This window comes from Pieris brassicae, chromosome 4 (genome assembly GCF_905147105.1).
Source record: "Pieris brassicae chromosome 4, ilPieBrab1.1, whole genome shotgun sequence".
In the NCBI taxonomy this organism is placed as follows: domain Eukaryota; kingdom Metazoa; phylum Arthropoda; class Insecta; order Lepidoptera; family Pieridae; genus Pieris; species Pieris brassicae.
Genome location: NC_059668.1, coordinates 21,494,849 through 21,639,027, shown reverse-complemented (window position 1 = coordinate 21,639,027; position 144,179 = coordinate 21,494,849). Strand labels below are relative to the sequence as shown.

Genomic DNA, 144,179 nt, shown 5'->3' with positions numbered 1-144,179 from the left:
TCATCTTGATGGCTGGAAGTGGAAGATGGTCCGAGACACAAGACATTTTCTTTTGCGAAGGAGTGAAATGTGGAATCGAGTCCCGGTGAGGGTCTTTTCTGGTAGATACAATATAGAACTGCTTAAAAAATGAGCAGATTGGTCCCTCAATACCAGGCAACGCACCCACTACAATGGTTATCCATGGGTGATGACTACCCTTTTTGTCACTCGACTGCCTCGTTTGCCAATAAAAAAAAATAAACCTAACACAACTGAGTGTTTCTTAAAGGCAGTAACTGCCGCGCAGTTCTACTATGAGGAAGCCACTGAAGTATTTCTGCACCAATTTGCTTCCGAAAAGAACATACCAATTCCCAGGCCAGCAATGCACTTGCAAGCCTTCTTCCTCCTATAAACAATGTATTGCATTATTTACATTACTTGACATTTTGTGTCCTGTTTCTCGTGGATCACGGTTACTAAAAGATACTCGAAACGTTAAGTTACGTAGTGTTTTATTAATGTATTTAAATTAAATAAATGTTAAAGATACATATAAATCTAATAAAGATTATGATATATTTTGTTCCTTATGTAACGAATAAAATAAATATCTATTGGAACAATTAAAAAAGCCTTAAGAACATGTTAAAAATTCGTTACAAATTTCAATTATGCAAATATTATCAGACATCAAAGTAACCCCTTTAATTTGAAACCGTTGATGTTAAGGCGAAATTTAATTGCATACAGCAAATTACATATGCGTAATAGCGATGCGTGCACGCATCTACGGATGCGTAAAAAATCAATTTTTCTATGCAAATAGCATCAAAAATATGTATGTATGGACCTGGGATTTTCAAACTTTTGTTTTAAATTTTATTTGTTTTTATTTATTTATAACTGAGTGGCGCTACATCTCTATATGGTTACGTTTCCTTCTGGCTTTAGGTATGTAGGTGATAGGAGACATAACAGCTGGGAAATATTATACAGTTTTGTCAGAACAGTACAACAGGAGTAAACAAGAAAGACGAAACAAAAAAAAATACACCACATATCGAAAACTAAAGCGAACAATGGTCATATGATGAGAAAAGCAACAAAAATGGAACATAATCGTAATAGAGTGGTAGTAGGAAATGAAAGAGAGGCAGAGAAGAAGAAGTTGGGAGGACGATACAAAAAGGACGCCTTTGACGAAAAGGATATGCATAAATATCCGTTTTCCGATAAATGTATATTTATATATGTAAATGTTGAAACAAAATATTATTAACTTTAGGCACATCTACTTGATATTTAGTACGTAAATTAAACAGCAGTAAACTATAAACAAATGTATTTAATCTTTCTTTTGGACGAGTAGTTGATCAACTTTCTACCGTCGTTGATTTTGGACTTTGTTCCACGATAAAGTGTTGTTTGTTTTTGACGTAACTCACTGTATCGGCGTTGGAAAAAAAAATTACCGTCGCATTTTGGGTTACGCGTCACATTTTTCTGTTACGTGCCAACTTTTTCTTTAGAAGCCATAAATACCAAAAATATATAATAACGATAACAATCATAGTAATAAATCTATTACAATTAATGAAATTCTGTAATAATCTTAGTAGAAATAAGGTAAAATAAAATAATTGTATTATTGGTATTCATGTCTATGATAATAAAAGCCTTATGTTAAAATTTATCTAAATTTATTTTATGTAACCAGTTTCTGTAAAGTTGTATATAGTAGATATTTTTTTGAAAAATAAGGTCATAAAGAAGTTTCACGTCTTACTTGTGTACAGGCACACATTTTTATAAAGAATAATGTAAAATCTATAGTTGCAATATTTGTGAATACGTGAGCGCCATATATAACAATAATTTAGTTATCTGCTGCATTGTTTTAAAATAAGTATAGTAGTTATTTTACTCTAGGTGCATGGTACAAATAATTATCAAATCAATGTATACAAAACATTGTAAAAACTACTATAAACAAATATGGTGTTTATTTTTCCATTGTTTTCCGTATGAAACTACCTTCTGGAAGGGGAAACTTGAGTCATTTTTTACAATATTTTTAACTTGTTATGTTGACTTTCAAATGTGGATTTTTAACAGGCCTAATTGAAATTAATTCTTTGACTTTTCAACTTTGACTTTGTTTACCTTCAACGTACTACCAAATGTTTTGACATATATAAAGAATGGGTGCTCATCCATCTCATGATAGCAGTCGTGCTATTATTATTATATTAGCTTTCAAAATCAAAAGTTTTTATTTCAAATATTCCTTTGCAGGCTCTTATAAAACGTCTAGTTGCACGGTTCCAAAAAGTGGGTCTCATGGAGAAGAACCGGCAAGAAACTCCATGGACACTCTTTTCAACAATGGTTTAGCTTACAAATTTCTTTCATTCTTTACTTACATTTACTTTCATTGTGTATAGTACAATCCTTTAGAGTTATTTAATATTATGTCTTTAGAGTAGTCACTACTGCACTACTGTGCATACAGACAGTGCATAAATACAATTGAATTAGATAATTAATTTGCGATTATTATATCTACTTCGAAGCTAAAAATAATTTGTAGGTTTACATTTCTTTGATGTAAACCATTATTGATACACGTACCTGACTCTACCTCACCCCACAAGACTCCCACCACTTTGAGAAGCCATGACGTGTCGCAAAAAGTAGGCGTCGCATCCGTTGCGTTATCAGTAAGATCTGTATGATTTTGATAAATAACGACTGGGAGGCAACAAATTGTAGTGCGAAACTTACAAGACACCAAGAAATCTGGTCACGCAAACGAGTTGTTCAGAAGTTGCGATGGCTGCTGTCGATAAATTTAAAATATCACTAAGCTAATGAAAGGAGGTGGATGTGAGCGAGCGAAACAATTATTTTAAACTAGATTATACAACTAGCCAGTATCTTAATTGTTAGCCGAAATTAGAGCCTTCGAGGGCGATTCAACAATTACAACGATCATACAATTGTTCCATACCATAGTATGATTTGTCTTTCGTTAAATATGCAACAAAAATGGCGGATATTAAATAGTCATACTAAAATATAAATAAGATAACAAGTAGTAACAAATTGCCGTTATAAGTAAGACAAAATGCATATTAAACCTGGAGATAGTCGTAAATTATCTTAAAAAGGTTTAGTTTAGGTCTATATTAATTATTACTTTAAGTTATTTTACCAATTCGACTTAGGGTCCTTCAAGAAAAGAGCGTACAAATTCTTAAAAGGCCGGCAACGCACTCGCGAGCCCTCTGGCATTGAGAGTGTCCATGGGCGGCGGTATCACTTAACATCAGGTGAGCCTCCTGCCCATTTGCCCCCTATTTTATAAAAAAAAAAAAGTTTAAAATTTAATGAAGGTCTTGAACAATCCAAGGCAAATAGATAGCAACTAAATTTATGGTTATATCTGTATTATATTATTTATATGAAAGAATAACGGGCAAGCGAATAAGAAAAATACTTAATATAACCACAATTTTCCCATACAAGTATTAAGCTACCATTGCGTTCTATATAGCCTTATAAGGGTAACTAAGAATTCTTGCCTTACACAGTATACATTATCTACTCACTAATGTCCGTAAATAATGTATAGTTCATAATATCTCCAATACTTTAAACGGACTTATAGTTAATAACATTCCTATAACTTAACAGAGAACGGATGTATAACTCAAGTTTAAAAGCAATACAGTGAAAATAGTCAGTTTCATTTTAACAATTGCGTAAATTTAGAAATCTATGAACAATGAAAGCTACACATGTCGCGGGTGTCGCCGGCTTTTTTCCGTAAAATAAGCTGTCAAGTTAAACAAAGTAATCTTTGAATAGTATCGCATTATATTATAAACGCATTAGGTATTTCATTTTCCCATAATTAGGTTGGCAAGTATACAGTATACATGCGAATTCATTAGCGTAGGAGCTGAGTAGCGTCGCAGGGGCGCGAGGCAGACGATGCAATCGCTCAAATGTACGGTCAGCACACAAATTTGAAGCGATTAAAAAGTGAAAGTACAAGTAATTTACTTTATTTTAATTTAAAATTTAAAAATATGTAAATAATTATAAGTTTTTAATAATAATGCATAGCTTCAATCCGTTTAAAAAGTGTTTTCTTAATGTGTAAAAGCTATGTTAACAAAAGACAATACTAATAATAATATTTGCTTTATTAAAGCGTTGTTGGCCTAGCGACTTCAGCATGCGACTATCATCCCTGAGGGCGTCAGTTAGATCCCCGGCTGTAATTAAAGAAATCTGTTTCATGATCATTTGTCAATCTAATAAGCAGACCTGTGCCTGAATTTACGACTTTTTGGGTCTAAGGCAAACTGGTTTTCTTACGATTTTTTCCTTTACCGTTCAAGCGAATGTTAAGTCCATTGGTGCATAGCCTGGACTGAAACCTACGACCCCAGGGATGATAGTCACACGCTAAATCCACTCGTCCAACTCAGCTCCTGTTATATACACAGAATAATTTATTTAAACCTGTGTAATATAAGTATTTAATGTATAAATGTTACATAACTATTCTAAATATCATTTCCTAATGAGTTATATTTGGGATGATTGATGCAAACTTATGAACGTCAAATACGTTGCCATTCAAGTGTAGAACAAGTATTTTTATTTGCGATCAGTACACAAATGTAGCAAAAAGGCTCGCAACTTCTGATGCTATCTTGCGCACACGTAACTATGTTTCATGATTAATTAAAAACAATAATAAATATAATTAGTTGTCGGCGTATCGAAGAATGCAATGTCGCCAGCCAATATTTCATAAATCATACATTTATAGGTTACATTGTAATTAACGAGGATAAAAATTACTGGGCGAATGATCTGGGCTTTTGAAAAGATTTTTTGTACTAATAAACTTTACAATATACAGTGTATACACAAACAAAACATAAATTTAGTTTTTGATTTATTTATTGAATGAGAATAATTTGAATTATAAACATGAATCAATGATTATTCGATAAAAATCTGGTGCTGCTACAACGCTTTTAGGTCTGGGCCTCAGATCTCATTATATGTTTTATGATCGTTTGTTAATAGACAATAATATAGGACTCTTATGTCCCATGAAAGTCACTCACAAATGTAGGGTGAAATTTAAAAGCTTTTAAAGAGATATTTGAAAAAATAATACATAATTACGCATAGATTAACATACAGCATACTAATCATCACGCATAGTAATTAATTTTATATGCTCGAATATATAAAGACGCCTTTTATATTGTCGTTGTAATAAATTTTTGAATTATTTAGCATAAACTAATGTGAATAATGTTATAAGTTTGATTCCGGAATTAATTATTGTATTATAATTTACCTTAAGCTTTTTGCACTGGTAAAGTTTGATTATTGTAACCCATATTATTAAAAACTAACTAAATATATTAACGTGGTTTTAACCAAGAGTACTTTGACAAAACATAATAAAATAGTTTTTTTTTTTAAATAAGTCATAAGAATGACCCACCAAAAACATTCTGTTTTTCGGTAAATTTTTGTATACGGTGTAAATCATATTTTAATAGCATTATAAGTGAAACAAAACATTTGACGCGATGCCCAGTATGCTACAAAAAAGTGTATGTTTAGGTAATAAACACGCATCAAAAGTTGTGGACAAGTTGATTGCATTTCCATTTGTCTCGAGACCACAAGAACGTGCGCTCGCGTGACCGCCCTGTGGTTTTTGCGTTTTTCTCTATTTATACGAAACAAGCCTATTTTTATTGAATGCCTTTTCATCAAGGGAACACGCGATGATCAATATTACATTTGGTGCAACAGTTGTTTTGAATTTAAACTCTAATTTCGGTTTTATAATTTCATCCATTATTTTCAAGCTTACTAATTGTACATTTACTAACTGTAGGTGTGTTAAAGTTAGTCTTGACACTACTTCTTATAATAAGGTCATCATCAGCCTCATTATTTGGTTCATTTCTGGACGTAGGTCTCCTCCATGTTTTTCCTGTACTTTGGGCTTTCTGTACCCATTGCTAGCCAACCTACTTGACACCTCCTTGTCGTTAGTCGCTCGCTAGTTAGTAGTAAATACGCTGAAACCACTAAGCCAACACAGTACAACAGTATTAATTACAAACCATATTACAAGTCATATTTGTTCAATAAGGTACTATGAAGGACTTTATAGAATAGTTAATTTATCACAAACAACGGTTCGGTAACTGTTGATAATTTCTATTAATGACTAGCGGACCCGACAAACGCTGTCCTGTCTTAACTATGAATATTGATTACCAATATAATAACTCCTTTAAAAGCTCTATGCAATGAAAAACTTGTAACAAAAGTCAGTATGGTGGTAAAGTGTTCTTTTATTTTCCAATTTTCCGAGCACTTTTCTTAATTTCTTTCATAAGAAACTTCTCCTGACAAAAACACATAAAAAAAGAATTATCGTAGGTCCACCTTCACACGTGACCAATGTAAATGTAAATTCATTTTTGTTTATATAGATTACTGAGCTCTGAGTTAAGCTTGACAAGTACTTGATTCAACTCAATCAGACGAAGAAAGGCTCACAATTGTCAGTCGACAATTAATACAATAACAATACAAAAGGTTAGACTGTTGCCTTTCGGTTTACAAACGCAAAGTAAAAATCACTCACGAAATATACCATACTATTATTGAGGGTGTAATTAATCAAATGGAAGTTGCCTTAGCAAAGCTTTGAAAGAAGTGAAACTGCTTTATGACCTTATTTTTCAAAATATGATCTACCATATGCAACTTTACAGAAGTTGGTTAAATAAAACTAAATCAGTAAGAAATGCATACAAATAATAAAATTATTTCATTTTACCTTATTATTACTAATTGTAATAGATTTATTCCTAGCATTGTTATCGTTATTATATTGTTTTTGTTATTAAAGGCTTCGAATCTCTTCGTTCTTCGAAATCAACCGTGGTAGGGACAAGAAAAATATTGCACGTAACGGAAAAATGTGACGCGTAACATAAAAATGTGACGGTAAATATTAAGCGCCGATAAAGAAGTTTCACTAAAAATGTAATACATATATCAATCTATTACGAACACTTCATATGTTGAATAACTGTGACAAAGAAATAAGTCGCAATATTCATAATGCTGCACCACATTTCAGATATAACGTATCTGTCCAATCAGCTAGTACAGGTGATCCAGCTCATAGCATTCCATTCATTATCGCTACGATCCCGATCTGACGAAACACTCGACAAATATGATGCATTGGCACGACACACAATTCTCGATAACTATCCCAATATAAAACAATTCATTCAAACGATTTAATACCTTATGAATACCGAATGAGGTGTATTTAAACGTCCTTTGAATGTGTAAAGTTGAACTATCGCAATAATTAGCTCGAAATCAATGAGCTCATTTTGTAGATTACTCCTCGTTTAATGAGTGATTGGTACTTTCATTAAGATTTATCATTTTACGTACATTTTACTCGGAATAATGAAATGTGATCACGTTTGACTTTATCACTCTGTTAATATTTCGAACAATTTCGGAAATCACCAAACAACTTTGATAAGTTAAAAATGACATACACACATAGATGAGTCATCCAGAAAATTTCGTCAAAAAAAGACTACATTTGCAGTTATTCAGTCCCGCGAGCGCGTACAAATTTACACAGAGAAGCACTATTTACGCGTGTCTTGCGCACCCTAAATGTTATTGCTTGTGAGACCGATGTTTTTATTTGCACACTGGCTGAATTCACAAAAATTGCATTATTTATAATTAGTTATAGATTATTTAATTAGGTTTTATGTTTTCTTGTTTTGTTAACATCATGTTTAATTTTTATATTAATAAGTTTTCTATTATATTAGTATCCAGTTACTGTAAAAGTAGAAAATAAATAAAGAATAAAATAAATGTTGGTAGTATCTATGTAAAATGTTTTATGACAAGATTTTTAATACGATTCAAACAAAACTCAACTAATAGTAAAAATTTACTTGATATGTATATGTATGTTGAAAGTGCCTAAAATCGTATGTTAAATTGAAGCGACTAGCAGCCCACGATACATGGAATCCTAGTACTTACTACGTACGTATTGATTTTATTTCATCTTTTTTTTATGTGTAACTAATTATTGACACCACTTATTGAAGATTGAAAAGGACAAACCATGAGTTGGAACCATGAATTAGTGTGACGTTAGTCTTAAGTACTAATCAGTGGTAAATGAAAAAGTAACACAAAAAGAGAGTATCTTCTCCTCAATAGTGTTATTGGATACTTTTTGTTTAATATCCTTTTTAGTAAATTAGGTTCGAATTAAATTACTTATTCGTCCGGAGGCTAGATCCTAATGTTCCATGATGCGAAGTGAAGACAATGTTTCATTATTTATTAGGACGTTTATTTGTTTCCCACTAGAATGTGAGAGAAATGCGAAGCCTCTGTAACGAGGCTTTGTAGGAACTACTCGAGGTGGTTTCACTCACCCAGTCCCTGAAAAGCAGAGATTCTGGTGTGGGTCGAGTCCCAAAATGGCAAATGAATTTCCACCTCGGATATCAAAAAAGAAAGGATAATTTTTGAATCTTTTAAAGACCATTAACTTTAGGGTTAAGCGTGGTATACAACTGTCATCGCGCGTTCAAACCATGCACCAATCGATTTGTGTGTGACTTTTTCACTCATAAGGTTGCCTATGAATACAGAGTTAGATGGAAGAAGAAGATAACTCGAATTCGTAAAATACGTTGCCCTTAAATTAGTAACTTCTAATTGAGTCCTATAGTATTTTGACGTAAGTTATTTAGTTGTTTAGATTTAACCGATAATTGATTTATTAGTAATAGATATTTCGTCATAGATACATAACTGTCGCTGTGAATGTTATTTGAACGGATTTTAGATTTATTACTCATTATACTACGTTGGCCTACTGGTTTTAGCGTGCGAAGTACCTAACGTCATAGGTTCGATCCCCGGCTGTGCACCAATGGACTTTCTTCCAGTGAATTAAAACTTTGTGAGAGAACGGCCTTACACAGAAATTCGACGGCGTGTGTCAGGCACACAGCCTATTAGATTGACAAATGATAGACAAATACAGAAATCCGAGGCACAGATTTAAAATGATTGTAGCGCTACTAATTTCTTTATATGATATACTATGTTCTTCGGCACAACGTTTGTCGTTTTTTGATCGTTATACAGAATTGTGAATGCATCTCTAACACATTTTCATAAGTATTTGATTGTCCTCATTTTAATATGTGAGATGTTGGAGAGCATAAAACAAATAAATAAACATACAGTCATTCGCTTACGAAGTTTGTATAAAAAGTAATTTTAATTAATTGCTGTTTAGTAATGTTATATTATGGTTATTATTTTAAAACTAAGTGAAGAGATTTACATTTAACTATATGTGTTGTAGTTTTTGGTGTGACTACGATGTATTTGGGGATGTTATTGTATTAATTATTAACTGTATTAAGTCGTTACTGGCTGCCATGCTGTCATACCTGGCCCATATCACATTAGGCTACATATCTTAGTACTCGCCAACCACTCCCAAATATCATAGCCTAATTTTACAATTTTTACCATCCTAGACACCCTAGGGATCCCATGAATCCATTTGTCGCTCCTTTCAGAAGCACGCGTTTTGGCCAATAATGACCGATGTACAGATTGCGCGATATACACTTTGAGATCGATTTTCCTTTAGTTTTTATAATATATTTTTTTATTGAAATTTTTTATATCTTCGTTTATATTGTTTTCCTTTCACTTGTGACATTATTGTGTTTTATTTATCTTGTAAAGATGTATCAGTTAACGAGCGTTGGTAAGTTTTTATAAATAAATAAATTACTGATACTATTCATAGGTGTTATACAATAAATAGCTATTACCACAAATCCGGAAGCATACCTCCCACGACCAGAAGCAATTAAAATGAGGTAAAATGATGAAATATTCTAATCGGCCTAGTCTGTATGGCTGTATCGTCAGCGGACGATGGCCGATAAGCCAAAGCCCGCACACGGCGTTGCGCGCTTTGCATAACAAAGGGCGCAATTTGGACGAAAAATGGGCGCAATCTTGTGACTGTACTAAATTCTTCAATTGTTAAAAACTTAATGTTGATGATCGGTTTTGGCTTAGTGGCTTCAGCGTGTGACTGTCAACCGTGAGCTCGAAGGTTTGATTCCAGGCTGTGCACCAATTGGATTTTCTTTTGCGCATTGAACATTTGCTCGAACGAAGGATAATTTCGCAAGGACTTGCTTGCAAAGACCCATAACGTGGACGGCATGTGTCAGTTACAGGAGGATACTTGCCTATAACAAATCATGACAAACCTAAAACAGGTTGTATGTGATTTATATAAGTAAAGAATATACTGAAATCTTTTAAAATATTTATCGTCATAGAGATTACTGAAAATGTTTACACACAAGTATAAAATGTTTGTCTTATGTACTTTTTATTACAAAAAAATGAAAATTCTACCACAATTAAAACAATTAGGCAATAAGTTAATTCATTAAATAACTTAATCTTATGTAAAAATTTAAAATCGTGTTTTAATCTAATTCCGAGCATGTCTGCACTGTTACAGAAACAAATATGGCGATATGAATCTAGATATTTATTATTCTCCGGCGCGCGGCACGGTCCTATTTCGCCTAATGAATATTTTAAGAGATTTATGTCGAAATATGAAACTGTAGACTATAAAATATCATTTACGTGACTATTAAATGTATCATGTTTGTTTACCAATTGTTTTTTTGGTTCCCGCTTTTTGTTATCTATGATGAAATTAATTTTTTCGTCTCTGGTTAACGGCGGAAGTGTGTTTATTTGTTTTATATACTACTATCTGTGGTTATATATTTTGATATTCTATTGGTTTTTAGGGAAAACACTTCGTTCGAACACACACGTTTCGATTTTGGTGTCGGAAATCTTTGCGTAAAATAAAAATGGCCACTCTGAACGTAAGTGTAATACCTATCTCTGTCCTATTAGAAGCTAGGATAAGCATCTTAATTATTTAAGATTTAGTTTTTTTGTAAAAGTCAAAAAGGGCAAACGGGCAGAACGCCCCCGAACGAACGAACGGAGAGTTAGTTTTTAAGTATTTTGCTTTTGTAGTGTAAACCTTGCTCTCTCAAGTTAAAATTGTATAAAAAACTTAGTACCCAAGCTACATTATCATAATTGTTATTACCTACATGCATTTCCTTCCTGCATGACGACCGGCGCGTTCGTGTTTATAACAATACTTTAGTAAATTTACATGCGAGTAAAACAATGCCTCTGCTAGTATCAGAATTAACCGGGGGAGGATTGTCGCGCACTCGCACAATAAACAATGAACAAAAACGAACTATAGAAACGTCGTGCAACAAGAATAGGAAAATTGCTTTAAAAAATCTATTTGTTCGCCTCAGACGATAGTCTGTTGCGTTTGTTGACCAATCACGCGCAGGCTGCTTCCCGCCTACCAGCGTTCGGCCAATCACGACGGCCTCGCCGCAAGAGCAGTTTCCTTTTTTAAAAGTTTCAACATCGTCCATCCGATTTCCCGCCTCAACTTCTTAACTTATGGTTGTTGAAAAATTCTCAATTTGTCCTTACGTTATGGGTTAAAAATATGGGTTTAAAATATTACTACGAGTTTATTTAGCTACGAAAATAAATTGGTTTTTGTGCAGAAAATTATTGTAGTATTTGTAGTAGTAGTACTTTGTTGAAATATCAGGTATTGTAAAAAAAAAAAGATTTAGTTTTGTGTCTATGAACTAGTAAAATTTATATATATCCATAGCAGTAAATAAGGTACGTCATGAGAACGCTGCCTCACTCTGACACCACCAGACAGTACAGCCGAACTTAGTTAAAAGTATTATTATATTATTTTTCATTTCTAAGTTTCGTGAATGTTTTAAATATAGTATGTATTCCATCTTTGGCTATATCTTTAGTATACTAGAGTTTTTGTTATATATAATTTATATTAACTGAACGAAATAAATAAATAAAAAATATTAAGGGTAAATCTTCTTTTAACGATATTATAATTGTATTTATTGTACAACAAAAAAAAATAAAAACGCTATTGTTTGTCTATACAAATATTATAGCATAAATACTACCAAAAGATCCTAAGATCAACGGGATCTATTCGTTTAGTAATTTAAACATAGCAGTAATTTTTATTTAATTTTAAATTAAAATAATTAATATTTATAATATTATAATACATAGCTTCAATCCGGTAAAAAAGTGTTTTCTTTAAATGTGTAAAAGCTATGTTAACAAAAGATTACGTTATTATTAAACCTTCATTGTTGACACCTAGTATAATGATTATAAACATTTGTTTTAGATAGCCTAACTTAATCTAACACATAAGATGTGCCAGTTGTGATCAGCGTGTCCTGTGACACACAGGACTCCTTCAGCTGCTTCCATTTTTTTCTAATGTTACCTCTTCTTTTCCAAGTTGTGATACCTATTTTCTTTATAGCTTTCACATTTATGACTTATGGCCAATTACGGCCTTTAAAAATAGCCTTTATTCGGTATATTAGATTACATTAAGTCCATGTGATTATGTTTATTTTTACCATTATTAGTTAAGTACCTCGGACAGAGTGAAGGCCTCCAAATTCTTCCGCTTGTCTCTCATCCTGGCCACAATTTTTCCAATCCTTCCCTGGTATTCATTTTATTCTATCTTCCCAGGTTCTGGTTTCTCTCTTTTTGTTCCGACTTGGCTATTCCTAGTAAGAGTCTCTAATTCGGATGAGTTTTGACTCACTATGAACAACTACATAAAGCTATGAAACACTGCAGTGTTAATTATCGGGAATACTAGGAGTTATATTTAAATAATGTATTTTTCAGCTAAATATTATTAAAACATATTCGATATATTGAGAGAGTGTGAATATTAAAAATCATCTAAATTGTTAATAGTAGAAGTAGTAATTGTTAAATGTATAAGTAAATTAAATAAGCAATGAATGTTGTTGAAATTGTATTATTTGTTTACAGTTCAAATATACCGTAGATATCTTAAGGAACCTCCATAGATTGGTGACGCCACGAGTTATTGAATCTCTTAATTTCATAAATATTATCTACTTTTCAAAGAAATTCAGAAGCATATCAAAAAATTATCATATATTCTGTATGATGCCTCAAGTTCTTTGGAAGTTCAAGTCCAAATACCAGCTTCTTTCTTATGACCAAATTCAGCTTAGGGCTTGTCGAATTGTCAATCGGTATTGCTAATCGTCTTGATACTGTCTCTCTACACAGATACATTGCATCTGTTTGCGTTTTGTACAAAGTGTACTATGGTCTGAAGAATTATTTAGATTGATCCCTCCGTTTTTCGTTTCAACACCGTACGATCCAAAATATCATCAACATCACCTTGATGGCTGGAAGTCTTCCACAGTTCGTTACACAGGGTACTTTCTTTTGCGAACTAGCAAACTGTGGAATCACCTCCCGGTAGGGGACCTGAGAGGTACGACCTCCAACTATTAAAAGTTAGAGGGTACTCAAAGACCTGCAACGCACCGACTAAAAATAGGTGTAAATAGGCTGCGATGACTGTCCTTTTTGGGCGTCCTGTCGTCTCGTTTGCCTCCATGCATATAAAAAAATGGACTGAATTACATTTATAAAATAATTGAGTTGCTAATGAATTACATAACAACATCATTAAATTAAGAACAATTTTAAATATTAATTTGTAATTGCTTTATTTAAACAAACACTCATAAGTCTTTAAAGTTATCATTGTGTTAGTTACAATATCCTATGGGTAGGTTAGTTTAAAGGTACAGTCATAAAAAATAAGAACTCTAACATAAAAATTAACTTACTTTAATTGTATTATACACTAAAGAGGCCTCACGGGTCACATCCAGCATTCTTCTTAACTAACTGAGGCAAACGACTGTCCAGGGAATTGCTTACAATATTAAGTCTCGGATATATGTATGTGGACTGTGTCTGTTTTACAGTAGTAAAATTGCGATGGAAAGTCCACGGTACCAGCATTGTGACTGGCTCATTAGACTATAACTAGAGCGCAAAAAATGTGCGCAAATGAATCTGACATCCGACTTTATCGCTGCCCGTTGAATATATTCCACAAGGCCATTAACAGACCCAAACACAGGCGATAAAGAATCAATAAAACGCGCTTAAAACTAGTTCAACGAAGATCGAAAACACATATCATTTACCTAATTAGATTGGGCGTTAAATCGCCAAACAAGCATTTATTATCTGTTCATTTAAAAATAATGCGGTATAAAAAACTCGTCAAAGATATTGTCGAGATACGGGGCTGTGTTCGCAGGCATCGTTTGAAAAAAAAAACACCCGTGGCGATCCGTGACTCCAATTTTTTTGTTTTATTATTTTTAATTCATATTATCGTACGGTTAACCCCTTTAATTTTGTTTTTAAGTATGGGTATGGCAGCCTTTATGGGTATTCGGAATTCGTGGCGTACACCTTATGTAAATTATGCAGGTGTTTTGGAAATTGTGACAGATGCAATGTTTTAAACGTAAAGTAAAGCGCTGTTGGCTTTTGCGTTAGTATAAATTCTTGATAGGATAATGAAGACTATCACAAAATCTAACAATCTATTTTATACATATAAGATATTTACAGCACTCAAATCCAGGAGTTGAGGGGAATCAGACGAGCTCTGGAAATAAACCAAACGCATCGTAACGTAACCAATTTGACTTAGGGCCTTCAATAAAAGTGCGTACCGTTTTATAAAAGGCCAGCAACGCACCAGTGAACCCTCTGGGATTGAGGGTGTCGATGGCCACTTCAGTCACTTGCCCGTTTGTCCCATTCTATAAAAATATACAGCCTATGCTATAACAATTAAAGAGTATACAAGTTTATTATTATAATATTTATTGTTTGAATCTTAGACAGTGGTTTTGTCAACTCAATAAGAGGCAATAGGAGGGAAACCGGCAGGCTCGTCTGAAGTGCTACCGCGTCCCGTGGATTGCCAGAAGTTCATATAGGTAACACAATGTATACTTATGAACGTCAAAAAAAGAAATGTATGTGACTGCCTTTTCCCAAATCAAGAGCGTAGAACGGAAGAGAAGAACTGGCAATAAACTTTCCGTCACTCTTTTTAATCGATTTAAGAATTGGTACGCTCTTTTATTGAAGGACCCTAAGTCGAATCGGTACGAAAATACTTCAGTGGGCAGCTGGTTCCACATAGCGGTGGTGCGCCGCACCGCTGGATGGTATCTTGTATTCTGTGTTGATAATGAAACTCAGAATTAGAACAACTCTGAATACTTTCCATCGTGAATGCGGTAGAAAGGTGTGAAGAGATACGAAGAAAGTACTATTTTATTAGATTTTCGTGATACTTAGTGTATGTTAACTGATTTAGTATTCATTATTTAATTCAATATGTTCGTTGTAAGATTTGATTACTCTATGGGTTGCATTCACCCCGCCTACAAACTGATCTATGATTTATGTAGTAACAGTTCTTGCAATTAGTTTTCCAATAAATTACATCGAGATTCATGCATACGTTTGCTGATTGCTGATTGTGAGTTACCGTTTTACTTAACTTTAACTTTTGTAGCATAAAACATATTAATATAATGTTTTGTTGACAGTATTAGCGGAAAAGGAATTGTCTATATACATCCAGAATGTAGAAACATTATAGAAACAGGTCTTAGGCTTAAGCATTAACGACATGCGTCTGGCAAAGAACTTGCCAATCTTCAAAGAAACTGATACAAAAATGTATAAGTTATTCATTGAATACTATGTTGTCTTATGTTATCATAAATTAGTTATGATTGTAATAATAGCGCGATAATTGTGTAATATGTCAAATGGCTCGACATTGTTAGGTCTGGGCCTCAGATTTCTGTACATGTTTCATGATCATTTGACAATATAATTGGCAAGTGAAAATATGAAAGATAAGTTTCCAAAAAACGCGAAAGATGTTCTGATATTTGATAAGTTAATATTAACAATAGATTTATCCGGATGAATCTTATTAGTATATTAAATTACTTACTTAAATTGATGAAGTATATTATATGCAGTTTCGTTACTGCACGCGTGGCCGTCGGCAAGATGGATGGGTAGACAAGGATTTTCGATCGCCTCGTTGTGTATGAAATTATTGGAAAACGGACTTCGTGCCCGATACATCTACTTCGCTAATGTTGCCAACGATCCGAGTTGCTTTTGATTAAACTACAAGATATCTTACCGTACGCTGTACGAGAGAGTGGAAGTTTCGGACACAGTTTCATTTAAACATACTGCAAAGTGCAGCTGATTTTCATTATCGGACGTCGACTGACAATACGAAACTCCAGCCGTATCACAACTAAGTGTTTTTTTAGGCTGTTTCCGCCACGCACCAATACTATGTGGAACCAGCTGCCCACTGAAGCATTTCCGAACCAATTCGACTTAGGGACCTTCAAGAAAAGTGCGTACTAATTCTTAAAATGCCTGGACCTGGAAAATTCGAGTATCACTTGACGTCAGATGAGCCTCCTGCCCGTTCGTGACCTGTCATATATACAAACATAAGAAAAGCTTCTTGGTTTTTAACTACAAAGAGTAATATACAAAAATATTATTTCATATGTAACTGTTATTGACTGTGGTGAGCTCGAGGCATGGGCGGGCCGAGACACCTGTACGATACATTTGAATATTCTTAAATCGATATTTTACGACGGCCCTGTAATTAACTAAATCAAGCGTCGATTGTTGAGGATCGAATGTTCACGCCTAGGTGTTAAGCGGCCCTTTAGATTTTATTTGTTTTTCATCACCAAAAATATGATAGTGTGCCAATGTCGCGAGAAAAATTCTAAGAAATTTCATTAGTTTTTATGATATAAATTTTATTAGGCTTGTCGAGATTCTGCAGTGCGTCGTCAAACCCAAACTGACGGTTTAGATGCCATCAATCGGAAAGGCATATCTTTGATGCAACCTGTTAGGTCTAGTTTGAGTTTTTTTAAGAACTAAGACAGAAATATAACTAAAACTACATATGGACATAGTTTCTGAATTAAAGAAGTTATTATTATTATTATAAATAATTCTATATTGAGTCTACAATACAGTGTCTAGCAGTGCAGAAATTATTTGTGATTATAAGCAAAATATATTTTTCTATTACCATTTTTCGTTATCCATCAAGGTAACGGAACTCAACAAGATTTTAAGTATTGTAATATGTGTTTGTAAATCCTCTTCAATGCTTTTAGAAATTTGTTGCTATATTGCAATATTATAAGTTTTTAGCAGTCGAAACTGGTAGAACTCGTCTTGAAAACGTCAATACAAAATGGCAATTTGAATGACCGATTATAACATTCAAAGGATGTCCTATACACATAAGATCGTAAATAAATAAAGCCGAATTTAATAATAAGCTTCAGTTAAGTAATGGCCGCCAGGAGGCAACGCTACATATATTATGAACGATTTTAAAACTTTTACGTACAGTTTTTAGCTTTATATTATTTTAAACACTATAATTTAATATTGTGGACGTTTTTTAACGTTCGGAGTGAAATTCTTTAGTTTAATATGAGTGTTAGGTAATGATTAAGGTTTATCAACCTTGAAGTCATGTCAAAAGAAATTGCAGTAAATTTTTATCTAAAAGAAGACTGAAGAATGAAGTCAAAACTGGTAGCACAGGCTTCGGTGTATTCTCAGTCTAACTCCACAAATTTAAATATAAACAAATTATAGTCCTTCCAAGGATATCGCTGAAGTAATTCGTGTTCTGACAGTACATTATATGGCAACACTGAACAAATTATATGAATAAACTTAATATAATTAAATAATTTTGAGCAATAAGTATCTTAACCTACTTAATATTTTTCTATGAAAAATATAGAAAGAGATACAAAAAGTTTTTAACAGAAATACGAAATACACCAACCAGTGGGCAAACAGTCTCTTCTGTGTGTTTTGTTAGTAATAAATTTTACATCTATGTCTATAATTTCAAATATTTTATAATGTATGACATAGGAAAGTCATCATATTTGGTAGCGCCGAATAGAAGTTCCTAGTCTATGAATTTTAGCCACAGAGAATATACACGACTTTCAGGCTCATAAGTTCATTAACACTTAATAAATGGAGATTAATTTGTATGTCCCATGCCTTAATTCAAGATATTGAAATGAAAATAATAAAGTCATAATGTTCATTGTTAATCGTAATAATTATTGTGCATCTCACGAGAGGTATGTTACTCGTATTTATTGCATATTTACGTCAAAAAAGTTAAGAATTCATATGACATCGTTGTGTTGACACCGACACCGCCTGACAGAGCACAGTGCATAAAAAACACTTAAATAGCATTCCGATGCATTTATTTGTTCTTACATTCGTATTATGACAGATTTTCGACAATGGACGCGATAGGCCTTTGTGCGGCGTGGACAAAGGGAAACACTCAATGTGTGATGCGCTCTACACTGTTAAACACTTACTTGAATGCAAAAGTGAGTTTGTCCATTCGGTCATAAGACATACGCTAATTAATTGCTTAAATATACATAGGCTAGTAACCTACTGGCCACGCAGTAAAGTAATATTAAATGGGAAATGAAGATAGAAATTATCTAATACCTGTTTGATATATTTAAGTGAAATATATCTAAAAATGTTAATTTAAAATAAACTAAAATACATTATACTACACAATTGTACTGATTTTTAATAATTTATATTGATATTATTTAAGATAATTACTTGAAAACGCTGAGGCAATAATCACTATTAGCAAGGTTGTTAAAATATTAAATTACTTACTTACGATAATGGCGCTTCAAGATATATAGTCCCATATATTACAAACATTAAGTACTCTTGGTAGAAGAATCTCAGACAATGGTTTGATCAAAGCACCAAATCATTGTCCAGAAGCGCGGCATCCAAAATTAAAGTAGCTATGATGATGACCTTCGAAAGGAAATGGCACCATAAGAAATCCTAAGTCCAAGGTCTGGTTGGGAGGTACTAATTAATAAATCAAAAGTAATGCTCAGCACGCAGCCGCGGTTAAAACCTAGCTAATATCGGCTCTAGGATGCCATCACGATCAGCGCGGTGTTGAATGGTTTCAAAGAGGTGTCGCCTGCGCATGTAAAGGCTTTATCCGTCGTCGCTTTGCAGTACGCCGCGATCTAGATCGCCGGCGCCGAAGCGGCACGATGGTATCAACCTGCGACAATTGCTAACAACGTTGCCGAACAACGCGAATTATTCAATGGGAATTCCAGGTCTTACTCACATTACTGGATATTCGTTAAAAGAATGCATGAGAATAGAATGTCTTGTTCTATATTGGTATTTATAAAAAATATACTATGATGACGGTACGTTTTGCTTGTTTGAAAGCGACAATCTACGAAACAATTAATAATAATAAATTGTTAATTTACAAAAAAGTGGTATATTTAGATTAATTACATGCATGCAAATCTTATATTAATTATCATGTCATTATAATAATAATAGTGAGTTTATTTATAATAGTTGTCAAAACTTATGGTCCAAATACTGTCCCACGCTATAAAGGCCTTTGTAAATTTAATTTTATTGCCGCAAATGGAAAAGTTCTTCTAGTGTTGACTAGCCGAGGAAGGCTGTCTAAAGTGACGCTAGGACGAACGTGGGTTTAAACAGGAAAGTGGGAAGAGTTCTATGATCCAACGATTAGGTTGTGTGTAAATCACTAATGGAAACTTTCGGGAGTCAGGTTTTTGATTGAACGCGCCGATATCAGGAACTGATTGAAAATCGAAATATTTATCTTCTCGTTAAACATTAATCTTGTGACAATAATATCCTTAAAATTGATATCAATTAACAGTTTAGTTTTAGTTATAAACTACGCAACAAAATAGTTAAAAACAACCCGTAATTAGTCAGTTCTATACCTGTTGCGAAACAATTGTTTTACCGAAATTTTAAACACATCAAACAACGGTAGTTATTAAACAATTAAAAATCACGATTTTATTAATACTAGTTATAATTCCTTGATATGTATATGCCCCTAACTTTATATAATAAATAACGTCTGAAACTTTGTAGCTCCACGTAGAGACAGATAACTAGTCTTAAATAAACTCAAGGCTATTGGAATTCCAATTTCTTTGCCATATCCTCGGCATACTAGAGATTTATGGGCCGAAGTGTTGATTGAATACCTAGATAATGAATTTGTAAAAGTGCAATTGCCATTGGTATGTTTCAATTCTATTATATCTTTAAATACATGAGGAAGAAGAATTAAAATATCTTTATGAAGTATGTAAACAGTTTTCAATTAATAAAAAGGGATTCTTTAAACTCTAGTAACCATTTAATGTCACTAAATCAATTTTAACACAGGCTTCAGTTACACACACATCTGACACACATTATCTCAGTATATATTATTTATTTATGAACACTTCGTTGCATACAGAAATATAATACAGTTGACATAATTAAATTAAAGGCAATCGGCGACCTTATCGCTTTCAAGCGATCTCTTCCAGGCAACATATTATTGTTTAGTCTGTAAACCTTTTAAATTAGCGTTTCAATTTAAAAAATATTTTACTATTAGTAAAGTATAATAAGCTATGAGGTGTTTTTCTAAATAAAAATAATATAAGTTCCATGCTAAATAATTTTTTGGGCTGTTAAAATTTGTGGATGTTTTCCTTTAAAGCTTTTTATTTTTTTACGGATAAGTACGAGGTGATTCCGGCCGATGTTCCCAAATACCAGCTTCTTTCTTTGATGAAATCCAGTTAAGGGATCATCGAATTGTCATTCTCCAACGTCTTTCTGATCGGCTTGATTATCTCTCTACGTAGAGACCTTGTGTTTTTATGCGTATTCTACAAAGTTTACTAGGGAGAGTGTTCTGAAGAGTTTTTTCGGTTGATTACACCTGTATCGTTTTATCATCGCACAAGCCGTATTAACACAAAAATTCATCCGCGACTTGATGGCTGTAAGTCTTTCACGATCCGCTTCATAAGACTATCTTTTGCGAACTAGCGAACTGTGAAATTGACTCCTGGTGGGGTGTCTTCCCTGGGAGATCCAATTGTTAATAAGGAGCCACGCCGTCAACGAACCCACTAAAATAGCTGTTCAAGGGCTGCGATAACTGGCCTTAAAAAATAGAGAATGTTTAGTATGGAACATGAGATACAAGTATCGCTTATTCCACGTCATTAAATTTAAATAAATAGACATCCCTACTCATCGGCAAAGAAGACAGAGGATGTAGGCCAGAAGAAAAAGCCGGCATAAAAAACGCTCGGTACGCTTTGGGCGTCCTTTACACTCCTCTGTCCCCTATCCTATAAAAATAAGGGCCCAAAAAAGGGGTGGAACAATTCTCTGATAATGTTGCTTTAAAAGCCTAAGCTGGTGAGTCCTAAACCAATCGTTGACACTATTATACAGGCATGTAAATTAGCTTTAAGCGTTCGTCCAAACTAATTTCATTTTGCCGGTTCTTTTGAGGCTTTGACGGCGGCTTTCACAAAGGATATAACGAGAGTCACGTTTTAGCACTAGGGAGGTTGTATGGCAAGTTTCCTCTTTCCTTGAGATGAAGATCTTTAGATTGTAGAGGTCAGCACTTCCGCTAAAATTCAAGGAATTTATGACAATATACTGTTAAGAAGACAAAATGAATGATATGTCTATATATATATAGATTTAAAGAGTTTTTAGTTCTGTTCAGAACATCGATTGAGCCGTCTATTTTATTATAATAATAAAATAATAATAAAATATGTTTATTCATTCCAAGTTCAATTTCATTACAATGTTTAAGATTTGGGAACCCTTTTAAGTAAGAAATATACCTGTGTCAGGGTTTCCAGCTCTTTCATAACAAACTTAGTTATACATTCCTTAAAATATTTAATTTATATATAATTTAGTTACATCTTCTATTAACTTTTTTTTTGTTATTGATTTTTAACTGTTATCAACACACTGGAGTGCATAAGTGAGTGTGTGAGTGCAAATGTGTGAGTATTACCTACAAATGTTGAGATTTTTAATGGTCTTATGTAAAATTTACTTAAACAAATGTATAATGATATTATCATATATAATGTAATTAACCAAGGTCTATTTTTTTATTTCATAAAAACAGTTACCAACAGATCACTAGTCAGTAGTCCTACCTAAACAAACGTTAAAAAATCTAATAGCTTAAATTCGTACTTATTTAGATAACATTTCGATACTGAATATAATTGTTTTGCTTAATAATTTTCTTAACCTACATAATAAAAATGAATAAAAAAAATTATAGTTTGGTCCCTGTGGCAGTGTGCCTTTAACGCTGGCAGCATTTCCTTGCTGTATTGTGATACTTATTCGTTATACACTTCTGTATATTTGAACCCCACAGCCCAAGAGTATGTAGTCCGAAGGGAACAAAATTTAAATTGGAGGAAAGACTTATTTTTTTTAATGTAATAGGAGGCAAACGGGCAGGAGGCTCACCTGATGTGAAGTGATACCGCCGCCCATGGACACTCACATTGCCAGAAGGCTCGCAAGTGCGTTGCCCGCCTTTCAAGAATTGGTACAAAAGACGACTTATATTTGAGCCATTTATTATTTTCTGCCAGGTTTGCGGCCACGCCAGCGTTTTTGCTTGTCCGATGGAGGTGAGACGGGGCTACGTGTCCACAGAAGAATCCCATCCCGTGCCATCTTCCAAGGGATCATCGACATAACAAGTAGCAGTTCGCCGTTGACCTCTTCAATGTCATATCTTATCATGCTGGATACACTCGGTCGTGACAAATTTTCTATTGTCAAAATCAATGGCGCTACAACCATTTAGGTCTGGGCCCCAGTCTGTTGAAAATTTCTAATAGGCTTCAGACAAATGTCAACCAAGTTTTGGTTCTAAGCTATGCCTATTTCTTTACGATGTTTTTCTTCACCGTACGAGCGTTAAATGCGCACATAGGTAAATTTGTCTTGCCAGGGTTAGAACGCACAACTTAAGAGACAGCCACACAGGTAATAAACTAGTAAATATACCTTATTAATGGTGCAATTGGGAATTTATTGGAATATTTAACCGCAAATTCTAAATCTTTAGAGACTAAGAAAGATTGCACAATTGTCTCAAATAATATCTATGTTTCTTAATCCCGTTTCTGGGAAGGTAAGGCAGATACCAACACGTGTTCTTGATCTGATAGAACCTCCACACGCAAAACCTTATTTTAGTGAAATGTAGTTCAAATGTCATCAGTTCAGCGGATCTTGCAAAGACTTGCATTTGGCATTTTGTCTGCGTGCCTTGCGTAAAATTGAAACTATAAATATGATATACGTTTATATATATATATATATATATATATATATATATATATATATATATATATATATATATATATAGAGGCAAAAGGGCATTTGGATCACCTTATGTAAAGTGATACCGCTGCCCATGAACACACACATTGCTCTTTTCTTATAGGACCCTAGGCCGCATTGCTTCGGAAATACCTCCGTAAACAGGTGGTAACCAACTTGCGACTTACCCGGCTTCGTATAGATTCAGTTAAATGCAATTGCGCATACTTGACATGAGTTTGTTTATTTTTGAAGTGAAACTGCTTCACCGGCGTTGGAAAAAAAAAATACCGTCACATTTTTCGGTTACGCGTCACATATCTCCGTTGCGCGCCATCTTTTTCTTGTCCCTATCACGGTTGATTCCTAGAGATTCGAAGCCATTAATCACAAAAATATATAATAACAATAACAATGATAGCAATAATTCCATTACAATTAATGAAATTCTGTTATAATGTGTGTAGTAATAAGGTAAAATGAAATAATTGTATTATTTGTATTCATGTCTATGACAATAAAAGCCTTTTGTGAAACTTCTATACTATTTACTTATTCAATACTATCTAATTTTATTTGATTTAACTAATTTCTGTAAAGTTGCATATATAATTAAAAAATAAGGTCATAAAGAAGTTCACTTCTTACACTTCGTGTGTACAGTAGTGTATACACACACATTTTTCAATAGGGTTTCCTTGAACTTAAGTAGCGGAAGTTTGGTTACATGATCTGGAATTTTGTTATTTATCTGTATACATTTACCCATAAATGAGTGAGCAGTTTTATGAAGTCTGAAAGTTGTAAAAGCAAGTCTATTCCGTCTTCTTGTGTTCAAATTGTGGGAGTCACTGAGCTTTAGATATGTATTTTATGTTCATATTTCATACACATATTGGGAGACAATAAATTAATCAAAACGATTTAAGTGTTATAACAATCATAAAATAGATCAGAAATTAAACTCATTACAGAAAATTAATTTAAAAATAATATAATTTACCAGTATCAATTGGACGATAACATCTGAACGTGTCACCCTATAGCCATACAAATAAAACATAATATTATACTACAATACAACAACTAACATCAAGCCAGAATATAAAAGTAAAATAAAATGTTATATTGTAGTAACAGGCAAAGACCCTCCTTATAGGAAATAAATATTTTAATTTTAGAGGAACACAAACGGGAATCTGAGACCCAGAGCAAAGTTTGTGTAGATTATTAAAATACCAATAGCATTTTATTTACAATATAATGTTTTATAATCTCTAACAATAACAAGCTTAAAAAACCGTTAATACGAATTCGCATCACGAAATTCCGTTCCATCAAACTTCAAATGTCATCACAGATAAAAAATACATCATCGAAAATCAAATATCGTTATGAAAATTTGTTTGACGTAAGAAAAAGCGCGAAACTCACAGCAGACCGCCGGGCGCGCACATTCCCGCCTTTTTGCCATCTCCCATATATTTATTGTCATCTCGACGATACGAGATTTGACAATGATTCCCACATGATATTCTGTCACAGTTTATTTAACATTATATCTGACACTTTTTATTACTCATAAGACAACTTCTAGTTAGGACTCTGAATCATTCTGCATTTTTAAAATCCTCAGTATATTTGTGGAATCCCAAGTGTGTATTAAACGGTCACGTGATTAGCAGTGGTGGTGACGGAATGCGTTTGTAAACAAATATTTTATAAGTTTTATTCTAATAATTATTCACTTAAACTTTACAGTAGTCATTTGTTTGTTTTAAACTTTATTTGTTGGTCAAAAGAAACATGATTTTTAATCTACTGCGCCAACAAAATTGAATATGCTAATGAACTAATAATATTTATTAATTTTTTAATTATTATTAATAAGAAAATTATATCTAGAGTTAATATTATGAAATAAATCTGACATGTTTCATGAAACTTTGGCTTGTGATGTCGGGGAATAAATAATTATTTACAAATTTATTAAAGTCCTAAAACAACATCTATGATTAAATATTTCAAATTAGCGAGGAAAAAGCTACACAACCAAATAACAAAAAGAAAACAAAATAAGAAACTTAACCTCATTAAGAGATTATGATTAAGAAAGTTACGATAAGATGGAAGACTGTTGTAAAATATAACAATATTTTTATCAATGATAGTAATTAAGTTGTAATTACTATCATTCACAGGTCTATTCACTGGACCATTGAAAGTATCAGATTTGTAGATGTGATTTGCAGTTGTGAATTAAATGAAGGTCTGACAAAATTCACTTATTTAAGAATAATCTATAATTACCAACTCAAGTTAGTTTAAATAGTAAATACTCTTTCGGCACAGACTCTAAAGCGTAATAACAATTCAGTACTTCTCCAGAGCCGTCGGACTTTTCAAAACCAACCTTAAAGGTTTTTCTTGTAATTTAGCTCGTGGACATCGGTTTGGTCGGCGGCTTAACAAATATGAATAAATTGCATATTTATCGGTATACATTATGCTCGGGTTCAGTCTAGAGACAAAACGAAATCAACGAATGCGATCGACATAATTGTTTTTGCAGATTCGTTAATGTTATCTGTAGGACTGCTAGGCCTCTGGAATTGGAGTATGATAAATTCGAAAATGCGTTAGACTTAAAATACAGATAAAAATTATTACATATAAATACAGATTATCTCTCTCTATTCTAGCTAAGGTCTATTGTAGCTAAGGTAACGCATTCGAATTGATTTCTTTTAATTTGTAGCTGTGCATCAATGAACCTTTGAGATAGCTTATGAGAAAAACCTAAATACGGGAACAAAGCAGAATACGAAATTACATCCGTATCACCTGGACGTTCGTCGTTCCACAGCTGAGCGATTTTAAGGAAGATCACTATTTGGAACCAGTTGTCCACTGAAGTATTTCCGAGCTAATTCCACTTGGGTCAAGTGGTTGGTTGGTTGGTTAAAATGCCGGCAGCGACTCGTGAATCCAATGCAAATGTCACTGCCCATTTGCCTCCTGTTTATAATAACTAAACGTCAATATAACTACTTAGTTTGCAGCAAGCTGTCACATCAAGTTCACAGATATGAAATCTGTGATTAACTTTTTGTATATTAACGCCATCTATTGTCGCGTTAGAAATTGTATACTATGGCAATAGATAAGTTCTTTTAATGTTGAATAAAACGAAGGTTGGAGTTTAAACAATTTTTCAAATTGTCCTGTCCTTTGGTACATGAGGTATTGTCAGCGTTGCATTGTTGTAAATCAAATCGTTGCTCTATCCGTCGTGGACCTTCAGTCGTTGCAGAGTAGACCCAAACAGTGGTTCAAACCCAAAATCAATATCAAAAGACTCATTAGAACCTGAAGACTCATGTCCTGAGAACCAAAAATGTTTTTTTTTATAGAGCGTAATTATAATGGGTAAACGGCGAGCTGGTAGAAGGAAAAAATCATGGCTTCGTAACTTTAAGGAGTGGACAGGTATTGCGATTGCGCAAGAGGTGATACATATGGGATAGACCAAGATTCCCTTCACAGGACTAACAGCCTCTCCATTATTGGAGCTTGGCCTTTAACAAAAGAATTGATTTGGACAGTTATTTCCAGAAATGTGTCAATCGGGCAGGAGGCTAATCTAATCTGATGTTAAGTGGTACCATCTATAGACACTCTCAATGCCAGAGAGCTCGTGTAATAAGATGAGGTTGAAATGCATAATAAACATTGCCCTCGACATTTGTTACTTGTACGCTCCTACGCTCATCATTATCATACTTTATAGCAAGGATTATATTATTATCATTAATTACTTCATGTAGTTCCTATAGTTATTGTTGTCCCTTTGTATATTTTGAATGCTATACTTTTGGGGTCATCGAGAGGTCGGCCATGAACAGACAAAGTTGCGATGACGGCGGGGTAAAATGGATGAAGATAACTCAAATTATAAATTTGTGGAATGCCTTTCTTATTAATATAAATTAAACATTTTATTTTATTACTTACTGTTAATGTCTTGTGTCGTATATGTTTTTGTATTTTTATGGAATAAAATAAAGGTGGTTATTTTATTTTTGACAACGCCTAATGATCGTTTAAAGATCACAGATTTTTCTAGTTGCAAGACCTCTTTGTAAAATAAATCCTTTGTAGGGGGTTTGATTTGAAACTACTTGTAGACGATATATTCGTTAGTTATTTCACTGAACTATTTCCGAACCAATTCGACTTAGTTTCCTTTAAGAAAAGAGCGCACAAATTCATAAAAGGCCAGCAACGCACTGGCGAGCCTTCTGACACTGGTCACTTAACATTAGATGAGCGTCCTGCCCATTTGCCGTCTATTGCATAAAAAAAACATAGCAATAATATTGGACTACTATATACTATAAACTGTGGCGAAATCTCAGGATGGCTTCCCGCTGTTTTACCGCACAAATTTACGATCGCCTCCGAACGTTCCCGAGCCCATACAACACGAGATCCCGATCGGCTCCTTCGCGTTATTTCAACAAAATATCGTGATCAACACAAAACGTCGCGAATATATTGTCCACAATACTGGTCGATTTGGGAATAAATCATAATTCCATCTGTACTTTGTTTTACAGTCTAAGATTCACGGACAAGTCTTAGTGCAAACTATGACAAAGTCCTATTACCAACTGATGAGAAAATTTTTCGTGTTGAGCCATTTGTTTCTAGGCCTTAATAATTATGTCACAATTATGATTTAATATGAATAAAGAGGTAAATTAATTAAGTGCCTAAAATTAAACTCTGTTTTCTTAAAAAAAGACTTGGAGCGAGATAAAACACGAGGCTAAAGACCGAACGCGATGGAAACTCACTGTGGCCGCCCTCTGTCCCATTTAGGGGTTATAGGACATTAAGTCAAGTAAGTCAATTCATAAAAAAGTCAAAAGGAAGAGACTTTGCAAGAAACTGTATTTTTAACGTAATACATTAAAAAATCACTAGAAGGACGACATCGCACCATTTAATGATCACTAGCACAATTTTGTAGGTTTTATGTCTGACTAGATAACTGATATTAAAGTTTTTCCTACAAATCCTTTAGCGTTATGATAACGGAAAATTGAGCAAGTGTACCTGATGCTAGGTGCAAGATGGCACAACGTAGCATGGAAGTACGCCTAACTTCATACGTAACAACGCGCTTGCCTTACGCTTATACAATGCTAAAACCTTCCATTTCGCAAAACGACAAGCATATCCGTACCTGAAGCACACGAGGCCTCTCGAACACGAATAAATATTCCTTTTATTCCAATTTGTCAGCTTAGCCACTCTGAGCGGCGACTTATCTCCGTATTCAACGGTAAGCTCCCGCCAAAACAATGCGCCTGAATCGTTAAAAAACGTGCTCGAATACAGCATTTATCATCGTTGATTAAATACCATTGTTTTGTATCGAGACGGGGACTCCGGCGTCTTGCTCCTTTTGCGTCGCCATGTTATTATAGCCCTCGGAGACAATAAGTCTGTTAAATTGGCCTATGCTTTGAATGTTTCGTATTATATTTTCGTGTTCAATTATGTTCAGAGAGGAATATTTTGAACTAATCCTAATAAGTAAATAATATTTAGATATATTGTTTTGTGTGTACGTTTACGTTTTGCATTGTGTCAATGGCTGAAGTTCCTTACAATTTCCTTGTAAAACAAGACTTTTAGATTTAAATGATTGGCAGTGACTGTCTTGCCAGTTCTTCTCGTCCGCGGCCGTGTCTCCGTCTACGGAGGCTTTCGCTATGTCAAATTTCCAATGACAAATATGCATGTAAATCTAAACCTTCATTTTTTTTACATATTGAATATAAGTATAAAATTGAATTGCTGTTCGTTTGTCGAGTTGAGAATGGCTAGACCGATTTGCCTAATTATGATCTTGCAATATTGGTGGAAGTTCAGATAATGGACTGAAACATAAATAATAAGTATCTAAAGAAGAGTAGGTACAACCAACAATTGATTTTTGCAATAAAAAATGTTCCTTGGAAATTTGATGCCTTTGTCTTAGAAATAAAAAATCGTCACTTGGTTGTCATATATGCCTTTAGAAATTTGTGTTTCTTAGTTGCAGTATGTGTTGTATATTTTGACACAAATATATGTTGGTGATACGAAGTTCGTTAGGTTCATCTAGTTGAATAAATAGTTTTTGATTTAACATCAGACTACTGAACAATTAATTAATCATTTAACAATTGCTTAACAATGCAGTTTTATTAATCAAAAGCAATTAAATTTTATATCATGCAAAACATAAAATGAATATTGAAAAAACACAAAAAAATGATCAAACGCGCTAATAAGAACATCAGTAAGAAAATGAACTTTAAGTCATATTATGTAAAATATATTCCCGGAAAGCATGTAGCCGCTGACTAAAACACCGTTTTAATTGATTCTTAATTAATCTGTTAATTAACCATACTAGTACGGAGCGGTCGCAATGCTCGGAAAGGCCCCATAGTAGAATCATTATTAGCACCACCTACATACTATAGTTACTGTTAACTAAGTCTTACTTTAAATAAGATACTATAAATATACACTAGTGATAATATTCTTATAATAATCATTAAAAAATGATCAATGGTAAATTGACCAAATTTAAAAAGTTTGGTCCATGTTACATTGTACCTTTAATGCAGCTTTTCCTTGCGGGGTTGCAATGTTGACTACATGTGTATGAAACAAAGAAAATTAATGAAATTGAAACAATATTAAAATATTGAAAGATTTTTTTTTAAATTGTTTTCTTTCAATGTGTAAAAGCTATGTTAACCAAAGACAATAATATGAAAATATTTTTTGTCATAATGATGACTTTTAACAGTGATTAACCACATAAGCAAGGGCTCCAAAGACGGGGCAGTCGCATTTTTATGGGCCTCTGCCAGCCTTGGTACGCCTATGATCTATTCATTTGTTTGCATGTTTTGTCTATGAGTTTATGCTTAATTAATCACAAAGAAATGAGGAATCTAGTTAATGTTTTATGACTCTTTATAATTGACTGGCCATTTAACATTTTTTACTACACTTACTACTGTAACGTTAATGTACAATAGTATGCCAATGTTTGACAGTTAATATAGTAATGGTCATCTTTTACGAATTGTATCAAATTATTTATTTAAATAAATCAATAAATTGCGCTACAACCTTTTAACGTCTGGGCCTCAGATTTTTGTATCTATTTCATAATCATTTGTTTCTAATAGGCAAGTTTGTTATTAGGCTGACACACACCGTCGACTTCTTGGGTCTAAGGATTGGCTGATACCTCACGATGTTCTCCTTCACCGTTTAAGCGAATGTTAAATGCGCACATAGAAAGAAAGTCCATTGGTGCACAGCCAGGAGTCAAACCTCCAAAACAACCTCAGGAATGAGAGTCACACGCTGAAGCACACTAGGCCAATACTTCTCTCTCTCAACTAAATTATGAATTTATCTCTTATAATATTTTGGAAAGATATGTGTGTGTACAAACAAGTGACAATTATATATTTCAAAAAAGGCTCCAAACAATTTACTGGAAAATGCAAATGTGGAAAGAAAATTTTCTATGCTTATTATTTATATTCCTCACCGTCAAAGCCTTCCCTGAACTTCCAAAAATATTTGAAGATGTATCGGCCAAATCGGTTTAGTCAATCTCGAGTTTTAGCAAACCAAACGAACACAAATGCATTTTCATAGATGGTAACTATGTCAACTATACACACTTGTGTTACCGTGTTTTTGAAGTTAGCGGTAGTAGTTAGCGTACCTAAGTACGGCAGGTACGGAGCGGAATGTTTCAAGCAATTCAAGAATGTCTAATCTAGATATTTTTTCTATAACAGGGCAAACCGGCTCTCCTGATGCTAAGCGGTACCCATGGACACTCTATATCAGAGGGCTCGTGAGTGCGTTGTCAGTTTTTTAAGAATTGGTACTTGAACCAACCTAAGTCGAATTGGTTCGGAAATACTGCAGTGGGTTTCACATTATCGCTTATTATATGTAACAGACGCTATACATAGGTACAAAAGTCAATGCATTGAAGCGCTGGAATGAAGCACTCTAATTAATTAAGAAATCTACACTGTAAGAAGAACAAAACCGTAGCATGTCTTGTCTGAAAACGTCTACTATTTTTTGACCAGCCGACTGGGAGGCAATTCTCATCGGCAAACACTTGTATGGTGACTTTGTGTTAGGAAATTTTCGTGTATACGTTATTCTTTAACTTACCAAAACAATCTTGAGTATTTTCAAAGACCTAAGCGTATAGACGGCGGGAAAAGGCTAAAAATTCCATAGAAATACACAAATTCACGGACGCATGCTTAATTTTACTAAACTAGAATGAAATTATGGTATCCACTTATCTACTATATTTCCTGTATCTTCTATACTTCTATTTATAAATAAAATTAAATAGAGGGCAACTGGCGGCCATTTTGAACGATTTCTTCTTGTCTATTAATAATGACAAACGTGTAGAATCTAAGTAGTCTTATCGTATTTAATTGTAGTAAAGGAACAAAATTATTTTGAATACAAATAATATAATAAGCGAAAAACTATTCAGTTTTAGATTAAAAATAAGCAATAGACGCTACTATTTGTACTAATAGTCTAGCTTCAATAATGAATGAATGTTGTGCTTGTCAATAATATCGACTACCTTAGAATCGGAGCTCCTAAGTTAATCACAAACACAGGTAGCATATCGATAATCTGGTTCGACACCGTCCATTCCGGTTATTAATGAACGAACCATTCGAATTTCGCTGCGACATCGCATTGACAACTGTTTATTTGTCAATGTCTAGACGTCATCTGTGACGAAAAGCTCTGTCTAATTAAAAAAGAACCTTCACTTCATATGTGATTGACAGTGACATCTAACTTAAATAATTTTAATAATATCATGAAAGTCGATTATGAGATGGATGAAATATGTCAAAATATAAATCATTAAATATTTGAAGACCTAGTTACAACATTTTTTAATAAAATTATATTGAATATATGATATTCTATAAATCTATTATGAGTTAGAAATACTAAGCCTCTTTGGATTTAATATTTCCTGATGTGTAAAATGTTCAATGTGATTCAAAACTATGATTATATTTACGTCAATTTTTTTTTTATATGTAAATAAATAACTCCACACTCAACTCAACACATTTTGAATAAAACAATTTAATGTAAAATTGTAAAAAAACAAATTAGTTTTTGCTCTATAATCATCTTTAGCGATGTATAAATAAAATTTGGCAGAGATGAAGGAAACGTTTAATAAGCTTTTTTATGTATAAGAATTATTTGTTAGACACAGTACAGGTGTGCCGCGGCGTTTAACCCTATAGGCGCTAATTAATCAAGTTAAGTTAGGCCTCGTAGCCAGGCCTTATCTTAGAGTTGGTGTTTTCCTCACACAACGTACAATTATTGAAAAATTAAGTTTATATTTAATATAACAGTAATTATTTGTTAAATTTTCCGATAAGGTACTCGATACTTTTTATACAGGTCCAATTGGTAATCATAACATTTCATTCTTTAGTTACATCATTTTTAACGACCGAACAGTGTGTGGGATTTGAAAAGAAATTATAATAAAAAGGATTTTTATTCATAATTACGTATGAAACGCTACTGTGTGATTTCAAATCAACTTCTAATCTATTTCGTTTTTTGTGTGGGACCAAGATCTAAGATCCCTTATCAAATATAGAATTCCGGATTCAACATGTGATCGTTAAAGAAATACTTGAAATTTTTTAGTGAACCAGAATTTTATTATAGACATTAGCTTGTTTAACCTGCTTCGATGTTGTTTTGTATTGATTTAATAAATTAAATTGAACTTTGTACTAATTAACAATATCATAACTAATGTTCCTGTTTCAAATTTATTATTATATTTATTTAAGCATTTGCGTGTCTAATATATTAATATTTTTCTATGTTTGTTTGTTCCAAAAGATTGTGGAACAAACATCTTACTCTTAATGAGGTAAAAGTTTCTATTAAGATTTTTTTGTGATTGCTTGTTTAATTTTTTCCCTTGCTAGCTTGCTTATATTTGACGTGTATGTGTGTTAAGTTTCCATTACGATTTTCTTGTTTTAGCATAAGATTATTAATCATTGCATTCATCTAATTACACGTAGAAGTTATGAATAAATTATTTAATTAATCAATATCTACTTAAATTGTAATGCACAGTTATTTCTAAACAAACAATTTCTTAATGAATTACAGTAATAACTAAAATAGTATGTACTGATTTTTCCATATTGTGCTGGGTTTGTGTGTCACTCACTATATGTCCTGTGTATACATCATTTTTGACTGGATAAATACCATCTTATTTATTATTGAATGTATAAAATCTTTGAACAATAAATCAGCTTTGATAAGTTCAGAACAAGTTTGTGTGAAAGACCTCAATAGCGAAAAATTCAAATTAAATTCTTCATTTCAAATGTGGTTTTCACCACGTATGCTACGATTTATATAATCAGAAACTCAAGTAAATACTAATATAAATTGGATTTAGACCAGTGAAGAAGGTTTATTCCTTTAAAATACTAATCTTATTTTGTGATTTTATTACAAGTATTCACAATATACGTGAAAATTTAACGATCCTATATTTAGTTTTAAGTCTGATTGTACTCAAAACTATTATTTTAGTTTATTGATGACGGCCAAGGTCCCTTGCCGTACAACATTCCGACTAAAAAGCTGGTAGAGAAACATTAATAAATTTAAATATTGCGTTAATATCAAGGATTATTTCCTAAGGATTATATAGTCTATAGTTACAAAAGAGAAACAACGATTTCTATGGCTAAAGAGTATATAGCAATAGCTCGGCATGCTGTGATGTTACCAAGAGCTGGAATATTTTGGTTAGCCAGCTTTATTGACAAAGACGTTGTGTTGTGTTGTGTGTTATAAATACGTAATAATCAAATTCATGACACTGTTCAAATAATTATATTTTAATACATAACAACACTAGTTATAAGTTTGACGTGTTAAAAAATAGAATTGAACCAAAGAAAAAATATCTCATTTGGTAAGACCAAAAGGCCGTGTACAAAATAAAACCTTTTTTGTAAATGCAATGCCCTGTGCATGCATCATATATTTCGTTTATAAGGGTGAAGAATTACCGCGGGATTATTTCACCTATAACCACAACTTCTCAGGTTATTAAACAATCAAAACACAGATCAAATAAAAAATATGATTTTAATTCATTGGCCTATTAAGTGACGGGAAACTTGCGGGGGGCGAAAGCTACTGGGGCTTGGGGCTGCCCCCCGGGGCAAACTTGTTGCTCTGCCTAGTCGAATTTTATCTGTCATTATTAATTTTAAAACAAACGTCAAGCGTTTTTTGTTAAGAGATAAATCAATTATATGTCCCTTTGTTTGGGAAACTATTTGACAATAATATTGTGAGACGACGAATACTGTTTTTAATAAAAATCAAATAGACATAATAAACACAAAATGATTTATTTTTTATAGAACAGGGTGCAAATCATGCTAAGTGATACTACCGCCCATGGACACTCACAATGCCAGAGGGCTGGCGAGTGTGTTGCTGGCCTTTTAAATCTATAAATATCAATGTTAACTTAATACAAAATGCTTTATAGAAAAATTTATTGTAATTATATTATTATTGAATAGTAACAAAACTAGTCTAGCTAGTCGGAAATAAATATACGCGATAATCGCTAAGATAGTTATTCCGGCCGCTAGAGATAAGTAGTGCTTCTTGACCTAACCACTGGGGCTTTCGGGATAGTCAGTGGTTCGACTGGTTGAGACTCCCTTTAGGTTAAAGGAAATGTACATGATCCTCACTTTAGGTTGCTGGAACAGTACAAATATAAATACATATAAATACAGAACAGTAGAAATAATTCCATTTGTCCTTAAAATCGTATGAACTCATAGTAATATTACATCGAATAAAAAATTCGCTATAAAATAGTGTCTAGTATTAATAACAGTATACACGCATTAATATTGCCTTATAGCTTCAACCTCGCCCACAGCGTTTTCTTGGAAACGAACATAAGTCTTCCGGAGCACAGAACACGATCAGTCACTGCTTTTCACTTATAATGATGTTAAAAATGTTACCTAACAGCCGATCTTGTCCACCCATTGTACAAGCGTTCAATACCAAAAAAATAACCGTTAAAAATGACAACCAATTTATTTGATGTAAAAAAAGTCCCATTTTCCATAACACCAACTTGGGCGTTCTGCTTATTCAAATACATCCTTTATCGTTTTTTACTTTGACATTTGGAAGCCGGGTCACTTATTAAATTAGCCTTTGTATTTAAATGAACAATTATGATCTGTGTTCGGTTGGCACATTTTGGTGGTTAATGGCCAGTTAGAGTGATAAAATGCGAAGCTGACAGTTTAGGTTTAATGGTAGTTATTATAACTGTATTATATTTTGGAATGTGTTCTTAAATACTAGGTGTTGGCCTGAATATTATTAAGAGAAAAGAGGCCTTATTGAGGTGTCAGAATTCGTACATTTTCGCCGCTCTGATCCTGGTTAAAACGCGTTAAATCTCAATTTTGAGAATATTTCTCTATCATATACAAACTATTTAGTTTAAAATTGTTAGGCCATGGCTATCAAACTATTTAAACACATTCCCAGAAGTTATAGGTAGAGAGGTGACTACATTTTTGAGCGGTATTAAAGGTGCTTTTATAGCGTAGGGAGTATTTAAACTATAAATATTGATAAAAAATATAAATAATTGATAATTAAGATAACATTTGCATGCCTGGTTTATATGGCTGATTGTTTTTAAATCAATCAATCTGAATCCCGACTGAAGTTCGTAAATGATGAAAAATTCTGCATTATTTTCCAATCACCAATCCACCACAGCGTAAACATAATTTGACGAGGGGAATATTGTTATGTTTCTTTTTCTTTTGTGCCTGTCTATTACTGGAGGTTGGCTGTCAGTCTTTTCCCGTGCCAAATGCAACAAAACGCTGTTTACCCTGGATTTAACATATTATAATTAATTGAAGGAGGTGGTAGCGGTCTTGGCGCAACACGAGATTCAGGGACTTCCATTGTTTAATGTTCTGCATAAGTTTTTTTAAGTCAAAATCATATATTCATCTAGAAAACACAATGTACACTTATGAACGTCAATAAAAAATACATATTATATGCTTCTAATTTTACATTTACTGCCAGTTCTCAAATCGAAGGCGTAGAACGTCATTGAAAAGCTGGCAATAAACTCTCCGCCACTCTTTTTAACTCTTTTTAAGCGCCAAGTTTTTTGTTTTAATCAATGTTTATAAGGAGCTGCAACCATTACACTATGTTCCATATGACTTCTTAAGTAATCAATAATAAAAAATAAATTAAAAACAAAGATTTGTCCTCTATCAGCAAGAGGCATGGTGAAATAGGAGCACGCACTTACATTCTCGTGGGAACAACACGCAAACCATAGTCGAAATAGCTAACATCACCGCATACACAAATTCAAGTCCAACCAGTCACCACAAGTAGCTCCCGTTCACGTGTATGACGCATCCAGCCATCGGCTTTCTAACTCGATTAAGAACCTTCTGGTTAGAGACCTTCTGGATCCAGCCTATACGAATCATATGAAGGTAGTACCATATCTCAAGTGCTTCTAAGGGCCGACGGGTATCTTCTTCAATTGTCCAAGCTTCATTAATATGTTTAAGCTACTTTAAAATCGATTAGAAAGCTACTCGATTAGTTTATTTCAGATGTTCTTATCCTATAGATTTAACAGCTACAATACAGTCACGATTATGCTAATTATAGTAATATTTTATCACAACCTGCTCATACCCAGTAGCGAATGGCGGGTCGTATATCAAGGCTCGATATAGATCAATCTTCCAAATCACTCGATTGTGTCGGCATTCCGATAATCTATAGTAATGGACGATATGATGAACGATTGTCTTGTTTTTTTTACATATTTTCACATATAGAAAAATTATACATTACTTTTAATCGTTAATTGAGAAGATGAAGTATATATTTATATTATCATGCTGCTCTTCCTAAAGATACTTGCTTTACTTGCTACTGGAACACCTCTCTCGCTTCACCGACTTTCATGACATTTCAAGCACGCTCGTCGGTTATGGGAACTTATAACTGGTCCCTTTTCTAGTTCCTCCAGGAACTATATACTAGAAGGTCCAGGTATATACTAGAAGGCATACCCAACCCAATATATATTAATTAAAAAATAAAGGTTAAATTGTAAGCTATATTGGCTTAGAGGTTTCAGCGTACGTCGTTCTTAATTTAGTCAAACCCCAGCTGTCCACCACCACCACCATTCTAGTGCGTATTTAACACTGGCTCTGTACGAAGGAAGCGTGAGGGAACCAGCATGCCTTAGACCTAAAAGGTCAAGGGTGTGTGTCAGGCAGAAGGATGATCTTGGCTTGGCAATTAGATAAAATAAATGATCACGAAACACAAATATCTAAAATAGAAAGAAAGAAAAGAAAGGAAGAAAGATCTAAAATCTCGTAGCGCTCTCGTATTAAAAATGTTGTTTTAAAATTAAAGAAACTACAACAGTAAATATGAATTAATCTTTCTGAAGCATTACTTCCCGTACCGAGTAAAACGGAGGTATCAAAGCCAGCCAAACAGGTAATTTTATAAACTAAATGCCAGTTACAACTTATATGAATTCAAAATTACGAACTATAAAATACAGCTGCAACACCTACGCACAAAAAAAAAACTAGGACCTCAATCAAGCGCGCATTAAATTTCCAATTCTCATGTCAGTTTTGCATCAGGACACAACAATAAGGAGACAAGCGGCTAACTGATGCGAGACATTAATCCTAATGTACCTAAACGTTTTATCTAAACAAATATTTCATACAATAAAAGTATACCAGTGAAAAAATGCTGTGCCCGCTCGTAAGGTATTCGATGAGTATGAGTTCTGGGAAGCCGGAGCACTGTCATATCACGATTGATAGGGATGGGAAGATGGAATTTTGTCGATAGTTTCTATTTAAAATCAATATAAATGTGATAGAGGTAAATATTGTTAATTAATTAAAGATTATATTCAAATATTTATGTTTAATGCATTTAGTTTTTGTTTTCTTGTTCTCCAGTCCAGTGATGAGATCGAGTCTCAGGTATTGATCTGAACATCTCCTCTGAACAATTTCCATGGTATATGCCCTCCTTTTTCGATGATAGAAACGTTATGTATTAAATCATGTTATTGTTCACTTTCATGCCCAAAGTAAGCTATACGCTGTAAGAAAAAATCTTTAATCAAGAAATAACATCGATAATCGATATTCACACCGCATCTCTAATTGCGCAAGCGCAGGCGCACGACAGATGATCAGTCATGGACCAGATGCTGCGATAAGCCAGCAGTAGCCGCTCATTAATCTCCCCCCTCCCCCCATTTCAATAATTAACCCGACAGGAACATAGACAGTGATTCTACGAATGAGCAGCAACCGATTTCTATGGCCGAAAGCAAACCAGTTGTAATGCGATCAAAACTACTTTGATATTGACAAAGTGCTCATCATTCGACCGATATATCATACTATTCAATATTAAAACAATATATCTGATTATATATTTCGTGTGACATAGATTTCAAACGAGACGACCATTGCTTAAAATTGTAGATTAAAGATTTATGTTTTGATGGTTAGCTTGATTTGTTAACTGATGATTTAAAAGCTCTTCATTTGTTGTATACTGCGCTTAAAATTTTTACTTATGTCGTGAAGTCTTCTGAAAATCTTCAATATTGCGAGTTGCTATGAGCATTTTAGTCTCAGATCAGTAATCAAACTAAATTGTATAAAACAAGGTTATGTCTATGTTGACCTACAAACTTTTCAGACCCAAGGAGCAAACGGGCTTACATGATGTTAAGTGATACCGCTGCGCATGGATACATGGATCAGAAGACTCGAAAGTGTGTTACCTGTTTTTGAAGCATCGATGTGCTTTCATACATGGCAAGAGGAACAGAAAAGTGGAGCAAAAAGTACTAAACTGGTGCTCACACAGCAAATGAAAAAGTGGCGGGAGTTGGAGGAGGCCTTTGCCAAAAAAGCGCACACAGAAATCTTGAAGAAGATTAAAATAGAAACGTAATTGAATGTAAAACTATGTGAATTAAAAGGCTATTATTATTATGTTCTTTTCTCGTGGGAGTTTAGGTCAAATTGGGTTGGAAATACTTCGATTGGCAGGCACATAGATGAGGTGCGCGACAAAACATAACACTGAGATGTAGCAATGTAAAAAATCAAATACACCAATCTTTTATCCTATATCGTCGATTTAAATGAAGATACTATTAATATTTGTGCATAGAGGTTTTTCTATGTATCTCGCATAATTAATTAAGTAACTTAAATCAATCAGATCAAATAATATTATTTAGGAATATCTCCAGTTATAAATAATGTGCGCCAAAAGAAGAACTACATCTTTATTTTGTTTAAAAAGCTTATTCAAAAGAAAGTTCTACAACAATTTTACGAGGACCACCAACAAAAATTATAACGAGGACGTTCGTCAGTATAAAACTTAGATTCAATTTGAGATTTGCTTAATTGAAGGACTTAGCTCACAGCAGGGGGCGCTGCTGTATTACCACTGTTTTATTATTAAAACATAATAAAATCAGAGATTGAATATAACTTACGTTTTAATACTAATTTAAGGAATATGTGGAATTGTAAAAAAAATATATAATGTGTTTGTATTTATTTACAAAATACAGTGGCGCGACAAACTGGTGGTGAGCTAGATTTCAGAATCTGTTTCGTGATCATTTCTAATAGGCAAGCAGGTGATCAGCATTCTGTACCTGATACACCGTTGACTATTTGATTCTAAAGACTTCCTCACTATGGTTTCCTTTACCGCATTAACGAGTGTTAAATGCGCACATAGAAAGACCATTGGTCGGGGCTCGAACGTAATTATCTTTCATTAAGTAAGTTGATAATTCAAAAGTAGATTTAAACATACTACACAAATAACACTTGCTTGTACAGTGGCGGTCTTGACCTGACTGCATGAGGAAAAGCAGATGATACCCTAATAAAGAATAATAAATGGCTACAGAAATGGCGCCACAATATTTGTTTATTAAACTTTCTTATAATTAAATAAAAACAAATAACATAAATTATTAGGGATGTTGGTCTTATTGCTAACAAGCGATCTCTTTCAGGCAATCCAATTAATGAAAAACAAAACTAAAAATAGAAATGATAAGTGCAAGAATAAACGAAAATATCAAGAAACACTAAAAGGTATATAGTTGAAAAAACCTAATCTAATACAAAATAAACGAATAGCTACATGAACTATGTTATATATGTAAGAAAATACATCAATTATAAAACTTTAAAATAATAATAACTTAATAAATTTCGAGAATCAACATTATCTTAACATTACTAAATAATTTAAATACACAAACTTAAGAGTGGACACGATATAATAACATTCAAGTTTTAGTATACACACGCAAAAGAATGTTCATCTCATTTGTTTTACGATTCGTCGAGACAACATCAGTGCGCCCGACGGTGTCACGAGCCTCTGCCTAATTTAATTTAGACAATTTACCGTTCCCATTGGCTTCGTGGCTTACCTCTGAGCGTTCTTGGAAATCGTAAAGTGGTAGCTATACATAACCACTTTCTATATACACGCCTACCCAATGTGCTTAACTAAAATGTTATGAGTTTTTAACGCTGGTTTAAAGATTCAAGCTTGGAAGGGAAACTTAGGTCAATTAAATCAAATAATTAATATTTTGATTATAAAACTTGTTTATATGTTGACCATTTGCTGTCATAGGCAGTAGTTAATAATAATCATATTGAAGTTTTCTGTTTAAAGAACAAAAGAACTTGTATACAAAAACTAATATTTAACTAAAATAACTCCATATGTTGTATATAGATTGGTTAACGCATATAATGAATCTATGAACTGTTTAATCGGCACAGAATATTGTTTTGGGTTCACGCGAGTAGTAGGCATTTGAAACAGTGTCAAACTAATATAAATTTGCGTGCGGGTACGTAAAAACAACTTTTTTTTATACAACAGGGGGCAAACGGGTAAGAGGCTCATCTGATGTTATGTGATACCGCCGCCCATGGACACTCTCCATCCCAGAGGACTCACCAATGCATTACCGTATTATGCAGTATTTTAAGAAATGGTACGATCTTGTCTAAGGACCCAACCTAAGTCGAATTGGTTCGGAAATACTTCAGTGGGTAGCTGGTCAGTTGTGGAAGGAGTGTGTCGAGGTGATACAGGTGAAATTTCGCATTCTGATGTCCGATGTTGAAACTCAGCTGATAATAATCCGAGGAATTCCTCTGAACAAATCGATGGTTAATACGGTAGAAGATGCAGAACTTGAATTTAGCTATCCAATAATAGTTCTTTACTGGACCTTCTTTATCAGTGTTTATGTTGTTCTTTTGACTCCGATGAAATAGAAGTTTGGCGTTATCCAAATTCATAATTAGTACAATTCTTATTAAATGCAATAAATAAACTCAAATTAATAACATTTTTGTATTCTATACCGATTCGATGTAAACAGAATAATGTGATACTCTTACTGCTTTGAAACAGCACCAAAATAGCATTCCTTGTATGAGTATACAGATAAAATGAAGAACATTGCAGATTATGTATTATTCATAAACTATATGCCTCACTGTGGGATGTTTTTGCATCTACAAACACATCATTTTGTAACCAAACGCGATATAGGCTTTATATATTATTCCTAAACATCTGTCTTTGTTTACTGAGAATTTATATAATAGAAAATGTATATATGCAAAATCTTTTAATTACAGATTAATGTTAATAATAATTAAACTATAATCTGTGAAACAGATTTAAAGTAATGCAATCTATTTTTTTTATTTTATTTATTTATTAAAGCTTACCACATCATACATTGTACTTAATCTACTGCACATTTTATATAATCTTTCATCTAAAATGTATGACAATTAAAGTAAACATAAGTATTTCAAAAAAATTTAATTAAAAAATACAATTAAAACATAAAATACAAAAAAAAAAATCGTCAGCAAAACAGCGAATTAGGTTCGAGATAGGCACCTAACACCTAACTCTAAAACAGATCAGCCCACAACCGAATATATCTAGCTCCGGATAAGCACTATTCAATCCGTTAAAATCGCAAAGAATTTGTTGAAGGATGTCAAATAAATCAAATGAAACTACAACTAATAGGAAGTCAAAATAAGTTTTGATACGACAAACTTGTAGACAAGTTGGAGGTCAAATGAACACCACTTACGATAAATTTGAGAAAACCGGGTTTTTTTTTAAAACAAATACTTGATCAGTTCGGCCGTAATTGATTGAAGAAAAACTACTCATATTGTGTACAGTAATTGTTAAAAGCCTTTTTAAATACAGCCTTAAGTCCTAGTCACTGTTCGTGTGGGTATAATCTGCAGATTTATGTACAAGAATGAAAAATATAAATAGCTCATGTGCGTGATGACATGAATAATTGTAACCACGGACATGCTTTAACCTCCACTCCATTTCCATGTCATTATATCATTTTATTCTACTTGAAACTTTTTAATAACCTCTTTAGTCTTAAAGTTTTTATCCAGCTCTGTCAGACCAGTAATCTAGTACCTTAAATTAAGAGTAAAATTATGCAACAATTATTTAAATTCTGTTGTACTTTAAACTTTAATTACTATTTTTTAAGATTGATTGATATTTTATATAGTATTAGGGTTTTTACAAGTACTACTGAGAAGTTCTAGTATAAATAAGTGTGCGTAATTAACTGAGCGTAATTTTTCATTGAACAAAACCACAATATATAGAACAAAGTGGAATAATACGGCGACTACGAGTGCGAGCCAGTGTTGAATAGACAGCTTATTAATACGATATTGCGGTCAAAAGTTAATCGGGTTTAAGTCGCTCGCATCGCCCACGAAGATCCATCACAATCGTCATTATTCACACACAAATTATGTAATTTCAATAAATGAAACTTATTGAATAGTGATGAGCGGTAGGCTCCGGCGGGACCCCTGGCGCGAACCTCGCACAACTAACCATTATTCATGCGTTTTATTTCATCAAAATTAACCCTGCGACGCATACATTACCGTTATCTGTAGCCCGTATTTTTATTATATATGGTTTTATGAAGCAATGGATAGCTAACTCAAAATCTATATTGATACATGGTAAGACTTTCAATAAGAACCTCATTGTTTAAAATAAATGTATTTTGTTTAAATAAATCGATAGTTTGAAGGCTGTACCAAGTGTTAACGAATTCTTATTAATAGGTTGAATAGACTTTGTAATCAAAAGGAATATATTATATAGTCAAATGGGTGCCAGAATAGTGGAAATTAAATACTACATTTCATTTAATACTAAATCTTTAAAAATATTTGTTTTAGTATAAGGTTCCCCCCTTACCTTCTTCTTCTTTGATTTCCTTATTTGGTGATTACGTTAAAAGTAATTATTTACGAATTAAATTAATAATGTAATTATTTATTTGAAAACGAAATACATTTTCAAGAATTCCTACAAAAATTATTACGTTTATGTACTATTATTTTTGAGAGCTTTGCTTGCTAAATAGCTTAATACGGCCTATTCTTAGACTAATCAATTTACAAGCACAGATATTTTATAAAATAATGTGTATCTAATATTTATTTTGTGTATATCTAAGAATAGGCTGTAATGCATTTTATACTAAGTGACATTTAAAAGAGGTTTTAAAAAAAACGACTTCAAAACTTTTGGAAAATAATATTATTATGTTAATGATTATTTGCGTAAAACATTATAATTAAAATTACTTAGGTAACGCAATAATATATTTTAACAATGTGATATTTTATCACTATCAATAATATAAGAATTGACTATAATAATAAGACTCATTCTCACTCACTCACAAAATTTGCAAGCCATAACATTTTCGTACAATATTCTTGCAAATAAATTAGTATTGTTATATTTCTTAAAATTTAGGATTCTGGCACTTAAGGCATATAAGTACTGCAATAATCTTTACATAAAAAAAGTTATTTAAAATAAATATCAGTCGGTTACAAGTTATAAGGAATTTTGATTGGGAAATACCAGTATGATGCATGCATCGATCATTTGTGTAGGGCGAATGTAAAATGTCATCAAACCGTCCCGTTCTCGTCGCACGAGCATCACTTATCAAAACAATACAAATCGGGGGTTGTTATTGATAACGATCACGATTCTCTAAAACTATTTTTTGTCCGTTGACATCGCTAATAATACTCATGAGAAAAATGCGCTGGGCCGCTGTCATTCTCCTTTTGTTTTTTAATTTCTACCTCAGTGGCAACGATTTAATTGGGCTCAACTCGAGCCAGCGTACCTCCGTATTTCACCTCGGCTCGGTTCATTTGAATATTTAAAGCATTTCGGGTCCCTCTTATTATTTTATTTGTACAAATACAATATTTACGTATATATTTTAGGGCCGTCGTCATTTATTCGTTGACGTGACTTACCGATGTCGCGTCCTTCCCAGTATCGGCATAGTTACGTGGTGAATTCTCTCGCGTTCCATTTAAAAGTTAGTTTTTTTTACGTTTTGTAAACGTCGCAGGCGCAGACGCGTGGGGCTTTCGTTGTTCTCTCGCCAGGTTTATCTTGGACAAGATTGCTCGTTTTTAAATGAAGTTATATCTTCCCGATGGAACAACGGCCATGGGAGGCGAGGCGAATTTTTAATTAGTTTCCGAAGATGCGGTATTTCATGGAGGAATGCAGCAACTGTGTTCAATGCTCGCCGATTCCTTAATTGAGATGTGAAGTCACCAAGGAAGGTTGTCGAAGGTGCAATTATCTTATATCTTTTACACATGTAGAGGTGATTATGTTTGAAGCTTGAAGTTCGTATTGCGGACGCTACTTTTAACCCAATGAGTATTTAAAGAATAATAATTATGTCTAATCTTTATTCAACAGACCCAAAATAAAAAATATATTTAATTAGTAGAAACTAAAGCAACGACATTAAACCCTATGTTCTCAGGTTCACGAGCAATAAATTCGCGGCAGATTTTGGCCGCGTCTTCCAAGAATGTCTCCGATGTAGTTGTTCCGTGTTCAATAGGCAATGCCTTCCTGCCGTCTAATTCAAATAGCTTGCCATCTTTTTGTATGAATGTCACAAAATGATGGCTCGGCTCGCCATCTTCATAATCTTCGTTACCGCCAGTTACCAAGTCTTTATAAGCATCAAGCAGAGCGGCGGAATTCTCCAGCAAAGCTCCTTTAGCCGCCGCATCCAGTCCTTCAGCGTCGCTCAAATATTTCTTCAAGGGCCCATCTTCAATATCAATAGATTGTACGTTGTTAGCAATGCTGTGTACCAACGCGATGGTACCACAAACATTACTGAGTACTTGTTTCAAATGGAAAACATCTTTGGGAGCTTCATGACCGTTGCTAAGAAGTTCAGTTTCTTGGCGAGATCGGTGTTCTTCATAGTTCTCTGATAATGGAAACAGGAGTAATACGGCTAACACAGGGCGAGGGACCCATTGCAATGCATCATTTTCTAATCCCAGCACATCAACCATTTTCCATTTATCTGATACGCCCAGCTTATAAAGGTATTTGTTCATAACTTCAGGATTCGATTCCATGGGCAATGCGACCGCCATTATACTATATTTCAATGAAATTCAGCAAATATTTTACTTCATACAATCAATATAATACCTAACACTGTCAACTTTGATAGGTGATTCGTTTTTATTAGAAGAAAATGTGTAAACCTCTTTAGTGATAAAACTTTATAGTTCTTTAAATATGGGGTATATTTAGGTTATATTTTTAGCCTCTGTTATTTTCAAAACCATATCATAAACTTCGATATGAAGTGTACTAGTTAATCTTGAAAGACTCGTGTGCCATAGATATACCTCCCCCCTAAAATTAAGATGTCAAAATTTGTCAAACACATGTATCCATTAAGAGCAACACAGGGGCGTGGTTATAATGAATTTTAGGTTACATACGAGGTGAGGAATTAGACGATTCAAAGTGTTTTTTTTTTAAATACACGTTTTTAAGTGAGATATTTTAGAGTAACCTAACATTAATATCGTTAAACTTTGGCATGAGGAAGACAATTTTAATTATTTATTGGGTGAATCTGCACTATCTACTTAAACAATTGTTTATCTCTAGGAATGGAACTCGGAATTTTACTTTACTAGATTACTGAGTTGACTCAACTACGATACTTTGAAATAATCAATCCGAAATAGCCGTGAAAGCTTATAAAATAAAAGATGAAATTATAGCTAAAGACGTTGACATACAAATAAATATATTCGATATTGTATTAACAATATTTGAATCAAATATATTTCATAATTATCAATATATGCCACATAACTGACATTCTAATATCTCCGAATATATCTGAAGATTAAATCCCCGTATTGATGAAGGTATTATCTCTGTTCTAACTACTAATTAAACCGAAGATCTATTATTATTTCTTTATTCTGTCGATAAAAAGACATGACCTGACATCGCCCGACGGCCCGAGTAGGCCCAATTTATAAAATCGTTTTATAAAGTATAAAATTTCCATATACAAAACACAACTTACAAATTTATAATCGTAGGATAATCTTTGGTTAAGTATATTATATTTTATCATATTTATTTGGAAAATGACACGAGAGCGTAACAAAACATTTGTATATTTAGGTGTTAACGAGTTTAAACTTAAAAGTATATCTACACTACATTAGGATATAAGTATCTGTAAAAAATATAACAATAGCATGTAGACGTCCTGGCGATGAAAACTTACAGAATGTCAATCAAGAGCTGGAAAAAGGAAAAGAGGAAGCAAGAGATGGGTAAACGATATAAAGAGAATAGGAGGCACAGCTGCAAGAAGTATATCTGTCACAGGACACGCTGATCATCAAAACTGGTACATCTGATGTATTAAATTAAGTTAGATTATATAACTAAATCAAACGTGTTTATATTTTATACTCTCAGAATTAAAGGGCTTAGTAATTATAATTATCTGTAAAGAAAATGCCTATAAATTAATTAAACACTAGAAACGTTAATTATTGCAAATACTCCCAAGTAAATACAGTATAGTGCCGGTTGAAAACACCAAGACTTTAATATTTTTTTTTATATAAAATAGGGGGCAAACGGGCAGGAGGCTCACCTGATGTTAAGTGATACCGCCGCCCATGGACACTCTCAATGCCAGAGGGCTCGCGAGTGCGTTGCCGGCCTTTTAAGAATTTGTACGCTCTTTTCTTGAAGGACCCTAAGTCGAATTGGTTCGGAAATACTTCAGTGGGCAGCTGGTTCCACATAGCGGTGGTGCGCGGCAAAAATTGCCTTGAAAAACGCTCAGTCGTGGAACGGCGGACGTCGAGGTGATACGGGTGGAGTTTTGTATTCTGCCTCGACGTCCGATGATGAAACTCAGCTGCAGGTATTAATCCGAACAACTCCTCTGAACACTCTCCATGGTAAATGCGGTAGAAGATGCAGAGTGACCCCACATCTCTACGCAACGCCATATAAGTCGTATTTAAAGTTAATGATAGTTATGTTAGATTTATATTGTCAATTTCTCGACTTACAGTCTTAAATTCTGTATGCAAATAACTCATTGTAAGTTAGTGTAGAGTAATTTATAATTGTTTAAGTTGAAGCCGATTGGTCGAAGAACATAACATTTTTTAAAACCCCGTCATGTCCAAATGTAATTATAAGTAGAGTTAAATCTTATATAGTATAATTTTACTTACATTCACTACTTTACTAAGCATTATGTTTCTCACAAAATGACATTGTTAGTATTATACTATTTATTACTAGTGTTTTACACAATTTCCTCGGAATTGTATGTAATTCGCTAAAATCGCACGGAAGTGTAGAATAAATTATATTAGACACATTTTCTAGGGAATCTGTACATTGTCTAAATAGGAATTGGAAATATAAATATTTCAGTTTTATTTGATATGAAACAATACAATACCGGAGGGGTATTATATTGGGTATTGTTTTCTCATTTTAACAACGTGTTTAATTACAGAAAGCATTAGTACATTTCCTAAATAGCTTCGGAATTATATACATTTCTTAGTATTTGTATACAATTTCATACATTTCCGGTAACATATATATTAGATTTTATTTAGTGCTCTTATTAGAGGCTGTTTCAGCGCAGAGGAATCAGTCACCCACGTAGTACTGGAATGCTAACAAAAGTACAGAAATCTTCGGAGTACGGTCGCTCCGTGAAGCTTGCGTAATGCCCAGGAGACTGTGCTTCATGAAGGAACTAGGCTGTCCCGCCAGGTCGACGCACAACAGACCTAGTCTCACTAGTTTTATTTCGGAAACTGACCTTAAATATCTATTCTTTATTTGTCGTAATAAATGTCTTAAAAGTAAATCTCTTAAGCCGATAGTTGTTGTCAAAACCACTCAAGCTCTATGAATAAACCCGAAGAAAAAAAAAAAACAACATAATCGTCTAAATATTTATTTCGCACAAATGCATACAATTTGGAAATGGTATATAATTGAAACCGACTACACATTCTAACCTCTAACACTTTGTACTGATTTGTTTTCACATATGTTGCCAGAAGAGAAAACAACTTAAATGATAAATCTGATAATTTTTAAAAATTACGTAACTTTTTGTTTTATGGAAACTTTATTGAGAGAAATCATAGAATTATAGCTTGAATAAATAAAAAATAATTTCAATTATCGACTTATAATTTACAAGCATACTGGCAACATTAATAGCCATACACGAATGTCCCGGTACAAAAGCCGTTAACACAACCGGGACTTGGCAAATGTGAGCGACGACATCGATTAAATCTTATTCCTTACAAAAATAGCTGAAGAAGTATTTGGTTATATTAAATTACATTAAAACACTATAACTACTGAGAAATCGTAACAATGCCCTTACTTATAAACATGTCTGAAAATTAAGATCGGCTGCAATTGAAGAACCGTATTCCAATACATTGAGGATTCAGTTCACACTTGGCCAAGTCTAGTATACTTGGTTGACAGTTAGGGTCCTTCAAGAAAAGAGCGTACCAATCCTTGAAAGGCCGGCAACGCACTTGCGAGCCTTCTGGCAATGTGAGTGTCCATGGGCGGCGGTATCGCTTCACATCAGGTGAGCCTCTTGCCCGTTTGTCTGCTATTACATAAAAAAAACAAAAACACTGTCTAAAAATATCTATCAAAAGTGGAGGCAAAGTCTTAACAGTCAAAATAAAGTTGATTCAACTCAATTTTGTTTATAGAGCAAGGGGTTAATGGCCGGGACGCTTACCTGATGTTATATGCCCATGGAGACTTAGTGCCAGTAGGTTGCTGGCCTATTAAAATCTTATCTTTGTTATGGACAAATGTTAGAAACATGTCGTTTATAGACCATCAATCTTATTTCATCAACGAACGTAAGTCTTACTCAAAAAGATTGCACAAAATTAACAATTAGATTCCGTCTTGATATGTATTGGAAAACGCTCCACACAATGCTGCCATGCATCATGTTCCATGTTCATCAGCTACCCCAAAAGGTCGTGATAATTTCTACTGGTTCAAATTTGTATTGTTTTATAAGTAAGGGATGTAAAATAATGTTTTTTTTAAAACTATGCAATAATATCAGTCAATTGCCATTCGGTAACTTCAGTGTACTGACGTGAGTTTAGACATTATTTGAAGCGGAAATCCTAATTATAACACGGCAAGAGATGCTTTACCAAGAGCTTAGAACGCGGACTGCAAAGATTTTGTATGAAAGTTACAGCTGGCGCAACATTTCTTATTTTAAAGAGAGCTCTTCAGTATAAATAGTCTACCCCATAAATAATGTCCAAAGCCCACATTTCAACATGTAACTACAGTACGTTAAAACTTAATTACAAATACATGAAACGTTAATGATTAAAATTCACGATTAATTGTTCGTTGGAAAGTTAGATTGTCTAAAAATAGCTGTTCTAAAAAAATATCACCTGTTTGTTGGAAAGACATTGTATGAAATATTTTACAACTTTTATTAGGAATACTAAAGCCTCAATAAAGCCTTAAAACGCCTCAATCATAATCTGTCTTATGATGGTCAAAAGTGTTCTTGATAAAATATTTAGAATGTTTGTGAAAACAAAAGCGGATCGTTTGATTGTTATTGGTCAGCCTCTCGTCCAATCACAGATAAGCGTTGTGTATACACGCAGATAAAACGATTTTTCGCTGACTACGACCGCTTAAAAGCACTTGTGTATATGTCAATATAATTCATACAACAACGAATCTCCCAAGGACCTATGAAAGTTGCAAAATATAAAACTATTTCAGGAAGTGAAGTTGGAAGAGTACAGTTTTAGAAAAATTTTCATTATCCTTAAATCCATCAGTACAAATACACTGTGTTTTGTCTCTTTCTGACACCAATGTAACAGAAAGAGACAAAACAATGTAATTCGATTAGTTTATTTATTAACAGTTAGTTCTTATGTATTAATTATGGCTCTTACATATTCTAAATCCACTAAATATGTACTATCAGCAAATATTTACACATAAAAGTATCTGTGGAGGAAGTTCTAAAAAAAAACTAATGGTCTTATAAGACTGGTTTAACTATATCACGTGTCTTTAGAACGCAGGGCAATTTGAAAGAAAGAGTTACTACTCTTATAAAAGCAGGAGAGAAGTATATTTAGTGTAGTGTATGTTTTTTTTTTACTTTGCTGATAGTACTAGTCTTAACGCTAGAAAATTAAATACTGAACAATAAATTCATAGAGGAATTTTGTCGAAGAGATCTAAATTCAAAAGGAATTATCTTACGTTTATTTTTTGGACATTATAGCTAATAGAAATCTCAAAAATGCATTAAAAAAAATCATAATAAAAAATAATGATTCCATACGCAAAAGTCTTTTTAATATCGTACAGTTTTTATGGAATATTTTTTAGAGAATCTTTCCCAGTCATCGTCATGATAACTTAACACAAAATTAACACTCATTAAGAGAAAATAAAAAATATATATTTTAAATAATTTCTGCCAATTAAATCATGAATACATGTGTTAAAAAAATCCAAAAAGTTGTAAAAAACGTTAAAAAATTTAACAGCCATCAAAAATATAATTCGTTTCGCAGACTAAAATCATTTAGTATTCGTAAATTCATAGAAAAACAGGATTAATTATGTAATTAGTTTAGTAACATAATTTCAATAGTCTTTTAAACGCCTGATACAAAAATATTAGCAATTGTGCGCGTGCTCATAAAATATATACGAACTAGAATCGATCGAAACTTCAGGCTATTTTCAATAGTACAAACCTAACAAACGGATATTAATTGTTATTTTCTGTCGAATAATAATTAAAATAAAACAAATCATTGCAGCTTCTTTTTTCGGTCTGGGCCTTAGATCTATGTATGTTTTATGATCTTTTCTCAATCTAATAGGCCAGTCGGTTTCCTCACGATGTTTTCCTTCACCGTTCGAGCGAATGATTTAACATAGACAAATAGTCCATTGGAGCCACTAGGCCATAACTGCTCTTAATATTTTCTGCTGCTTAAATAATTACATAGGAAATATTAACGGTTATAGTAAATCTACTAATTTTGTGCAAACCGATAACTAAAAATTATAATATAAAATAAAATTTGTATTGATTTCATACCTTACATAAATAAAAATATACTTTATCGATCATAAAAACATAGAGTTGTTTTTATATTGCATTTGTATGGCACTAATTAACCGCTGACTTCATATTTAATTAAAAACGTGTTTTCGAGACTGCTAAAACATAATATACAAAAATATGAATGCTTATTTTAACATATTACTTCTTATAATGGATATTTTACGCATTACGACTTTTGATTTGTTATTTTATTATTATATATATATTTAATTGATACATTTCATAGAAAGTTTTGCTAAATAATAACAAAAAGCCGTCAAAATTATCAAAATACATGTCAAAAAGTGTTTTTTTATAAACGTCATTCAAATGTACGTAAAAAAAATCTCGGAATATTTGGTAAAATCTTAGCAATGAGACTCGCCATTTTCATGATGTCCCGAATCGAAACTGCTGAGATGCCCCAAACCCTTCGGTGGTATAGGCGGAGGAGTCTCACCTTCGTCAACCCGTAAAGGCTCCGACATCATAGAAATGATCTCTTCGTACCGGAGAGATTCCACTAGATCAAAATCTGAAAACGTTAAATATGCAATTATAAACTATTAGAAACTCGAATTTATTATTTATGCTCGACGTTTCGAGTGATTGTTGTCGTGGTGAACGAGAGAAATAGAAACCATATTATGCAGTCTGCTGAGACATCAGAAAACCATGAATATGGGTACAATTGGCTTCTCATTATCTGGTAATTTATTTATATCATCACGCCTTGTTGACGCGAGAAACCACAGATCTCCACTTCCTACAGTCATGACATACCTGTCTTGATCCACTTTCATGACATTCACCATGTTGTCTTTTAACCTGTTCTTTCTTTGGATTTGATCCAGGTATGTACGACAAGGCCTACCCAAGCCAACTTCACCAACCACGGTTGCCTTGTATATCGTGCTCGTTAACCGCTTCTCATTTGTCCCATCATGGCCTAAACCACCTAAGCATTCCATTTTTTTTAATGTAACTGGAGGCTCACCTAATGTTAAGTGATACCGCGGCCCAGGGACGCTCACATTGCCAGGAGGCAAGTGCGTTGCCGGCCTTTTAAGAAATGGCATGCTCTTTTCTCGAAGGACCATAAGTCAAATTGATTCGGAAATACTTCAGTGGGTTCCACATAGAGGTTGTGCGCGGCAAAAATTGTCTTAAGATATACTCAGTTGTGGAACGACGGACGTCGAGGTGATACGGATGGTATTTTGTATTTTGTCTTGACGTCCGATGATGAAACTCAGCTGCAGATAGACCGAACAACTCCTCTGAACACTCTCCATGGTAAATGCGGTAGAAGATGCAGATAGATCCCACATCTCTACGCAACGCCGGGCTCACAATGTTACTTAAACTTCATAACGCTAATTGCCACGCCCAACATTTGCTTCCGTACGGTGACTTTGGGATAAATCCCATGTATGGCCAGTCGAGCCTCGTTTGAGATTTCTCGGCTACCACCTCGGCTACATCAATCTTAACACGATGTCCATTTATTTAAATAATTAACAAAATAAATAAAATAAATCTAAATTTATTTTGACCTCTAATAAACATGTAAAATATGATAGTATGAAAAATACTATCAAAGTAATTTTTACATAATAACTTACTAGTACTAGCTGAAGTAATAAAAAAATTACGAACCATTATGCCTGTGTTCGTCCGCATTGGTATACGCGTGCGCGTCTACGCTGACGCCCGAGTCTCGCTCGTCCGTGACTCCGGTGCTACGCGCACCTCGTCTCGGCACTGCGGGCGCTTCACCCCATGATTTCTTTTCACCTATAAAAAAACATTTGAGACAAATAATTAAAGCCCTGTGAGTTAAAGTGATGAGTGTTAGTATTTTAATAATCAAAACTTGTCTAAAGCTTGACCGCCATTATAGTGCGAAAGTTTTGTGCGAAACACACTTCGTTACGCATCACAAATTATTTATGCATATGCTAACTTCTACGTATATATTAAAATTATTTACTATCTTTTAAAAAAACATTGATGTATTAACAAATAATATATTTATTTTGCAATGCATCAGCTATCAAAATAAAAATGTAGTCAAAGACGGAATACATAACAAAATATAAATATTCAATACATTTAACTATTTAATACCTAATTCATGTGGTGTGAGGGTATGTACGAGTATGGTGATGAACTTTATTTAGCTCTATGAATATTGCGCTATAGTATAATATCTATGTATAGTCAGGGCTTAAATAGTGGTCGTTGTATGTTCTGCGCGATACAAAACAGTTTTTGGACAGTTGTTCATGTAAGAGAATGCGAAACAAAGCAGGCTAAGCAATATCTATATAAAATTAATATTTCTTTTAGAAAACCTTTTAAAACCAACAAAAAACAAATAGTTGTCTAAATATAAACATATTGCCGAAGCTAATATATATATATATATATATATATGTCGGAGGAAGCCATTCAACGAGTTGCTTGTTGATTGTACAATAACACATTAAATTCTCTTTATCATTTAAACACGTTGCATTAATCTTAATTTAACTTAATACGCGATTTTACGATAGTATAAAACCTAAAACATATTTCTGTTAACAAATTAGTGATTTTAGTTAAAATTAGTTACGTTTTTCTAATTTATAAGATTGTGATCGTTATTAAACAAACGACCAATGAGAGCAGAGCATTTTGCTCGAGTGGGGTCGAAGCGCCATCTATATATAGCCCAGTCCGTTGGTTGTTACGGGGCCTTTTTGAAGTGGAGACGGATCGAGTTGGATCCCTGAGCTTTGGTCGCTAGATTGGTGCATTGAACTCACTGCTCGGTCTTAAAATTTAATATCAGTGTAAATAAAATATTGTGAAAACTACAATATTCGTGTTTTGTGCTCGCGCGCTTTACCCTCATGACGCCCACCAAATCTGCAACCACTGTTGATGACGTCACTGGGGAAGGTGTTTCTCCGACATATATATATTAGATAAGGATATTCAGAATATATATAAAAATAAATAAATGTGTATATATATACATGTAAGCAAATTTAATGAGCTTATTTTGCGTATATTATTTAATAATAAAAAAATAGAAATTACATACCTGATACTCTTGGTGGTAAAGGTGGAGCATCATGTTCAGTCCACGACGCACGGCTGTGTCTACGGGTCTCAACTTCCTCTTCGACAGGGTCACTGTTCATACATTAATCGACGTTGACATCGAGTCAAAACAAGAAACAATAATCTAGTGCTACAACCCTATATGGGTCACGACTGCATCCGCTTCTTTTAATAGAGAAGGCATTTGGCTTTTTTCTATGATACTGAAATCATCAGCCAATGATGGATGGATGATAAAGGAATAATTAAGAATTGGCCCATGCTTTGTTCATATTGCCTCATTTTCCTCGATGTTTAAACTAACGCATATTATAATGCGACAAAATACAAACAATTGTTCCATGTCTCGTACGAAATCGAACCTACATAATTCAATGTTTCGGGTTTTATCTAACTATGACACCAACTATGAGAATATTGATATTTTCCACCTCACCATAGAAGATGTGAGGAGGTTTTTGAAGAGGCGGGAAGACTCTGATTTTGTTTAAATAATTTAAAATATTAATTATTATTTGCTTATTCAAAATAAAATTTCAGTTTTCTTTAGTTTAAATTTTTTTAATATATTTTGTCTGTAAATGTAATTACTTGTTTTCTGATACATATATATTGTTAATCTATGTAATCTGTTTTGGCTTTCTGTATTGACTAAGTGTTTTGTTTTATAATGTGAATGTTAGCTGTAAGATTACTAGTAAATAATAAAATAAAATATTTGCTAAAGAATCTTAAACAGGACCTTAAAGTAGCTAATGTGACAGTATTGCAATATTTTTTTTATTAAAGTGTAATCTTCGATAAACACGTAATATTGGAATAGTTTTTATATTTACCGATATATCTTGTCCGGTCGCGTAGGGCTCCGTGGGTCACTTTTAGGCCTGCAAGGGAGAGGCGGTGCCGACTTGACCATGCTGCTGACGTCGTCGCACTCCCGGCCGTCATTCACTGGTAGGCTATTGGACATTATACTGCCCTGCTGATCCAGGGAGTCGTCGATCGAGTACTGGGAAAAATCTCGTTATGAGAAATAAGTAGTACTAAATAATGTTCCGTGATGAGGTCAAGTCAAGTCAAAAATCAATTCACATAGCATATAATTAACGTCAAAAAAAAATACATTAAATTCTTCCAATTTTACATTTACTACCAGTTCTCAAATCAAGGGCGTAGCGTCGCCATTTTTTTTTATTACACAACGTTTGTTAGGATCTGCAACCATAACACCATGTTCCACATGACATCAGCAGGAGGCATGGTGAAATAGGAGCTCGCACTCACATTCTCGTGGGAACAACACGCAAATACATAGTCGAAATAACTAACATCACCGCATACACGAATTCAAGTTCGACCAGTCACCACAAGTAGCACCCGTTCACGAGTATGACGCATGGCCAGCCATCGGCCCCCTCGCCATGTTTTAGGGAGAGACAACCCAACGCATGGACGCCACCACAAACAAAGATATTTAAGCGAGCATGACGATGCTTGAAATGTAAACTCGGCTACATGCGAAAACAATTATAATACTAATTATACTGAAATAATTAGATACCACATGGATCACGGTTTGTTCCCACTTTACATTAAAACTGTCGTAGATGTTGACGATCGCCCCAGAGTCTGGAAATGCAGGTTGTAATCTATCTCGCGAGATTGTGAACCTCAACGTACTGCTTACAATTTAACGTATTCGGTAGATTGTAATTTATCGAAGTGGACGGTGCCATATATATATATATATATATATGTAGCTGATTCAACGCGATTAATATTTGGTGTTACCACCGTCGTCCGACATTATAAGACAGTCCGGCGCAGGCGACGTTCGAAACTCAAGTGACTAAAGAATTCACTTACTGCCACGAAACAGTCGCGCCACTGACATTTGGTAGATCACACAGACTAGGTATTGTCAATTGTCAACGTTGACAGTCATTCTTTACATACCACACCGCATACTACGACTAACTTCAGAGTGGCGGGAATTTTAAAATATTCATTCTCCGACATATATCTAAAAAATATATGTTTTATAATTATTACGATGCTAATAACTTATAATCTCGTCTTTAAACATTGAGTTGTCGAATATTAGGACCGGGACTTACACACAGAAGACGTACTTACTAACAGGAAAACGTATGTATGTCCTAAAGAAAAATAAATTCATCATAAACTCAAAATAACTTTATTCATATAACCAAGTACGCTTATGAACGTCAACAGAAAAGATGTTAAATTAATTCTAAATTTATATTTACTATCAGTAAGCAAGTCAAGAGCGTAGAGCGGGCAAGAACTGGCAAAAAACTCTCCGCCACTCTTAACGGTCAAATAAATTTTATAATAAAAATAATAGTGTGTGTGTTTTTTTCAAATTGACCAGAATTTTTTGAAAACCAGAACTTGGTTTCAAAAGGTAACGTATGCAAAAGTTGAATAAATGTAATCAGTTTGTTTAACGAGGTTAATTCTATTATTATCTTTTGTTAACATAGCTTTTACATTTAAAGAAAACACTTTTTAACCGGACCGAAGCTATAATATAAACTAGATATATTTTACATAATTTTTCCGACGTTTCGCGTGCTTTACAGCGTGCATGGTCACGGTGAATGAAGACAAAAGGTGTTGAATGTCAAAAGTATCACAGCTGTAGGTAAAGTTGTGGTTTCAAAAGGTAACGTATGCAAAAGTTGAATAAATGTAATCAGTTTGTTTAACGAGGTTAATTCTATTATTATCTTTTGTTAACATAGCTTTTACATTTAAAGAAAACACTTTTTAACCGGACTGAAGCTATAATATAAACTAGATATATTTTACATAATTTTTCCGACGTTTCGCGTGCTTTACAGCGTGCATGGTCACGGTGAATGAAGACAAAAGGTGTTGAATGTCAAAAGTATCACAGCTGTAGAGAAAGTTGTGTTATCTGTATTTATTTCCCCGGAGTTGGTATCGACTAATAGAGGTTAATACTTACAATGGGCTTATTATAAAAATGGGCGTCATCGTAATATCCATCATTTTGTTGTATACTGTGAGAACGCTTGTCCAATGCCGGGACAGGAGGCAATGGGGTGCTGCAACAATTTTATCTCAAGTATAAAGTGTTTTTTTATTATTAATATAAAAATTATGAAAGAATCCTAAGTTCATCCTCGGAAAACCACTAGGTATTATTAGAATATATTAGTTCCTCACTTTGACCTCAAATATCGTATCTTTGGTAAGGTATACCAAATTCAATTATTTGTGATTTCAGAAAACCATAATTCATTTGATTTTACAGTTATTTTTCTCTTTGTGTCACTTTATTTATAAAATGGAAAACATGAAATGTCGCGTTATTTACGAGTAACAGTTTTACAATTAATTTCCATCCGATGTATTTTAGTAAAGTGATGAATGAATTATATATAAAACGCCAAAATGCATAGATATGATAAATAATTAATTAAATGTTTAATTCAATATATTCTATTTAAAAAAAAAATGTGGGCGAATACACACGTAAGAAGTGAAACTTCTTTGTGACGTTATTTTCGAAAAATTATCAACTGTATGCAACTAACGCACTGTTTATATAGAAAATTTTAGGCTCACAAATTACTGTTACGTATAAAATTGATTTTGTATGGTAGGAACAAAAAAATATTTTTTTTTTAAGTAAAATTTCTTAATCGACCTTGTAAAAACATTACCGTCACATTTTTCGGTTACGCGTCACATTATTCCGTTACGCATCACATTTTTTCGTTACGCGCCATATTTTTCTTGTCCGTACCACGGTAAAATATTTAACAACGATAGTAATAATTCAATTACAATTAATGAAATTCTGTAATAATCTTAGTAGTAATAAGGTAAAATTAAATAATTGTATTATTTGCATTCATGTCTATGATAATAAAATCCTTCTGTTAAACTTTATCTAATTTAACTGTATTTAACCAATTTCTGTAAAGTTGCATATAGTCGATAATATTTCGAAAAATAAGGTCATAAAGAGTTTCACTTCGTACGTGTGTACGCTAGTACACGCACACATTTTTTAAAATATCCAACTAAATAGTTAAAAACATTTGACTAAATTCAGTGTACTAACTTGACAATACTTTCGGATAGCTGCCTTCTAGCACGCGCCAATCCCGGGCCAAGATTTTGACGCAGCTGAGTAAAACGCTCGACCAAACGTCTGTAGATAGAAAACATAATAGACAACATATGGAAAAATCTTTCACTTTCTAGAACGTTCTAAGGCTGTAAGAATTCAGAAGTTTATTTGATATTTTTGGATAACAATGGCACCAGATTGATTCGGACGCGACTGTACTGATTGTGACTGTACAATAGGCAGTCGGCTGTCGACGATTGTACCCGTAACTCGAGTACTAGGATCTTTTTCTTATACGGTTCACTCTTGACAGAGCGGTCGTGATCACTATGTAGTAGTTTTAGAAGGGGCAGATGTGCTGCGCTTCACCACGTTTCATCATCGTGGCCTATTACAGGTCATCCTGCTATCATTGAGTGAACCTACGGCAGATCTGGTTAGTCCAACGCGTACGTCACCTTCTGTCACTTCTGTCTTCTCTCTGCCTTTCACCTTCTTCTGGACGACGAGGTGTTCTATGGACTGAACAGGATTCTAAGGATCTTACTGATTACAAAGTATTGATGGTGATTTTGAGAATTTTCAAACAAACGAGATTCAGTCTTCAGAATTACACGTTGTAAGGAAACCAGCGACGACGTGTGTCAGCCACAGAAGGCTGATCACCTACTTTTCGATAAGATTAACAAAGGATCATTCAGATACAGAAATCTGAGGCCCAGACCTAAAAAATTGTTTGTTTTTTTTAATTAGGAGAGATATTTCAGTGAATACCACCAAAAACGTAACTTCCAAAAAGCTGCCAAAAAATCAGCTATCTTATCAGTGAGGACCAGTATAAATATTGGCAAGGAAGACTCTCGAATATTCTTTTAGATAAAAACTCGAAAACTAACTCGGTAACTTACCTAAGGACACTGGCCACCTAAAATGGAATCAGGAAGATACTCACCTATGTAACGGCTTAACTTCCTCAGGCGCCAACCGTCCATGCAGAGCCAAAGCCGCCTCCACAACAGCCAATTGTGAAGAAACCAGCCGCCTCAGCTTTGCAACGGCCGTCGCCTCCCTGGATGAGGCATTTCTTCCGAATTCGGCGGTCAGGAACGCCTGTTCGTACTTCGTTATCCCGCCTTGAACGTTGGCGTCGATGGTTCCTTGGAGACGCATCGTGAATGGGTTTATGTTTCGCGTTGGATCCGCCGTGTATTGAGATATGAGATTGCGCAGTTCCCGTTCCGTTGCTTCCATTGTTTCGCACGCAAACTATAAGTTCGTATAAATGTTAACATTAAAAAGAAATCCAGAGTGCCAGAAGAATACAGAACAAATAATACTTATAAAGTAAATAGTAATAATCAAAAAAAATAGTAATAATCAGAAAGAAAATAGTAATAATCAGAAAGAAAATAGTAATAATCAGAAAAAATAGTATTAATCAGAAAAAATAGTACTAATCAGAAAGAAAATAGTAATAATCAGAAAAAATAGTATTAATCAGAAAGAAAATAGTTATAACCATAAATAAAATAATAATAATCAGAAAGAAAATAATAATAATCAAAGAAAATATTAAATTTTGCAATCTCTGACATGTCAGAATTGTCAGAACTGTCAGAATTCTACGGAATTAACAATCTGAGTTTAGATTATTGTCATTTATTTTTATTGTATAATTGTAATTTAAATAATGTGCACAGTTGCCAATGATGCGCGTGCATGTATTGTGTGTTCTGTGTGTGTTCCTTAGTGTGCTAGTGTGTGTTAGTTTTTAATATAAATATATAAAGTGGTTGAAATAGGAATTTTGGTTATTGTAATTATGTTTGTGTATATTAACTGTACGATTCTGGACGGCTCGAAGGACCAAAATGTACGATTTCTTGCTTTACTCTATATTAACCACTCGTGATTACAATAGAATAAGAGCGAAATAATGACGTGCTTATTGCTATGTACCGAATGAATGCAATTTTAACAGTCAAAGAGTGTGTCTACGTCTGGCTATGCTCTAGTTTATGATTGAGTTAATTGCTATGAAACGAATAACTGTATGTAGAAGAGAGTGCCTGCGTCAACTGCGGGCGCAATTCCGGCGATTTGGGAAATGCTCACTCTTACAAGTAGTCAAAATGTGCGGGCCTTGGCACATACATATATGTAGATGATATACCACTATCTACATACGTTAAAGACAATGACGATCGCTCTAAATTGGATAGCACTCGATCGGCACCTGGAACTAGCGGTTCGTACTATCAAAGTCATTATAGTCATGGTGATTATGTTTTGGTCAAATATCTCACAAAGAAAACAGAATATCATTATGCAGCGGTCTGCTCTTCTGTTGACGATGAAGACGGTGAAGTAAGAGTAACTTTTCTCAAAATTTGTAACCAGAATGGCACTCTGTTTAAATTGGATGAACAAGATGTGTCAGATATTCCTGTGGATCAAATAATAAAAAAACTACCTGTACCAAACCTCATCACAAAAGGGAAGAGAGTTTTTTACCAATTTAAAGAAAATATTGATGTTTTCGAGAAATAATTTTTTATTTTGCACTATTTTTGTTTTTGTGAAGCAGAAGATCTCATTTTATTTTAATTATTACTATCTCTTAAGATGCTTTTCAGGCATAGCTTTTAATATTTACTAGATTTGTTAAAAAAATACGTAGTGTTAAGTCCTATAACATATAAAAACTTCAAAAGGCTGTTATGAAGACTGGAATAGTTGTCTTTCATAGTATTATATTGTTATTGTTCTTAATTTTATAAGTAATATTAATAAAAAATTGCAGTAGTAAAAGTTAAGTGTCAAAAATCTGTTTTGATAACTGAGATAGTATTTTCTCCCAGTATTACATATTAATAATTATTTTTAATTGTTACCAAGTGATTTTAATACTTAAAAGACATGTGCCATTTTTTAATCCTAAGAAATTTATACTCATTTTTATTCAATTGAATTATAATTCTTACAAAATTGTGTATTTTATCAGTACTATGTTACCCTCGTCAGTCCCCTGGCAGTCAAATTCTGAAAATTTTAAATATCTCACAATCTACTGAAAAAAGTGACTGGCCCGCTTTGGAACAACATATTCATTAGATTAGCCATCATATACACCCGAATTTGTGGAAATGTGATTTAATAACTATTATAAACAAAATGTCCTCAAGAGTTACCCAACTTTTGTATAATCACCCATATACTTTTCTTAATATATTTATTCTTGTTTTATGTATTTCGAGTATATACGTTTTGGATTAAAAAAAATTACCTCAACTGGTGGTATTTCTTCGACGGATCTGGTGACAACTTCCGACCACCTCAAAATGTTCGGTAATGTATTTTCTGTTACCAATGTCGTGCGTTCTATCCATAAACTCTGTAAAATACAAATTTTAACTATTAAAACGGCAATTAGACCGTCATATTATATAAAACTACTTTATGCCAGGCTACTTTTTGAACGATGGATTTGTGAAAGATGATGTACCTCTAACCTAAAGGCAATGTAGCCACTGGCAGCGCAGGTCGAAATCTTATGTATAAAAGAGACGTCAATCCGGTGATTAAAGCAGATTGTAGGTCAAAATACATCATATTATGTTAACTTTTTTTCATAGGACCACAAAATTAGGACAAACATGATACAACAAACAAATTGACGTACAAAAATATCAAAAGCCGCCGTCGCTACACGTGAACACGACCAGCGAAATCATTTTTTTTTAAATCTACATATATAAAAATAAATCCCTATTTCCCTTGGCCACGGCAATACGCGTGAACGTATGGACTGTCGCTAAATTTTTTTGTCGTTGTCAGAAGAAGATTCTTATGAAATAGAAGAATTTGAAAAAGGCGCGGAAAATTAGAAAACTTAAGCATACTTTTGTTACGACAGCAATTTTTTGACGTTTGACACAACGTTGACATAATGCCCGCTGTAAATGTCGTCAAAGAGGATGTAAGAAAAATAAATGCCGTTCAAAACATTATGCTTCGATCGGAGTTATTATATTCATAAAATACATATAAAAATATTCCAATCGCTAATTGTTTGTGGCATTAATCTTGAAAATCCATGTTTTTCCCATGGCCAGTTATATGTCCATGTATGTATGTATTATGTATGTGTAACAAAAGAAAAACAACACAGAAAAACAAACAAAGAATGTTGTATATCATAAAGCATTTTTAGTTAATTATACCGATTCGAAATCAATATTCATAGTTAAGACAGGACAACGTCTGTCGGGTCCACTAGTACAAAAATAATCACTTACTAATTAAATATGTTTTTTTTTAATATTTGAGTTTATATGAAGATTTATGTATAGTAACATATATATATCAAAAGTACTTGAACGATAATCTTTTACAATCACATAATATATTTACACATATATAGATATATACCTTAAACTCATTGTCTTTATCGATGGGCGGTTTCTGCAAAGGCCGGTCGCAAAGGAACGTATCCACGTCGTTGAACGCGTAGAACCGCTTCACCTGCTCAGGCGCATTCGTTGGACACGAGTGGATCGACGCGACTGGCTTCACGTTGCATATTTGAATATCTATAACAATATATATTTTTTAACTTCTTCCGTCACGCTCATCATTTCTGAAGGTCGCGTTAGTGGCACTACACAACTTCCTCCACTCTACCCTGTCTTCGGCAAGCCTTTGCGCCTGGGTGATGGTAAGACCTGTAAGGGCCTTTACTTGGCCTTATATCTGGTGCCCTCCACTCTGCCAGTCACGATAAGTCTGAGGGCACGCCCCTCAAGGATATGCCTATTAGGCACCGCTTAAATCAACCTATGTTATACTACAGTTCCACTTCACTGTTTTGCACAAGATCGACGATCGTGTAGTGCGGCCTCTTAAAGCCGGCAACGCACTCGCGAGCCTCCATGGACGACGATATCACTTAACATCAGATGAGCCTTCTTATTTTTCCCGTGTTCTATAAAAAAAAACCACAACGAAAGGGTAAAACTGTAGAGTTCTTCTAGACGAGCATAGTTAGAGAGAGTTAGGTGATGATTAGAGAACGGTGATGACGATATTCTGTTGATATGAAATATAGTTGACAACAGTGTAATAAATCACATACACTGTCCGTCCGCAGCTATGACGGATTCGTCCGGCGGCGTGTTCCTCATGAGGATGTGTGCGGACACGTATTCCGCTTGGAGACGCTGCGTGAACGCTCCGATGCGCTCGTACTCGTAGCCGCGGTACACGAATTGCTTGTTCTGGAATATCAAATATTACGTGGAATCACTCGCGCTACAAGCTTTAGACCACTGTAATAATAATAATAATAATAAATAATAAGGATTTATTCCACATCATTGACATACATTTGATTAAAATAAAAAGATAAATTTATAGTTTTAACTAAGATGCGGCCCCTGTCCGGGAGAAGGCCTCGTCCAACTTTTTCCACCCTACTTTATTTTTTGCCATCGTCATCCAATGTTTAGCAGCTACCCTCTCGATCCCGTCGGCCCATCGCTCTATTGGTCTTCCTTTTTCCTGTTTCCTTTCGGACCCGTCCATTCTGTTACTGCTCTAGACCATCTGTTATCTGTACAACGGGCTACGTGGCCTGCCCATCTCCATTTAAGTTTAAGGGCATATTGCTCAGTATCAATAATATTGGTTTTTCTGCGAATATTTTCACTTCTATGTTTGTCGCGTAATTTAATTCCGAGAATACTCCTTTCTATCGCACGTTGGCACGAACGTATTTTGGTTTTTGTTTTTGAAAATCAAAGTTTGTGCTCCATATGTAACAGACCACTGTAAAACATGTCAACTGAACGAGGCAAATTAATCTATAGTACTGTAGTTTCCATTTAACTTGGCGATTAAAAAGAGTGGCGGAGAGTTTATTGGCCAGTTCTTCTCTTCCGTTCTACGCCCTTGATTTGAGAACTGGCAGTAAATGTAAAATTAGAAGTATTTCATGTATATTTCTTTTTTGACGTTCATAAGTTTACATTGTGTTAGCTATATGAATAAATATTTTTGACTTTGAATTCAAAGGAGCTTATTAAATTATTACAAAATATATGTGTGCAAATTTCATTTGAAGATTGACAACTGCAGACACGGCTCACGGCTGTCTATACTTCCATAGCTGAAGATGCGATACACAGACAACTAACAAGAGTAACTTGTGTATTATTTGAACATCGACCAACTGATACGACTCACGTGCTTGTTCTAAATTTTAACAGCTGAAGGTCCGCGATACTCGAAAAGCTCACAAGAAGAATATATTTAAGATTTGAATATATATATAGATATGTGTTATTAATTACTCGCTTCCTCTCAAAGTGACGAAGACTCCTTCAAGCCCTTAATTATCGTGGTGAGCCTGCCCGATAGCTTTGAGATCATCCCACCACCTCGAACCTTTGATACCTGTAGGGCTCCATCTGTTATCGTTACATCCATACATCCCGTACTTATTTATGTGTTAGGTTAGGTTAGGTTAGTCCCTCTCATACATTTAGTTAGTGCCGCAGATACATACATGTCTAATACTTTTGACACATATGTATTACATACAAATTAACAGTCGCAGTCCACTGGCTAGCAAGCTGTAAAATTTGTTATAGAATATTTTGAGAGTTTAACTAGACTACTAAGTACTTAGTACTTTACTATAGTAGTTTTATGTCAACAATATTGCCATAAAAAACTTACCCTAACAAACAGCGGACATCCTTTTCCATAGAACCCGACTCTGAAGTACTCGGGCTCCGGTCTGAGTTCGTTCAACACCGAGTCCAAGAACGTCGCATGCGTCCTCAAGCATTGAGCCAATCGGGAGTAATCACACAATTTGGACTCGTACAATGTTGCCAGCTCCCGAAGAAGCGGTAGACCTTTTTCCCAACACTGAAACAAAACATCAATTCATTGATTGCTTCGAAAAAAGATATCGAATAGAAAACGTCAAGTTTTTCATCAATAAATATTTGGAGAAGTTAGGTTAGATGGCGTTATATTTTTCTGTGAAGCCTCACTCAAATATATATATATATATATCGGAGAATGAATATTTTAAAATTCCCGCTACTCTGAAGTTAGTCGTAGAATGCGGTGTGGTATGGTAAGGTAGACTGTCGACGTTGACAATTGACAATACCTAGTCTGTGTGATCTACCAAATGTCAGTGGCGCGACTGTTTCGTGGCAGTAAGTGAATTCTTTAGTCACTTGAGTTTCGAACGTCGCCTGCGCCGGACGTGCGCACTGACTGTGTTTAAATGTTAAGTTTTAATGTCGGACGACGGTAGTAACACCAATTTTGCAAGTATTAATCGCGTTGAATCTGCGACATATATAAACTCTCAAACTCAAAATAACGTTATTCATATAGGTAAACAATTACACTTATGGACGTCAGAAAAGAAGTTAAATTAATTGTAAATTTACATTTACTACCAGTTCGTAAGTCAAGAGCTTAGAGCGGGCAAGAAGAACTGGCAAAAAACTTTCCGCAACTATTTTTAATCGCCAAGTTTTGAGTCATACGAATTGTTTGAACTGGAGCAAATCAATCCCAAGGATTAGGATCATTAAATGTTCGTCGAATATATAAAAAGCTTTAATGATTAATTTACGTTTAACGAGAGCTTTAAGTTTATTGTGATAATAATCTAATTTCGTTTGGCAGTTTTTTTGTAAAAACTAATACAATTTTCATATAAGGAGTTTATATTCTGCAGCCTGGTTGGTTATACACTTAGATTAGTTCTCTTCCGAGCATCATACTGGTGAGAATTGCAATTTGTTTATATTTTTTTACTTCAAGAATATATTGACCAGTAAATTGAATTCCTTAAATATGTTCCGTCCCGACTCCCTTGGGGAAACACAAGATAGACATAACATTTAATACTATCAAAACACGCACACAGAAACACATAAAATAACAATAATCAATAAATAAAAAAATAATAATAATACAGCGTGTGTGTTGTGGTTGTAAATTGGCCCTGGCTCAGCATTATGCTGAGGAGCAGAGTTGTTCCACAGTCATTCTGCTAGAGACCACATCAGCCAGTTTTCGCCTCAGTCAGAAAAAACAAATAAGCTAATACTCAGTAGAAACAAATAATAATAATAGTAATAGTTAGCAGTGTAAGCAATGAAGAAAAAAAAAGTAAATAAAATAAAATTAAAAATAAGATTAATTGGATAAATAAATACTTTTGAGCGGATTAAAAACTATATTACGTAAGATTTTTATTGAGTAAATAGATGTTTTTTTTTATAATTGCGATGAAAATTTCATTTCAGTTGAAGAGACCCGGAAAAGCCCGCTTCTTCAGCACAAATATGGATGGACATGGCGACACAATGATATAGACGTTAAACAAAATTGAATAATTCTGAATTTACTTTGACTAGAACTGGCAAGAAAACAATTTTTAACCGGATTTAAGCTGTTTGTATTGTTACGAAGACGGGTCGATTTTTCCACTAGTTAGAGAACTTTTCAGCAGGCTGTAATATGATTTCTGACCGTTTCAGGAGAGGGTCAATCACATATTAGAAAATTGTAATTTCCATAATGTTACCCTAGTTTTCAGGAAGCTGAAACCTTTTTTCAGTCGGTTTCAGAACATGTGTAGTAGAGTGGTGCAGTTTTCAGGGGACCCGTTTTCAGGCGTTTTCAGGCCTAGGTATACCCCTTTGATGAAGGAATATTCTAGACCGAACTTTCTAGGTGTGAGACAAGGACGAAATGATACGAGAGAGAGAGAGAGAAGATCAGAACTTTCTCGAAACTAGACGAGCACTCTAGAACGCCGTACGACAAGGACGGAGCAACGTGCGAAAGAGACAAAGAGTGCGGACGTTCTAGAATTGTGCAATCGCTACTCAGTAGCAAGCCCGCCTAGAAAGTTCTCTCGAATATTGTTTAGAACTATTCCCAAGGATATATAAGCGAGCCGAAACGCGACTAGTCACCTTTAGTTTTGAATGCGATAACAAGAGAGAAACACCGAAGCGATAAAGTGAATACAAGTGATAAAGGACTGTGTGAAGTGTGCATAAGTGAAGTAATTAGTGACTGTGTTTTTGTGTGTTATAAGTGCATTTCTGCAATTAATTTGTGCCCATAAATTCCTCATTGATTTATCAAGAAATAAACCCTTGAAGAAATCCACGGCATTTTCTATCCGATCCCCTAGCTCGTAACAGTATTATTGTTTAGTAAGCTAATTGTTTTCTTTCAATGTGTAAAAGCTATGTTAACCAAAGGCAATACTTTTTTTTAAGTCTTACCTTTCCCCTGTCAAAGTATTGCAACACTTGATTGTATAACGACTCTTTTCTCTTCCACTCTGGAGTTTCTGGATGCTCCGAGTCCACTCCCACCTGGTCACTATCCCAGCTCAAGGTTTCCGCGTATAACTGCGGAGTTTCGGAGGAATGTTAAATCTTTTAAATAAATTAAATTTAAGAGTGTCTTGACAGCTTTTCTTTTAAAGATAACATTTACAATTCAGCACTACAAATAACAGTTAAACAATATTAACTTTTGAACCGGTCCAGTAGTTTTGATCTAATCGAGCGTAAGGTCTGCCTCTGAACCGCTTGCCTGGTGATCTGTAAGGCGTGCTACATGACCCGCCAACCTCCACTTCAGTTTTTTGGCGTGGCTTCACTACTTCAAACTAGAGATAGATAGCTGGAAAAGTTTATACCAGCAGCGTACAACCGGCTTCAACAAAGTTGTCCGAAGCGATGTGAAGGTCGTGCAGTTTGTACACGTAGCGGAGGTACATCTCTTTGCGATCTATTTCGTTCTTGTAGAAATTCTGAAAAAAAAAAAGATTCTCAAACTAACATCTACACTAATATAAAAAGAGGAAACATTTGTACCTATTTTTGTATGTTTGTAATGCTCAAAAAGTACTGGGCCGATTTAAAAAATTCTTTCACCAATAGAATGCTACATTCTTCCAATTTGACGTAGGCTACATTTCATTTTGAAAAAAATTAGGGATCCTTAGTAAAATTGGAACAATGTAACCGAAGGTGTTGTAAAATTTGTCTTAAAACGTCTTTCGACGAATGCGCTGCCGAAACTATTAGCGATAGAACAAAATTATGTACAACAATATTGAAGAACATCATAATGTCTACGAAAAACTCCGCGGTAGCATATGTCCAACTATTGTAGTTTTTTTTTTAAATGTAATAGCAGGCAAACGGGCAAGAGGCTCACCTGATGTGAAGCGATACCGCTGCCCATGGACTCTCACATTGCCAGAAGGCTCGCAAGTGCGTTGCCGGCCTTTCAAGAATTGGTACGCGTAAGTTGAATTGGTTCGGAAATACTTTGGTGGGCATCTGGTTCCACATAGTGGTGGCAAAAACTGCCTTAGAAAACGGTCAGTTGTGGAACGACGGACGTCGAGGTGATACGGATGGTATTTTGTATTTTGCCTTGACGTCCGATAATGAAACTCAGCTGCGGAAATATGTTATGTCACTACAACAACTTTTTTCTACAAATAAATAATTGTCTACCCCGTGCGAAGCCGGGACGGGCTGCTAGTCATATATATATATATATATATATATATACATATTACGAAGTTATATAACAAAGTCACGCCAGCCACGGCTAGTGCGTACATGTGGTGTTTAGCTTCAGGTCAATTTGGTCTCAGTGGCAGAAGCTTCGGTCTCGTTTTCGTTTCGTTCGCTGTATTTACTCTGACGAATGTAGCTGCGGTTTTGGCCGCTAGTGCGCTATTGCCCTATATGTAATGTAATCTTAGCATATAGGTTTCCTAAACGAAAATAATAAATAGTTTTTCTCACTTGTTTTAGGGTTTTTTATTCTGAAAATGTCAGAAATTTTATAACTACGATAATTGGCTTGTTATTTACAAATCAATATTATATATATATATATATATATATATGTAACTGGGATATTGGCCGCTAGTAAGCTATTGCTCTTAGGCTACTGAAATCCTTATTACCAGAATTGTTTCATTAAATTACACTGCTCGATAGCCCTCACCAGCAAATTAACAGTAGCGGACATCCTCTTGTCCCTATGCTCCGCGCCCTGCATCACGGCTCTGTAGTCGAGCAGTCGCTCCAAGAGTCTGGTCACGCAGCCCACGAAGGCAGCGCCTGCCTCGCGCCAGCCTTCGGTCGATACACGCTCCATGAGACTATAACATTCAATAAATTTATCTAAAATAATTCAAATATCTACTCATACGGCATATACGTGGGTATGAATGGGTGTGTGAGTGTGAATAGATGTGTGTGCTTGAATTAAATGTGTGTGGAAGAATTTAACTTCGACTTAAAATAATTGTGGTTAGAAATGTTCTGTTGCATTAAAATTGAATTATGGAAATTTTAAAACAATTTTTTTTCCTCTATTGACAATAAATACATTCTTAAACACAAAATACTAATAATTGTAAATCATCACACATACATTACGAAATTAAAACAATTAAGTGTCAAAATAGGCCACTCATGATGTACCACTCCACCACTGCAACTATTTTTTCACCGCATCAAAAATTCCAACAATTTTATTTCATTAATGTATTCCTACAGCTACTTATTAAACAATATTCAAACATAAGCATAAAGCACAGTTTTACCTATTTATACAAAAAAATTAACAAAGTACAAATTCATACTAAATTCTAAATTATATGTTCTAAGATTCATTTATCATTATAATAAATATTTAATAACAACAAAGTCATTATTAATAAAAATATACAAAAGTAAAACTACTTAAAGGTACTTACACCGAGCTCAAATGTTCCCTGCCGCAGCGTTAACAAATATAAATATCGTGAGATAAACTTAAAAATTACCAATATTTTTTCTAATTGAAATTACAAGAAAAATATAAATTCAAATAATCTACTTACACGGTATCAAACAAGCGCCGATAATGATCGTCCGCCTTATTGTCCGCGACCAACGAGTCTAATTTATCGACAAGGGCCGCTTCGGTGCGTCTCGCGGATCCGGTGGCGGCCCTTTCGGCTGCCATCAAAGCGACTAAAGCGCCCAACGCCGCTCGCCGAAGTTCGCCCACTAGAGTTATTTCCAGTAAGGCACCTACAGCCGCGCCAATTAGTTGGAGTTGGGCGGCACCTATAAAAAATATTGAGGGTTTATTATATTTATAGGAGGATTAGTAAAAAATAAAGATAGTTACGTATATGGTGATGGAAAAAATATTAAGAACAAAACAGAAATGCCATGGTACATTAAAAAGTCAAAAATTCTAAAAAATATTTATCTCCGCATTTTCTGCCGCAATTACCATGGAGAGTGTTCAGAGGAGTTGTTCGGTCTATCTGCAGCTGAGTTTCATCATCGGACGTAAAGGCAAAATACAAAATACCATCCGTAGTACTGAGTGTTTCTTAAGGAAATTCTTGCCGCACGGTTCTATGTGGAACCAGCCACCCACTGAAGTGTTTCCAAACCAATTCCACTTAGGGTCCTTCAAGAGTGCGTACTAATTCTTGAAAGGTCGGAAACGCACTTGCGAGCCTTCTGGCAATGTGAGTGTCCATGGGCGGCGGTATCACTTCACATCAGGTGAGCCTCCTGCCCGTTTGCCTCCTATTACATAAAAAAAATATTTACAGGTCGAGATGGGAACAAGGAGCTCCATCTTATTTTGTAATCATATTTTAGCTGTAACACAAAGAACACAAAGAATTTTTTTAACCAACGCAAACCCCTCAATTCCCGCCCGGAGTCCCGTCCTTAATAATAAATAAATAGCCGAAAATAATATTCAGTCAATCCTGAATATAGTTGTCGAGAGAGTAGATATTTTTGAGTTTAAGTTAAGAAAAAAAAACATTTACCAAGCCTACTCCAGACAGCAAGCACCTGCAGTCCAGCTGCGGCCCTCATGCCTCCCCTGTCGGGACCTCTGCCAGTCCATCTCTCGGTCTGCAACGCACTCGATGTTACTAGGGCCACTCCGAGTTCCATATACCCAGACCAGAGCTGAAATATGCAAGGTATAAAATTAAAAAAAAATACGTTGTAGGGCCAAACTTTTTAGGTCTGGGCCTCAGATATCTGTATCGTGATCATTTGTCAATCAGCCTCCAGTGCCTGACACACGCGACTTTTTGGGTATAAGGCAAAGCTGTTTTTCTCACGATGTTTTCCTTCACCGTTCGAGCGAATTTTAAATACAAACAAAAAAAGTCCAATAGTGCACAGCCGGGGATCGAAAGTACGATCTCAGGGATGAGAGTCACTTTAGTTAACAGTTATTTAAAAATTTTGGTATTAACTAATTGTTTTACCTTCTGGGTAGTAACAAAATTAGTTATATTATTATGTTTGTAACTAAATAAATATAATAATAATAGCACATAGTATGAATTACATATCTTATAGGCCTTTAATAATGAGAAAATCGTTTTCGATCAATACATATATGTTTTATTCACACTTCATTTCAGTTTTAAACAAGAATAATGTAAGCTTAGAAATAAAGCGATTTATTTCAGGCAATTCTAATAAAATAATATTTCAAAAAAAGTATCGTCAAGAGTGTGAAACTTACAATTACTGAAGGCAATTAATAAATTTGAACTTACCAGAATAAAGCCTATAAAATCTAATAAAAAAAGATTTATTTACTTGAGAATCAAATTGCGGCTGTTCATCACCCAAAAATCGCTCCAAAAGCGGCTTAGCCAAGTCTTGCAATGCGGATAACAACACCTTGCAGCTTTGTACGCGAAGGACCATCCAGTCAGATGGAAAAACCTGGAAAATTGTAGATTATAGAGCGTTTTTGACATGTCATTATTATATCAATAATAAATAATCAAATCCATAGTCAATAATACATAGTTTTTAAATCCCAAATAGTGATATTGTGAAACGAGAACTTAAAATATGAGAGATTTAATTGTAATTTTAATTTTTCGAATAAATAAAAAAATATTTATTATATAACTACACAATGATACCTAAACTGATAATCCTACATTTCAAAAAACACCAAGTAGAGAGTGACTTCTTTCCGAAATACGGCTAGCCATGGGTTAGAGTGACAGAGGTGCCTGCCTACCACTGCCGTATGCGTGAGAGAAAGAGAATAGAGTGGCACCGTAACGCGTTACGTAACGAAGCGTTTTACCCTCACATAAGAAGTTGTCACTCTAAAAAATCAACGTATATAAAGGAGGTAATTTTATCTAAATATTAATTTAAATAATTCCTTCATCACACGTCTTCCTCTCGACACACTACCACAAAGAACGGTTCGTTGGCCTTTGACACACACATAAGTTAAAATAAGTACTCGAGTACATACCTACGACATATTCTTAACATGAAACACACAAGTCAGTCGTAAGGATAAGGAGAAAATTAGTTTGGAACAATATACAACTGATAATATACTACTAATAATTTGCCTAGAACATACCAAATAAAAAATGATATAAATACCCCTTATTTATATCTATTAAATAATAAAAGTACCAAAAATATAATTAAATTAAATTCATAATGCGTCTAGCATAATGCAAGCGAAACAAAACAGCAACTATCTAATGTGACCATCAGCCCAGTTAATATTGGACCACCCTCATTAAAATCTATATATTCATGAATCACTATTTCCCTTGGTCCCGGCATCACGAGTGAACGGAAGGACCAATTTCGATAATAAATTTTTGTTGTGTTTGTTATTGTCAGAAGTTTCTCAAAGGAAATAATTAAGAAAATTGCGCGGAAAATTTAAGAATACTTAACAACCATATTAAGTAATCTTTTTTTTTTCTCAGTGTATAGCACTTTTTCAATTAAAACTTTTTTCATGTAACCTTATGGCGTTTGACATAACATTAACAGAATGCGTGCTTCAAATATTGTCAAAGAGGATGTAAGAAAAATGAATATCGTTTAAAACAAATGCTTCGATCGGAGTATTGATAAAATACATTTAAAATAATTACAGTCGCTAATTGTTTGTGGCATTAATCTTGAAAATCCATGTTTTTCTCATGGTCAGTTATATGTCGCCTATTCCTGTGTCGGAACACCAACAAAACTATTTATACACGCGCCAGAGAAACAAAAAAAGAATGTTATGTTTATGTTTATAACTTTATTTCTTATTACAAAATTATAATTTATTTACATGAGAAACTTAATATTATGTATATAGGAGCGACATACACGTCCACTACATTCACTTTGACATGCATTTTTAACGCCCCCTTGAATCTGTCAAACACGCCAATATTGAGAACTTTAGACGGTAACTGAATAAATAATTTCATACTTAATAGATATCTTCAAATAATTTGTACGCGGCTGCAGCAAGATAAACGAACTCGCTCGACGAGTGTTGCGTGTGGTTGTGTTTTTGATTTTTTTTAAGGATAAGCCACTATGGAGAGAGCCATTTAATATTTTGAAATTATTTTTTTTTCATGCCCCATATTTCAATTAAATATATGAAATGGGGCTTAAATAAACAATTATAAATTAAATGACGTACGGATTGCGGAATACATGTAATGTTGTATATCATAAAGCATTATTAGTCAATTATACAAAATGTAAATCAATATTCACAGTTAAGACAGGACAACGTCTGTCTGGTTCGCTAGTTTATAAAAAAATATGTATTTCAAACACACACATTCCATCTAAATGCATTTTCTCAATACTCACATCTTGTTCAACGAGATGCCTGAAGACAAGGAACGCTCGCATCAAGAAGTCCTTCAAAGGCTTCCTGTCGTGCGGGTGCGGCGCCAGATGGCTCCACAGTCGCTGGTAATGAGCGGGCTTCAACAACTCCATCACACCGAGTAGCCCGGCCACCATTGAACCCTAAATGTATTGAAAAGTTAATATGTCAGTTATTTGTATTAATTATTAACTTATAATTATTTTACATAATTTTAAATTTTTCCGACGTTTCGCGTGCTTTTCAGCGTGCCTGGTCACGCTGACTGAAGACAAAAGGTGTTGAATGTCAAAAGTATCACAGCTGTTGAGAAAGTTGTGTTATCTGTATTTATTTGGGGTTGGTATAGACTAAAAGATGATGATTATGTAAAATAATTATAAGTTTATAATAATACAAATAGCTTTAATCCAGTGACAAAAATTGTTTTCTTTCAATGTGTAAAAGCTATGTTAACCAAAGCCTATGTCAGTTACGTTTAAAAAAAAACTTTTCACATAGAGGATTATTAGCTAAAAACCCACTGTGGGCCATGTATTTTGTTCCCATACGTCCCTTTTCATTTTGTTTTTGAAGTAACTAAAAGCTCACTTTAACCTGCGCAGAATTTGAAGACCTCTAGAAATTGAGATAACTGAAACGTTTCAGCAGCAGGGGTTTTGTTTTTTTTTAATTTTTTTCTGAACAAAGACGTCATCTACTTTTTGTCATATAATAGGGGGCAAACGAGCCTACGGGACGACTACAGAGGTCAGTCGTTGCCATGCACACCCATTTTTAGTAGGTGCCGGCCTTTGAGGAAAGAGTTCACTCTAACTTTGAATAATCCGACGTCAGGGAAGACTCCCACGGGAAGTCGATTCCACAGTTCGCTATTTCGAAAGTGGCTTGCGAAACGGACTGTAGAAGACTTCCAGCCTTCCAGATTTGGAATTGATACAGCTTGTACGATGTTTTAACGTACCGATCAACCCAAAGAAACCTTCAGAACACTCTCCATAGTACACTTTGTAAAAAGTACCAACGCAATCTCTTTAGAGATCTAGTCTAACTTAAGACTAATAAGTTACTTACAAAAAAAGAAAAAAAAAAAAAAGATATAATTATTAACATAAGAAAGTGTCCAATAACACTACCCACAGTCTCTGTTAAGAAGACACTCTGTTTTTATGTTCTAATTTTCACTTAGCACTCACACTAATTCACTAAAACGAATAGTGTTCTAATCTATCCCATATACAGCACATATAAAGTTTATTGAAATTGAATTAAAAAAAAATATATATATATAAGAACTTACAAGCACAGGAGAATTTCCACCGATGAGATGGAGAACAGTTTCCACCAAGACGTCCAGCGTGTTCAGACACAAGACATCCACGTCTGGGTCCAGCTCATCTTCGTCCAGCTGTTCGGTGTCCTCCTTCTTCCAGAGAAGCGCCACCAGCTCGCTCAACATATCAGCACACTGGCTCAATTCGTCTCTTCTCGCCAAATGGACGCGTAAATGGTGGCAGGCGGTTGTTAGGACTATATTCCTTGCTTCTGTAATTTTTTGAAGTGAAATTATTTTTTTCGTTAAGCGCCATCTTTTTCTTGTACTCTAACCACAGGGTTAGGGTTAGGTTAGGGTACAGACCCTACTAGGGTTGATTCGAAGCCATTAATAACAAAAATATATAATAACGATAACAATCATAGTAATAATTATATTAAAATTAATGAAATTCTGTAATAATATTAGTAAAAGGTAAAATGAAATAATTGTATTATTTGTATTCATCTAATTTAACTTTATCTAACCAAGAAAACACTTTTTTAACGGATTGATTGCTATGTATTATTTTTTAAACGTATTAAACTTATAATTATTTTACATAATTTTAAAATTTCCCGACGTACCGTTTTAAAATTATGTAAAATAATTATAAGTTTAATGTAAAAGTTATCTGAATAAATACTTTATTTAACCAATTTCTGTAAAGTTAAAAACAAGGTCATAAAGAAGTTTCACTTCTTACGTGCGTACACGCACACATTTTTTTATTTAAACGTTTTTTTTTAATTAGCTTTATTATATATGGCTATATTATAATAGAGAAAATATGAAAATCTTTCACTGTTTGCTTCATCCGAACTTGCTTCCAAGCCTGATCGACTTAGTGACCTTCAAGAAAAGAGCGAACCAGATCTCAGAAGATTAACAACGCACTTGCGAGACTTCAGGCAATGTGAGGACAACATGAGAACATCGGATGAGAAGAAGATATATAAAAAAATACTGAACGAAAGAAACTTCATAATAAACTTAGGGATCGTCCTCTCGCCTAAATATATCATCATACTGAAATAACCTCCATTTTAAATCTGTTTATAAAAATACCAGTTAAATTTAAACACATCTACCAATATATACCAATAATGAGTAAATCCTACCAGGCTCCTGTCCAAGCGGTCCCTTCAGTATCTCCTGAGCAGCCGCTAATCTGGCTCTAGCCAATGTCGCGGGAACATTAGCAGCAAATGCATCCAAAATGGAAGCGGAGATCCTCGCAGCTTCCACTGGCCCGAGGGCTGATGATACCTCTCTGGCCACACTCGCCCATGATGTCATCAGGGCCACCTAAACCCAGACAACGAATCAGAGGCTTAATATAATGTTTTGACGTTCATATTTATCTTAGACAACGTATAGAGAAAACACGTGGAGGTATTAGGAAAGACTCTTCGAAAGAAAGAGAGGCTTCAGTATATGGTTTTTTTTAAATAAAATGACAGTTATCATTTTACAACCTCGTAATTCTGAATTGGCATCAACTTAACAATAGATAATGCGAATTGCGCCATCTATGTTTGGCATTAGCAAACTTTATACGTATCGGTACGATCACAAGACTGTCAACTATCATTTACAGGTGCTGAGCCACTCTTTCTACTTCCAGGAAAGAACCGGATAGTCTCCACAAACTGGTAAGGGTGGGGTGTGATGGCAGAAGTCAGGGCCCAAATTAAGACAACTATGGATGTCAAGATCCCTAATGCCCTGAAAAGCTGAGGGTAGAGCGGTGCGGAGGCGGATTTTCAAGACAGGTTTGACCTTCAGTAATGAAGACTACGAAAAAGAAGAACGTATCGATGCCGATCAGTTCCTATTTATTTATTATTTATTAACACTTCGTTACATAAAAAAAATGAACATAATTAAATCAAAAGGAGGACAACTGGCGGCCTTATCGCTTTCGAGCGATCTCTTCCAGGCAACCATTGTGAGTAAAGAAAAATAAATAAAAATGCATTCAATTACATAGGATAGGCAAGAAGTGCATAAATACATGTTATAGACAGTTATTAAGACAAAACTTAACAGGACCAAAAAAATCAAACTAAACTAAAAAGATGATATATGAAAAATAAAAAGTAAAAAGACACATAAATCACGATAATTTAAGATAATTCTCACGTCAGTTAGTGGTTAGTAAGAAAGTTGGGGATACGATGTGGTCAGGTGATATATGTACAGAAGAGATTTAAAGGAAGATAGAGAAGGAGCTAAGCGAATTACATAGCCTAACTGCAGACCTTAAAGGAATCGCCAAAAAAGGAGGAGTTATGTGATGGGATTTCAAGGGTATAGTTTTCGGAAGCGTAAGCTACAGTTATGGGCTCCCAAAAATTTTAAATCATTTTTGAGATAGGAAGGAGTTTTAGGGTTGTACAGGATGGAATATATATTATTATAGTTAAATACCTGCGCAGGCGCCAAATGCTCCCTATGCGGGTGCTGAGCTAGAGCTTTTAAAGCGTGCAAGGCCGCCCTGACATCCCTTCTGAAGCTGTCTTCGTACTGTCCTCCCGTGGCTCGGGCGAACAAGCACCGCGATCGAACGGCCAACCTGAAGACGGCCCCGAGGGACCGCAGGCATTTGCGGATAGGTTCCTGCCCTTCGGCGCCTGCCGCCCATTCGGCGCAATGTTGCACGGACGAGAGTAAACCTCTGCAAATAGTTTACTCCAGTTAATTAATTCGTATTCGTTCTGTATATTCCAGAAATCCTGAAAGGTTTTTCTTACGTACACCAATGATTGCTAGTATTGGTGTACGTAAGCGTATACGTACAAAGACAACTGTCTAGTTTAAAAAAATATTATGTGAGAAAATTAGCACCACAGGCCTAGTGTGAATATTGAAAAGGACAAAACGATTTGAACTAGTGAATTAGTGTTGGTGAACGTTAGTATTACGCTAAAGTGTGGTAAGTGAAAAAATAAAACACAAGAAAAGAGTGCCTTCCCCGTAATCGATTCGAATCAATGAGTCTAGATCGTAATGTTTTACTTAAAACACAAGTAAAGAAAAATATATAACACAAGTATAGAAGAGATATTAAATAAGTACCCGCAAACAACATCGGCTCCGCGTTAAAAAAGTTTTTAAAAATAGTCAAAGTGAGAAAAAAGTTCTAAAAAGTTACTAAAACTGTGTCAAACTGTAACCTGCAGTGATACAAGTTGGAGTATAGACTTTATATAAAACATTCTGGAGGAAAATAGTGATAAAAGTTTCAACGAACAAAATTCAAATTTAAAAAAATTATCAGTGCAATTCTAAATGAAGTTGAAAGAAACGGAGAGTTAATCAAACTATATCTGTTGGACTAATTACGATACGATAGTGATAAAACAAAGTTCCTAATATATACTTATTTAAAATTACCTTCTTAAAAACTATAAAATAACCCGCATCACTAGTAATAAAACACGAAACAGCGCCATCTATTATCAGAGTTAACAAACTAAGGACAGTGAAATAAGAAGTTACATTACTCCCCACAAGATGGCAGCACTCGTAAAAATTGAGCAAAAATGCGCTGGATGTACACGAGAACTTCATACCAATGAACATCTTATATGTATGCTATGTAATTACGGATATGATTTGGAATGTGTAAATATTCCCCGAGAACTTTTTAAAACCACTACGAACTTGGACCAGAAAACATCATGGAAATGCCAAGATTGCCGTTGTGTAATGCCTAAATTTAGTAACACCGATACCCCTATGCGATCACAGAGTATTATAACACAACGAGTGATTACACCTTGCGAAGAAAACAACATCACAATAAGAAAACCAAACACAGTCCAATAATTATGATACAAGTTTTGAAGACCTCAGTCTATTAGGCGACACACTCCAAACTTCTGAAAAAAATGCCGATAACCATATGCAAACCGAACTAACACTGCAAAGTTTATGCGAAATGATAATGATACGTCTGAAAGAAAATAACAAATCTATAATATCCGAATTCCGGAGTACAATTCAAATAGAAATAAACAAGGCTAAATAAAAACAAATTATCTATCTAAACAAAACGATCAAAGAAAACAGGAACTAGAAAAAGTCAACACAAATATAGAAAACTTGTTAAGAGAAAATGAAAAACTAAAACAAAAAATATCGGATTTAAAACATAATACTTCCGCTGCCCCCGTAATCCAATGCATGGAAAGTAATTTAAAGAAAATTGTCATCTACGGCTTTGCTGAATACTCAAAAGAACCAGAACCTACTCTCCACGACAGGCTAATTGCCATGTTTCATGATATCTTACAAGTAGACTTAACGGGCTATATAGAAAAGAAACACTGCGAGGACACAACCACTTGTTATAGAACTTATAAGTAAAAGAATGGTAAAATATATATTAAAAAACAGCCATTACTTCCAAGAAACAAGAATATCTCTGAATATTTAGATGAAAATACACGAAAAGAAAGACAACAATTGCGAGAAGAAATGGTGAAGGCTAGGAAGAAAAGCTTACATGCAGTTATCCGGAATAACCAATTATATATCGAAGGGAAACTTATAAATAATAGAGAAAACAAACAGAACAATAATAATGAGAAAAAGGACATCTTCAACATTTCGCAAAATATAGTAAACAGCGTGTACCAACCAAATAAAACATCACACTACATGTCTACTGACAACCATTCCTTTCGCAAACAAAGGCCAACAATTTAAAGTTTTGTTCCAGAATATTCAACGTATTAACAATAAACAACACATTTTAGAAGCATTCATTGAACAAACCCCTATTTTCAACGCAATATGTATATCAGAGACATGGTTAACAAAGGAAAAACTCAGTATGATTCAATTCAGCGGATATAACATCGCAGCATCATACTGTAGAAGTACGCGCGGAGGTGGTGGCGTCTGCATCCTACTCCAAGACCATTTCGAGTATATTGTAAGAAACGATATTACCAATATGTCCATAGATTATATACTAGAATTATGTGCAATAGAATTACCAAAGGAAACTATATTATTATTACCGATTTATTGGAATAAGAGAGAATAATTTAATTATTAATTAAATTAAATATTATCTTGAATTACATAAACACTAAGTATTCCAAATGTAATGTAACTATAGGCGGAGATCTCAACATAAACATATTAGATACCAATATAAAAACTAGTCAATTCCTAGATTTAATGTTATAAAAAAAACCACACGTACTACTCAAACCACATCAACATGCTTACACTTAATATTCACTAACTTTCACCCAAATAAAACATCCACAACTGTTGAAGATTTGGGTTTTTCCCATCATAACGCAACCATAACAAACATCACCATACCAAAAATTTCCACCACACATGAGACATTCTACACATATAAAAAATCATTTAGCGATGGAAACATATTAAAATTTAAGTCCGCGTTAATTACTGTAGATAATAACAATATTATAACAACATATCATAATATTAACGATAACTATAAAGCATTTCAAGATACGCTTATGTACTAAATAAAAGCATACAAATACGAAGAATAAAAATAAAAAAATATTCATAAGAAACATTGGTTGACGAAAAGCATAAAAATATCCTGCAAAAATAACAAACTATTATAAAAAAATATGAAAAAATGTTTAAAAAAAAATTGTAAATACGGCAAAAAACTACAATACATTAATAAAATGAACAAATCCAATAATAAAGTAAAAACAATGTGGAGTATAATTAATGAACGCACCAATAAAACATTAAAATAATTTCCGAACCCAAACAAGTAGCTAACATTTTCAATAACTTTTTTGCATCTATCGGCGAAGAAAGCCAAATGCAAACAAGTAGACCAAAATGTAATCCCGTACTTTCTCCTTCCGAAAACACAATGTTTCTCAGACCTGTAGACCCTTATGAAATAAATATTTTAATAAAAAATCTTAAAAACAAAAAATATTCACGGTATTGACGAACTTCCACCAAAATTACTTAGGAAATGTGCAGACGCACTCACTCTACCATTCTACAAATTGATAAATCAATCTTTCGAGGAAGGTGTTTTTCCTGATCAACTCAAAATAGCAATAGTGAAGCCCTTACATAAGAAAAACGACAAAACAGACCCAAATAATTATCGTACAATAGCTCTATTACCGACTGCATCAAAGATATTTGAGAAAACAATGTTTAATCGGATGTACGCCTTCTGCGAGAAATATGGGATATTCAATGAATGTCAAAATAGTTTTCGAAAAAACAGGTCAACAACTTTAGCAGTATATAAATTCATATAGGAAGCTCTTAATATAATAAATAATAAATAATACGCAATCGGTCTGCTCCTAGACATGACTAAAGCCTACGACAAGGTACAATATGAAATATTGTCAAATAAACTCTATGGATCCGCGGAAAAACTAACGAATGGTTCAAGTCCTACCTTGAAAACAGAAAACAATTAGTAGAAATAGAATTTTATAATAATGAAACAAAAATTCTCCAAAATTACCGCTCTGACAGTAAAACAATAAAAGCCTCAACACCACAAGGAAGCCTTATTTTTCTCATTTATATAAACGACCTTCCAAAAACCATAGAAGGACCTGGTCCATGTGTTTTATTCGCTGATGATATTTCGAGTATAACCCCCTGTCATGATATCACTAACATACATTCTACACTAAATAATATTCTAACAAAAACTATAACCTGGATGAATGCACACAATCTTGACATAAATTTTGAAAAAAAAAAAAACCAAAACAATAGCATTCCACCCCCGTCAAAAAAAGCCACTTTCTCTAAATTTCTCTTTTAACGACCACACAATAGAACAAGTTAACGAATTTTCATTACTAGGTATAACAATAGACACAAACATAAACTGGAAATCACACATACAAAAAAGAAAATTAAAACTTTCAAAATTTGTATATGCTTTCCGGGAAATTAAAAAGACTACTAGAAAACCGCTCTAACCACCTACTACGCCTATGCGCATGCATGGCTAAACTACGGTGTAATAATGTGGGGAAATAGCACTATTCACAACTCAAAACAGTTAATTCGGATCATAGTTAACATAGAACAAACAGACAACTGCAAACCACATTTCATAAAACTAAACATTTTCACCCTACCCTCATTATACATATTGGAAATCTGTAAATTTTGCCCATACACACAAAGAATTTTACACCACACGCGAAGACATACAGACAAGATACACACTTCGACACAAAAAACGCCTAAACCTACCATCTTCCCGATTACAAATACATGCATCAAGCCCACTAGTCATGTCAATCAAAATTTATAATAAACTACCGGAGACACTAAGAAATGAAAAAAACTAAAAAAAAACTTCTTATACGTAAATGTTATTATAGCGTTAATGAGTACCTAGAAGATAAAAATATAGCTTAATTTCCCTAATCCCTAAATATTCAAAATTAAATAAATAAAAAAATGTTATTCTATTTAATTGGTACTAGCCTGGAGTATGAAGTTTTATGTGCTATTTTTTATCGTGTTGCTATTAGCTATGTTATATAGGTTTCGTAATGCCTTCTTTTGCTGTGCCCTAACAGGGTCCATAATATTGTACCTAGCTTTAAGCCTCATAAACATCTTTTGTAACGTTATGGTATGCAAATAAATACATGAATACATGAAAATCTGAAATAAATAAAACATAATATACAAAAATCTAGAATATCCGCATATATAATTGAATATATAAACGGTAAGAGCGTCACTGATTGCCTGTATTATATATATATATATATAAAACTATTTTAAGGAGAATAATTTGAAGTCACACAACAATATACAATATATATAGTATCTAGAAAATACAGTTCTAGGCTTAAATAAATGTGACACAAACTTAGGAACAACTGATATGATAGGTTTTGTTACCTTTACTATTAATATAATATCTTTTAAGATACCTAGCAATTAGAACCGTTTAATAATTAAAAACTTTGCCATTGTAATGCATAATAATAAATACATTTTAGTTGGATTTTTATTAGATGTTGGTAGATGTCAGCCTGACATTTCAAAATAGTGACGGTAGTACCAATTTCAGACCAAGAAAAGTATGTGCCACTATATGTATCTATTCATAACCATTTATTACATATTATATATATATATATATATTGGAGTATTTCATTTGTGTCAATGTAACTTTTTGGTTCAATAAACTTAACTTAATTTTTTTTTTTAATTAATATATTATAATTGCGAACCAGCACATTATTTGAAATTAATTAATGACAAACATATTCTTACTTATAAACGAGTGCAGCCGAGAAATGCTCCTCGATATAAACGTCGAGCACAGGTCGGAAATGCTGGAATCGGCTCTCATCCAGAAGACTGCAAATCGAAACAAGCACCAGGAACACTGTGCCGGAATGAGGTGTGCTGGAAATTATACAATTCAATAATAAACACCTCTCAGATGTCGTATGAACTCCGGATTTGCATTAATAGACTGCATATGTGTGCGTATTTAACACACACTTGAACTGTTAAGGAGACGGCCACAGACATTTGTCTTACGAGAAGACACTGACTGGTAAATAAATTAGAAGTTAATCAGAAAAATAATCCAGCGAGACTATGGCAGTGAAAAAAATGTATTCAAACTACAATCTGTATTAACAACTGAGCTGTGGTCATACCCTGAAAAGCGCTAGCGAAGTTAAGGTCTGAAAGCTCACAAATTCTTCCTCCACAAAACTTTAAACATTAATTACAAATCTCATGATGTCTAATGAAGTGTTAAAAGGCTGTGCTGTCCTGACCATATCACGAATAATAAACTCCAAAAATAAGAAATTATTAATAAACCAAAAGTATTGAATACCTGTTTCCATCTTCAGTAGAAAACAAGGCAAATAACGCGTCCAGAACGTCCCGAAGGAATTTTATAAGCTCCTCGCAACTCAGTCCGTCTCCCAGTCGCAAAACTCGGAGCAAGGTCTCCTGCACTTTCTCTGGATGCGCCCGCCATTGCAGTAGCGCGAGGAGATCCTCTGAAGAGATTTGTAATAACAATTAATTATACGCAAAAAATACTTTTTAATTAGAACCCATACTTCCTGGAAACTATCACGCGAAAGCGCGTTCAACGCAACTAAGAAAAGCTCTCCAAAGGATATCAATTTACTTAACATACTTTAGTTGATGTATGATATATGAATAAAAGAATTTTGAAAAATAATTGTAGCTTTATATAAATAAAAGAGTTTTAAAAATATATTAAGGTTTTATATAAATAAAATAATTTAAAAAATGTATTGTAGATTTATATAAATAAAATAATTTTAAAAATGTATTATAGTTTTATATAAATAAAATAATTTTAAAAATGTATTGTAGCTTTATATAAATAAAAGAATTTTAAAAATGTATTATAGTTTTATGTAAATAAAATAATTTAAAAAATGTATTGTAGCTTTATATAAATAAAAGAATTTTAAAAATGTATTATAGTTTTATGTAAATAAAATAATTTTAAAAATGTATTATAGTTTTATGTAAATAAAATAATTTAAAAAATGTATTGTAGCTTTATATAAATAAAAGAATTTTAAAAATGTATTATAGTTTTATGTAAATAAAATAATTTAAAAAATGTATTGTAGCTTTATATAAATAAAAGAATTTTAAAAATGTATTGTAGCTTTATATAAATAAAAGAATTTTAAAAATGTATTGTAGCTTTATATAAATATAAGATTTTTTTAAGTTGAGTTCATTCGTTTCAGAGTTACAAACAAAAATATTTTTTTGTAACTCTGGCCTACCAGATAAATGCTGGTATTGGTCAACTCACCATTTTGTGTAAGTTTGGTGGAGCATAGCACTGTACTAATTGTGCAATTTTCTTTGGTACTCCTAGGAAACGACGCAACCACTCCATTGGTAGTAGACGCACGCGCAGTGTCATTAGCGCAAGAAGCCAGAGATAGATAGCTCGCTGTTAATAACCTAGAAAATATTATGGTAAACTTTGACTTTCCATTATATTAAATACTGATTATCTGAGTGTAAAGGGAGTTTTCCAAGCATATATTTCTCAATACAAAAGTTTTAGAGAAATTTTAAGTAATAATAAACATTTATGCTATGTTTTTAATCTACATGTTTATCTTAATGTAATTAGACGCTAAGCAATGCTTACATAACGAATATACATATTTAATGAAATAATATCAAGTGGCACTAAAAACGTTTTTAAGTCTGGGTCTCAGACTGTGTCTGCTTCATGATAATGTCAATCTAATAGGCAAGTAGGTGATCAGCCTTCTGTGCCTGACACACGTGGGCTTTTTGGGTCAAAGGCAAGTCGGTTTCCTCACGATGTTTTCCTACACCGTTCGAGCGAATGATTTAACATAGACAAATAGTCCATTGGTATACGGCCGGGGATCGAACCTACGATCTCAGGGATGAGAGTCGCACGCCCTCTACATATAACGTCATTTAAATCAACATTTTAGCCTCACTTAATCGGCTGTTATAATTAGGGTAAGATTCTAACCGAAGCAAAAAGCCGTGCAGCGGTTAGGAATTCATAATTTCAATATTAATCGTATTTGACTGTGCGTCTGTGTTAATTACGTTGGAAAACAAAGTCGAACAACAATTTGATACGTTCAGTATCAATATATGCATACATACACACGTAGAGGTAAACGAGAGTTAGAGCTAAACCCGAATCCCGTCCCAACAGTTAAGTTGACTATGTATTTGCGTGTTGTTCCCACGAGAATGTAAGTGCGTATTCCTATTTCACCATGCCTCCTGCTGATCTCATGTGGAACATGGTGTTATGGTTGCAGATCCTTACATTAGTTGTGTAATTGGCTATTAAAAAGAGTTCTTCTCTTCCGTTCTACGCCTTTGAGAACTGGCAGTAAATGTAAAATTAGAAGCATTTAATGTATATTTATTTTTTTGGCGTTCATAAGTGTACCTACATGAATAAATGATTTTTGACAAATGTGCTGGAATTTGAACTAAATTAGGCTGTTTAATTTCCGAACCTTACCGTTAGTCATGTGTGTCTGACGGGCTAAGTGAAACTTACTTCGTGGGATCGTCACACTTGTAAACGTGCAGCTCGTGGGAGCCGTCCCGTAGGGTGGCGCCACTTGCCTCCATCAATCGCGCGAAGGAGAAACCGAACAGTTTCCTTTCGTTCTTATCGCGTGCTGAAAATTTGATTATATTCTAAGCTGTCCATAAATTACAAGAATATACTTTGCATATAGACAATAGTGGTCTGTGTGAGTTGCTCTCTAACGACTTTCTTAAAAACACAATTTTCACTAACGATAAAAAAAACTTTATCCATTCACTAACAAACTTAGACAACAGCATCTCGGCTTGTCCTGTTCCGAAATCTATGGAAAGTATTACAATAATAGTTTTTTTTTTGTTAACATAGCTTTTACACATTAAGAAAACACTTTTTAAACGAATTGAAGCTATGTATTATTATGGTCACCGTGACCACGCACGCTGTAAAGCACGCGAAACTAAATTTAAAATTATGTAAATAATTATAAGTTTATAATAATAATACATAGCTTCAATCCGTTTAAAAAGTGTTTTCTTAATAGTTTCATTATAAAATGTCAGTGTAATGTAGGAATGATGGTGTCATGTTAAGATGTTAAATGGAAGAGTCTAGCTGCCCACAACACATGGAGTCATATTATGGAGGTAATAACTAAACATACTTTTTTATAGTATTGTCTTTTATTAACATAACTTTTACACATTAATAAAACACTTTTTAAACGGATTGAACCTATATGTATTATCATGGTCACCGTGACTACGCACGCTGCAAAGCACGCGAAACTAAATTTAAAATTATGTAAATAATTATAAGTTTATAATAATAATACATAGCTTCAATCCGTTTAAAAAGTGTTTTCTTAATAGTTTCATTATAAAATGTCAGTGTAATGTAGGAATGATGGTGTCATGTACTGTTAAGATGTTAAATGGAAGAGTCTAGCTGCCCACAACACATGGAGTCATATTATGGAGGTAATAACTAAACACTTTTTTATAGTATTGTCTTTTATTAACATAGCTTTTGCATATTGAAAGAAAATACTTTTTAAACGGATTGAAGCTATATGTATTATTATGGTCACCGTGACCACGCACGCTGTAAAGCACGCGAAACTAAATTTAAAATTATGTAAATAATTATAAGTTTATAATAATAATACATAGCTTCAATCCGTTTAAAAAGTGTTTTCTTAATAGTTTCATTATAAAATGTCAGTGTAATGTAGGAATGATGGTGTCATGTTAAGATGTTAAATGGAAGAGTCTAGCTGCCCACAACACATGGAGTCATATTATGGAGGTTATAACTAAACATACTTTTTTATAGTATTGTCTTTTATTAACATAGCTTTTGCATATTGAAAGAAAATACTTTTTAAACGGATTGAAGCTATATGTATTATTATGGTCACCGTGACCACGCACGCTGTAAAGCACGCGAAACTAAATTTAAAATTATGTAAATAATTATAAGTTTATAATAATAATACATAGCTTCAATCCGTTTAAAAAGTGTTTTCTTAATAGTTTCATTATAAAATGTCAGTGTAATGTAGGAATGATGGTGTCATGTACTGTTAAGATGTTAAATGGAAGAGTCTAGCTGCCCACAACACATGGAGTCATATTATGGAGGTAATAACTAAACATACTTTTTATAGTATTGTCTTTTATTAACATAGCTTTTACACATTAAGAAAACACTTTTTAACCGGATTGAAGCTATATGTATTATTATGGTCACCGTGACCACGCAAGCTGTAAAGCACGCGAAACTAAATTTAAAATTATGTAAATAATTATAAGTTTATAATAATAATACATAGCTTCAATCCGTTTAAAAAGTGTTTTCTTAATAGTTTCATTATAAAATGTCAGTGTAATGTAGGAATGATGGTGTCATGTTAAGATGTTAAATGGAAGAGTCTAGCTGCCCACAACACATGGAGTCATATTATGGAGGTAATAACTAAACATACTTTTTTATAGTATTGTCTTTTACTAACATAGCTTTTACACATTAAGAAAACACTTTTTAAACGGATTGAAGCTACAATATAAACTTATAATTATTTACATAATTTTAAGTATAAAATTTTCCGACATTTCGCGTACTTTACAGCGTGCGTGGTCACAGTGACTGAAGACAAAAGATGATGACTTGAATGTCAAAAGTATCACAGCTGTTGAGAAAGTTGTATTATCTGTATTTATTTCCCCAGAGTTGATATCAACTAAACGATGAAGCTTCATCTTCATGTTTTCTTTAAATACTTTTTCGGTGTTTTTTTTAAATATGTTAGTCAAAGATATTTCAATAATATATAATTATTGGATTAATACCATTTTAATTAAGAAATCACTATTATCGTTGACTAGTTTTAAAAAAGATTTTACATTTACCTAACTTTTATGACTTTAAAAAGGGCACACAGATATCTAGAAATGAAGGAGTTTATATATATATATATATATATATATATATATATATCCGAAATCACGTATAAACATATCACGATTACTTACTTGAGCAATGCCTAAACTCGATCCGAACGTGCGCGTGAGTGAACGTCTCTAAGGGAACGGTGAGGCGTAACTGTTCGCCCCAAGCTGGGCTATTGTTGTGATACAAAACTAACGACTCATACAAAGTAGAGCCCGTTCCACTGGCACCCCATACGCAATCCTGGAAACAACATATCCCTAATACAATTACACTGATATATTTTAATAAATAGATCGTTTATTTGCAAAGAAATACAGGTTTTATTGACCGAATGCAAAGGTCCCGTCTGAATTCTTTGTATTAGGTTCTTAATAACAACGTCATCTGTTGCGACTATCGGTTTTAACGACCATTTATTATCCCTTCGATGTCTTTATAACAGAATGTAACTGTATATATTTATAGAAGAAAATACAAGCACAGAGTTTAAGATTTTTATTAAATCAAGTCTAATGAGGTCTGCTATAGGCAGACATAGACCAAATGATTTTTTATTCAAAGTAGACGCTGTAACTGATATTTTTTATCTATTACTTTATAAAAATATGATAGTTTAATTAGTGTTCTTAGAGATGCTAAATTTCTTTGTATCACAATTCAATTATTACATCCGCGTAGTATTACTCAACGCGGGGCCCACAGGGGTACAATTTAAATCTTAAGGATATTCAAAAAAAATAATTTTTTTCTCAAATAATTGTTCTCGTAATTTATTTTCATAAGCATTTAAGTGAACATTTTTTTTAAATGAATGAATAAGGTATAAGACACAAACAAATGTACTGGCTAATAAGAAGACAATAGTTAATACATAACAAATGACTTTTCTATAAACAAGTGAAACCCTGTGTGGACGTATGGCATACAGCTTTGGGGCTGTACAGCGAAAAGCAATTTAGAAATAATACCAAGGTTTCAGAACAAAGTTCTTCCGGACATTGTCAATGCACGTAAAAATGAAAGTATCCACAAGGATAAATCTTAATCTGGATACAGTCCTAAATACGGCCTTAGCTCACTTAAACAGGCTACATGACCATGTGAATACTGAGGCAATCCAACTTCTTGATACGACATAAATAAGGCGCCTAAAGATTATTAAACCTTTGGAGTTAATAAACCTAGTGTTCATGAACACTACCTTAGTTTAATTCGTATAGTATTGTAGAAAATTAAGTCAACACAATATTGTATTGTCTTTGGTTAACATAGCTTTTTACACATTGAAAGTAAACAATTCTTTTACCGGAATTTTGTCACCGTGACCATGCACGCTGTAAAGCACGCGAAACGTCGGAAAAAATTAAATTTAAAATTATGTACATAATTATACGTTTATAATAATACAAATAGCTTTAATCCAGTTAAAATATTGTTTTCTTTAAACATTATAATACTTATTAGCTGTAATTATTGTATAGGCTAAATTGTAATTCATGTAAAATCGCAATCTTTTGTAAACATTATTGCAATTAAAGCAATATATATATATATACATATACATAGAGGCACACAGGAACTTTAGAAATGCCAAAGTGGGGCACAAAGGGTTTAGAAACAATCTAATCGTTATAATTATTTAAAAAAAAACATTTTTAAGCAATAGTTGTTTAGATATATTATTATAAAAAAGTTAAATTTAGGTGACATATACATACATTAATAACTTGTCCAGTATTATCGTGCACAGTAACTGTTGCCATGACATTTTTCGCCGTACTCTTCCCGCCTCTTTCGAACTCCGCCCTTTCCAATGTCATGTAGAGATCGTTTCGGACATCTCCGGGCATTATGACGTCGGGGAATCCCCTTTTTGCTGTCACAGTAGCTCCAGATGCCACAGCCTCCGATATACCGCCTTGATTTGTTAGCAGCCTCAGGGCTACTACGATGCCTGTAAGATATATATTTTCAAATATAATATGATTATATTACATTCAGAAAAACGATAGGATTGTTGGCCTAGTAGTTTGAACGTGCACCAATGGATGTGCACCTATGTCCGTAATTAACACTCGCTGGTATGGAAGGTAAACATCGTGAGGAAATGCTTAGACATAAAAGTCAGCGTCAGTCATACAAGACCGACCTAACTAACTGACTAACTAGTTCCGTAATTAACACTCGCTGGTATGGAAGGTAAACATCGTGAGGAAATGCTTAGACATAAAAGTCAGCGTCAGTTATAGAAGGCCGACCTAACTAACTGACTAACTAGTTCCGTAATTAACACTCGCTGGTATGTAAGGTAAACATCGTGAGGAAATGCTTAGACATAAAAGTCAGCGTCAATCATACAAGGCCGACCTAACTAACTGACTAACTAGCTCCGTAATTAACACTCGCTGGTATGGAAGGTAAACATCGTGAGGAAATGCTTAGACATAAAAGTCAGCGTCAGTCATACAAGGCCAACCTAACTAACTGACTAACTAGTTCCGTAATTAACACTCGCTGGTATGTAAGGTAAACATCGTGAGGAAATGCTTAGACATAAAAGTCAGCGTCAGTCATACAAGGCCGACCTAACTAACTGACTAACTAGTACCGTAATTAACACTCGCTGGTATGGAAGGTAAACATCGTGAGGAAATGCTTAGACATAAAAGTCAGCGTCAGTCATAGAAGGCCGACCTAACTAACTGACTAACTAGTTCCGTAATTAACACTCGCTGGTATGTAAGGTAAACATCGTGAGGAAATGCTTAGACATAAAAGTCAGCGTCAGTCATACAAGGCCGACCTAACTAACTGACTAACGAGTACCGTAATTAACACTCGCTGGTATGGAAGGTAAACATCGTGAGGAAATGCTTAGACATAAAAGTCAGCGTCAGTTATAGAAGGCCGACCTAACTAACTGACTAACTAGCTCCGTAATTAACACTCGCTGGTATGGAAGGTAAACATCGTGAGGAAATGCTTAGACATAAAAGTCAGCGTCAGTCATACAAGGCCGACCTAACTAACTGACTAACTAGTTCCGTAATTAACACTCGCTGGTATGGAAGGTAAACATCGTGAGGAAATGCTTAGACATAAAAGTCAGCGTCAGTCATACAAGGCCGACCTAACTAACTGACTAACTAGTTCCGTAATTAACACTCGCTGGTATGTAAGGTAAACATCGTGAGGAAATGCTTAGACATAAAAGTCAGCGTCAGTCATACAAGGCCGACCTAACTAACTGACTAACTAGTACCGTAATTAACACTCGCTGGTATGGAAGGTAAACATCGTGAGGAAATGCTTAGACATAAAAGTCAGCGTCAGTCATAGAAGGCCGACCTAACTAACTGACTAACTAGTTCCGTAATTAACACTCGCTGGTATGGAAGGTAAATAAACATCGTGAGGAAATGCTTAGACATAAAAGTCAGCGTCAGTCATACAAGGCCGACCTAACTAACTGACTAACGACTGATTGAACTTGTGAATTGTGACCTTTCCCGTACTAAAAATGATAATGTAAAGGGAGGAACGAACTTGCTGAGTTTGCTCGTTCTTCTCACAACAAGACTCCTGGTAGACTAATGAACGGATTGCGTAAACCTCCATAAATATACCAACTGTATATAATTAAATAACTTGAATTTGAATTTACCTATTCAGAAATAAATAATCGCAGGAAAAGAAAATCTAAAGGTTGTAGCGCCACTGTTTTTTTTGTAAACGAACCTGCCTTAGTATACATAGACATGACACAGAGCTTAATATAAAAAGAAACATTTGTACATATTTCGAAATAATTAGTAGGGCTAGAGCTTATGCCGAATAATGTACGAAAATTTAATTTTAAATATACTATATGGTTACGAGTTGACTGAAATGTTCCTGTATTTTTGTACAAGTTGGAGACGTTTTCATCGAAACCTATATTACCGCTTCAAGAATGGTCCAGAAAATTTGAATTTACATACTCGTCTACGTTTTCAGGAAGGTGAATCATTTTTTTTTTCAGAGCAATTGTAGTGGTACAATTTGCAGGAAACCCGTCTTCAGAACTAGTTCAAAGTCAACGTCAAAAAATAATTTATTCATATAGGTAACACAATGAACTTATGAACGTCAATCAAATTTTACATTTACTGCCACTTCACAAATCAAGGGCGTAGAACGGAAGAGAAGAACTGGCAATAAACTCTCCGCCACTTTTTTTAAATCGCCAAGTTTTTTTTGTATTACAAAACTAATGTAAGGAGCTGCAACCATAACATCATGTTCCACATGACATCACCAGGAGGCATGGTGAAATAGGAATACGCACTTACATTCTCGTGGGAACAACACGCAAATACATAGTCGAAATAACCAACATCACCGCATACACGAATTCAAATACGACCAGTCACCACAAGTAGGGTCTATCCCTAGTTCATAGTTCATAGATCCCCTAGTTCATAACAATATATACGGTCGAATGGCGAAACCTACTCCTTTTTCGTGGCTTCAGTGGTACGATCCCCGGCTGTGCACCAATGGACGTGCTTGCTATGTGCGCATTTAACATTCAGCTTGCCTTAGACCCAAAGTCGACGCCTTGTGTCAGGCACACTCACCTACTTGCCTATTATACAAATGAACATGAAACAGATTTCTGAATTTATTTTAATTTCTAAATCAATACGGCTTAATATAAACTTACAGTTATATATATTCCGTGTAGAAGTGAAATCTTAGCCTCAAATAACGATTAGCATTATCAAGCTAGAATTTATTGTGACAACAAACTTACCGTAGTTCGGCTGTCCAGGTAAAATGTTGCATTTATTTGTCTGTTTGCGTATTAGCATGTCGTGGAGTTGGTGAAAATCTTTCTCTTCGCATTGGTACACCTGAAATGGAAATTACATTTTGTTTTTTAAACAAAATAATATAATCGCGAATTGAAATCATTATTTACCTTTTTTATTATTATTTAAAGTTAGAATAGTTTATTTTTGAAGAGTACAAAAATACTAGGGATGCATCCAATACCGATATAACGATACTTTTCTAATTACGCGCTTTAAAAAAGTAATGTAATCGAGCATCTTGTTTAATCTAATTGTCAAATGAGGCACAGACTATATACGCCCAGGGAATCCCGTGTTTTCTATTCAGTTTGTTGTCTCTCTCACCCGCTTTGTCCTCGCACGGTGTTTTGAGTACCAAATTGAATAAAATACAGAATAACAAAAATCTTAAGATAAAAAAAATCAATGGCGCTACAACCTTTTTGGTCTTGGCCTCGGATTTTTGTATCTGTTTCATGATCATTAGTTAAACTAATAGGCAAGTAGGTGATCAGCCTTCTGTGCCTGACACACGTGGACTTTTTGGGTCTAAGACGAGCAGGAAACCGGCTCGTCTCACGATGTTTTCCTTCACCGTTCGAGCGAATGTTAAATGCACAAAATCTTATCAAAGTTAATTTTAATTATGAGCAGTTATTCATCATATTTCAATGATTACTCTTAATTCTTAGTTTACTAAACCTTCAATCTTATTCAAGGTTTGTGACTGTTTATATTTTTTAACAAAAATTAATACTTTAACCAAACTTGATATATTTTACCTAAATTCAATTTTAGTTCAACAAGCGTTAGTATCAGTCGACGATATTTCTATAAGTGTATCGGCATCAGTATCGTATCGGCTATAAAGCGTATCGATGCATCGCTAAAAAATACCAAAAAACCTTTAAGATGTCGTTTTAGGTACAGTACAAATTTCTTCACTAAGAAACAAAAGAATTAAGAACATATTTTTTTTTGTTATTGTTGTTTGAACTTAAATGGAAAATTTAAAGTCGTAATTAAAACATGGTTATTTATTTTTACGTGAATTTAATAAATATATCAATTAGAAGATTTTTGGCTTTATTTCACGAGTTAACGAATACTTAGGCTATTTAGTAAAGATTTCATTAATTTAACGTAGTTTCCATTGCAATCTAAAAACAGTTTTTGACGCAGTATTTGTAATAATAATCAATGTACTAAAAGAGATAATTTAATAGACTCTTGAGTTCTGTTAAATTTACCTTAAACGTATACTCCTTTTCCACAGAAGGCTGTTCTGGTTGTCTCAAGAACTCCGCTAGAGGCAGCACACCAGCGCCTAAAGGCCTCCGTGCTATCGGCCCTCGTCGTTCCCCTGTCCCGCTACCCATGCCACCTGCGCCTGACCACCTCCCCACACGAATAACCCATGCGACAAGCCATAACTCACGAGATAGATCCGTTGCTGAGAGATCCTGAAAAACAAATAAGAATACTAAATGCCAATTTAACAGTTTTTATGGTTTTGCATTTTATATTGTTTAATGAGAAAGGGGACGAAGTTCATGTTAATATATATGGTATATGAATAAGCCAGGGGAGTTGCCAGTGCGTTGCTTTAAGGTTTTTTTTTATAGAACAGGCATCCGAGCAGAAGGCTCACCTGATGTCAAGTGATACCGCCCGTGAGCATTCTCAATGCCAAAGGCCCGCGATTGCGTTGCCGGTTGATACGTACGTACTATTGGCTCGCATTAACGAGGTTTTTGTATGTAGTTAATTCTTTTTAAGTTAAATCTTCTGTAGGCGAAGAAAAGTTATGGAGGTAAGCGAGAAAAGTTCTTTCAAAAGTATTTAAAACATATCTCTTATAATACTTATATAAAACATGAAAATGGGGTTTTCCAGAAACATTAATCATTGACGTCGATACAAAATCGATCCAAAATTACTATTCCTGTGCTCATCCATACGAATGAAGCACATTAAAATGTTTCTATATTGAAAGAAAACAACTTTTTAACCGAATTAAAGCTATTTGTAAAAGTTTATAATAATACAAATAGCTTTAATCCGGTTAAGAAATTGTTTTCTTTCAATGTGTAAAAGCTATGTTAGCCGAAGACAAGAAATTTCCAGACTATCGTCTATCTGGCTTTATACAACAGTGTGATTTCTGAGGATCTATTATATAATTAAATTAAAAAATAATATATATATATATATATATAAAAATGAATTGACTGAGCCGTGTTAAGCCGAGTGGCTTCAGCGTGCGTCTCTCATCTCTGAGGTCGTAGGTTCGATCCCCGGCTAGTCCACCAATGGACTTTCTATGTGAGCATTTAACATTCGCTCGAACGGCGAAGCAAAACGACTAACAGATACAGAAATCTGAGGCCCAGACCTTTGAATGTTATGTGATCATACCATACACGAATGATGCAGATGAAACGTACTATACAAAAAAAAATATTAGAGGGCAAACGGGCAGGAGGCTCACCTGATGTTAAGTGATACCGCCGCCCATGAACACTCTCAATGTCAGAGGGCTCGCGAGTGCGTTGCCTGTCAGTCAAGCATTGGTACGCTCTTTTCTTGAAGGACCCAAGTCGAATTGGTTCGGAAATACTTCAGTGGGCAGCTGGTTCCACATAGCGGTGGTGCGCGGCAAAAATTGCCTTGAAAAACGCTCAGTCGTGGAGCGGCTGACGTCGAGGTGATACGGGTGGAATTTTGTATTCTGCCTCGACGTCCGATGATGAAACTCAGCTGCAGGTATTAATCCGAACAACTCCTCTGGACTCCTCCGTTGAATACGGTCAAGTGGAGGTATATTTAAATACTACTTGCACTTTCTCATCATTTTTCTTTTTTTAGTTATTCTCTTACTAGGGTTGCCTGGAAGAGATCGCTTGTTAGCGATAACGCTGCCCGTTGCAGCCCTTATAATTTTTTTATGTATCGTGTTATTTGTATATTTTTTTGTGTGAAGTGTGAATAAATAAAAATAAATACTGGCCATAGTTAGTAGTTAGTTAAGTACATGCAATAAGCAGGATATAAACAATGACACATACTCAGAAAGGAAATATAAAATCCCCTAACCAATACTAACATTTAGCAAATCACCTACGAAGTTGAATGAACATATTATTCAAACTCAAATTCAAAATAACTTTATTCATATAGGTAACCTAGTACACTTATGAACCGTCAACAGAAAAGATGTTAAATTAATTCTTAATTTACATTTACTATCAGTTCGCAAGTCAAGAGCGTAGAGCGGGCTAGAAGAACTGCCAAGAAACACTCTTTTTAATCGACAATTTTAGTCATACATATTGTTTGAACTGGAGGAAATCAATCCCAATAATAAGTATGATGTAAATAATTGTAAAATTTGTAAAAACGTTTTATTGATTAATTTCCGTTTAACTAGAGTATTATAGTACTTATCCGCGACATCAGCGCAATGTTGGCTGCTTGGCTTTAGCGCGCGACTCTCATCCCTATCCACTCATTGGTGCACAGCCGGGATCGAGCCTACGACCTCGGCTGTGCACCAATTAACTTTCTTTCTATGAAGAATGAATGTGAAAAACGGTGACTGACCCAAAAAAGTCAACGTGTGTCAGGCACAGGAGGCTGATCACCTACTTATATATATTAAACTTCTAAATGAAACTTATGAAATACAGAAGATACAGAAATCTGAGGCCCACACCTAAAAAGGTTGTAGTGTCACTAATTTATTTATTTATCCGCAACACCATTTGGAAATTACTAGAAAAGAACGGAATTTTGGGAGGATTTCAAGTATATCGTTTTTATAGATGTAAACAAATATATACGTGGCTAACACTGAAAATGTTAAGAACTGGACAGTTAGAAACATTTCTAATGAAAACTTTTTGAATTTGAATTTCATTTGTCATTTGTGCGTTGCCGACCTTGGAGGGCGAGCCCTTTTTTAGACAGTTGGAGGTGAACAATACAAATATTAAAAAAATTGACAGCCTCTTCGCTTTAATTACAGCAAGTGACTGATAACGTAATTTTCAAAGATTGTATACGGCCTTTTGGAATGAGATTTCCAAAAACTCATTCTTAATTATTATAATTTAATTAATTGCCAAAATAAACTTTCAAATTCCTGTAGTTGATGAATCATGACGAACAGTTATATAAGCGAAACCCAGGTTACACACTTGTTGAAGGAACAGTCTGTACCCGTTTTAACGATACAAATCAACCAGATTTTTTTAATAAGCAAGTAGGTGAGTACATTTTGAGTCTCACACACACAGTCGACTTTTGAATCTAGTTTTTCCTTCACCGTATATAGTGTAAAGCGCAAGCTTAAGAAAGTTGATGGAGAGGATTGGGAGAAAAAAGGTCAAAACAGAGAGAGAGTCCACCTCCAATTGGAGGAGGCCTATACTCAATAAGAGGTCCTTGAAAAAAAAATAGATATATATTTTATGTGTGTATATTTTGTAAATTTTTCAAGGAATAAATGGGGCTTAATTATTATTACATAGTGTAAATTGCGTAGAATAAAAACCTAACACTCTTAACTGCGTTGAAACTATTCAAATTTCCATAATTTTATGACATATACACTTATATGTTTATATACTGTACGTGTATATGTCACTGAACTCCTCTTAAACGGCTGGACCGATTTAAATGATTTTTCCATGCTGTAGTCTAGGTTATTTAACTATACAGCAAATAAACAGCTGGTATATATATAAATCTTCATTATTATACCCCTAAACGGCTGGACAGATGTAGATGAATTTTTTAATATTGATTATAAGATATATTGTTTTGTATGTAAGCCATGTGTTCAGGAGACCGTCTGCCGGATTCGCTAGTATCTCTAGTCAAATATAGCAACAGCAACATGTAACTTAATATGTTACACCTGCATAACCATGTTTAATGTGACGAATAAATGAATAAAAGCGCGTATTTTCGAAAACCTCTATTGCATTGTGTATGCAATAGCAACATATTGCAACTTTTGTAAAAATATACAATTATATATACATTGATAACATCATGTTGATTTTCGTTTGTCGCACGTACACCAAGGGTCAAAATACAGGCTTTGTACAGATACCGGCAAACTTTTTGAGCATTAAACAAGAAAGTGGGGGAAAGCTTGCGCATCGTACACAGCGCGGGACACAAACGTCAACTGATTTACCAATCACGCGATAGACACATCACCATTCATACCTAAAAATCGCTTGTGCGAAAGCAAGGACATTTGTTCAAGATGTTTGCCGGTATCTGCATGTCTTTTTAATATTTTGGAAATAAATAAGTCGGAGATAATGAAGCAATCTAGTAATGGAATTGTTTTTGAAATTGATAGTGGAATTGGAGTTAATTCGTCACAAAAAAATTCTCTTTATAATATTAGCATAAAAAGGAATTTATATTTTATTTATATATTCAAAAAAATTCAAAATTCAAAATTCTTTATTTGTTCAGATATATGTACAATACAATTCAGATAGAGGCCTCCCTAGTAAGTCAGAGACCTGTGACAGGGAAGCTTCGCTCTTCTTTAAATCAACCAACACAATTGGTTTAAAAAAAAAGAAAAATAAATAAATAAAAATAAACAAATATTTGAATATATTATGATGACTATGTAAATGTAATGTGTTTGTGAAAGACGAAACAAATGTGTGCGCGTGTTGCATGAAAAGATGGATTAAGGAAAAAATTATATTAGATGATTTAACAATGCTTCTGTTTTGTTGTAGTTAAGTGTACCGAGCCAATGGTTTAAAGTTGTTTTACATTTATGGTATGTAAGATTATGAAAGCTAAGGGTTTTATTTAAACTATTATAGAGATAAGCTGAGCGATTGTTGTATTGCTTACGTGCAAAGATTGTCTTGCAAATTGTGTAGCTTATTATATTATGTTGGGTCCTTTTTTGAGGTGTGTCTGTTTTATGTGGAGAGGTTGCGTGTCTCCTAAGGACACAACGGAGAATATAGAGCTGGCGTATGGTCAGTAGTTTGCAAGACTTGTACAACTCTTCAGTTGGAAAACTTTTATTTTTTAGTAACATTATTTTTATAATTGCTCTCTGAGCTCTTTCAAGTGCTAGAACTTTGGTTTTCGCACAACCACCCCACACTGTGATACAGTAGGTGATAACAGATTGAACTAATGCTTTATACATGGTATATATGATGTTTGGTTCCGCTACATGACGTAGATTGCAAAAAATCCAGCTTAACCTACGTATCCTTTTTATTACTGCATCAACATGGGCGTGCCAGTTTAGATTTTGGTCAATAATCACACCTAAGTATTTAATCTGTTTCACCCTAAGCAGCGTGTCACAGCCGCAGTCTTCACTACAATTGCAATTTAGTTTGTGTAATTTTATGTTAAGATTGGAGGGGGGTTGGCTCTTATCACGTATAGCAAAAGTTATGAAGTTAGTTTTAGATGGATTAATAGTTAGCTGACTGCTGGTTAAGTGCGCGTTAAGTTTGTGAAGATCCGCTTCAGCGTTTTTATAAGTTTCCTCCCATGTATCCCCATAAAAAGTTAGTGCCATGTCATCAGCATAACATATATATCTATAAGCTAAGCCCAATTAAGCTTAATGAAAAGGTGGTGGATTCCTGCTTGCTGCCTTGCCTTACATATGGAGCACAAACTTGGCAAACGACAAACATAAAAGTGAATATATTCGCAGAAAATCCAATATTATTGATGCTGAGCAATATGCCCTTAAACTTAAATGGAGATGGGCAGGCCACGTAGCCCATTGTACAGGTGACAGATGGTAGATGGACAGATGAGCAGTAACCGAAGGGACGGGTCCGAAAGGAAAAAGGAAGAAATGAAGACCAACAGAGCGATGGGCCGACGGGATCGAGAGGGTAGCTGGCAGAAATTGGATGACGATGGCACAAAATAAATTAGGGTGGAAAAAGTTGGACGAGGCCTTCTCCCGGACTGGGGCCGCATGCAAAATATGTCAAAGATCTGGACTAAAGGCTTATTATTATTATTATTATTATATCTATAAATTAAATAAATTTTTCGTAAATTAAATCAATTTTTAAATCGCTCTTTCTAGATGATGAATGATGACATTGCATATTGTTATAAACATAATATTACTGTAATGAGTCAGCGGTTAAATCTATAAAGCGTTTAAACTTTCAATCACGTTCCATTGTAAAAAAAAAAAACTTTTTTTTTGTTGGTAGTTAATAATCGCAGAGGTATCACCAACATTAGCTTTTGCTTTAAAGTATACTTATTCTCAGAGTCGTTAATTATCTAAATACAGTCCCCACGGCAGCTACTTAACTTCTAAACTTCAATAGAATTTTATTTATAGAATAGGAGGAAAACGGGCACCTTACCAATTCTAGAGAGCTCGCCAGTACGTTGCCGGGATTTTAAAAACTGGTACTCTCTTATCTTGAAGGACTACTTTACTTCAGTGGGCAGCTGGTTCCACATCTGGACACGCTCAGTTGTGGAACGACGTACATCGAGGTGATACGGGTGGAATTTCGTATTCTGCCTCGACAACGAACAACTCCTCTGAACACTCTCCGTGGTAAATTCGGTAGAAGATGCAGAGACCCCACATCTATAAGCAACTCAACAATCTCGTCACCTACTACTACATTTGATATTACTTACCGCAAAGAGAGTGCTATTTGCATGCAGTCGGTCTATATAGTTCGAGAAGCCATCTCTTGCGATGCGAACTCGAAATCTCTCTGACAGCGGTTGTGATCTCCTGGCATCGTGTAACCATAGCAACAGCTCGGCTTCATCGCCACCGGCGGTGTGTCCAAAATCCCTCATACTACACATAAGATAGTGCGACTGAGCGGTTGGTGTGATAGTGAGGGTAGAGTTGAAGCTGCTGCCAGAACCACCAGCTCGACGGAGTGTTCCACGCCACTGTAACAGATATCATATCAAAGTATAGAAGTCTATATAAGTGTAGTGTATCTATAGAAGTGTAAGTGATTTTTTACAGAAAAGTTTGACAAATGTTATTTTATTACATGTTTCATAAAAAATGAGCAAATATTTAAAATTGAATAATAATAATCAAGCCTCATTTATCTTGAATATTTGTTTATTTATAAGTAAACATACAGCTACACATATCCATATTATAAAAGCAAACACTTAGACATTATAGAACGCCAAAACAGATTACATACATTGATTAACAAAATATATGAAATAAAAAAACCTAAGTACAACCACCGACAGCTTAATATTTTAAAGAAAAAACTAAATTGAATCTACCCGCATTTAAAAAACTTCCTTGGAAAATGTTCATCCATCTTAACAAGAACCACTTTATACATAAATATTTTACAAGGACCTCTTAAAGAGTATAGTAGAGTCCTCCAACTTTTTTTTTATATACATGTGTTTAGTACGACATCATGGAACATTACGATCTAGCCTAACTTAAGACTAATAAGTAATTTAAGTCTAACCTAATTTACTAAAAAGGATTGTAATCATAAGTGTCCAATAACGCTACTTATAGTCTCTATTAAATAGAAGACACTCTGTCCTCCAACTGGCCACATCTTTCTCTACCATGAGCAGTTTTCTCCCAATCCTTTCTACCATGAAATGGAACATTTTTAGCACTAAAAATTTACACGCCTTTTCGCACATAAGTCTAAATTTGTTTTTTTAAAGCTTTGAAAGGGCCATTTACGTTTAATACTATTGAATGTATACTTGGAAGAATATGTAGTCACCTACAACATGGAGTTGTTACTAGGTACTGGCGTATGAAAAATGCCACCAATATGCTATATTTTTAAATAAACATAAGTAGTGTGACCAGCTACAGAAGAAAGCTAGCTATATCAGTATACCTATTTGGGATTTTTTTAGGGTCTGCACAATGTAAGAGAGAGCATGGGCATACGGGTTCCAAGTAAGTATCTGAGGCGAAAGTAACTGGATCTTGGTAGTAGGTACCGGCCGCACACACCGCGAGTTGCCGCTCACGTTGCATTTACTTAATAAGATTTCCATGGATGTTCCTTGGCCGAGTCCACAAGAGTTTCTACAGTGTGTAATTATTAGCGTATATAGCTAATAATAAACATATAAAAATACAATTAATACAATTGTTTTTATAAATTTTCAATTGAAGAATTCATATGTCGGTATTATTGTGTACTTCTATCAGATTAGAAATAACTGTAGTTATTCTAAGCTATGCGTAAAAAACAAACAAGAAAAAAGTCCTGTATTAAGGTAAAAGTGTAATAATAAAAGTATCAATAAAACAATGTTACGGCTTTAAAATGCTATAAAGATGTTTTATGCGAATAAAATCACCGGTTTCGATAAGCGTATTTAGAAAACTAATGATTCATAATGAATCACGACGGCATCCCAAACGATTACACCCATATGGGTTTTATGACACAGTTATAGTGATGCAATATGAGATATACAAATAAAAACGTGACCTTTTGTAACTATAGTCAATCCAAATGACCTAATAGTAACATTATTAGTTCGTAATGCAGAAACAAACTCTGTATTCGTATAGTCGAGAGGTGGAGGAGTGGTTATGGAGGAGAATATTACGGATACGCATGGGCTGCAAATAGAACCAAGAAGATGGCGATGATGTTGTTTCTGTTGAGTTCTGCGAGTTGATGGTGGGAAGCTTACGAATGATCACGATCCTTTTCTTCACGGTGTAGAGGGAATGTTATTTTTTTTCCAATGTTGCTTGGAGATGAGAAAATGGTTGTTAACGCACAACCAGTTCAGTCATTGTGCGTAGAGAGATCAAGGAGTTGTTGAAAACAGCAGAGTTCCAATTATAATTAGTATTCCTGTTGCTAAAGAGCGATTGAGTGGTTGAGACAACTTCATTATCAACCAAGTAAAGATCACCACATTACTGTTGACTATCATCTACTTCAGGTTTTTAGCTACTTTGGCGATAGTGCTGGAAGAGAACCGAAAAGTCACGACAATCTGGTGATGGTAGGGAGGAGTGATGGCAGGAGAAGTCGGGGCCCTAATGAGACAAGCGGATAGAGATAAAAATCAATACGATTGAGCGAGGTACTATACTATAATATATTTGGATACAAGACATTACTTTTTGATTATATTAATATAGACAAAAAAACCAAACAATGGCACTACAACCTTTTTAGGTCCGGGCCTCAGATTTATGTATCTGTTTTACGATCATTTCTTAATCTAATAAGTAGGTTATCAGTCTTCTGTTCCTGACGCACGCCGTCGACTTTTTTGGGTCTAAGGCAAGCCGGTTTCCTCACGATGTTTTCCTTCACCGTTCGAGCGAATGTTAAATATATAGAAAGAAAGTCCATTGGTACACAGCCAGGGCTCGAACCTACGACCTCAGGGATAAGTGTCGCATGGTGAAGCTACTAGGTCAACACTGCTCATTAATATAGACAAACGTAGACAAAATTTTATCAGCGGCCCCATGATGTATTTCCGAACCAATACGACTCAGGGCTCATCAAAAACGACTTCCAATTCTTAAAGGGCCGGCTTCTTGCACTGTAAGTGTCCATGGGCGGCTGTATCAAACATCAGGTAAGCTTTCATTGGCTATTCTATAAAAACTCGTAGTAAATTAATACGTGTTTTTACATTTAATGAAAATGTGTTCCTTTTCAAGCTTAACTTATCTCAACTGATGACAAATTAGTACTGAGTTAGACAAGAATATGTAGCCAAATGTAGAAACATTAGCTCGCAATAAAATTAGATGTACGTGTCGAGAATTACGTATGCGCATTATATCAACATTTTCTTTCACGTTTTGCGATCGCATCGCTTACTTACAATATACAGCTTGCATGCTAATATATTTTGTCAAATTTGTTTAACAGATATGTTCTGTGTATTTCTAATAGAAGTGAAAAAACCACAGAACAGAAATTAAACCTTTTTACTGCACTTGGCAACGCGCACCTGCAATTTTGCTTGCGTTTCGTTTCAATATAAACATTCGTAACTTTATATGTTGTATTTATAGTGATATTAAAAACAATACAAGATACCTAATAATAATATTCAATACTGTATAGTATGCTAAATACTTAGCTAAAGTTTTGGTATTTTAGGGCGATATTTGCATAGCACGTTTTTCATTATGTCTCCAAATCATCATCATCATGAAACAGTTTAGTTTTTTATATATGAGGCAAACGGGCAGGAGGCTCACCTGATGTAGATTTGCTCACTGGCAAATATTAAAGGGTTATTTTTGTCGACGGACAGCTCAATTAGAAGACATATTATATATTTTTTCTACTTACTGCTGCAGCCCGTTCTGCACTCTCTACGTGGACCCCGTACAACTCCACCAAGCTTGACTCTTCGGGATCCACTGCTTCAGCGCCACGTCGGGGCACTAGCTCCAATCCCAGTTTCCTATAACAATCAAGGACTACATGACTGAGTGCAGGTTCTTTAAGAAATTAAATATTCTATATAATTTACCCCATTGACTCATATTATGCAGACCAAACCGAAACACAATTCCGCGTACAAACCTCAACACAATGCAAATGAAGACGACATGGGAATTATTTGTACAACGATTCCGAGAAATATCACCTAACGGATATACGAAATTGTAATTTCAAAGCTATTTACATTATATAAATATTACTGTATAGTAAACTATCTTTTTATATATTCTGTTGTATCAGTTGAGAGTCATATTTAGTAAACTATGTAATTAAAACAAAAACATGACCAATACTATGACAACTCATAGATTTTAAAATTCTCTGCTAAATCAGACGAAAAGCTGCTATTAACATATCGTTTCGTGAGACCATAATTCCCACTTAATCACAGGTTTCAAAACCTATCGCATCAGCCAAATTAGTTAAGATAATTGGTCACGTAATAACTGTTAATACAAACTTATGATAATTTCAACTTTATTGTAAAGTATTAAGGTTGATTACGCTACAACACCGAGATTTCAATATTTGCTAAATTTTGTTTTAAGCCTTTATTTGCTTTATAATCTGTTGACTGATCTTTATATATGTAGCAGCTTTTCGGCAATATTTTACACTAATTAACTAGGTTTAATGAGCTTTAATCAATAGACAACTATCGATGACTTCAACACAATAATCCCGACATAGTTCAAAAAAACTTCAGGCAAACTAAATCGCGGGAGCTGGTATAAAAAAATGTATATGTACAATGTTTTGTTATTTTATTTTATTATTAAATAAAATATATAAGATTATAAAATGTTATTTAGTATTTCACGTTTCTTATGTACTAGTATGAAAACTAGAGCAATAAAGGCTTTTATTATTATGTACAATGTTACGTTATATTACCGAAAAATGAATCGTGACTGAATGACGTAGCGATACCTGAATTGAAGCTGTAAATAGGCAATATAGAACAAAATTAAGAACTTATATACATTTATTCTGTACCTACACACTAACAAGCTCACAGCACACACTACACGACACTCATACAGATCTCTCTAGGACAAACATAGGTTGACTGTAAGTAGCTGACACACCCACAAGCCGAATACACCATCGACCTGTGGATATAATGTAACATATGAACTAAGGAAATAAACATCTTCCTATTCTATTGTATTCGAGACATAAACCTCAATGTTGCGTATTTAAAGACGATCACAGTGAACCAATGATCTAGACGAAAATAATGCGAACTAAAGAGATAAACTTCACTCACAAAAAGCTGTAGATTTTGTTCAGCCGAGACAGAGGTCACAAAACCTGTTAGTGAGAGCTGACATTCCTATACGTTGGCAACGTTTGTGATTTAAAAGTACGTGTCATACAGTGATCGATTATACGGCTAACTTAAAAAGTTGTTAACTAACATATAGACATCCGTAATTGACACTATATATATATACATATATTTAATATACTATAGGGGCTAAACTGGCAGGAGGCTCATGTGATGTTAAGTGATACCGCCGCCTATAAAAACGCACATTGTCAGGCTCGCAAGCGCGCTGCCGGCCTTTAATACTAAGATACAACTTAGATACAAAATACAAAAGACTACCGAGAATTTTATTTCGCCGGCTTTTTCTTTCGGCCTACATATTCTGTCTTCTTTGATTAATTTAATGACGTGGAATAAGTAATACTTGTATCATATGTTCCATAATAAATTTATTTATTTATTTTTACAACGGACCAAAGTATATTTATTACTCACATGCATACAAAACCACTTAAAATCTTCAAAGTCAATGAAAATCTCTAATGATTTTTAAACGGATTGACGCGAAACGTCGGAAAAAATTTAAAATTATGTAAATAATTACAAGTTTATAGTAATAATACATAGCTTCAATCCGTTTAAAAAGTGTTTTCTTAATGTGTAAAAGCTATGTTAACAAAACACCAATACTATATCCCAAATGATTTTTTATTATTATTGAGAAAAGTTTTCAGAGCATTGTCCTAGTGGCTCGCCGTCAACCCTTAGCTCGTTCGAATCACGGCTGAGTAAATGATCAAACCGGCATGTGTCAGACACAGAAGCCTGATTACTTGATTAGTAATTAATCTCGAAACAGCTATAGACATCTGAGGCCAAGGTCAAAGGTGGTAGGGGCACTAATAAACGGTGGAACATGGAAGCAAAATCCTAAAATCAGTTGACAGCATCCGATAGGAAATAGTAAACCTATTTTGACTAAGCAATCAAACAAAATCATTTAATTGCTTAAATGGCTAACACCAAGGCCAATAGCAGACGGCTGCTATCTGTTTTATGATGTGGCGTCTCAGTAACTCTATACGCTTTCCCATATTTAACATTCCTTATAAAGCAACGTTGCCTTCATAAGTTACGAGCATTATTGCGTGAGACTTCTAGTTCAGAATATTCGGAATGAGTCATATAAAGTTAATGAAATCGCGATTTTTCTATGGAATTTTAATTAAACTAGCGTAAAACAAAGACAGTCTGCATATATTTAAAATAACAGACTTCTTTAAGGCAGAAACTAAGCCTTGAATCTTTAACGCTGTCTAGATGGTCGATAAGACAGACAACAGACAAAAGACTGTTGGAGCTTAAGCTGTGACTCCACTGAGGTCGTATAGATTAGCAGCCTCCATATCTTCTAAAATAAAAATAAAATACGTTTATTGTGGAATATAAACTACAGGTTACACTTATATCCACGTAATTAAACTACTCAGTATAGAAGACAGGGGGTGTAGGCCGAGAAAAAGCCGGCGTAAAAACCATTTGTACTCTTTTAGCAAACCATCATACAAATGACAAACAATTATTATTTTAAAACAAATATCGCAATTTTATTAGAAGTAGCCTGTCCAGCACTCGTCCCAGGTCCTTTAATCAACTAGATAATCGTTATCTCTATAGTTAGCCTTTCTATACGGTTTTTTTTTTACTCATTAAATTTATTAAAACGCAGAGATAACAGAGCCTCTGGGATTTTATTAAAGAAAGTATCACTTTTCCCAAAAGAGTGAAGAATGACTAACTTTAGATAGTGTAACTTTAACTTATAAATGTATGTTAAGGTCAATATTTTAACAAACTGAAAATTCACATTAAATGTTAAGCTTTATCGGGTCAGTCGTTACGTAACAAAAACAATCACTCGAGCTTAGCACCAAGTATGGCTCAGTTCTGACAAAAACCTTTTCAATTACGGAGGCTCTTATAATAAACTAAACAATACAAACTTTACTATAACCTGCACAATTAATAGTTTAACTTTTATTTTCCTACCCTTCAAAGAATAATCCAGTATTTAGATAACACGTTGCCTAAGTGGAGTCACAGCCTTAGAGACTGGCAAATCAAGTTTTGCTGTTTCGGCGCATCGAACTTTTGAGTTCTGACTATCAATATTTGAATATGTTTCGCCGTTTTTTGCTGGTTTAAGACACATATGTAAGAGTACAACAGCAGCATGTGTTGTGTTAATCACGTTATTGAATAACATCTGGACTTTGAGCCCGATTCACAAGCAAAACAAAATTTATGATATACAATTATCAAACAATTACTGGTCTGAACTTCCGTTGTTTTAATGTAATTAAGTTCTAACCGCCTTAAAGAAAGCACTGCTGGTATGTTTTTCTGCTTAAGAAAAATTGCTAGTATTTTTATTTTTGTATTTATTGAAGGCTCCAAAATCGGTTAAGAAGTACTTGTAGTGGTAGCTGGTTCCGAAAACGTTGCGTGTGACTTTTATATATGAAAATCGTCATATTCCATGGGACATATAAACTAAAATCTAATATTATAGTAGGGGATTTCGGGATTTAGTACAGCGTGGCAGATTAATATACAGGAGGATACCTTGTACCCAGTGAAGTACCTCAACCAAATATAAGCCCCATATATATAATAGCCACCCGGCAAGGATTAAGGATCAGATTAGTAAAAAAATCAGACATTTTCGAGCGCGTCATATTAAAATAGGGTGAGTTAATTACATGCTAAAAAGTGTATACGTAAAGAAAGGGTTATACGCAAAGCTGTATGGCATTCTGACGGAAATAATTCAAGGGTGACGAAAAATATACAATCTGACGATTTCCACAAGCCGAAGTAAGAAAAAATCGTCGATAAAGTATAATACGTGCGGCTGCATGATAGCTATATTCGTTTAAACATATTAACAATGAGTAATATTAACATAAAATGTGTATTTTGTGGTGAAACTACTTTGAAAAAATTATTAAAATTTACATTAGAAAAATGTATAAGTATTTTAGAATATCGTCGAGGTAAACCGGTTCTAATTTAAAATTTAAAGCATTTTTTTAAATTATTATATAATAAATACAAGTTCTACTTGAACAACATACACTTTTTCGATTTTATGAGCTTATCAATCAATTAAGTTCAATGATTTAAAAATATTATTTCTTTATGTCCGTCAAATTATGACGTCAGATTATCACGTCTAGTGTTATGTGGTCCCCATTGTATTATTAATATTTCTATTTCTTTACCCTATATTAGTTTAACCATTAATTAATTACTTAATGACATTGTTTGTTCCCTTAATGTATCACTACTCCTACTTAAACATTAAAATATCAAATCCCGAACTTCTATCCCATATTCCAAATTGAACGCTAGTTTATTGTGAACATAATTTTAAATAAAGTTTTGTTAGTTTAAAAAAAACAAGTTTTAGACACTGCCTCATAACACTAGGACATAAAGATGAACTATATATATCTTAATCTGACGGGCTTGTGTATTTCAAAATGGCGATTTTTTTTCGCATATTCTAATAATTTTTAGGTTCACTAAATATCCCCTTCTTAGTATGGACACGTTTGTTTCCTAATATTATGTATTTTAAATAAATAAAGATACAAAACGGATAACATTTTCAGGCTTATACAAATTTATATATTAACCGAGCGCTCAGGTTTTCATTAAAAGTAACCGACTAGCGAATATTACATCCTCCTCTCACTCAATTAACAACTAAGAACGTGTAAACATTAAGCGTTGTATCAAATAATCGAGAAATTTAATACAATAAAACGGACGGAATTGACTATAGACTTTTTTAGACTTCTACAATTTACTTCTTAACGTAATTTACCTCGTTCACGTCTGTATAAACGCCTAGTTGCGTTGTGCGACCCGACTTAACGGATTTTGGTAGGGTCAGCACCAATACTGTACTTTATTGTTAGTGTAGTGTAGTAGTGTATTCATTACATAAATTTATTTGTTATTTATTTATTAACACTTCGTTACATTACAATATAAAAATTGAACATAATTGAATGAAAAGGAGGGCAACTGGCGGCCTTATCGCTTTCGAGCGATCTCTTCCAGGCAACCGCTGTCCGAAAAAAACAAAATGCATTAAATTAGATAAGGGATATGTAGTGAAAACAAACATATTTAATAGTTATAAAGAAGAAACTAAACAGGAACAAAAAATAAACTAAACTGATACTGGATTCATGAAAAAACAAAAATTAAAAAGTGCACACGAATCACGATAATCCCATTCAAGATAATATACTTGACTGACATGATTTTTGTTGAAAGGGGTCGCAAAAAACAAAGAAATGGATGCCATCCGAGAGCAAGACTCATATCTGGTTGTTCCGTAAGAATCGTCATAGAGAAATATCACCTTTTTGAGATATTGTAGGTTGATAGTTTTGGAGGGAACCAGAATTCGAGTTCAGAGCAAAAACCCTTATCATAATATTAGGAAACAAACGAGTCCATACTAAGACGTGTGAAAAATCATCTTTTGACACTTTGTTATCAACGCATACTTTTTTAACATAACACGCAAATATCCAGATGGTTAAAAAAAACTCATCGTAACTGTCACACCTCAGACCTAGAGGCCGATCAAGTGAAGGACCTTACGGGTCTTACAATCACCCAGGCGCAGAGACTTGCTGAAGACAGGGGGAGTTCAGAAATGAGCGTGACTGAACAATTAAAGTAACTAGTTTAATACCTAATTGTCCAAGCCTTCATAATTGGTTTTAATTTAAATAATTATATTGTTTTATCATATATAATAACTTCTTAATTAGGAAATTTAATTATCTAATTAAGTAACGCATTAAGCGTTTAATTACGAATCATAATTAACGATTATAAACATCAATGTATTACTTAGTATTGCAATGTCAAAACATATGAACACTAGAGAAGAAAGCTACAATGCGAGATATTCCTTCCAGGCAACCTAGTGAAGGTTTTTTTTTAAATATACATAAGTATTTATCCGCCAAGAGGTTTCTTGTTCTCTTTTGCGTAGTTTGAAGAAGCGAATAACATCTCTGGAGACCTGTACTTCTAAATTGGATTTAAAAAAAAATATATGTTTGACAACCAAATTTAATCATCTTTAAACCTGAGTTAGTTCCATAATACAACTGAAATCATTAAAATGATGTGTTAACGAACTAATACAACAAAAATCACTGAACAGCACCATAAACGTGAAAGCTAAATTAAACTTGCAATTCTTCGCATTCCTTATTTTATTTTCTACGTGTGATTTTGTTTCTCGTGACTCACAACAGGTACCTGCGTGCCTAGCCAATGACAAGGCTGACCTCTTACCAAAAGACCAAAGGATCGAGCTGTCTGCTTCTATTAAGCTATATATATCCTATGTAAATCACTTATCAAAAATAAGTTGCTCACATTATATAACAAACATATATTTATATATCCCGTGCCTATTTAGCGGTCCTTAATATACATACTTATTATCTGTGTCGTTGATTTATTTATTTATTGAAGATTACCACATCATATAATGCCAAATATACCGTAAACGTTTCTATATTTTAGAATTACAATTATGGTAAACATAAATGTTACAAAAAATAAAAATACAATGAAATATATAAAATTCCTAGATTAAGTATCAGATAAGCATGTAACAATACTTTTTTTTTATTGATAAGCCTGGGCCACATCTGTGTCTAAAGTGAGTGAAGTCCAGATCAAATTCTAAATTACCTACCCACTAAAAGATACCAAATTGATATGATATACCAGATTCAAAGATTAAATGATTAATTAATAATGTGTATTCGCTAGAAACAAAGAATAAAAACATCTATTATTATTCAAAGATTTATACATTGCAAGGTCGGTTAGAATAATAGCTAAGCTAATTTAATATTTCGATACATTGAATAAATCACAACCAATTACATTATGGTTAACTTTATGATGATAAATAGAACGAATATATCATCACTGACATAATACACATAAGATATAATGTGTTAATTAAACTGCCTCGAGCAGTTTCACCAGCTAAAACCAGTAATCATCAGCTCGGGCGATATAAAAAAATTGCGAGATTCAAAGTAATGGAGAAAACGCAAGAAGTCACGAACTTGTTTCCCGATGGGTTCTCGAATTTGACTACTGTGCATTTACACGGGCAGCTGCCAGAGAGGGACAGACATATGCCACGGACGCGCAGTTGTACGAGCGAGAGGGATGGTAATAGCTGCGCTCGCGCCGCTCGCTTTGTTCGGTAGTTGGCTCGAATCGCAGGCGGCAGGAGGTCGATCCAGTGCGCTTTTCAGTTCCAGTTTGTGTCCCGACCCGCTAGCAGCTGCCGTGCGGCACGTCCGCCGCAGTTGTTGATATACTCGATTTTTTATCAATCGTCTCCTACCCCGAATAGTGTGACGTCTCTCATGTGCGATAGCATACACGCACGGCTGTGTCTTGTGTTGTGAATTAGTTATTGAAATTAACTGTTAAAAGGTAAGTTGAAAAAGCTCAGATGTATTGGGACGCGCTTAGAATTATCGATGTTGGAATGCAGTTTGACGGCATACGTTAAGCATGTGCGGGAACAAAAGCCTTGTGCAGTCAGTCTTTTTTCATACCGCTTTCACGTCGTTGAAATGAACGCGGTGACCGATATTTCTAGTTATGAATTAAAACTCGTTATGAGGTGTGAGTTTCGTGCTCACAGGTAGCGTCCCTGTTTACCTGGGACGAGCGACGTTGATCCTAACAAAGACCCTTAGACAGAAAATCTAATTACCAACAATGATTAATTCAAAATTAACGACGTGAAAAAGTTTACGATGTATTAAGTTTTTGCTTAATTTTATTAATAACTTGCTATAAAAACCATGTGTTGAGGGGATCCAGTATTTTGAGGCATTTCAAGCATGGCGTATGTTATCGTTTTGTGTACATAAGTTATCACCTTTTGACCGTATGATACCGTTTGTTACATATGCAAATAAATGTTTTAACATAACACAATAATACAAGATTATTATCACTAATATAAATTCGTTATTAATAAGGTAGGACAAAGTTTTACAATGTATGATTTAAATGTCAAAATCGTGAAGAATTTTTTTCCTAAGATTCACTTAAATAATTTAAAGTTTTGGCTAAAATATTACATAAATTGAACAAATATTACATAATATCAAATATTAACATTCTGACTGAGATTCAACCATTAAGATTTGTAGTTTATATGATACATTTTAATAAAGCTTATCTATTTTAGCTAAAAGGATCTATCATTGCCCTGCGTCCTTGTCATACGAGCCTTTACGTAATTGAGTTATATCCTAACATATTATTTATTTATGTAGGTAACTTAGTACAGTTCAGACAGTAAAAAAAATAATGGTTCCAAATGTAGAATTACTGCCAGTTCTTAAATCACGTGCAGAACAGACGAGAAGAACTAGCCAAACGTCACTGTCGAAGCCACGCATAGCCCTAGCAACTGAAATTGTTGATAAACAATCCCAAACACCTCGAACCTGCATATTTTAACAGGTCACACATTGAATTACTGTCACGGTGTATACGCACCACCTGCATTGTTAATGAGCGCTTGATAATTCCCTATTTGTATTTGAGACATAAAACAAAGCTTTCTTCTTACTCATACTTAATTTTACATTTGATTACGTAAAACTAAACACTGCGTTTCTAAAAGATTTTAACTTCTATACATATTCTATTGAAAGGCACACTTTCTATACTATGCTTTCTTAATTATATTAAAATTATTAGAGTTGCATCGTTCGTCAGATATGTTTATCAACTTTTAGAAGGACGACCACTATAATGTCACAGGTCACAAAACAGTTCTCAATTCTCCAAAGTATGCCACAAGGTGTAAATGCGTTATCAATATAAAAACTATGAAAACATATCTCATAATGTATTCTATACGCGTAGTAACAATTAACCAGAACAAGTTTCAATACGCCATTTGTTTACAAATTGCAGCTGCATCTTTGAACTTAGATAATACGTCACACCTTACAGGAACGTATTTATAGTAAAGCGTCATTATTGTTACTACCGTGGGATGTCACATATCAACGTTTCCACTAATTTCAATAACTTCTGTAATCTGTTATTTAATATGAACATATGCTCTGACATTGTAACATAAATCCAAGACCGCAATCCCGATTCGATATATTTCCGCACCACTTGATAACATCTCAATAACAGACCAGACCAATGAACATGAAACACTGGATACAATGACAAATACTACAGTATGATAAGGTTCAAGATGGTTGTATATGTCAGGTAAACAATGCGGAACGAAACCGCGGTCAATGATATTTAATTATATCTACCAGAAGACCGAAGTTTTTCATTATTCATTCAATAGTTGCACAATTTTGAAAGGAGACCTTGCTGATTGAAAATCTAAGGATTGCAATCGGAATTCAAATTAAGAAATTCATTCCAATTGAACAATTACCGATGAGATTTCTCGTGTGTTAACTGATCATACGATATACGACGTGAACTGGACAGCGCGGGCGCTCAAGCAATTAGAATTCATTGAGATTGAAACGACGCGTGCCTTGAGACAACTTGACGACTTTTATTACTAACATCTTGGGTTACAGCGCTATAATACCCCGTTAAAACAATTGTAATGAACAATACAACATAAGCGAACATAAAATATACAAGATCCACAGTTATTATTGAAACTGGAGTGCATGTTTACTCAAAAAGTTAAAGCATGGCAGACACAACTTCCATGTAAGATAATATAGATGAGAGTTTCATAAGCCATAAAGCTAAAACAAGAAATGTCATGAGCGTGATTGCGTCGCGACGTCGAACGACGTGCGAAACGGGTGAAGATTGTCGCTGTTAAACTGGTTTCCGCGTAAATTTCGCGTTGCCACGCGGTGCATCGGTCTGCCCTGAGAGCTAAGGTAAGGCGAGGGGAGGGGACTTTAAACGCAGGAGGCGAGCTGCGGCCGGTCGACGACCCGCTTGCCCTGCGCACGAGCAAGCATTCGCCTTCAGTGGTAACTATTCTAATAGTTGAAAACTAACGAACTTACTATCCATAATGGTCTTAACGTTTCCTTCAAGAAGCTCGAACCAGATGTAATGATACTGATTAACGGCTCTAATGGATAGTCATCACATGCCATTTAAAATACTATAAATACTCCAAACCTCAGTCTAGAACAACATCTAAGACACGCGATAGCGCGTAGGAACAGGATCAAGAAGATTCAAGGCTGGATCTATTGATGATGATTGTCCTCATCAAATTACTCCTTGTTCCCTTCTACAAACACTTATTCTAAAAACCAACGACTTAAATAGATCAGAGCAAAAAATACATATAAAAAACGTGAGACCGCAGCGTAGGCGTGAGGTAGCCGAAACTACATGAGGTCAATGATTAAAAACATATCTAGCGTATCAAAATTTTACGATGAATACAGAACAATAAACTCCAAATGCTTCATCTATATTGGCAAATAAAACGAAAACGTTAGTAGAGAACGACGATTCGAAATGAATAATACATTTCATATAACGCCTAATTCCATATGAACGCCGTATGGCACATGTCACGACACCGTTTTGGACCGCGATTTATTTATAGATAGTAATAGAGCTATTGTATAAACTGGTATCCGTAGAACGTAAAATAAAAAGATTTGTTGGTTGGTGCAAGAAAAATTAAAACATTCACATGACAAATATGTCGTAAACATTGTAGTTTGAAACGCCTTGAATGTCCTTTATTTTCAGAAGTGAAGCAAGATGGCGATCTTCGGTATGGCCTCAGCGGTGGCGGGCTTCGTCAAAGTCCGCTACCTGATCGACAAGGCTGTGATAGACAATATGGTCTTCCGCATGCACTACAGAATCACCGCAGCCATCATGTTCCTGTGCTGTATACTGGTGACGGCCAATAATCTTATCGGTGAGTGTAATGTTCATTTACAGCAATGATTGGATACCATTCTTAGGATAGTGATACAAATTTGGTAATGACCTAATTGTAAACTAAAACATCAACTTCTTTACATTCTACCTATCTAAAGTCTTAAGTCTTGCGGGGGTGGTGGGCAACGCTAGTATTCTTTACGAAATCGTAATCGGTCGTTCTTTGTAGGGGGGGTGAAGACCATGGTCCAAAGCCAATTTGTTTCACCGATGTTGAGCTTACTGAATACCGACAATATCGACCTTTCTTCTTCGATCTTTATAAGTTCGCAGAGCGCGTTCATACTAGCGATATTTTGGATCTTATGTATTTAATATTATATTATGTTATTGACATCGAATATTAAATCAATAGATTTGTATGGATAGTATATGTATATTTTGTGAATAAATAAATAAATCTTCATCCAATACTTACGACCTCTTTGTACCCACGCATTGTTTGAATTAAGTAATGATATTTGAAAGCTAAAATCTAACGGAGAAATCTAATCGATACACAGTAAGACCAGACGAAAGTCAGACGTGAAAATGAGTCATTTTCAGTTTCCCGTAGCGTAACAGTTACCCAAATTCAGACGTCACCAGCAAATTGCTTAAGCACACAAACATTGAGGCGTATACGTGCCAAGTTGAAAACCATTGATACGAATCGGGCCAGTGACCTGTTGCATCGATTTGACTTTTATCAGCTTCAATTGAGAGCAATCCCACTAGACCTTATAGAGTGAATGTGAAATGTTACTTTTGGGTCAATAAAAGTAATACAAAGTATGCTTTTTTGGACTTCAAGTACACATCAAACACAGACAGTGTAGTTAATTTAAGCTGCGGTTAAACGGGCATCCTCCAGACATCCAACACACACGTAACATTTAGCTGCCATACGTTTTGAATTAAAAAAACACGACCTAGTGGACGATAGTTGGTGAATACTTAACCAAATTAAAATTCCAAACTCTGACTGAACATGATTGTTTTATTAAGTATGATAATTGAAAAAAACCTATAAAGTTTGACATACTAAGCCGTATTCTATACATACGCCCAACATATAAGTATGTCATAAAATCTTCAACAAATGTTTCTGCAATTAATATCACTAAGTTAACGGGGGTTTCAAGAATATCCAGTGAAAACCCGTTGCCATTAAAAAACTATCTGGTCTCAGGACTTACATTTTCCGTTTCAAGAGTCCAAGACTGTAAGTGGGTCAATTTGACGGATGATATAATCACTTCAATTTGTGCTAATTTATGGTCGTTTTGTGACCATTTGCTAATCTGTTTTTGTTTAATAATTAGAAATTAATTACACGGTTACTCAGCACGGTGCTTTGTGTGATTATAAAATTCATTATTCATTAATATTTCCGAACCAATTCGACTTAGGGCCATTCAAAAAAAAGAGGGTAGAAATTCTTAAAATGCCGGCAACGCGCTCGCGAGCCCTCTGGCATTGAGTGACATGGACGGCGGTATCTCTTAACATCAGGTGAGCCTCCTGCCCGTTTGCCCCCTGTTCTAAGTTACGCGAAAAGTACAAAAATACACATAACATATAGTTATGTAATATGTATATTGTACTGGATTTTAATGGAAAGTATATTAAGTCCTTATCTCACGTTACCCTAAAATTATGTGTTTTAAGTAAATACAAATTAGTATTTTTGTAAATTTGTGTTAACGCTATGATAATATAGTGAACTTTAAACGTTAATTACTGATTCATCTAAGCATTTAAGGCAGTATGTTACTAGTATAGCATAGTCCAGTATTATTACTACGTTGCATTACGTGTCTAGGCAACACGTTCGCATATGCACCGAGGTGGCAGTCATAGGTACACGATAACAGCAATCGCCTTGTTTATTGCTAAGTTAAATAGGTTAATAAGTATATAGTCAACTAGAAGTTGGATCGCGAAATTCCTCACGCTGACGCGATAAAAAAATGAAAACAGCTTTTGTTAATAATTCTTCCTACTACTATGTTTATTGTCTTAACTAAACTTTTAACTCTCATTTCTACACAAACTTGTATCTACATGTATTAACATCATAAAACAACTTTTGTAAAGACTAAATAAATAAATATTACACGGTTCCATCGCCATTCAAAATGTTAAACAATTAAATATTTTATATTAGCTTTTGTATTGAAATATTCAAAGCAGCTTTATACTTTTTACCTGCTCGGCACCTTTGAGCTTAGTCATAACTTTAGATTTATTGCTCTAAATTCTGGGTCGAACAATCGTAGTATATTGCAACATATTAGACAATACTTCGCAAATAGCCTACAGATTATATATTTTTAAATTATCATATATCTTTTCATCGTTTACTTTTCTATAAATAAAATAAATCAATGGCGCTACAACCTTTTTAGGTCTATTTGTTAATCTAACACAAACTTAAACTTAAAATATCCTTATTCATATGGGTAAACAAGTACACTTAAGAACGTCAGAAAAGAAGTTAAATTAATTGTAAATTTACATTTACTACCAGTTCAAGGGCGTAGAGCGGGTAAGAAGAACTGGCAAGCAACTTTCCGCCACTCTTTTGAATCGCTAAGTTTTGAGTCATACAAATTGTTTGAACTCTAATCTAATATGCAATTAGGTGATCAGCCTCCTGTGCCTGACACACGCCATCCACTTTTTGGTCTAAGGCAAGCCGGTTTTCTCACGATATTTTCCTTCATCGTTCGAGCGAAGCCACCAGGTCAACACTGCTTAATTTATGTTATCTGCTTTAATTAGTCTACGAGAAACTAGGTTATGCAATTCTAGAATATCAAATAGTCTTAAACCTCCACCAATCGTCTTTAAAATATATAATCCAATTAATTAATTAATAACAAACAATTAATTATTATTACGCGCATGTTTGAAGAAATTATCGCCCTTTCACGACACTCAAATTGTTTAAACGATATATATGAATATCATAGTGATGCTTCGGCATTAGTTTGACACCATCTAAATCAATAAGGTCGTAAGAAAATATGTTATCAACTCATTAACAATATAGCAAATAATATTTATAGGTCAACGCGTTTAATAAGATCATACATTGATTGACATGAATATTTATAATTATTTACATTAAATGTTGAAGATTTTTCCAAAAAAATAAATGACCAGTTTAAGGCATCTCAGGTAGGAACATAGTTGGAACACTGCCCAAAGGATTAGTTGATACTTATTGCAACGACAGGTGCACATAACTGTAAACTTTATCGTGAAGTTTGCCGTGACCCAGTAAGTGACGAGACATTTGCGCATGATTTTATTGAAGTTTAAGATAAACTTTATTAAAAAACTTCGAGAAATAACTTATAAACTTTTAATTACTCTGCGTTTAATTAAAACACGTCTCTTCTTCATCATCATGTTCACAGAGAAGAAATTTCATGAGATATATATATATATACCAAATAGTAATTGCAAATGTTTTTCTATATAAAACATCTTCTTTTCCTTATATAAATAACCTACTGATAAGAATGTATCTTTACAGTTATAAAATTCTATATATCAAACATAAATACAATTTTACGACACCTACGTATACAATCTCTATCTCACATACATAAACAATAATTTTATATTGCCTATTGTCCTTTTGTCCTTTAATAGTATAAAAGTAATTTGAACTTAAAATTTGAATGCTTTATAGTTAAAAGATTCCTCCGCATCAATATCATCAATTGAAAAGATAAAAATGTTATGCAAGGTGTTCTGCAGCTGCAGAAAAAGAAGTCAATTTTAACTATCATTATTTTTAATTGATAAATGACCTAGAACAATACAATTCTATTGAGATTAAATTTGTTCGTATGGATAGGTCAATGTAATTATAATACAAAGACGCGGTAATCGACCCCCCCCCCCCCCCCTAATAACGTAGAGATTTCGCAAATTATACTCTTAATTTGTCAATTCCATAATTAGTATATGCTTTGCACATGTTTCAATTGTGGTGTTATAAAATGAAACGAAATAACTTTACTAAATTCGTGTTTATAGTTTTCGAATAATCATGCAACGAGATTATATCTATAATGCGGTCCAGACCTACTGCGTTATATGGGGATTTACTAAGATAGTATTACAATATATATTTAACATAACCTGCTGATCCCATGTGAATATCTCTGGATCGGTAACTTATATCTGAGTATTGTGGTGCCCATCTGGCGAGAATAATTTTCCTCCTCAATTTCAGTACTGCGCTGCTTTTACAACAGTGTATAATTTTGAGGACGAGTATGTGACATGTGTTTCATCAGTCTACCTCGTTGGCTGCCGCGATCTTTTATCAGTGTTGCCAATAACGATTAGCTTCTCTAGGTTCTCGTACGAATTGCGTTGCCCGCATAGAAGTTGAATGAAACAAAACACAAAATTGCACCTGTCTAAAATTCCTTTGTACCTTTTAGTAATCGCATTCAAGTTTTCAAATCAAATCAATCAGTCAAATCGTTTTAACCAAGCCTGACAATGGCATTTCACCATCAAATTTATTAACTCATCTATAACAGTAAATTGACGTGCAGAATAAAATACCATATAATCAGTTCCGCTGATAATAAAGGCTACTTTGCACTTTGTTAATTACGTTAATTTTTCATATACACATAAAATAGATCGTGTCTTAACTACTCTAATTTGTAGACGAGCAATTAGTTGCATGTGAAGATACCCCGAGACATTGTAATTAATGCATATTACATTTCCTATATTCCTTTTGTTACTTTATCATTGTTAATAGAGAAGTACATATACTTAATCATCTTACGTTTTACGATTTCTGCTTTCTTTGCTTACATTATTTCACTTGTATAAATCACACACAGGGGTCACAGAGTTTACATGTTTGTGTATGAGACCGTATATAGCGTATAATTAGTTTTTCTTACTTAGCCTACCTTTTTAGTATCTACTATGAAACATTTTGGTTACAGAGACTCCCTAAAACTATATTTTAAATATTTTTAAGTCAGAGTTTCAGGGAATAAATAAAAAAATACTCGACAACGGCGAAGCCCTCGAGTTTTGACATTAGCAACATATTTCGTAATTAATTTTTATTTATATACATTCGTATTTAAGGACGCGGGAACCGTCCTTACCAAGGAATATTATCATAAACGAAAATTAAAATTCAATTATCATAGGACTTACGATCTTTTCAACATTCATTGAACAACCGTCATCAATACCTATTAATGTAAAAAAAAATTGTTACCTGGTCATAAAGTTTAAAGTTCATATAGATTATTGTAAGAACAATAGTTCATTAATTAAAATAATATACACGAATTTAATGTGTTGTCTGTGGATATAGAGTAAAAAATACATAATGAGTTAGCTGATTAGGCGCGTCTACTACTTGACGTCACGATACAAATTGGTTCCCATACAACTCATCCAATGCCACCCATAATCACAATTGTCGTTATTCTCATTAAACATAATCCGAACTTTGCATTCCTCGAATGTCAGTATTTAAAATGCAAATATTGAAATACAATTCATTTCTATTGTTAAAATTAATACGACACCCCTTTGTACTCGTTATTTTCAGATCATAAATCTTTTAGCGTGGCATACAGTGTCATAATTCTCGAGTTTTAGGATTAAGACATAAATAGCGCTTCGTTATACTGACAATAGTTACAAGTCTCAATAACAGCTCTGGCATTGAGAGTGTCCATGGGCGGCGGTATCACTTAACATCAGGGGAGCCTCCTGCCCGTTTGCCCCCTATTTTATAAAAAAAAACAAAAAAAAAAACAGAAATTCACAGCGTCGAATTTCAAATTTCGAACAAATTCTCGTCTAGTACAGTAGAACTCTCAAAGGAAACAAATGAGTCGTCTACATAATTAAGACAGTCAAAATTCGTTCGTAAATATTCGTAAGTTGATGTATTTGATGGATGCATTTGTTTATTTGTATGGCCTTGGCAAAAAGCAAGGTGATAGGCAGTCACGGCCGCAATTTAACAAGTAGGGGCATATGCAATATTGTATCACTATTAGTTCATCCGTTTACGTATGCAATGTCGAGGACGCGTGGGAAATTATACAGGCACCGTCTTTTCTTTAACTAATATTTGTATGAATATAAATAAATGGTTTTTTTTAACAAGCGCGTTTACGTTGTCGTAAAGTTAAATACCTCCTGTGCCTGATAGGTAGATTTTTGTGATTCATGCTAATAATTTTTTTCGTTCTCCTCCTAAAAATCCTCCATAAATTTTCAGGTGACCCTATATCCTGCATCAACGACGGTGTGATACCAAATCACGTTATTAATACATACTGCTGGATCACATACACCTTCACGCTACCGCACACCCCCGCCGGCAAGGGAATCTCGCATCCAGGACTTGGAAACGATTACGGAGAGGAAAAGCGGCACCACTCCTACTACCAATGGGTGCCTTTCATGCTCTTTTTCCAGGTGAGATAAATATAGACTATGGATGAACTAGACCTTGAAACAAGCTTGTAATCTTTCAAAAAATACAGTTACTTAAGCTTGGGCAAATACAGATAGTGGTTTATAGGAAATTGAAGTAGATTTTAGTAGTTACTTGCCAACTTTATTAAGCTTTTATGTTTCTAAAATTACATTAAGAAAACCTTTTCTTCTAATTCTAGTTAGTGTAGAACGTCATAGTTAAAATATTCTATAATATATAAAACATAAACAACAATACATTTATAGGGCGTACTGTTCTATCTTCCACACTGGATCTGGAAGAACTGGGAAGAGGGAAAAGTCCGTATGATCTCCGACGGAATGCGAGGGACATTGGCAACCATTGACGACAGCAGAACCAACCGCCAGGTAAAAAATATACATACTGATATGTACCATTGTTTGAAGGATGTGTCATACAAAATACTTAATTGTAAAATGCAGGTAGAAAAATGTACATTAACTATTACTATAGAGGCGATTTATAGATCGAAAGCAGGTTATTACGATATGTATATAAAGAACATTGTAAGCTTTAATATGTTCAATACAATTGTATATATAAACGTACAAATGAAGCTTATTTCAGTGGGGTTAACTCCCGCTAGTCCCCCCTTAAAACCCCCTAAGTATCCATTAAAATATTGATTGTGTAAAGTTTTATAGTACACTCGTTTTGAGAGGTAATTTCAAATTTGAATTAAAGTACATTCAAGTGGTATAAAATAGTTTTTATTGCTATCTTGGAGAGCTTATATTTGGCTTATCGAGGCTTAAGAAACATAAAATTATTGAGACCCAAAATTTTAGGTAACACTCAAAAGTTGGCATCACTGAATTATTTACTTAATGCGCTTAGCATTCCTTTAATGCAGCCATAACATAGGATCCTTCTTACGTATAAAACATCGTTGTCCTCGATCGTTGATTACTTATGATAATGTACTACAAAGGCAAGACTCATCAATTGGTACAATTGAGATAAGTCTTCGCGTCCCTAATAATTGACCTCTATGTATGAATTCCTATGCTCACTATAACTCTCTTTTTGTTTCAGAGTCGCTTAGTTCAGTATCTTATGGATACTTTACACATGCACAACACTTACTCTTTTGGATATTTCTTCTGTGAGATACTAAATTTCATCAACGCTGTAAGTATTGTTATAACAAAATTTAAATTATACTTCTTTAAGTGACGTTAAATTAACAGATTACCATTCGATATTACTAACAACGCTGTAAGTATTGTTATAACAAAATTTAAATTATATTTCTTTAAGTGACGTTAAATTAACAGATTACCATTCGATATTACTAACAACGCTGTAAGTATTGTTATAACAAAATTTAAATTATACTTCTTTAAGTGACGTTAAATTAACAGATTACCATTCGATATTACTAACAACGCTGTAAGTATTGTTATAACAAAATTTAAATTATACTTCTTTAAGTGACGTTAAATTAACAGATTACCATTCGATATTACTAACAAAGCTGTAAGTATTGTTATAACAACATACACATATATTAACGCCATCTGTTGGCGCTATTTGCAATGTTTAGCTGAATAAATATATCTTGTTTGTGTTACGATTTAACCCAGAAACTGGTTTAACTATCCCCGTATAAAAGATATGAATTATTCATTATTTTAACTTTCTTGTTTTTTTTTTTAGGTTGGAAACATTTTCTTCTTAGATACATTCCTCGGTGGAGCATTTTTAACATATGGAACCGATGTTGTCAAATTTTCAAACATGAATCAAGAGGACAGGACTGACCCCATGGTAATTTCAAAACAATTCTACTTTACATTTAGACAATATTATTATATATAACTTATTAAAAAAAAATTGTTTCCAGATCGAAGTTTTCCCAAGACTGACAAAATGTACATTCCACAAGTTCGGAGCGTCTGGAACAATTCAAACGCATGACTCTCTTTGCGTACTCGCCTTGAACATTCTCAATGAGAAAATATTCATTTTCCTTTGGTTCTGGTGAGTAAATTATTATTACCTACATATAAAGACGAAAGAACCTAAAGGAAACACGACTCAACATCTATTGTAATTGCAGGCTAATTATTCTGGCTATCGTCTCTGGCCTGGCATTGGTTTACTCAGCCGCTGTGATTCTCTTACCGAGCACACGTGAAACGATTCTCAAGAGACGCTTCCGATTTGGAACACCTAACGGTGTTGAGGCCCTCGTTCGGAAGACTCAGGTATGCATACTAAATTTTTATCAACTGTAGTGTAAAATCGATACACATAACTTTTTAAATCTATCTACACATATTCATTATTGTTAAATCAAAATTTAGTTCATACATAAATGATCGTTTATATCATTCTTATGTAAGTCTAACGTAAAATAACGTCTACATTGATGATGAATAACAGGTTGGCGACTTCCTCCTTCTACACCTCCTGGGTCAGAACATGTCACTACGCGTATTCGGGGAAGTGCTTGACGAGCTTGCGAGAAGACTGCATTTCGGTTCAAACCCACCATCTGCACCATCTACTATCGAGATGGCACCCATCTATCCCGACATTGACAAGTTCTCTAAGGAGACCGAGACGTAAGCGTCTATAACTCACTCATCACTCTAAGATTCAAATACATTCCTTGGAACCCTAACGATTCACTCTTAATAACATGAACACGTTTCCGAAGTACGAATTTGAATCTGGGACGAATCTCTTTCGCATTGGCTTCTCGCAATACGCCCAGGTTTTACGCAGGTTATACAGTTATGAGCAGATGTCTCTATAAACCAACGAAAAAATAGCAATTCATGACATTCCTTTTATTTAGACGTACAATTATTGCCGTACAATTTTTCTGCACATTATAATTTGTTAAATGTGCTGTTTGTGTTTACGTCAGAGTAGTAAACTTCTTTGGTGACTAAGTATAAAAGATACGAATTTGGTATACAGTTATTGGCCAATTAGTTAAGGCAATAGCCCCCTTATTCATGAACAACAATCATTTTACAGTGTTTAAACTAAGATCATGATAAATACGAAAAAAAAATGTTTTTATGAACAAGGGGATTATAATTACAAGCAGTGATAACATATGAATTAAATGTATTTTACTATTTTGTAATTAAAAGACAATAATTGAGTACAAACTAGTGTTGTGTACCGGCACCTTGCCTTATTGCCTTGAAGATTTATTTTGATATTATTTAGCGTAAGTATCGGTGCAAGTTTTGGTGTCAAAATATTTTTATACTCGCGTTATTTACTATAAACATCGTGCCATTGTAGACAAAATATTGGCTTTCACCAGATGTGCATTTTAGTAAAGTAACATCTACAATTCTCGTAAGACATTAGGACCAATTTTTATATTGTATTCTTTAGTTTAAGACTTTTCAGTCAATTTAGCCATATTCGTAGTAATTGTAAGATTAATTAAGCGACAAGAATCTCGCCAACTATTTCTTCCATACATATAGTTATTTAGGCATAATAGGTCTCCCAGTATGGTTCGGTAAGGTTTACTAGTATAAAACGAATTACAAAATACAAGTTTTACTCAATTTTGAACGTTTATCATTCCTACTGTAGTGTTTAGTTTTAGAGACTGTTCTTGTGAATTTTATACATTAGTATTCAATGTAATTTTGGTTATATTTAATTGAAATAAACGAAATAATGGAAAGTGGTCTTTTATTTATTTTTATTCTAAGAATTATGTAATTTACGTCTCACCACCGTAACAAATAACCAGTAAACCTAATATAGATTACTTTTACAACAGCATGCCATATTAATAAATATAGCCTTGTTTATACTGCGTTATTATATCTATGAATATACAAGTTCCCCAACAATATCTAACTAATGTTATAAAGAGGAAACATTTGTGTTTTTGTGTGTATGTTTTTACACAAAACTATTGGATCGATTTCAAATATTCTTTAACAATTAGAATGCTGCACCTTCACTGACTGACCTTTTAAAAAAAAATAGGGATCACTAAAAAAGCAAAAATATAACCCAAGATGTAAAAAAAATATTCACAAAAAATCTGTCATTGCGTGCGCTGTGGGAACTATTTACGATACAACAAAAAAATGTTCTACAGTATTATAGAACGTATATACCTAATTATTTATTTTTTGTTGTTGTATTGTATTGTATTTTTTCTATAGGCGATTATATTTTGGCCTATCCCGAGTCGGGAGTCCAAAACATGAAATTATTTTGCTGCCACGAAACAAAAATACATTGAATATTGTGTATAGGGGAAGTTCTACAAAAAAATATCTCTCTAGTATTATAGTATTATTATAGAAAGTTTAGCATTATGAATTTTTGTTTTTACTTTTAACAATTTATCAAGCTAAAAATTCCTGGACTAATTAAAAAAAAATTCATTACGTACTTGAAATCAAGAATCTCTCAACCTATTTTTAAACATTTTACGTAGAGGATTTAAAAATGCATTCGATATAATATTCGTTGTAAAGTAAAACCTATAATCTGCAAGGAAGTAATAAAAAACTAAGAAAACTTTTATAATCCGACTTAGTAGACATTCCACTACCACGAGATCGGTATCTTAGCGAATGGAACCCCAATATCTTAAATTGTTTAATTTTAATCTTTAGCAAATTGTAAACTTAGTAGTTAATACAAAACCTGTTATTTCTAACTTTGTTGTAAATGATGTGTCTATGCACCTAATAAGCGTAATCAAATCAATGAATACATTATTTCAATCTATGTATCAATAACCACATCTAAGAGACCGTTACTAGGAGAACACAATCATTTATTTGTGGAATATATAAAAGTACTTACCGATTCCCCCAGTCGAGTTTGGCGACGAGTTTGAGCCGCAATGCCCTCGTCTGATCTTGGGTTAATGTACCAGTAAGTAACGCCCGTCGGCCACTTAGCAATTCCCGCATCACTTTCGCTACAGCACTGAACCTGTATGTTTCCCGCTCCTGAAATACAAAATACATAGTAAGATAACATCGGAAAATATACATGCACACACATTTGTCTACTCCACAATGAGCATCTAAAATAGTAACTGGGTATGTTAAATACTCTTCACATAAACAGCTAATTAAAAATATTAGATTCAAAAGTTGTGGGCTTATATTTTAAGATATAAGTATTGAAAAAAAATACAGTTTTGGTCAAATGAAAATACATTTTCTATGTCTTGTATGCATTACATATAAAACTAAAAAGATGATGTGAGTTTACACTACTGACTTATAGTCCTTTTAGGAATACAACATGAAACTAAATCTCTCTCTCAGGGTGCTATACTCTATCTATAAAAGCATAGCTTGGAAAAAATACTTCTTTCAAAAATCAAATCCAATATAATCTATTAAACCTATCTTTTTACTTAAGAATATTTTAACCAGGGTGTGATCTTTCCATCCTAACAACCTGAAATAAATATTGTTCTTCTAGGTATTGTTGACCGAAAATATTCACCAAGTGCTTTAACCAGTAAGCAAAGAAAGCAGTCTACATAACATTCAAATTATACAAGTCGTTGTCAATATCTTATGACTGAGTTGATTATTTTTGATTAATTATTCATTTAGCTAAATACTACAACAAAAACTGATTATTATGCTGATTTATTCTCACTGCGCATTATACAATGTAAAATTTTAACAAAAACATGAAGGCCACCGAAAGATATTATAATAAGTTTTAATTCACACAACAAGAATATACCAACTGCTTACGAATAATTGTGCAAAAAATTTGGTCTTAAAATTTATATTATTGTATAAATCTGATTGTAGATCATAGATTATTTAAATTTTATAATTCAGAAAAAAAATACAAATAAGATACAAAAATACGTACAACATAAAGTTTCTTCCACAGTCTAGCCCATTCCCTAAGCACACAGGCTATTTCTCGAACCAATGGGTCATCTTTTAACTCTGCCACTGCTGATAAGCCAGAGCCTTTGATGGTACATGGTCTTATAGTCACCACGCAGCATGGAAATATGCCCCATGCAGATCTGTTTTTGGTGCTGAATCCTCTGAACCAGCCTAGAATAATATACTCATATAAATTTATTTACAACAAAATAGGCATGTTATTGTGTCTTTAGAACATAGAATTGTAAGCCTTTAGGTTTTTTGAGATAGGTAGTCAAAGATATTATATAATATAATAAGAGATATTCACAAATTTTACTGTAGCTTGCAGAAATTTAAAGATTTAAATATTTTAAATAAATACTGGATAATTTACCTCCATTTTCTTCCAGGATTTGTACAGTCTCTCCAATTTCTAAGGGTAAGCCCGATTTAACATCTCCTTTCCAATTGTATACAGCTGAAATTGTTATAAGAATGGATGAATATATCATCAGTCAAAACAAATAAGCATTTAAGAATACACATTCTTATTATTATCCGATGAAAATTTTACAATTCTTTAATGAAATAAACAAGCTCAGACGAAATTTTTCTAGAGATAAATAAAACTATGCATTCGGAAGTGCTAATTCAAGTTGTTATTTTCGGAAGCTAGTCATGTTTTAAATTCATATCAGGCTCTTTATATTTCCTGTTATAGTGCAGGATGTGATCAAATTGTTTTACTTACCGACTCCAAGTTTTGGAGTTTTTAAAGGGATCCACATTTTTATATCACTGCACTACTCACAACACAATATTTTAGCAAAACATTGTGAAATAAATGCCGATGCAAGTTCAACACTCAACAAAAAACATTTCTATGTACATTTATGTACTTGAATCGCGATAGCCGAGCTCGCATACAATAAAGAATATTATTGTCGCTGCTGAGTATTGTCAAATCCAATTTGATAACTGACGGTTTGACACTGACTTTTTTTTTTAATATTATGGCAATAGTTTTAGACACTGACTTTTAAAATGAAAATTGTCCTACTATTCTGTCTATGACCATAGATGATAGAGATAAATTGTATAAGTATGTTTAACAAGAAATGTCAAACAAAACAGCTGTCGATTGTCCAAACTACTGAGTAATAAATACTAACACTACCTACTACCCTAGTGAACGTAATACCAAGCTACAAAGAGTAAACAAATATATAATAAAGATAATATATATTTTTTTCCTAAATCGTAATTTAATAATAGACCAATGGCTGATGATTTTATACCTCTAAATCAAAGCACGCCTGTTCAGGATAGGTGGAATGGGCGAAACCATAATGGTTACAACAAGACTGTGCATCAGCAAAATAATAATTACAGACGTAACAGTAATCAAAAATGGATGAACAATTCACACAGAAGCATTAGTTTTGGGGTAAGTTAGAACACTAGGCTGCACTTTTTAGGTGACGCGTAATTTTGTTTAAGTCAAGATTCAAATTAGTAGCAATTTACATTTTTTGTATTATATCTTTATATTAAATTAATTATTGTGCCATATTTTCAGAGTGAAAGTAATAGCAGCTATACAAGAGACACTAAAATAAGTATAGATGCCTACCTCCACCCATCAATGTTACAAGATCCTTGGGCACATCTTCGAAGGAATAATTAACTTAAGAGTCATCAATCATCAATGTTGTTTTATAAGGATCTTATTAAGCTGTTAATGAAGTAACAGAAGCTAAGAGATAAATTGAGTATAATAATCAGAAGGGTTAGATTAGGCTGTAAGTCAAATATATTCCTAACATTGAGGAGTCATACTGTGGTGAACCTAATAAAGTTTCTCTAAATCTTACCCAAACTCTTTCTAGTTTTGTTATTATCTCAAGCTACAATCTCTTACCCTCTTTCAAATATTTTTTATTCAACTTTTTAATTTATTTAACTTTCTTAAATAAGGTTAGGTTAAGATGTAATATCTTCTGTATAAAGAATTGAGTGCCCATCAAATGCAAAATCAAATTAAATTTTCATATAACTAGTCTTTATTTTACTGTGGGTGTGGCTGGTTTGGATTAAAATGTTCAGATCATTGATGGGATTTGCCTTTTACTATATTCTAAAAACTATATTTCTGATATTTTTGCTGCAATCTTCAACTGTGTAAATATTAGTAATAAAATCTATAGAAAAAATAATAATATTTCTTCTTGATAAGTTTAAAAGAACTGATGCTAATAATTACTAAAACAAAACCATACAGTTTACTTATGGAGCCAAAACTATAATGCTCACACATCGCACGACGGGCAGCGGACAATGGAGCAAGGCATCTCCGTTTGCTATCGCATACGAAATGAGGCCACTCACTAAAATAACCGATGTCCCCAGAGGCTCCTAGAATGAAGACCTCGCCTAGGTGCATGCAGGATGCAGAGATGCCAGTGCCTACTGGAGGAAAATGGAGGCCTACATCCAGAAACGAGGCTGATGATGATGATCACATATATAACTACATATTTACAATAGATTTGAAAGTACAAACATGTTTATGAAGCATCTTCAGATTTTATTTATCTTTAAATATATATATAATTCTACTGTACGTGTGTATGTCACTGAACTCCTCTTAATCGGCTGGACAGATTTCAATTTTAAAAAAATTATGCGTTTGCTCCAGGGCTCCACCCCTGGATGGTTTAGATTTAGAAATCCACCCGGCAGATGGCGCCACAGTTGGTATTTTCATACTTTGTTTAAATCCTAATCGCTTGAAATATCATGCAGGAGGACGTCCGTCAGGTCCGCTCGTATTCTATAATAAATATTTTTTATAACATGTCTAGTATAAAGAGAATATGCAAAAAGGAGGAATAGCCAAATTTAGTGTTTGTACAGTCTAAGAACAATGCTGCATAGTTATATAAAAATAATAAGATAGAAAGCCAGTGTTGTTTCATGTTTATTTTTTACATAAAGCTAGAAGTTGGCTTACCATATGTTCAGTGTTGCCTTTTTCAGAAATAAAAAAATGTTGCCGTCCATTTATTTTTCTTATAAATTCTCACAACAATATTTTTAGGTAGTTTGTTACAATAGTTAGTCATTAGGTATTATACATACTAGACATGACTAGTAAAAATCTATATTATATCTACTTTACAAGCATAACCTTTAAATATCTCATCTCTAACATAATCGAGATATTATTGTGATTCGTTGGTCCATTTTCATTATCCTTTTAATTAAATATGTTTTGTTCAATTATTCGTCTAACTTCTTAGTTATTGTATAATTTATGTAGTCTTGCACTTCATGCGCTCAGCTTTTTTTAAATTTAATTTTGTTCCTGGTCATTTGAACGCGATAAGGCCACCCGTTACCCTTATTATTTATATATGCCAATCGGATTGATTTCTTGCTAAGTAGTGTTATGTCAAGTCAAAATCATTTATTCATATAGGTATCACAATGTACATTAAATAACAGTCAAATATTGCTGTTTCGTTTATAATCTATATCTTTTAATTTATTTTATTATAATTTATTACTTAAGATGGCATGTGGAACATGGTGTAATGGTTGCAGCTCCTTACCAACGTTGTGTAATACAAAAAAAAACATGAACAAATCAAGACAATTGTTATAATTTCGAGCTAGCTTAAAGGTAGCGATGGTAAATATGTTCACGGTACGGTCAATTGTTAGCCGCTAAGTCTACCTAACCTATAGATTAGAAAAAATATATTAGGTATACCGTATATCTATTTTCTTTTTGAGGGCAGTCGGATATTTGTGAAAATATGTTATAGAAAGGATGTACTAATGTGAAAATGACATGAGAGCTTAAGAAGGCGTAGCGCTAACCAGATCCATGCAATGCACAATCGTGTAGCTGGCAGGAGTCATTCTATCGAAGAAGTCCGCCAAGCATCTGCAGTGTAAATAAATTATTGTGTAGGAATATAACAAGGCAAAAGAAAATAATAATGAAAGCAAATAATTAACATTGCAAGGTTGCTAAACGACTCGCGAAAGGTCTCTTTGGAGTTAAGTAATCAAAGACTAATAAATGACTTTAAAATAACTTCCATATTACCTTATATATCTAGGTACATGATTTATTTAAGAGCAGTCATCACCTGGGCTTCAGCGCGACTCATACTTGAGGTCATTTCTTTCTATGTGCCCATTTAACATTCGCTCGAACGGTGAAGGAACACAGCATGAGGATACCGGCATACCTTAGTCTCAAAGTCGACGGGCGTTTGTCAGGCACAGGAGGCTGATCACCTACTTGCCTATTAAACTTACTAATGATCATGAAAATCCAGAAATCTGATGCCCAGACCTAAAAATGTTGTACCACGATAATAACTTACTAATATTCGTTGACGTAAGTCGCATATTTTTCAATACAATGCATTTATTATATACAAATTACACTGCATTCTTATTTACATCCGATTTTCGGAGTCATTAAAAACTCAATCAACATGTCAATCAAGATATGGAACTACATTTGAATTGGTCAATTATATTGGGGTGGCTTTTTCCATATTATGGGGTGTAATGATATACTGAATATCGTGTTGTATTTTCTTTTTTGGATTAGATATATATTCACCAGCCACTTTGAGAGGAAACTAAGTAGTTTCACAAAATAAATTAAATTATTACTTAAATATAGTTGAGTTAAGATTTAAAAAAAACACGTAATACAGAAATAAAGACAAACAAAATAATACATAAATTTTTATTTAACTATTTATTTGTAAAAAGTCACACTAACGAAACACATACAAACACTTACACACACGACAAACAAAAACATACATGAATCTGGATCAATGACAAGTGTGCACAACATTTAAAGGAAAACATTACAATGATAATAGAGAAATACAAATATGCAATTTTTTTTAAGGCAAGTGGCGGCTCTATCCCTTTCGAGCGATCTCTGCCCGGCTAGGCAGAAATATAAGTAAGGCGCAATAAATGCAAAACTACATACGACAATTACTTAGACAAAATTCGACTGAGCGTTTTTCAATGCAAGTTTTGCCGCGCACCACTGCTATGTCTGCCATCTATCATCTACCATCTGCCTACTGAAGTATTTCCGAACCAATTCGACTTAGGGTCCTTCAAAAGAGCGAACCTATTCTTAAAAGGCCGGCAACTAGCATTGAGAGTGCCCATGGACGGCAGTATCACAGCAGTTATAATAGCAGGAGAGCCTCCTGCCCGTTTGCCCCCTGTTCTATAAAAAAAACTAATGAACAAAGCAATTAAAACATGTAAACTGACAATAATAAAAAAATCGTTATAGTTCGTGCTACGTCTCGCTTCTGAATTCCTAGATTATTCTTAATTTAATTCTGTACCTATGGGTACTGTACAACATTCAGAATTAACTAATAAAATATCAATTAAATCGTGAAAAATGTCCAATCGACATGTCGTCAGAATCTCAGATAAACAAGAGAAAATAAAATAAAAACCTAGGTACCTTCCGGCCGGCCTTTCAGAACTAACTGTTAAATAATCTATCAATTAAATCGTGAAAATAATGTCCATTAAACGTGTTGTCAGTAACTCATAAAAACAAGCGAAAAAAAACCTATAGGTATCTTACAGCACAGAACTGTTTCTTTAACTTTCAGAACTTAGTTAGTTCTGAAAGTTAAAGTATCAATTAAATCGTGAAAATAATGTCCAATAAACGTGTCGTCAGTATCTCAGATAAACAAGCGAAAATAAATTAAAAACCTATAGGTACCTTACAGCATAGAACTGTTTCTTTAACTTTCAGAACTTAGTTAGTTCTGAAAGTTAAAGTATCAATTAAATCGTGAAAATAATGTCCAATAAACGTGTCGTCAGTATCTCAGATAAACAAGCGAAAATAAAAAACAATTTAGAAAATTGCTGCAATCACTTCTACTGAAGGACTCAGCCAGTTCCACGCCATTTCGAAATTAAGGATTTGTGTCGTAGTATTGTTGGTTCAATTTGTCTATTTTTATAGAATGTAATGAGGTTTACAGATTTAATTTTAGTCTGCGAAGTTATTGTAGGTACAGTGTTCGCGCTAAATCAGTGTCAATCAAAGAAGGATGACAATTGTCGATTTGACTTTGACACACGAACCGGAGATGGTAGGTGGTGTCCCGGTGTAATGGCGCAAGAGAGTTAAATTTTAACTGCTGTCGCGTGCGCACTATTTTTTTTTTTATAAAATAGGGGGCAAACGGGCAGGAGGCTCACCTGATGTTAAGTGATACCGCCGCCCATGGACACTCTCAATGCCAGAGGGCTCGCGAGTGCGTTGCCGGTCTTTTAAGAATTCTGCCGCTCTTTTCTTGAAGGACCCTAAGTCGAATTGGTTCGGAAATACTTCAGTGGGCAGCTGGTTCTACATAGCGGTGGTGCGCGGCAAAAATTGCCTTGAAAAACGCTCAGTCGTGGAACGTCGGACGTCGAGGTGATACGGGTGGAATTTTGTATTCTGCCTCGACGTCCGATGATGAAACTCAGCTGCAGGTATTAATCCGAACAACTCCTCTGAACATTCTCCATGGTAAATGCGGTAGAAGATGCAGAGTGACCCCACATCTCTACGCAACGCCAAAGGATCGAGCCGCTCGGAGAGGGATTGGTAATCAACAATTCGAACCGCTCTTCGTTGGATACGGTCAAGTGGAAGGAGCTGGTACTGGGGAGTCCCCGCCCAGAGGTGAGAACAGTATTCCATGTGGGGCCGTATTTGCGCTTTATAGAGTTGCAAGCGGAGGCACGGAGTGAAGTACCTAAAGTAAATATAGTAAATATATACCGCATACCGTATAGCATTTACTTTTTTTGATTCATCATTGAAGGATCCAGTGTTAGGAGTGAGATACGCCACCGTTGATGGTAAGTGCTAGTTTTTAGTCTTATTGGATTCCTTCTTTTATTATACTGACACGCGACAGCCGAACCAGCGCATATTATTTCACCGAGGGAAGGGAGCATCCTGGATATAGCTTCTGGACACATGTTTTTGGTCCTTCTCGAGCCGTATATGTATCATATTTCTTAGTTAGGCATATTTATTTTTCGTATCTTCTTTAACGTATTTTAGGTTCGTTAAGTTAAATTGCCGGTGGGTATTTTCTTACCTGTATAACGACAAACTTAATATAGATTTTTATTATATTATATGTATTTATAAATCTATTACCCGTATTTCGTGCCCTGTATTTACGTATTTAATAATAGATTGTGCCTGATTTGGTGAGAATGATGATTGAATGATCATTCGTAATTAATATCTACCTACATCACTTTTGTCTAAAATTGTTTTACAGTTAACGTTAGTAATAAATCTGTTTATGGTTGAAATTAATCGAATACGATTAACAACAATAGTTGATATTTAATTTTATTTTAATATTTTTATAAAGTTAATTTTGGAATAGTTACTAATCATTTGTAGATAACATGGATAAACGAACAAGAACAAAGGCCGGTGAATGTTCACCAAACGAGTTGGAACATGTTCCAAGTTCATATTATTATTGCAAGCACGACAAAATTCGTATTTTTCTAAGATTCAATCATTATATTGTTACGAAGACGGGTCGACTGCAATGTTTCTAGATTTTTCCACTAGTTAGAGAACTTTTCAGCAAGCTGTAATATGATTTCTGACCGTTTCAGGAGAGGGTCAATCACATATTAGAAAATTGTAATTTTCATAATGTTACCCTACTTTTCAGGAAGCTGAAACCTTTTTTCAGTCGGTTTCAGAACATGTGTAGTCGAGTAGTGCAGTTTTCAGGAGACCCGTTTTCAGGCGTTTTCAGGCCTAGTTATACCCCTTTGGTGAAGGAATATTCTAGACCGAACTTTCTAGGTGTGAGACAAGGACGAAATATACGAGAGAGAGAGAGAGAGAAGATCAGAACTTTCTCGAAACTAGACGAGCACTCTAGAACGCCGTACGAGAAGGACGGAGCAACGTGCGAAAGAGACAAAGAGTGCGAACGTTCTAGAATTGTGCAATCGCTACTCAGTAGCAAGCCCGCCTAGAAAGTTCTCGAATATTGTTTAGAATTATTCCCAGGGATATATAAGCGAACCGAAACGCGACTAGTCACTTAGTTTTGAATGCGATTACACGAGAGAAACACCGAAGCGATAAAGTGCGAATAAAGTGAATATAAGTGATAAAGTACTGTGTGAAGTGTGCATAAGTGAAGTATTTAGTGACTGTGTTTTTGTGTGTTATTAGTGAACCTCTGCAATTAATTTTGTGCCCATAAATTCCTCATTGATTTTTCAAGAAATAAACCCTTGAAGAAATCTACGGCATTTTCTATCCGATCCCCTAGCTCGTAACATTTTGGTGTCAGAAGTGGGATAGAAAAATGCCAATTACTCCAAGGGAGAATCAAGAGGAGTCTGTGGCAGAGACTCCAGCTGCGGAGGGAGTGCAGACAAGGGCGCAATTAGCACGTGACGCCGCCCAACGACAAAGTTTTGATGCGAACCGTGGGATGGGCGAAAGCAACGAGGCCAACATCCTTCTTGCTCTGCGTCAAATGATGGAGGAACAGGCACAGGCACGCCAAATGATTGAAGAACAGACACGCCGGCAGGAAGAACAGGCACGCCGTCAAGAAGAACAGGCACGCCAAATGATTGAAGAACAGACACGCCGGCAAGAAGAACAGGCACGCCGTCAAGAAGAACAGACACGCCAAATGATTGAAGAACAAACACGCCGGCAAGAAGAACAGGCACGCCGTCAAGAAGAACAGGCACGACAAATAATGGAAGACCAGGCACGCCGTCAAGAAGAACATACACGCCAAATGATGGAAGAACAGGCTCAGACACGTCGCATGATAGAGGAGCAGGCACGACGTCAAGAGGAGCAGGCTCGCCATAAAGGAGAAAAACTTTGTGACCTGAAAATACAGGTAGATAAAAAGATTGAGAATTTGGAATCTGATATGGATTGTAAGCTATCCACGCAGGATAAACGTATCCTTGGAATAGAAAATGAAATCCAATGCCTGAAGACCACTGGTGTTGTCACGACTGTAACAGCACCTGGAAATCTGAAAGTGCCTCCCTTTGATGGTACATCTTCTAGGGGCGCGTACAAGCTGCAGTTTGAGACTGTAGCAGAGTCAAACGGGTGGACTGACGATCAAGCTGTTACCGCCCTTATTCTGGGACTGCGAGACGAAGCCCTCTCCATATTAGATACCAAGAAAGGTAAGGTGACGTTGAAGCAACTGCTAGATGCCCTGGAATCACGGTATGGAGACGCACATTTAGAGCACGTTTATAGGGCGCAATTGAAGGATAGAATACCATATACCATATAATAATATAACAGACAAATGAAAGTTTGCAAAAATGGGGACTTGAAATAGAGAAGCTGGTAAGGAAGGCCTACGCATCCTCACCAGATGTTGCAGACAAGATGTTGGTTCAAGCTTTTGTCGACGGTATTCGAGACCGTGAAATTCGAATGGCTGTGAACCTTGGTCACCATAAGGACCTTAAGGATGCTCTTGCCCATGCGTTGGAGGTGGAAGCATTTTGCAAGGATCATCGACCTAACCGCATCAGGGCTGTCACGGAAAAACCAAGTTCCCAACGTGGACCCACCTGTTACCTCTGTGGGGAAATAGGACATATGAGGTTTTCATGCCCTAAAAAAGATCTCAGAGGCGAAATAAAGACTAGACGTGGGGAACCGGAAGCAGCGGGTGTGACTGCCGCTGAACAGCGGCAGGGAAACGAGTAGAAGCCAGGACCAAGGGGCGGGTGCTGGCCGGTTCTGTAAGGAAGGCCCCAAAAGTTATGATCACTCAAACTCAGGATGGGAATACCATTGTTATCGATGGAGAAGTTAACGGATGTAGGTGTGAGTTAACCCTTGATACTGGAGCTTCCCGGACAGTAATTAGATACCAACTTCTGAAGTCATTTTACAAAAGCCTTTCTGGTGGAAATGTACAGCTCCTTACAGCTACTGGTCATCACATAACCGTTCGAGGGGAAGGTATCGCTACCTTCAAGATTGGGGGAAGATCATACATCCCCCTATTTTATAAAAAAAAAAAAAAAAAAAAAACATAAGGTGGTTATTGCTGACATCGTGGATGACTGTATTATCGGTTTAGACTTCATGAAGCATTACAACTGTAAGATTGACTTGGAGAACGGTACGTTCAAGTGTAGAGATGAGGTAGTTTCTCTAAAAGGTAATACATTGCAGGGTGGGTATGACGTCTATAGATCCATCACTGAAAATAGTACAGTCAGTAAACAACGAGATATAGTTCAAGAAGTATTAGAGGGCTGTAAGGAATCCTTGTCGAAAGGAGAAATGTTGAAAGCAAAGGAACTATTGAAGTCATTTTCAGACATGTTTGCTACACACGATGGAGATCTAGGAAGGACAGGTGTCGTTAAACATCGAATTGAGACTGGAACCGAAAGACCGATACGTTTGCGACCGCGACGAGTACCTGTCGCATATGAAAAAAATATAGACAAGATGATTACGGAAATGTCAAACCATAATGTCATCGAATCATCTTCCAGCCCTTGGTGCTCTCCAGTAGTTTTAGTCAAGAAAAAGGATAACAGTTTAAGGTTCTGCGTCGACTACCGTCGTCTTAACGATATCACAAAGAAGGACAGTTACCCCTTACCTAGAATAGATGACACCTTGGATACCTTAAGTGGGGCAAAATGGTTTACAACTTTAGACTTGAAAAGTGGGTACTGGCAGGTGGAGATAGACCCAAGTCATAAAGAGAAGACAGCGTTCTCAACTGGAAAAGGACTATGGCAGTTTAAAGTTGTGCCGTTTGGGCTTTGCAATGCGCCTGCTACCTTTGAAAGACTGATGGAGAAAGTACTGTCAGGACTGATAGGACAAGCCTGCTTAGTGTACTTGGATGATGTAGTCATCATTGGGAGAAATTTTGAAGATCACATACGGAATCTGCAACGGGTGCTCATAAAGCCAACCTGAAATTAAGTCCAAAGAAATGTTTATTTTTCAAAAGAGAAGTGAGCTACTTGGGTCACATTATATCTCAGGACGGAGTTCGAACAGATCCCGAGAAGATAGTTGCGGTGAAGGAATGGCCAGTACCTAAAGATAAAACTGAAGTCCGTGCTTTCTTAGGTTTATGCTCTTACTACCGAAGATTCGTGAAAAATTTCGCGGATATTGCAAAACCTCTTCACAAACTCACTGAAGAGAAGAGGAAATTCACATGGGATGGAGAGTGTGAAGTTGCATTTAATGAGCTCAAGAACCGACTATGTGAGACTCCGATACTAGGCTACCCGGACCATGATTGCGAATATGTGGTAGATACAGATGCCAGTGGAATTGGCATCGGAGGTGTACTATCACAGGTAAAAGGTGATCGCGAGGAAGTAATAGCCTACTTCAGCAAGTCGTTATCGAAACCAGAACGAAACTATTGTGTCACTCGGAGGGAACTACTGGCTGTTTTGAAGACGCTGCAGCATTTCAGTAAATACTTACTAGGTCGCAAGTTCCGTCTTAGAACAGATCATGCTGCATTAAAATGGCTACTTCAGTTCAAGAACCCAGAAGGACAAGTGGCTCGATGGATCGAACAATTGCAAGAGTATGACTTTGCTACTGAACATCGCAAGGGTAGAGCGCACGGGAACGCATATGCATTGTCTCGTAGGCCATGTGAAGAAGACTGTAAACATTGTACAAGACACGAAGGTAGAGAGGTTGCACATGTGAGGATACTAAGAACGGATACCATTAGTCCAGATTGGTGTGGTAAATTAACTAAGAAGAGCAACAACAAGACTCTGACATTAAACCAATTCTGGACTGGATGAAAACTTCAGCTATAAAGCCGCGATGGAATGATGTTGCATCTACTAGCACCACGACCAAGAGTTACTGGGCTCAATGGGATAGCTTAGTTCTTCATAATGGGGTGTTATGTCGTAAATGGGAAAACGCTCGTGGGGATGCATCTCATCTACAGTTAGTTGTGCCAAGATCCAAGATTCGCAACATATTGGAAATGTTTCATGACGGCTCATCAGGCGGACACTTAGGTGTAAAAAGGACTCTTTTGAAAATTAAAGAGAGATTTTATTGGATACATTGCCGCGAAGATGTAGAAGACTGGATTCGAAAATGTAAAGCTTGTGCAGCTGTTAAAGGCCCACAGTCGAGAACTAGAGCGAGTATGAAGAAATACAATGTCGGAGCTCCATGGGAGAGGATAGCAGTTGACATAGCTGGACCATTTCCGTTAACAGAAAAAGGAAATAAGTACATCATGGTTGTTATGGACTATTTTACGAAGTGGCCCGAAGTATTCCCTATTCCCAATCAAGAGGCAGTTACAGTAGCTGAGATACTTGTAAATGACGTATTCTCTAGATTTGGAGTACCTTTGGAAATGCACAGTGATCAGGGAAGAAATTTTGAGTCTCTACTATTTCAAGAATTATGCCGATTAATGGGAATTCATAAGACGCGGACTACTCCATATCACCCACAGTCAGATGGAATGGTGGAACGCTTCAATCAAACTTTGGAAAGGCACTTGGCAAAACTGGTGGACAATCATCAAAAAGACTGGGACAAGTATGTTCCATTATTTTTAATGTCATACCGGTCTGCGGTTCATGAAACCACGAATGTTACTCCTGCTTTAGCCATGTTTGGGAGACAACTTAGATTACCAGCGGATATTGTAACTGGGCGACCACCTAACACACCGGAGAGTGTTACAGAATATGCTGCGGATCTGCGTAATAAACTGGATGAAATCCATGAACACGTACGAGCATCATAAAGCAAAATAAGTGAGACTGCGAAGATTAGGTATGACAGAAAGACGAATCATATAGAATTTAAAGAAGGCTCGCAAGTATGGCTCCATAACCCAACAAAACGAAAAGGCAAATCACCAAAGCTTCAAGCTGACTGGGACGGTCCATACACGATAGTCACGAAGATAAATGACGTTACCTATCGCATAAAAAAAGTGGGTGGTTTAAGGAGCAAACCGAAAGTCGTTCACATAAATCGATTGGCTCCCTATAAAGGATGTACTGATGCTCGGGACGAGCATGTCTAAGGAAGGGGTAGTGTTACGAAGACGGGTCGACTGCAATGTTTCTAGATTTTTCCACTAGTTAGAGAACTTTTCAGCAAGCTGTAATATGATTTCTGACCGTTTCAGGAGAGGGTCAATCACATATTAGAAAATTGTAATTTTCATAATGTTACCCTACTTTTCAGGAAGCTGAAACCTTTTTTCAGTCGGTTTCAGAACATGTGTAGTCGAGTAGTGCAGTTTTCAGGAGACCCGTTTTCAGGCCTAGTTATACCCCTTTGGTGAAGGAATATTCTAGACCGAACTTTCTAGGTGTGAGACAAGGACGAAATATACGAGAGAGAGAGAGAGAGAAGATCAGAACTTTCTCGAAACTAGACGAGCACTCTAGAACGCCGTACGAGAAGGACGGAGCAACGTGCGAAAGAGACAAAGAGTGCGAACGTTCTAGAATTGTGCAATCGCTACTCAGTAGCAAGCCCGCCTAGAAAGTTCTCGAATATTGTTTAGAATTATTCC

At 34.4% G+C, this 144,179-nt stretch overlaps 4 protein-coding genes across 4 annotated transcripts; 2 read left to right on the top strand and 2 right to left on the bottom strand.

Annotated features, from left to right (window-relative positions):
* Nucleotides 1–45,726: 45,726 nt before the first annotated feature.
* On the bottom strand, nucleotides 45,727–46,551 carry LOC123708122 (ubiquitin carboxyl-terminal hydrolase-like). The gene has a single exon (XM_045658643.1). The coding sequence runs from the start codon at nucleotides 46,452–46,454 to the stop codon at nucleotides 45,774–45,776; it is 681 nt and encodes a 226-aa protein (XP_045514599.1). The 5' UTR covers nucleotides 46,455–46,551; the 3' UTR covers nucleotides 45,727–45,773.
* A 5,854-nt stretch (nucleotides 46,552–52,405) lies between these two features.
* LOC123708112 (dedicator of cytokinesis protein 4) lies at nucleotides 52,406–131,414 on the bottom strand. The gene is made up of 35 exons (XM_045658624.1): nucleotides 131,249–131,414; nucleotides 130,892–130,975; nucleotides 130,493–130,686; nucleotides 129,452–129,600; nucleotides 106,632–106,746; nucleotides 102,967–103,233; nucleotides 96,525–96,737; nucleotides 95,235–95,334; nucleotides 92,158–92,393; nucleotides 90,520–90,679; nucleotides 87,995–88,118; nucleotides 86,738–86,892; nucleotides 85,766–85,934; nucleotides 85,186–85,320; nucleotides 79,321–79,567; nucleotides 78,009–78,195; nucleotides 76,873–77,117; nucleotides 75,554–75,715; nucleotides 73,502–73,630; nucleotides 72,709–72,853; nucleotides 71,752–71,980; nucleotides 70,869–71,025; nucleotides 69,538–69,651; nucleotides 69,116–69,244; nucleotides 66,522–66,716; nucleotides 64,918–65,059; nucleotides 64,215–64,375; nucleotides 63,070–63,177; nucleotides 60,736–61,049; nucleotides 59,775–59,864; nucleotides 58,650–58,749; nucleotides 56,491–56,663; nucleotides 55,635–55,726; nucleotides 54,203–54,340; nucleotides 52,406–53,078 (listed from the first exon to the last, which is right to left on the bottom strand). Exons 1-35 carry the CDS (start codon nucleotides 131,283–131,285, stop codon nucleotides 52,912–52,914), a joined length of 5,562 nt encoding a protein of 1,853 aa, XP_045514580.1. The 5' UTR covers nucleotides 131,286–131,414; the 3' UTR covers nucleotides 52,406–52,911.
* LOC123708121 (innexin inx3) lies at nucleotides 114,385–127,653 on the top strand. The gene is made up of 9 exons (XM_045658641.1): nucleotides 114,385–114,621; nucleotides 117,925–118,099; nucleotides 124,400–124,599; nucleotides 124,867–124,989; nucleotides 125,678–125,773; nucleotides 126,302–126,412; nucleotides 126,489–126,625; nucleotides 126,705–126,852; nucleotides 127,031–127,653. The coding sequence occupies exons 2-9, from the start codon at nucleotides 117,937–117,939 to the stop codon at nucleotides 127,214–127,216; spliced, it is 1,164 nt and encodes a 387-aa protein (XP_045514597.1). The 5' UTR covers nucleotides 114,385–114,621; nucleotides 117,925–117,936; the 3' UTR covers nucleotides 127,217–127,653.
* A 223-nt stretch (nucleotides 131,415–131,637) lies between the features above and the next one.
* Nucleotides 131,638–132,370, top strand: LOC123708402. Its single transcript, XM_045659080.1, has 2 exons — nucleotides 131,638–131,944; nucleotides 132,077–132,370. Exons 1-2 carry the CDS (start codon nucleotides 131,777–131,779, stop codon nucleotides 132,182–132,184), a joined length of 276 nt encoding a protein of 91 aa, XP_045515036.1. The 5' UTR covers nucleotides 131,638–131,776; the 3' UTR covers nucleotides 132,185–132,370.
* The last annotated feature ends 11,809 nt before the right edge of the window (nucleotides 132,371–144,179 follow it).

What these genes read in the sequence shown, in the direction of transcription:
- LOC123708402 (XM_045659080.1), top strand. Translation starts at nt 131,777, where the DNA reads ATGGCTGATGATTTTATACCTCTAAATCAAAGCACGCCTGTTCAGGAT. An exon ending in ACAGAAGCATTAGTTTTGGG is followed by an intron (nt 131,945 to 132,076) that starts GTAAGTTAGAAC and finishes CCATATTTTCAG; the next exon opens with AGTGAAAGTAATAGCAGCTA.
- LOC123708121 (XM_045658641.1), top strand. Translation starts at nt 117,937, where the DNA reads ATGGCGATCTTCGGTATGGCCTCAGCGGTGGCGGGCTTCGTCAAAGTC. An exon ending in TACTAAATTTCATCAACGCT is followed by an intron (nt 125,774 to 126,301) that starts GTAAGTATTGTT and finishes TTTTTTTTTTAG; the next exon opens with GTTGGAAACATTTTCTTCTT. An exon ending in CCCTCGTTCGGAAGACTCAG is followed by an intron (nt 126,853 to 127,030) that starts GTATGCATACTA and finishes GATGAATAACAG; the next exon opens with GTTGGCGACTTCCTCCTTCT.
- LOC123708122 (XM_045658643.1), bottom strand. Translation starts at nt 46,454, where the DNA reads ATGGCGGTCGCATTGCCCATGGAATCGAATCCTGAAGTTATGAACAAA.
- LOC123708112 (XM_045658624.1), bottom strand. Translation starts at nt 131,285, where the DNA reads ATGTGGATCCCTTTAAAAACTCCAAAACTTGGAGTCG. An exon ending in CGAGTTTAGGCATTGCTCAA is followed by an intron (nt 88,119 to 90,519) that starts GTAAGTAATCGT and finishes TCAAATTTTCAG; the next exon opens with CACGCGATAAGAACGAAAGG. An exon ending in TCTACTGAAGATGGAAACAG is followed by an intron (nt 85,321 to 85,765) that starts GTATTCAATACT and finishes TATAATTTCCAG; the next exon opens with CACACCTCATTCCGGCACAG.